A 132978-nucleotide genomic window follows, 5' to 3' on the forward strand; every position below is an offset into this window, starting at 1 on the left:
TGTTGGCAATGTTCACATCCACACTGTCTGTCTGAGACTAACACACAGAAACACAGAGACATGATTAATCCTTCAGCATGCTATACAAAAGGCTGAAAGCATATATCACATATATATATATATATATATATTAAGTTTGAAGGGTTTTAAATAAATCTGCAGCCACTAATAGAATAAATGCCATAACATCCTTTAATAATTAAAAAAAACAACAATCAAGCTTGCAGGGTATCCTTGCAGGGTATCCAGACTCCTTGTCCACTCCTTGTCGTGCTGCAACCACAAACTTCAATACATTTTATGCATCTAGAAAGTGTTTCAGGGTTCTTAAAAAGATTTTATGAGTAAAATCTTATCCAAGCCACTGGCGTCAGAAGGCCCCTAATTAGTGAAGAGTCAAATTGTGTGCTGTTTGATGTCAGTATAAATCCAGCTGTTCTTTGAAGGCCGGAGTAGAATGTTAGAGAACAATGGTGAACATACAGCATCATAAAGAACAAGGAACACAGAGGATGGGTCAGAAAATGTATGTAAAGACCCAGGGTTAGGTTATAAAACAATATCCGAAGAGGACTGTCCTCCAATATAATACGGCCAACTGCTCCACCATGTCGGCCACTTTAAGCGTTGTGCATGCTGAGGCGAGTTGATCTTCATCTGAGCAGACAGAATGGCTGCATAGCACAGCATGATATAATAACATTAAGAAATGTTATTATCAGATCATTGCTGCGACATTTGCATAGCACTTATCTAAACTTTGTAGCATTGCCTTATTTGTATGGTATTGATGGTGTCAATACCATACAGAATCTGTAGGAGGGGAGTGGTTCACTCCACAAATCTAGCCTTAATGGGAGAGCAACAAGAAGGCAGCAGTCCAGTTTTCCAAAATCCAGACAGCAGACAGCAAACATTTGCAGCAAGGTGCTCTTTTTGGACTTTATGGGAAAATTTATGGCTGAAATATAACACTGCATACAGGAATTACAAAAAAACTTTCCCTTTTAATTGTGTAAAAGATATTCAAATCTATAGGTTCTGTAAAATTTAGCAGGAATATTCAGGAAAAACATGTTTCATCTTGAGTAAATCGGACCAAAGTCTGACAACTAGCTTTTACTATAAACACTGAAAAGAAAGAGTTATTGCTGTCCCTGCTGAGTAGCTAATCTGGAAACTCTGACACTGGGATCAGAGACTCACCAACAGTTGCCTCACAGAGCCCAAGTCTCCCTGCCAGGCGGCCTGCAGCAGCTGTGCCTGTGGGGACAGGTGGGGCCTCGTCATCCACCACACCATTTTCTCTTGGAGCTCAGGTGGGCTGATGTGGAGCGCTGTCTGCTCTCTGTGGTTACACAGCGTCAGGTCAGCATCGGCCCTCAGCAGCCCCTGCACCGCCTGTTGAGCACACCAATAAAATTGACCAATGAGTTCAAATAAAATGGTAACATGTCAACTAGAAGAAGTTTAGTGTGTAAATCTGTGATTTTGGTATTAGACAGTACAGGTCCTTCTCAAAATATTAGCATATTGTGATAAAGTTCATTATTTTCCATAATGTCATGATGAAAATTTAACATTCATATATTTTAGATTCATTGCACACTAACTGAAATATTTCAGGTATTTTATTGTCTTAATACGGATGATTTTGGCATACAGCTCATGAAAACCCAAAATTCCTATCTCACAAAATTAGCATATCATTAAAAGGGTCTCTAAACGAGTTATGAACCTAATCATCTGAATCAACGAGTTAACTCTAAACACCTGCAAAAGATTCCTGAGGCCTTTAAAACTCCCAGCCTGGTTCATCACTCAAAACCCCAATCATGGGTAAGACTGCCGACCTGACTGCTGTCCAGAAGGCCACTATTGACACCCTCAAGCAAGAGGGTAAGACACAGAAAGACATTTCTGAACGAATAGGCTGTTCCCAGAGTGCTGTATCAAGGTACCTCAGTGGGAAGTCTGTGGGAAGGAAAAAGTGTGGCAGAAAACGCTGCACAACGAGAAGAGGTGACCGGACCCTGAGGAAGATTGTGGAGAAGGGCCGATTCCAGACCTTGGGGGACCTGCGGAAGCAGTGGACTGAGTCTAGAGTAGAAACATCCAGAGCCACCGTGCACAGGTGTGTGCAGGAAATGGGCTACAGGTGCCGCATTCCCCAGACCTGGGCTACAGAGAAGCAGCACTGGACTGTTGCTCAGTGGTCCAAAGTACTTTTTTCGGATGAAAGCAAATTCTGCATGTCATTCGGAAATCAAGGTGCCAGAGTCTGGAGGAAGACTGGGGAGAAGGAAATGCCAAAATGCCAGAAGTCCAGTGTCAAGTACCCACAGTCAGTGATGGTCTGGGGTGCCGTGTCAGCTGCTGGTGTTGGTCCACTGTGTTTTATCAAGGGCAGGGTCAATGCAGCTAGCTATCAGGAGCTATTTGGAGCACTTCATGCTTCCATCTGCTGAAAAGCTTTATGGAGATGAAGATTTCATTTTTCAGCACAACCTGGCACCTGCTCACAGTGCCAAAACCACTGGTAAATGGTTTACTGACCATGGTATCACTGTGCTCAATTGGCCTGCCAACTCTCCTGACCTGAACCCCATAGAGAATCTGTGGGATATTGTGAAGAGAACGTTGAGAGACTCAAGACCCAACACTCTGGATGAGCTAAAGGCCGCTATCGAAGCATCCTGGACCTCCATAAGACCTCAGCAGTGCCACAGGCTGATTGCCTCCATGCCACGCCGCATTGAAGCAGTCATTTCTGCAAAAGGATTCCCGACCAAGTATTGAGTGCATAACTGTACATGATTATTTGAAGGTTGATGTTTTTTGTATTAAAAACACTTTTATTGGTCGGATGAAATATGCTAATTTTGTGAGATAGGAATTCTGGGTTTTCATGAGCTGTATGCCACAATCATCCGTATTAAGACAATAAAAGACCTGAAATATTTCAGTTAGTGTGCAATGAATCTAAAATATATGAATGTTACATTTTAATCATGACATTATGGAAAATAATGAACTTTATCACAATATGCTAATATTTTGAGAAGGACCCGTATGTCAGAAGGAAGGTGTGCAACTTTATAAAAATCACTAAAAACGAAAAGAATCACAAAGAGGATGAATGCATTGGACCCTGAATTTTGCTTTGCTTTTCTTGCTATTTTAGCAGAGACATATTTTACTTAATCAGATTAGCTAGTAATAATCCGCTATTTTCAAAAGTTTAAATGCTGGATAGGCTCAGCATTTGAATGTGTGATCCTCATCATTAAAAACTGTTGAGTTAGGAGAAAAGGAGATGAACAATTAAAAAATAGTAATTTAAGATTTGTAAAATATAACCTGTAGAAGTAAGAGTTCATAAAGCTACTCTTACACTCGGGGACAGGATGGGGGGAGCAGATGTTCAGGAGGCAGTGCTGCTCTTCTGTTTGATAAGGAGGCCTCCTATTGGTAGGTGTTATGGATATGACCTACCAGGAGGATGGATGGATGCATGGATGGATGGATGGATGGATGGATGGATGGATGGATGGATGGATGGATGATCTCAGAAGAGCTACATCCTCTTGAAGGACTAAAAGGGCGAATGCTGTTTAGTGACTTTCAGTATTTTATCAAACTAGATCTCAAAAGTTGACCTCATGAAACTGTTTCACCATCCTTCATGATGCAGACTAATATATAAGATGTTAGTAAGCCATTTCTATTAAGATGGGGAAGTCATTTTCAGCATGACTCCCAAAGGATGGGATGCAGACGTGGAGCTTAAAGAAGAGCATTTAGATCACGTGACACACATACATGAACATAAACAGGTGTAGTTGTTGAGACGAAAATTACTGTCATGTGACCACACTGTTTCTTCCTCCAAAACTTCTAATAAACCTAAACTTTTAATGTAACATGCCTGTTTATGCCTAAATCACACATATAAACACATATGTCTCCAACTCACCTCTGACTTATTGTTTCGACAAGCAGCAAAAAGGGCAAGACGTCTCCGTTCTTCTTCATCTTCAGTGTCAGAGACCTCCACCACATCCAGGATCTCCATCTGTTCTCCTACAACCACCTGATCATTTTCTTCCTGCAGCACTCCTCCCTGCATCACAGCATCATCATCACCTTTCCCATCATCAGTGTCTCTTCTCTTCTTCGCCTCCATAGCCCATATGCTCACAGTCAAACCAGCGTGAGCAAAGGTCAGACAAGAAGCGCTACCTCTGAGCTCTGGAAAGAATAAGAATGTTTTGTTGAACTCAGCGTTTGGCTGTCAGTGTGTTTGTGTGACGATTACTTGTGACGCCAGTCTCTAATGATCCACTGGTGCCCACAGGGACCAGACAGAAGGTGTGACTGGAAATTTATCCCTCATTACGACTGCTGTGGAGTCACCGTAAACACGTCATTGGCCCTGAAAATTTGTTTATCTAAAGATGACAGGATAAATGTTTGAACAAAGTAAAGTTCACACATTTACAGTGAAGCCTCTTTTAATTTTAGACTAATCATCAGAATATCAACATATAACAAGGGCCATAGTATTCAGCATTGGGTAAATGTCTGAGTATTTTAGGTTTACAGGTGTTTTTCCCTGTGGTGTTGGTCATTGATTCAGTTTGCTGTGAATGAGAACTGCATGCAGATTAGAAACATGTCCTTGGTTTGATGTTTATCAAAAACTAAGAGCAAAACTCACAAAATTGCTTTAATAGACAATAAAGCAATGTAAAACTATAACTTTTTATAAATCAGGCAAGTGCTGGAATTTATATAAGTATCTGTTACTCCTCAGTAGTAATGGTCAGCAGCTTGAAATGGTGGCCGACGGTAAAATATCTCAATAAATTGTTGAATTTTTACTTACACTCGTCTTTGTTGCATCAACTCGTAACTAATCCAGGCGTGTGTCTCATCTGAGCTTCTGTAGGCATTCGTCAAACGAAGCTTTGATCAGCAGACTGTCCACTCAAGCAATTCCTCTTGTCTTGTTTGTCATTCCGCGTGCTTTCTGTCATCCGTTTACACTTGGTTGCCTTGGAGACAGTTGGACAGACATCCGTTAACATGGCTGGTTTTTAATTACTCGGAGTCTGTCTGTTACCCGACACATTAAGACTGAATAAAACCAGGAATATTTCTTAAGGTTCCTAACCTAAAAGTTGATTTGCTTCCTTTTTGTTGAAATTAAACACATAAATATAATTGAACAAGCAACACTTTTCTGCTTTATTACTTCTCACCATGCAGCTTGGTTCCTGGAAGACAGTGTGAAAGAGTTTGTCAAGTTCATGAAGTTTCTTGCAACAAGCAAAGGTTTGCAGTTCTGATATTTGTGAATAATTCTATTTAAAACAACTCTATGATTTGAATTTGTTCATTAACATGATGATGAATATGATAACAGACATATTACTGAGCAGAACCTCAGTTTTATTAATCAGGTTATGGTGTCTGAAAAGTGTCTTGGAACTGTACTCATTAAAGGTCATATTGGTACATCCCAGTAAATTAGAATATCTGTTAAAAGTTTAGTTAATTTTCATAATTCAAAATTTAAACTCATATTATGGATTCATTACAGACAATGACATATTTTAAGCATGGATTTTTCTTAATTTTGATGAATTTATAGCTTATGAAAACCACATATTTAGTTAAAATTTGAGCGTTACACAAGACCAGTAAAAAGGACTTCAATAAAGAAATGTTCTCATATAGTCTCCAAAATCATGGGGCAGACTGCTGACATTTCAGTTGTCCAGCAAATGGTCTCTGATTCCCTCTACTAGGAGGGTAAGCCATAAAAGGTCATGGAAAAAGAAGCTGACTTTTCACAGGGTGCTGTTTCTGAGCATACTGATGGAAAGTTCAAAGGAAGGAAAAAATGCAGTAGCAAAAGGTGCACAAACAACAGGGATAATTGCTAGTGCTCCAACAGAAATAGTGGAGCCATGTCATCTGCTGGTGTTGGTCCGTTGTGTTTTCTGAAGTCCATAGTCAACACAGCACTCTACCAGGAAATCCTGCTGACAAGCTTTAAGGAGATGCTGATTTCATTTTCATGCAGGACTTGGCCGCTGCCCAACTGCCAAAACTACCAACACCTGCTTCAATGACCATGGCATCACTGTGCTTGATTACCCAACATATTGGCCTGAACTTAACCCCATAAGAACCTAAAAAGCATTGATACAATTAACAGATCATTATCCCCAAAACAATCTGATGCCTGCATCACAGTGTTAATAGCCATGGCCCTAGAAGGGCCTTTAACAATTAAATTCAATTAAATAGAAAGTAAAACTTCACAATAAATGCAATAAAATTCCAGAACTCTTTCCTACTTAAAACAATATTTAAACATGAGCACATTTCTGATTCATCTTTAGCCAAAACCTAGGCCTCGAAGTGAACCTTTTAACATCAGAACAGGTCTTAAAGTAAGATGGTTTTGAGTTCCAGAGCTTACAACTCTTAACAGAGAACGCAGTTTGTGCAAGGAAGGTCCTGCAGTATGGTATTTTACTGTCCCGATTTATGTTGCTTCTGGTGTTTCTATTACTGTTCAGTCTCAGGTGCTAAATGATTGATGCATCTGGGAATTAATTTAAGAAAACAGAAATTACTAAAGCTATCGAAGCTCATTAGATTATATTTCCTAACAATGGTACAATGATGATAGCGGATTGACTTTTTATCCATGATGTTTAAAGCTCGATTGTATAAAGAGCCAATGCATTTGGTTATCGTATTAACTATAAAAACAACCTGGGCAGGGCCAGATTCACCTCCATGCCACACTGCACTGATGCAGTAATTGATGCAATAAATCATGTTTCAAGAATGTCTGTGTTTCAGACACTGACTGGGAGACGATTTTCAGCATGAAAGCTTGAAAACTAAATCCTCTGCCTCCAATTCTAGACAGAGAAAGTTTGGTAACAGAATTAAAACTTGGTACTTTAAGTTGCTTGTTACACAACACTGGACTATCCTTCAAATTCAGGAACCTTTTTATGCCTGAGGGATTCATAGACAAGTGGTTTAATAAACAGAAAAAACGGACTGTAAATAAGTGAGAATTCAGCCAAAGAAAAACTTTACAAAACTTTGGAAAAGCATTCATTATCACTTCAAGACTAGAAGGAAGTTGAATGAAAGAAAGCTGTTTTTAAGAAGTATTGAAGATTTAAAGCATCGATGGAAGCTGTGATAGGTACAGTCACCTTTCTTCAAATCTTTCCCAAATCTTTCCTCATTAAACTGTTACAAGAAACACAAGAAAAGCTTAATCACCTACGTTTTGGTGATTGATCACTAAAACATTTTCTTACATCTCAAAAGTTTCTTTTGGCCTGGAATTTTCTTGCATTCCTAGTAGGGTTTAAAGGGCTTGTAACAGCATGAGGACAATTTCAATTGTCCTGAATATTAAAAAAATATATATCTGTGAATCTCACTCTTTTCTAAATATGTTTTCGTCCTTCTGACAGATCTGTGAGACCCAAAAAAACAGAATTGCTGTCCTACTCAGTCAGGAGAGTTCCTCATTTAGTCAATTCAGACTAAGGTCTTATTGCCTGTCAGATTCTTGTGTAGTTCTGATATTGTGGCACAACATGAAGCCACACAAAGGTGTGTGGGAAAGAATAATATAAAACCTTGTAGATGAGTCATCATTGAACTGATTCAGATGAAAGTGACTTCGACATTGGGCTCAAAGCAAACTGCAGTCAAAGCGAGGCAGTTTTTACACACTTTGAAAAGGCAGTACAAAACCCTGTCATTTCAGCTGAGGTTAAAAGGTCTTAAATGTGTTTTTTAGGAACTGTGTTTATGAAAATAGAACAGCAGTCAGTCTCTTTATGCTTCTATGCAGTAATTGTATAGAATAGACTCCAAACTTGTTTATTAAAGACCAACAAACCAGAGTTTAAGAGTCTGCTTGTGGAAAACTCAGCACTTTGAAACCATGTCACATATTAGACAGATTGAAATATAACAAGCAAGGTAATATTTGTCTTTTAAACCTTTGTGTTTCCATAAAATCTCAGCAGATGTGGGGGCATTTATCTTTTGCTACTAACAATACAGTCTATGCAATAATATTCAATATTATTGTAAATATTAAAGTTGCATTAACTAAATGAACTACGCCGGAACAACGTCAAGCGCTTTCTATTTAACAAAATATTGAAATATACACATCAGAGCCTGCCTCACATGGGCACAAGATGGCAGTGTTTGACCATTATAAATATTTAAATCCCAGAGGAAAAGAGAACCAAACGCTGGATCAACACCAGACATACATCACATACAGGTGCATCACAAATTACAAAATCAGAAACAAATGACCTTATTTCAGTAATTCAATTCAAAAGTCAAAGTCATATATTATACAGACTCAATAAACACAGTGTTATTTTGGAATTAGTTTTAATGATTAGAATTCAGAGATAATGAAAACCTTAAATTCAGTGTCCCCTTTTGCATGACTTATTGCATCACTGCAACGTGGCATGGAAGAGATAAGCCTGTGGCTCTGCTGAGGTGTTAAGGAAGTCCTGCAGAAGTCCTGCATACTTTAATTGTGTCATTCATATCTTCTGCATCATTGGCTCTGATGTCTTCCATTTGACAATACTCCATATATGTTATTCTCTATGGGGATTTGGCGAGGCCAATTTGCTGGCCAATCAAGCACAGTGATATCATGGTCATTAAAGCAGGTATTGGTAGTTTTGGCACTGTGGGCAGGTGTCACGTACTGCTAGAAAATTAAATCAGCAACTCCATAAAGCTTATCAGCAGAGAGAAGCATGCAGAAGCATGGCTGTTCTGACTTTAAAATTGATAAAACACAGTGGACCAAATCATCACTGGCTACGGCAAATTCATGCTGGACCTCAAGCAATTTGGATTCTGTGCCTTTTCACTCCGTCTCCAGCCTCTGGGACCTTGATTTCTAAATGAAGCAAAATGTACTTTCTTCTGCAAAGAGGACTTTGGACTACTGAGAACCAGTCCTGTCCTTTCTGTTGCTGATGGTTGTGTAGGCCATTGCATGGCCATAACATAACATTTGTATATTATAAATAAGTTTATCTTTGGTTTATATAATTTTTAGGAAACTGGGTTTTTCTTAGCTTTTAAGCATCATAATCTATGTGTGTAAAGAGACTGTAACGCAAATATATATATTTTTTTATTGAAATACTGAAATAAATGAATTACTCGATAATGTTTTAATATATAGAGATGCACCTTTACACAGCCTGTTTTAACATGCTGTGATGAGATGGGTGAAAAAGGCAAACCTCATTAAACCAGAGCAAGTTGCCCCATGTTCCTCCATTACAGTGCGAGAGATTTTTTAACACGCCATCCACAAAAAAGTTTTGCGTGATTTGTGACATGAGGAATGACATTGTTATTATGTCAGATGATATTTTTTTTCTGATTTTACACGTAGAATCTTAGAAATTATGTGTGTTCCTGTGTTTCCATCAGGTTGCTTCATGCACTCCAACATTTATCTCAGACGCCCGGTTGGAGGATGTTAGTCCTAGTTCATTGCCTCCACCCTTCCACGCTCTCCTTCCCTGCGCTCTCTAATTTGTCGGGTCAGGGCTAAATCCCCGTCGCTTACCCCGGTCTCTCTCCCAGCTCCACTGGTGCCAGGCTGACGCGTCCCGTTGCGCACAGCACTCCTCCAAACACCGCATTACCCAACACAGTTCCCCCTCCAGATCTCACCATAACCTCGGGGCTTATAGAGAGAAAGCTCCTAACTTAACGACTCGGTACGTTTGACGCCGGGATGACACACGGTCGGTGACAGGAAGACTCGGGGGGAGTGGACGTGCAGCGGAAGGAACAAGGACAAGTCCGGGCTCTCCCCCGAGCAGTTTGCGCAAGGTGCTTCAGCGCAGGCTCGTGTTGCCGCATTTTATGGATTTCTTTACCAGCAGCTACTTTATATTATGATGTTTGCGCTTCTTCTCTGAGCTTTTGTGGGATTCGCTGGCTGCCTCCTCTGAAACTTAACTCTCTTGATCATTTCGGGAGCGACAGGATGGAGTCGCACGTTGGCTCAGCTCTGCAGAAACATACGCTGCTGTGGTTCATCATAGGTGAGTCTCACTCAGCCTACCTGCTTTGATAAATACATTTAGATCCTGCAGTGTAATAGTTGGACAAGTCCAAAGAATTTACCAAACTGATAAAAGACGCAAAAGACTGCACTTCAATCTCTGAAAACTCACTCCACTCCATTTGGGCCAAAAGAGAGGAAGCCTTTAATTTAGTTAAGTATAGAGTTGAGATTTTTTCCATGAAAGTAAACAACTGTACAGAGCTTTGCTAAATTATTTATAGTCCTGTAAGTTTTCTGCATTTTGTCAGGTAACAACCATAAACGTTAGTGTAGGTAGATGGGATTGTAGTAAAGTAGGACATAATTGTAAACGTGGAAGGAAAAGAATAATCATTTTTTACAAGTAAAAATCTGATAAGTGTTTCAAGTTTGTGTTGATTTGAACCTATCTGAGCAAATTCTTTCATACTTTTGAATTGTCCCCTACATGGTTTGTTACAAAATGCAGATTTCACATGAAACTTCTTATGGTCTTCTTTCAACAATGACTTTCTTCTTGCCACTGTTCCATAAAGGCCACATTTCTGGAGGGCATGATTAATAGTTGTCAGCAGATTCTCCCACTTGAGCTGTGGCTCCCTGCAGCTTCTCTGATTAAGACTCTTCTAACCCGGCCTGTCAGTCTAGCGGGGCAGACATGTCCTGGTCGGTTTAGAGTTCTGCTATACTCTTTCAGTGTTTGGGTTATGGATTGAAAAATGATCCATAGAATGCTCAGAGCTGGAAATATTAGTTTTTATTACATAACCCTGCTTCAAACTACACTCTGGTGTGTTCTCTGGTCATGATGATGCTATTTGTTCACTAATGTTGTTTAACAAACCTCCATGTCTTCACAGACTACACACAGATGAGGTTTGTGTACTACTTAGGTGCCTTCTGAAGGCAATTAGTTGCACTGGATTTTATTTTTGGGGTGTCAGATAAAAAGGAGCCAAAAGCAAATGCACACCACACTTTTCAGATTTTTATTTGTAAAAAGATTATTTATAACCACATATCTTTTTCCTTCCACTTCACAATTTTGTGCTGCTTGCATTTATTCCATCACATAAAATACAAATAAAATACTTTTATGTTGAAGGGTAAGCAATACCTCTGTGTGTCTATGCAGAAAACACCTCTTACACAGCTTTTATGAGAATAAAATGTCTTTTAACAACTGTATTTGTCATATAAATCTTAAAATACCTACCCAGTGTCTTTATTCCAATAAATACCGAAGCTATGGGTTTGTTATTAAATTAAATGAAATTTAACAGAGGATGGGCAGAGGCACCCGGCACTCTGTTTGCTGCGTAAACACAATAATCTTTGTTTAAAGTGGATCATAGCAGGGCTGTTAGGCTACGGTGCTATTTCAGGATGGACTTGCAGTCAGTGAAATGTGTGAAAGACATATCTGTTAGAAAAACTTTTTTCATAAATTGTTTTATATATATACAGGAGGTCGAGATTCTATTTAGCTCCCTCAACAAATAGTGTTAAGCAGATGTGCAATAAAATAATAGCCTTGATGGACATGTACTTTTGCATTATTATTTCCTGCTTTGTAAACATTACATTTTAATACCGTATTAAGCAACCGACTGCATCCAAAACATTACAGTTTTATTTTAAAAGCTTATATTATTTTGTGACCAAAAACATACCGTAAAGTTTTTAGTTTACCAAATTTACCCCTAACAAGTCCAGATTGTTACCTAATCTATTGTTTAAAAAAAAACCTTGCATCATTTGGGGCCCAGTTAACCCAGTTCTGCGGTTTTATTCTGTTACAACTGTGTATAAATCAGTTTGACATGTGGGTGTATAAGCTCCATAGATTTTTCTATTGAAGTGCTGCTCTTGTATGGTAGGTTTTAACAAAATCAGTAATTCTTGATGAGATGTAAAGATGCCACAGAAACCTGGAAAAAGTCTTAAAAACATTAGATACTTTAGCAGCAGTGAGAAAATAAAGATAGGTCAAAGCACAAATCACACGAAACCACAGAAAGACGCGTTTCCATCTCATTCAGTCTAGATGGAGATATTTCTGGCATTGAGGATACCAGGGGATTTCTGGCTTTATTTTGCTTCATTCTTCCCTCAAACACATTCCATGACTGTGCAACACTACTGCAACAATGTCACATTTTGAGTGTTAGAAATTCTCCACATGGACAGGTTAGAACAGCAGCCAGAACCACTCAGTACCCGTACCTTCTTCTTCCTGTCTGTTAAAGGGTTGCAGCATGTGAGTTTTGGTTGTCAGTCAGTCAGTCATTTTCTACTGCTTGTTCCATAGTGGGTCGCGGGGGAGCTGGTGCCTATCTCCAGCAGTCTATGGGCGAGAGGCAGGGTACACCCTGGACAGGTCGCCAGTCCATCGCAGGGCAGGTTTTGGTTGTTTTGTTGAAAAAAATACACAAATTCCTTCATAGAAAGATGTCTGGCTGAAGGAAATATTTGTTTCTCTCCAGAGTCCTCTAAGCTCATGAAAGTCACTGCTACTGCGCTTAGTACCTGTAAAGACTGGAGTTGCATTTGTGAATGAATTACTATGCTGCAATGTTCGACAAACCTTTCTAAAATATATTTTTCACCCATTATCTGTTGATGAATTCTTAATGCACTGCTGACTGTCAAATCTGTGATTACAGGTTGTCACCTCTGTGCCATTCTCCTCTTTTCCTTTACATACTGAAATTCCTGCAGAATCTTTGAGTTGTTTAATTATACTATCTTAAAAGGTTTTGATTCAGTGAACTACTTTTGCTGGACAGCTGACGAGACTAAATTCTTCCTGAGAACTGCCTGACTTGGTTCAAAAGCTTTTGTTCTGGTCGACTACAATCAGGGAGCGTTGAGGGTCTACTTCCAAACCTGCAGCACTGTACTATATACATAAATATACACACGATGACAACACTAATATCACTAATACATATACTTTTGACTGACTGTTTGTCAGATAAAATGTTATCTTTGGATTGTGCTGAAATTGATTATGTCAGATCCCACCTCCATCCATCTGGCTTGTCAGTACATTGTAATTTGACACATAAATGTCTCATTGACACATTCTGTAAAACAATTTCATGGTTAAAATGTCATAATAATTTTTAATTTTGTGATATAGTTTACTTGTCTGCCTCAAAAACTCTCCTTCACTAACTGGGTATCAATAATGCTGCCATCCGCTTTATGACTGGGGCTCCATACTCACCACCGCTGCCTATATTCCCTGGTGAACTAGTTGGCATTACATTTTGTTGACAAAGTCATTGGTTCTTTTCTTTTATAAAACTATTATTGGTAAAACTTCATATCTAAATCCCTACCCAATATTAAGAGCCCTATTCGAACAAGCACCTCCAATAATCTCTTGATCCTCCTTTGGTTGCTTGTTCTTTTAAATTTTTTTGCTGCTAGTGACTGCAATCATTTGCAACCAGCTTATTTATTTTACTCATCGATTTTAAAATTAATCACAAACAATAGCTTGCTCTGTTGCTTTTAGCCACTGACTTTGATTCCCTAGACACATTAGTCTCTTCTAGATTGCTATGATGTAAAACGATCCAGTCTGTTTAATCAACTGGATTGTTGTGTTTAATCCAGTTAATTCAACACAACAGGGTTGGGTTGTTGTTTTCAGCTGGCTTATTGGGTTAGTTTTCTAACCTAAAATAAGTGTCTAATGTCTAACATTAAGGCTACCAGAGATGGTGTTGAGAAGAATAACCAATAGTTTGGATTGTTAAATAAATACATAAAATAATATTTAGGGAAACCATTCTGGATAAATGACTGTTAATAGACTCATAAGATGGCAGTCATAAGTCACTTGTTACCTTAGCGGTTCAAGGTTCATAAAAATAAGGACAAGTGAATTTGGTGTGGAAGAATGTGACTGGCCTGCACAGAGTCAGAACTTTATCTCTCACTTCAGCTCTATTCTGACCTCCCAAATGTGCTTTTCAAATACTGATGAAAAATTTCTATAAATGCTCCTCTACACCTGATGGAAAGCCATTATCAGAAGAGCGGAAGCTGTTATAGTTGCAAAGGGTGTTCTGAAATCATATTAAACAGCAGCTAAATCGAATGGGATGCCACAGAATTTCATCTGGGTGTAAAAAGAAATGGGCAAATTCTTTTGGCAATATTGTGTATTGTGGTTTATCTTACTTGTTCGAAGAAATATCCTTTGGCTTCAACAACTGATGGGTGTCCATTTTTTTATATGTAAACTAGGACTTGCTCTTTACCTTTGCACTTAAGTTGTGAGTCTTGCAAATATTTTTCAGCCCTAAAACTAAGGAAGTGTTTTCTTTTGATAACATTTAATGAACAACGGTGTAGTAAAATTGATGTATACCAAAAGGTCAATTGAAGAAAATGGTGCATATCAATAAAGCAACGTATACACCCAAAATCCACAAAATGTATACTGGTTCTTAATAAAGGATTTTTCAACATGTTTGGCCGTTTTTGTCCTTGCTTCCAAACTATTGGCCTGTAGTGTATATCTCATGGCTGGCTTGGAAGCACTTCAGGGTTCCCCTGGAAGAGCTGAAAGAGACAGATGGGTAAAGGGAGTTCTGGGGATGTCTGTTCAGACCGTGGCCTCTACAACCTGGCCCTAGATCAGCAGCAGAAGCCAGATGAATGGAAATATAAGAATCATATTTTGTCACCTACCATAGAAGAAGTGTATTTTCAGGTAGTGTTTGTAATTCATTACTTCTTCTTGGTAATAAACAAAATCAAAAATATGTGCTGTTAAAGTTTGATAATGCATGGAAACAACTTTACTCCAGCCAGTCGTATCTTTGGAATAAAATCTGCTAACAATATGCTCCTAATGGACTCCTCATTCAAATCAGGAGGGAGTGGCCATGTCCACAGCAACAAATGAAGAAATATGAATGCAGACCAGAGAAACACTGAACAACTAGTGAAATGGAGTATTTCCTAGATGCAGCATGAATTTATTTTACTGAACTGTTAAACCGCCCTCCCCACTTAAGGTTTACTCTTTGGCGAACCAGAGCTGTCAAAGAGTTGGCCGAGAGATTTACCAGTAAACAGCTTAGAGCCACTTTGGGATCTGTCAGAACTAATTCATGAGATATGATGTCCAGTCCTGTCAGAAATAAAAAGGGTTTTTCCCCCCCTAAATTTATTGGTCACACTCAAACAGTAAATGGAAAGTTGACTTTTAATAACAAATGTTAAATAACTGCACACTCTATGAAAGTGTGCAGTGCAAAGAAACTCACAGGACACACAAGACCTGCAAACAAATACAAATCCAGAACTTGCAAATGACTGCATAAAATGCATGCAACCATTCATAAGCCCCTTGTTCAGCTGCTGTGGTTTGTTGTGCATGTCTTACTTGTTTACTTTGTATTCAATTACAAATGCAGTAAAAGTAGAGTGCTTTTTCTTTTGTTGTGAGTTACTTCAAGTGATTTTTAGGACTAAATTATTTCCTTCTGTTTCTGTTCAAACGTATCTGTTTTATAGATCAAAATCATGAATAAGTAAACTGATTGAATTCATTTTATTTAGTTTAGTTTGTGGTGGTTGTTAAGGAAGCTTTTAAAATTTGCTTACAGAATAATAAGAAGGCAACGCATTGCATTGCACTGACTAAATTTGACTGCATCGTAACTGAAGTAAAATCTAGTGGTAATTTAATTTAAATCTGTCTATCATGACTTCTAATAGGACTCGTTGACATAATTGATATCAGCTGCAGTAATTCACCAACATCAATGTTTTTAGTTGATTATACCTATATTTGAACTGATAAACGTTTTTAAAAAAACAACAAAACTTCTGCATACCATTTTGTCTTGTCGTGTGTGTGTGTCCTGCGCCATACTCATTGGTAAGCTTCATGAAATCTCTATTTTAAAAGCAATAATTGTTGATAAAGCATCTGATCAGTTGTGAATTATCCAGTTGATAAAACATTTTTAAAGTTACTAGGACTGAAGCTTGGGAGTGCTACAAGTTAGGTCACGATAAGTGGAACGTTTGGACTTAAAAGACAAAAACCACCCTAAGTTTTTGAACTTGCTGAATGCACTCTATGAGGTTAGACACCTGAATAAGGGTTCATGGAAACTTTTAAACTAGAATTTAGGCCCACATCTGACTGATTAACGCTGTCAGCCGGCGTTAATGGGCAGGTTTAATGCTGCCAAACGTATCAATTTCCAGCCTGCCTGCTTCAATCACAAACAACCGCCTGCATAATCTCAATATATATCTCAATAATTTTTAAACCAGACAAACTGATAAATAACACATTAAGGTAATAACAAGAGTATATTTGTATATTACATACAAATTGTAAAGTGTCCATTATTAAATTTTTATGGGATTTAAAAGGGTTTATATGAAAAATCCTTTGGAGTTACAATTTTATTGCAGTTTATTTTAGTTCAGTCTCATCTTATTTGGAAAGCACACATTGCTTTTTATCTTTAGATAAAACAAAAAACAAGAGGTTAATTTCCTTTATTAATTTTCCTTTATTTTTTAAGCCAAAACAGGCTTTTATACCAATATTTCATACTTGTTTTCTTTGTTTGTTTACATATTTTTACAGCAACATTTATTGCATTTATTGCATTTTACAACATACAGTAAATTTCAAATTTGGCTGCAAAATGCTTTTTGAATAAAATATGTACTTTGATGATTAACTGATTAATCAAAACATAACGTGGTAGACGAGGTTTGTGGAAGCCCATTGGTTTAAATGACTATTTTTATTGCTTTGATTTAATTTATGTTTGTATATTGTAGGGGTGTAAAAATTAACTTATTCTTACCGAAAATATCACTTACAGCCCTGTCGGTTTGGTATACACACATGTACTGAACAAATACACAGCTCTTATGTGTGGGACTAAGTGTGTTCAATGTTCTTAAGTTTTAAAAAGTGACACCACAAAAAACAGAGAGACTCCCAACTATCATTACATTATGCTATTTTGGGATTATTAAGGTTTCTCATGCGGCTACAGTGGAAAAAGAAAAGTGGACTGAACTGACTTTATGTCAGCGTACACATTTTTAAGTGATATCATTTTATAATCCATCCATCCATCCCTCCCTCCCTCCCTCCATCCAGTCAGTCAGTGGCTATACCTGCTTAGCTTTTATCAATACAAAAAAAATTAAATCTAATCTCCAGTCAGTTCTATAGTGGCCCCTTTTTATTTGTTTCTCTTGATAAAAGTGAACTGAAAACAAATGGAACCAAAGTACACTACCAAACCGTGACTTTTGCGTACCATATTAACTGATATTTCTTTTCTTGTAAAGTCCCTTCAGATGACATTTGTTGTGAATTGGACCCTGGCAGTGTTATTTTTTTTTGTTTGATATTTAACCTCCTGTAGCTTAGAACTATAAAGAAGTACTTCTGATTTCCCTTTATTTCTATAATTAATTTAAAACTCCATTAGCAAATCCTCAAACTAATCATGATGCAAAAACAAAATTGTCCTCACTGTAATTTATGCAACCTCAACGTATTTTAGACAGGAGTCTGCAACCTGCAGCTTCGAAGCAGCGAGCAGCTCTTTCGGCCTTCCACGATGGCTCTGAATAACTTTGGTTGTGCTGCATGCTCATACTTACTCTGTGTTGCTCTAGCTGAGGTGTTCAGATGAGCGTCCTATGATCCTTGCCCTTTGTTTCCTCTAGCAAAAGAACAAAGTGGGTGTTCTGGTTTTACAGAAACAGTTATGACTCATTACTACCGCCAGGTTGCCTTGCTGTGTTTTTACTGTGTTCCAATCTAGAACTGCAGACCCAAAAAGAGACTTCTCAAAATCCTGGAAAGTAGAATCACTAGAATCCTATTTTATATATTTGATTCTGTGTGGCACACTGTTCTTACTCTGTTAAGCTTTGACATATCAGTCAAGCTTGACTTAATACTTTAGTAAGCTAATCAAAAACTAAAACTGATCAGTATTAAACCAATTATTTCCCCCCTTTGGTCTGTAGCCTTCTGGGCTCAGAGAGTTGCTTTAATCCTCTTTCTCTGAGGTGGTGTTCTTTCAAGTGGCAGTCTGGGATTCAATTTAAATTAATTCAACATATAACACAAACAGCAAGCAACTGGTATAGTAAACGCAGGAAACACTTTGTGGAATGACACAGGAAAACATCAGGAAACTCTGACAATGCGAGTTTAAGGACTTCAAGCAATTAAAATATTTTACTCTGCCAGCTAAAGTTTGACTAACAATGACTCATACACTACATAAACAAATGCATTAACAAACCTATTTTAATTTGGTATATTTAGCTTTTATCTGTAGCCAATCAAACCTTCTGAGATCCAGACATACAGGTCCTTCTCAAAAGATTAGCATATTGTGATAAAGTTCATTATTTTCCATAATGTCATGATGAAAATGTAACATTCATATATTTTAGATTCATTGCACACTAACTGAAATATTTCAGGTCTTTTATTGTCTTAATACGGATGATTTTGGCATACAGCTCATGAAAACCCAAAATTCCTATCTCACAAAATTAGCATATCATTAAAAGGGTCTCTAAATGAGCTATGAACCTAATCATCTGAATCAATGAGTTAACTCTAAACACCTGCAAAAGATTCCTGAGGCCTTTAAAACTCCCAGCCTGGTTCATCACTCAAAACCCCAATCATGGGTAAGACTGCCGACCTGACTGCTGTCCAGAAGGCCATTATTGACACCCTCAAGCAAGAGGGTAAGACACAGAAAGAAATTTCTGAACGAATAGGCTGTTCCCAGAGTGCTGTATCAAGGCACCTCAGTGGGAAGTCTGTGGGAAGGAAAAAGTGTGGCAGAAAACGCTGCACAACGAGAAGAGGTGACCGGACCCTGAGGAAGATTGTGGAGAAGGGCCGATTCCAGACCTTGGGGGACCTGCGGAAGCAGTGGACTGAGTCTGGAGTAGAAACATCCAGAGCCACCGTGCACAGGCGTGTGCAGGAAATGGGCTACAGGTGCCACATTCCCCAGGTCAAGCCACTTTTGAACCAGAAACAGCAGCAGAAGCGCCTGACCTGGGCTACAGAGAAGCAGCACTGGACTGTTGCTCAGTGGTCCAAAGCACTTTTTTCGGATGAAAGCAAATTCTGCATGTCATTCGGAAATCAAGGTGCCAGAGTCTGGAGGAAGACTGGGGAGAAGGAAATGCCAGAAGTCCAGTGTCAAGTACCCACAGTCAGTGATGGTCTGGGGTGCCGTGTCAGCTGCTGGTGTTGGTCCACTGTGTTTTATCAAGGGCAGGGTCCATGCAGCTAGCTATCAGGAGATTTTGGAGCACTTCATGCTTCCATCTGCTGAAAAGCTTTATGGAGATGAAGATTTCATTTTTCAGCACGACCTGGCACCTGCTCACAGTGCCAAAACCACTGGTAAATGGTTTACTGACCATGGTATCACTGTGCTCAATTGGCCTGCCAACTCTCCTGACCTGAACCCCATAGAGAATCTGTGGGATATTGTGAAGAGAACGTTGAGAGACTCAAGACCCAACACTGGATGAGCTAAAGGCCGCTATCGAAGCATCCTGGGCCTCCATAAGACCTCAGCAGTGCCACAGGCTGATTGCCTCCATGCCACGCCGCATTGAAGCAGTCATTTCTGCAAAAGGATTCCCGACCAAGTATTGAGTGCATAACTGTATATGATTATTTGAAGGTTGACGTTTTTTGTATTAAAAACACTTTTCTTTTATTGGTCAGATGAAATATGCTAATTTTGTGAGATAGGAATTTTGGGTTTTCATGAGCTGTATGCCAAAATCATCCGTATTAAGACAATAAAAGACCTGAAATATTTCAGTTAGTGTGCAATGAATCTAAAGTATATGAATGTTAAATTTTCATCATGACATTATGGAAAATAATGAACTTTATCACAATATGCTAATATTTTGAGAAGGACCTGTATAAGGGACAGTTTTAGTTCGCTTTAGCTCACGTACTTTTAATTTTTTTATTTGATCTTTAGAAAATAAGCTGATTACTGGATTTACGATTAGGTCTGATAAACATCTTTGGCTTATAAAAATACACTGGACTCAACATTTGTTGGGAACATTGATAAAGATGTGTACAAAGATGTCATCTTAATAAAAAAATTGCTGCAGATATTTGCGAGTTTTGGAGATTTTTTTATTCCATCCTCTTTACCTTCCTCCTCAGTGTTCGTGGGGAAAAGACAACCTTGGGTCCTCATCCAGTCTTGTATATCACAATTTGTTTTAAACATCATTGCTCTGACTGTAGGTATGAGCATATTTAGGTGGGTACTTACTTTTCTGTGACAATATCTTGACTTATAAAGCTCAACAACAACATCTGTGGCTCCAACTGACAGCAGCCCCACCTACTTTGTGACTAATTCAAACAATAATTATTTAACCCCTTGGGAGCACTCATAGACTACACAGACAACATTGAACCTTCATTCCCAGATGGTCATGCGATTAAGTATGAAAATGAAAACTATAGTTGCTATACTTCTACTTATAATAATACTAACTCATGGTTGTATCTTGCATAACCGGGCATGTAAAGTTTAAAAATATTTATCTCATTTTCTAACTGAAAACAGCTTTTCTCATCACACTGTGGTAGTGAAAAGGCCCATTAATTATTTTTTTGTTGTTTAGCAGTCACAAATATGAAAAATAACCAAGTTGGCATTTCATGTCTTTTCCTCTATGCTTTTGCAACAACATGGATAACAGTCTGCTGCATTATGATAAAGGGGTGAGTTAAATTCAGATTTAGTGGATAGTTGACAGAAATTCTGCAACCAGATTTTAAAGATATTTTCTTTAAGGTAATCATGAGAGCATATAAGAGGTGTAGCGTCAGAGAAACAGATGTTTTTCTTGCTGAAAATACCCTGTGATGTTGCCCCCAGACACGGCAATGTAAAACTTTTCTTTTGGGGTTTCACCTTAAAAGTTACAGTTGAGCGCTAAACCCTCTGAAAGTGTTGGATAGATTTTTAAAAAGTACTAGGATTTTGTTGCATCTCTTGTGCTTGTAAAGAGTACGCAATTCAGTGTGAAAGGACTCAAGAGGGCGTTTATAAGAAGCGTCACAAATCAGTGGGGGTGGAGGGCCAGTGGCAACTTGGATGACTTTAAGAAGACAGAAGGAGATAAATGAGGTAGGTGGGACTGGATAGTGAAAGTTTTAATAGTGGTGATATATAGCTGTGCCCTGCTGTGTGGAGTGGGAGCCGTGTGTGTTTGTGTGCATCCTGCGCGACAGATCCGCCTACAGGACTTCAACTAATTAGAAAGATAGTGAGCAAGGAATAAATGGAGGAAAAGAAAGCTAAGAATAACAGCTTCACCCTGGTTTTGTGCAACTGCTTTTCATACTGTTTTAGAATATTGAAATTGTTATAAATCTTCTGTGAACACTTGAGTGCTCTCTGTATTCTTTACTTCCTTTCTTAGACTTGCCGAGACACAATGTGACTTTTAAGAAAGTAAAGCTCACAGAAAGAAACACTTTATAGTTGGAACGGCTTCTAAAGTTAGTGCTACTACTAGGGTTGGGCATTGAGTCTCGAGACTCGATAGGAACCAGAATAAAAATGAGGAATCGGTATCAGAACTGGAATCATTAAAATTAAACAATACCCAACTCTAGTTACTACACAAAAGCACTTTTTTTGCACTACAGTCGATTGTAGATTTTTGGTTACATTATAGGACTATTTTCTATGTTGTTATGTAATCCTTTTAAAAACCCATTTTGTGTGTACAGTTAAGCCCAAAATTATAGATTCAGATTTCAAATTATCTTTTTAAACCAAGAAGTTTGTTTTTGATGGAAAGAGACAAGTAAAGGGAGTATCAATTTAGAAAATTTACATTTTTACTTTTATTTTATTTTAAAAATGGCATTTTGAAATTATACACACACATATATATATATCTTTTATATATATATAATTAAAGAAATTTGTTTTCCTCTGGTTTAGAGTAAAACAAAATCATTATTCACATCTTGTCTTGGTCCCTGCCTCTTGATGTCCTCACTTGCACCTGTTACTAATTGCTAACTAATCGCCAGTCTCCCATTATTCAAAGACCTCCTGTTTTCACTCACAAATCAGTCCTCCCAGTATATCTACATCTATCTCTACTCGCATTTAGTGAACCTTAAAACTCTGAACTCTGAACTCTGAAACTAGGGTAGAGTTAATGATTATGTATTATAAACTTGCAAGCAAAGTTCATGGCAGCATTATCACTGGTTAGCATTGGTTATATTATGCCTTGGATGTATAGAAATCTAGTAATTTTCCATGAGCAAGAGATCAGTCTACTCAACGGACTCATTTCCAAACCTAAATTGAGTGTGGAAAAAGGATTTTACAATTAAGCATTTTCTTATCACCCATTTACAGAAAATTAAAGGCAAAAAAGAAAGAGCTTTTTGATTCATTGGCAACTGTTATGGTAGAAAGCACTAAGTTCTTCCTTTACTACTTACAGTGGTTTTTGAATGTTGTAAAATGGGTTGTAGACACTCCATTGTACACCAGTGTACCAGAGAAATATTTGGTTGTCGCATTTAAGCTCAGTTCAAGCATCAACAGTAGAGTGTCCTCTGTGGGAGGAGGAAGCCCCCCTCAAATGCAGCTCTATACGACGAGAGCTTGCAGGAATTTGATTGGCTGACCAAGTCTACATATTAAAAGTAGTTAGGAGGAGTTTGAAAGAAGTTATACATTATGTGTGTGTATACATCAACCTGTTTACTTTGTATTCCATTACTTAAAAAAACTCATAATGCTTTCATTATTTATGTTCAAGTTTATCTTGTTTTTTCATGTTTTCCTCTCAAAAAGGACAGACCAACCTGAATTGAGAAGGCCTAATAAAGTATATAAAGGTGGACTGCTATGTGTAGCATGGTGTGAGGACATGGATGGGTTACAATTTTTAAAGCTTTTGTTTGTGTGGAGACCAGAGGAAATTAAACCGACTTCTTTTGCTGTTCAATAAAGTCGGAGTGATGTCTCCGCTTTTCCACAATCCGTGTCTCTATGCAGCACTGTAATTTGCTGTAGTAAAAAAAAAAAAGCCCAGTAAATCTTCCTGCAGCTTAATGGGTTTTAAATAATACATAGTATTTTAGGATGAGAAATCCCAGTTGTATCTCCAACAAGGATCAGAATGAGGTCAGAGATGTGAACTAGTGACCTTCAATTTCTTTCTTCTGTTTGTAACTGTGGCTTCAAATTTCCTGGACGCAGAAAGCCATGCAGTGAGCACGATAACAGATTAAATGTTCAGGGCCAGTTTATCGGTGGAAATTCCCTTCCATAAGCCACATTAAAAAGAACCCATGTAGAAAATTGTAGGAGCTTATGTAATGATTAAAAGAAAAATGATACCACAGTTTGAATTATACACCAGAGCTTCAATGAATTGCCAGCTATCAGTGCTTCTTTGATTATTCCTTTTCCCGCTGCTTGTGATGTGTAACTTGCCAATTTACTGGAAGGGATTTAGTGTCAAATAGCATGAGGCAGTGCAGAAAATCTCAAACTGAACCTCATTAAAGCAAATGTTTATGTACACTGTCATTAAAAATGTAATTTCACCCAATTTTTCTGCAGTGCATTAAATTATATCCAAAATCATATGAGGTAAGTATATTCCTACACCATTGTTATTATGAGTTTTACAGGTTATGGTCACCAAAAGAAAAACAAACCTGACTTTATTTTCTCTTACTGTTCGTGTTAACACAGATCTGAGCAGTAGTTTCGATAACACTCAGCATCCCTTCAGATAATTTGAGGGGAGGTTAATCTCTACCCTGTGGCCACTGGTAAATGGGGACAAATTGCCCATTGCTCCACAGTAATCACCTCATTTAACAGCTCATCTGTCTGTGACTGCTTGGCTTCGTACAGCATTTTGACCTCAGGTACCTGAGGCACCTCATCACCCTTGGAGATTTTGTATGCTTGACTGAGCAGAGGATCAGTGTTTTCCTTATAGGGGAAATAAGAGATTAATAATAGCACTCATCCTCTGCTTCAACCCCTCTCTGATGTTTTGTTGTAATTAAATTAGCACCACTTAATGCCTACATATTGAAGATTTTTTTTTTTTTCCCCAGCAACATCATTTTTCGTTGTCATTTAGTCTTGCTGTTTAATTATGTCATATACAGTGCTGTGAAAAAGTATCTCCCCACTTGCAGATCTCTTATGTTGGCTTTTGGTTGGTCACACTTTGAAGTTTCAGATAAATAGTAAATGGACTGACTTTTTATAGTACTTCGTCAGTCATACTGACCACTCACAACACTTCACACTAGAGCCACTTTAACCCAATCGCACTCTTAGTCTGCAAAGATTTCTAAAGTTTGGGGACTCCAGCAAACCACAGTGAGAGTTATGATCCAAAAATTGAGAAATCATGGGACAGAGAACCACTATTGGTTAAAATGAACAAAAACATTTCAGAAAACACTTTTACATTTCAGAAAACAAATTTACATTTCGGAAAACAAATTTACATTTCAGAAAACAAATTTACATTTCAGAAAACAAATTTACATTTCAGAAAACACTTTTACATTTCAGAAAACAATTTAACAAGATGCGAAACAAATTTACATTTCGGAAAACAAATTTACATTTCGGAAAACAAATTTACATTTCAGAAAACAAATTTACATTTCAGAAAACACTTTTACATTTCAGAAAACACTTTTACATTTCAGAAAACAAATTTACATTTCGGAAAACAAATTTACATTTCAGAAAACACTTAATACACCGATACCCAGAACGGTATGCAACTCCGAGTTGCCAACTCAGGGTTAAGTGCCTTGCCCAGGGGCACATGATTATGTGACGGGGAGGAAGCTGGAATCAAACTCACAACGTTTGGATTGCAACATACTATTCCCACTGAGTCACTGGCTCAGATCATCTAACAAGTTTTAATATCACACATGTAAAACCAGAGTAAATAAAAAAATCAGTTTTCAAATTAGGAGTTTATTTATTAAGAGAATAAAATGTTCAATCCAATCCAACCTATACCTATGTGAAAAGGTAATTGCCCCCCATGTGAAAGCATGAATTAGCTGTGATTAACCTCATTGCTTAGAAAGCTGAGTTCAATTGCACTTAACACACATATGCCTGATTACTTCCAAACCTGCAGAATTAATAAAATAAAGCTTGTCTGACAGTAGGCTAAAAGATCTCAAAAAGCATCTTGCAAGATCTAAGGGAATTCAATAGCAGATGAAAAAGACTGGCATCTCTTAGTCTGCAAAGATTTCTAAAGTTTGGGGACTCCAGCAAACCACAGTGAGAGTTATGATCCAAAAATTGAGAAATCATGGGACAGAGAACCACTATTGGTTAAAATGAACACAAAGCCTGTCTCACATTTACCAACAAACATCTTGATGATTCCCAATCTTTTTCGAAGTAATCATTGGACTGAGGAGGAAATATTTGAACTTTTTGGAAGGTGTGCATCTTGGTACATCTGGCATAAAACCAACACAGCATTTCAGAAAAATAACATCATGCTGACAGGCAAGCATGGTGGTGGTAGTGTGATGGTCTGGGGTTGCTTTGATGCTTCAGAATCTGGCCATTATTTGATTACTGAACTATTAGTTCTGCCATGTAGCAGAAAGTCCTCATCACAATGCCTGACCATCAGCTTGTGACCTTAAGCTCAAGCACACTTCTATTATGCATCTGAAGCACAGATCTAATGGCTCAACAGGACAAAAGGAAGTATTTGGAACGGCCTAGTCAAAGTACAGTCTGAGATCTGATGGCTGAATTAAGACAATGAAAAATACTTGATTGCAGTTGTTTCCCCCAGAGGTGGCTCAACCAGTTATGAGATCTAGGGGGCAATTACATTTTCAGGTAGGGCCATGATAGTTAGGAAATGTAACTTTTCCCTTTAGGCATGTTCACGTTATGGACAAACCACCCTATGTTTTTAAAAGATAGTTGCAGGATTTGTTTTTGTAGAATTTCACCAGTGTTATAGAAAGGTGTAGAAAACCAGTGTCAATTCTTATTATATCCTCTCATTCTTCAGAATTACCGATCTTAGAGGAGAGCGTATACAAATTGAAGCAGGCCCACATAATACAATTTGTGTGTAGTTTAATTTTGTGCAAAAGGGAAATAGTGAGCAAAACAGATGAGGTCTCAGTGTGATTGCTTTGACATAAATCAAGAGGGAGTGGGCAAAAACCCACCCACAACATGTGGGGGGAAATGAGTAAACATTTGATGATGCTAACATGTGAATACATATCTCCCCTTTGTTTGAATCATTATTGTCTGTTTAAAGACTGATTGGTGTTTTCTCAAGTATTTCTGTGTTCGGGTTTATGTTTGTTGTATTTATCTAGATGTGTGCATTTGGAAAGCAATAACCCAGTTCTCATTGTTACGCCTCAGCAACTAATGAGAAGCACCCAGGCACTGCCAGTTAATGAAGCATATTTGAATCTGCCTGTGTCTGTGAATGGATGTGTGAGCTCATAATGTGTGTCTCTGATGTGCTTCTGTGTGTCGATGCCCTGTCCACAGTGCTAGCTGCTAGCAATTGTCCAGATGGTAAGGAGGCAACACTGAAGCCCTTTATCCCCACACTTACACATCATGACTAATTGATTAACCCTTCACCTTACCTTTAAACCTAACTATAAACACGGATTGCTTGTACTGTGATACCTCCAAATAAAATTCATTGCAACCAAATGCCTTCAGATGAGACCAAAAACCTTTTAAGTCTACATGCTGAAAGTTATGTCTGGAAGAAAATAACACCGTACATCTCCCTGGAGTTCATGGAATGGAAGAGGATACCTATGCATGTCACACTTTCATTTTTTTATTTGTTTTATTTTGAAAACCATAAATCATCTATACACTATAATGTGTTGGTCTGTTTCATATAATCCTAATAAAGTACAGGGAAGTTTGTGTTTATAACAGACAAAAAGAAGAACAGTTCAATACTCCAAGGCATTGTATTTTGTTTAGCTGATTTCCTTGTTGATCTCTGGGGAGAGCAATAAACTTTATAACAGTTTTTTCCTATATAGGTCTGTCCAAAGACAAAGAGCATCACAGATTCCTGTTTTACAACATGCATATGATTTAAGAAGGGTGTTCTGTTGAACCCCGAGCCATATAATGTAGGAACGGTTATTTTATCTATCAGTGGTTGTTCTAAGGTTTCACAAAACTGTGCTCAGCCTATAAAAGCACAGACATTGCAGTTTTTAATTCTTCTGTTTTTACAGCAATACCATTAAATCTAATTGTTTCATATTCCATTAAGAACATTTCTTTTAATTAATTTGACACTTTATTTCCTTACATTTAAAAAATGTAAAACATTAATGCTTATATGATTAGAGGCAAGACAAAATCATTGTCTTCTTAACGGATTCATATTTCCTGTTAACTCGAGAAAAGTTCTTTTGCAGAGGCTAAATAGGATCATATTTACCTCTTGATCTTTACAACTATACCCTTCCAGTCAAAGCCAGTGAAGTGGGAACCATGAAAAATTAACAAGCCTTCATTCAGCCTGTCATCCCCAATTGAAATAATTGCAAATGTAATCTAAACATCTGTTGAAAGTTTTAAAGTTGATATTTGAGAGCAGGTGAGGAAGAGGGCAGCAGGGTGTATGAATGACGAAGAAGGTTATTAATGTCCAGAGTCCTGGGTGGAAAAGGAAAAAGCCAGAGTCAGGAGAGGTATGACATCATATGCAAAGTTTCAAATTTAGTCAAAGTGTGTAAGCCCTGCCTTGGTGAGCAGGATTGAGTCACTGGTCGTTAATACATGACAGCACCTGCCTTGAGGTGTTTTGCACTTCACAAATTAACCCGTTGTGTACCTCACCACAGCAGGTTTGTGATGAAGGAAATATTAATCCTATTTTAAAACAAGTGCAAAAGACAGATTTTGTAAAAACAGAAATTCTTCAGGCATAACACCGGAAAGGGCTTTTCTGGTGGGATCACAAAAAAGACCCCTCTGAAAAAACGTTTTTACTTTGCTCATTAATGTCAGAGAAGTTAAAGATCAGTATTAAATTAAATGCCTATCCTATTGGTAAAAGATAACTCAGTTTAATGAGACCACAACTGCTTAATCACTAGAAAAAAATGAGAAATAGTTCAACTTTGCTTTAGTAAAAGCTACAGTCATGATAAAAAAGTAAACCAGTGGTGGGCTTTCACATGTCTAGTCTGTGGTGTGGGTTTTTGTACACTTTATTACGGTGGCCGTGGGGTGCAAAACACTTTTACAAGTACCGAAACAAATTTACATTTCAGAAAACAAATTTACATTTCAGAAAACAAATTTACATTTCAGAAAACAAATTTACATTTCGGAAAACAAATTTACATTTCAGAAAACAAATTTACATTTCAGAAAACACTTTTACATTTCAGAAAACAATTTAACAAGATGCGACACAAATTTACATTTCAGAAAACAAATTTACATTTCAGAAAACAAATTTACATTTCAGAAAACTAATTTACATTTCAGAAAACAAATTTACATTTCGGAAAACAAATTTACATTTCAGAAAACAAATTTACATTTCGGAAAACAATTTTACATTTCAGAAAACAATTTAACAAGATGCGAAACAAATTTACATTTCAGAAAACAAATTTACATTTCAGAAAACAAATTTACATTTCAGAAAACACTTTTACATTTCAGAAAACAAATTTACATTTCAGAAAACTAATTTACATTTCAGAAAACAAATTTACATTTCGGAAAACTAATTTACATTTCAGAAAACAAATTTACATTTTCGGAAAACAAATTTACATTTCAGAAAACAAATTTACATTTCAGAAAACAAATTTACATTTCGGAAAACAAATTTACATTTCAGAAAACAAATTTACATTTCAGAAAACACTTTTACATTTCAGAAAACAATTTAACAAGATGCGAAACAAATTTACATTTCAGAAAACAAATTTACATTTCAGAAAACAAATTTACATTTCAGAAAACACTTTTACATTTCAGAAAACAAATTTACATTTCAGAAAACTAATTTACATTTCAGAAAACAAATTTACATTTCGGAAAACAAATTTACATTTCAGAAAACAAATTTACATTTCGGAAAACAAATTTACATTTCAGAAAACACTTTTACATTTCAGAAAACAAATTTACATTTCGGAAAACAAATTTACATTTCAGAAAACACTTTTACATTTCAGAAAACAAATTTACATTTCAGAAAACAAATTTACATTTCGGAAAACAAATTTACATTTCAGAAAACAAATTTACATTTCGGAAAACAAATTTACATTTCAGAAAACACTTTTACATTTCAGAAAACAATTTAACAAGATGCGAAACAAATTTACATTTCGGAAAAAAAAATTACATTTCAGAAAACAAATTTACATTTCAGAAAACAAATTTACATTTCAGAAAACTAATTTACATTTCAGAAAACAAATTTACATTTCGGAAAACAAATTTACATTTCAGAAAACAAATTTACATTTCGGAAAACACTTTTACATTTCAGAAAACAATTTAAATAGATGCGAAACAAATTTACATTTCAGAAAACAAATTTACATTTCAGAAAACAAATTTACATTTCAGAAAACAAATTTACATTTCAGAAAACTAATTTACATTTCAGAAAACTAATTTACATTTCAGAAAACAAATTTACATTTCCGAAAACAAATTTACATTTCAGAAAACAAATTTACATTTTGGAAAACAAATTTACATTTCAGAAAACAAATTTACATTTCGGAAAACACTTTTACATTTCAGAAAACAATTTAAATAGATGCGAAACAAATTTACATTTCAGAAAACAAATTTACATTTCAGAAAACAAATTTACATTTCAGAGAACACTTTTACATTTCAGAAAACAAATTTACATTTCAGAAAACTAATTTACATTTCAGAAAACAAATTTACATTTCGGAAAACAAATTTACATTTCAGAAAACAAATTTACATTTCGGAAAACAAATTTACATTTCAGAAAACAAATTTACATTTCAGAAAACACTTTTACATTTCAGAAAACAATTTAACAAGATGCGAAACAAATTTACATTTCAGAAAACAAATTTACATTTCAGAAAACAAATTTACATTTCAGAAAACACTTTTACATTTCAGAAAACAAATTTACATTTCAGAAAACTAATTTACATTTCAGAAAACAAATTTACATTTCGGAAAACAAATTTACATTTCAGAAAACAAATTTACATTTCAGAAAACAAATTTACATTTCGGAAAACAAATTTACATTTCAGAAAACAAATTTACATTTCAGAAAACACTTTTACATTTCAGAAAACAATTTAACAAGATGCGAAACAAATTTACATTTCAGAAAACAAATTTACATTTCAGAAAACAAATTTACATTTCGGAAAACAAATTTACATTTCAGAAAACACTTTTACATTTCAGAAAACAAATTTACATTTCGGAAAACAAATTTACATTTCAGAAAACACTTTTACATTTCAGAAAACAAATTTACATTTCGGAAAACAAATTTACATTTCGGAAAACAAATTTACAATTCAGAAAACAAATTTACATTTCGGAAAACAAATTTACATTTCAGAAAACAAATTTACATTTCAGAAAACACTTTTACATTTCAGAAAACAATTTAACAAGATGCGAAACAAATTTACATTTCGGAAAACAAATTTACATTTCAGAAAACAAATTTACATTTCGGAAAACAAATTTACATTTCAGAAAACACTTTTACATTTCAGAAAACAAATTTACATTTCAGAAAACACTTTTACATTTCAGAAAACAATTTAACAAGATGCAAAACAAATTTACATTTCAGAAAACAAATTTACATTTCAGAAAACACTTTTACATTTCAGAAAACAAATTTACATTTCAGAAAACACTTTTACATTTCAGAAAACAATTTAACAAGATGCAAAACAAATTTACATTTCAGAAAACAAATTTACATTTCAGAAAACACTTTTACATTTCAGAAAACAAATTTACATTTCCGAAAACACTTTTACATTTCAGAAAACAATTTAACAAGATGCGAAACAAATTTACATTTCAGAAAACAAATTTACATTTCAGAAAACTAATTTACATTTCAGAAAACTAATTTACATTTCAGAAAACTAATTTACATTTCAGAAAATCAACCGGAAAGGGAATGTACCAACGCCGAGGCTCAGGGCTGCGTCCTTCGAAGGCCGTATTTGTTGGCCGATTACGTTACAGCGCGGCGACGAAGGCTGTCCGAATTCATGAATCATTCCGAGCAAATGCTGCCGACAAATGTGTCCTTATTTTGCCCGATTTGAAGGATGAGTCGTGAGTATCCTTCGCGGCCCATCATTTCCCATCATTTCTTGCGGGTCGAAGCGGATTGGTCAAGCAGGGGAAGCCATGGCGGACCATAGCAACAAAAGCTGTGAGTAAATTGTGAAAAATTACACTTTCTGTGACACAAATTAACTTCTACAATGTTTTTAGTGCGGGAATATAACTATGTAGACGTGAAATATCTGCTTGATTTATCAAGACATCGCTTAATTTCAAATGTGCTCCGACGTGTTCGGAGTTTTCCGTTCCCGGCGTAGTAACCGGCTCACCTCGCCAGCCCTACCGGCGGTGAGGTGAGCTAGCCCGGTAGAGATCTGACCGGACTATCGGCACTAAGCTCCCGCTGGCAGTCATCACAGTGAACGTTTAACACAAGTGATTTCTAACAGCTTATGTTATTATTTTAATTGTTACTGAAAATCGATTTAACATTTCAGGTGATATTAAGATTAACCAGAATAAATGGTCTGTTTTATGTAATCCAACTGTATCGCTGGAGAGTGTGATTGAGAATAAATAAGCTTTTCAATATGAATTTTTAATGAAGAAATGTGCTATATGTTTTAAAAGTTTATTTATAATTCAGTTAGCATTATAATTTCTGATTCCAGGTACAATCCAGAGACAATCATGTTCAGGTAAAAAAGATGTTTGATTTAACTAGCCAATAAACAAAGAGATAGCAACTTTATGGCTAATGTATGTTGAGTTAAAACACAAACATTTCTCTCATACTTTCTCCTTTTTAACTTTTTAACTCTTTTTAACTTAAAATATCACAAAAAGTGATGCTGTGCAATAGAATGCCTTCAGAACAACCTGTCCAGATTGATGGATTAAAAGGTGGTCCCAGGCCAAAATCTGATACAAGAATAACACCAGTTTCAAGATTGATAGCAGTACTGGACTGGATCGGCTCCCATCTCTAACTCAACCACAGATTGTGTTTCTAAATAGTCTACAAACGACTGATTGTAGACCAGAGCAGATATAAAACAAATGCTGTACCAAATCAATTGAAACATTGCAATAAACAACCTGAACTTTGAAATTGACAACAACTTTTGCAAGGTTTTTAAGGTAGTACAATTTGATCCTTGCTCTGTTGAAATCTTAATTTATGTGGAGAATCCCAGTGCAGAGAGGCAGTTTATTTACACGTCTGCCTCACTATTAACAATAAATAGTTTAGAAACATTGTTGTAAACAAGACTAAGTGTTTGTGAGTGCTCTTTCAAGGCCAGTTGGCATTTCTGAACTCTGATATTTTGGACCCGATCCAGACGAGAAGATACTCTCACATATGTTCTGCATTGTTTTCACAGCTGTTTTCTTTTAACACTAACACCAACCTTTTAACATGCAAAATTGTTCCTAATATTTTTAACCTAAGAGGTTTTAAATTTCACACATTACAATCTTATTTATTTGTGATTAGAATAAGACATAATAATCCAGTTTATGTGTAAAGGGTTAGCTTGAGTGTAAACGTTTAAACACCAAAGTGGCTAAAAGGTTGAAACTGAGATCCCTATCTCAGCTGGAGTGTGTCCTTACATGATGTTTTACTTCTCCTTTCTCTCCAGTGCTGAACCAGATACGTTTGCAACACAACAGAAGGCAGAGGATTTATGCCTTTGTTTGGTTTTAGGGCAGAACAGGAGAAGAAAGAATTCAGAGGAGATGTTTCTCCACCTATCCGCTTTAGTCATATTCTACATTTTGTACATTTAACAGCCTGTGTAGACAGCCAGAGTTCACAGCAGGAATGTCTCATTCCAGTAACCTAAAACATGTGTAGTTTTAAAACTGCCAATTATATAAATTATATAAAAAGATAACAGTAAACTGGATTAAAAGTAATATTAGTAGCAACCTTTGCATAACTTTGTTCCTCCATTGTGATTACTAGGTGCCTACGGAGTCCTTATGAGGTACCTATTAATTACTTAAAGGGAAACTAGGAGCTACCTATGTGTTAATACAGGGTACAAATAAGGTTACATACAGGGTTCCTTCAGGGATTCAGCTGTTATGGGGTATATTCAATTACCTGAGTTTCCTTAGTCTGAAACATTTGTATAATTTTATGACCAACTGGACTGTGTTGTATTATATTTAGGATTAAACTGGGTTATATGTACAAACTGACTGCATGACTGGGTTGTATTGGAATAAGCAGGATAGATTTGAACTGAATTTGGACTGAATTAGGTTCCGTTAACTGAATATGAATTGAACCTGTTTGTCTGGTAAGCTTCAGATAATGTCGTAAATCAATGCTATATAAATGAACTGAGTTGAACTTAATTAACTAATAAAACTAATAATACCTGATAACCTTTCAGTCCATTGTGGTCTTATAAGCACCCTAAAGATCCACACATATAACCCATAGGAACCTTTTAAGTACTGCTCTTTTGGGTTCATTCCTTAAAATTCAGAGCCTAAATTCTTTAAAATGCAAATCTAACCAATGCTACTAATGGTTCAATGTATTTTGACAAATTCAGAGATTTAAGATGGTAAAAATCGGAAAACACCAGAGCAGATTGGTTAAAAAAATGAATATATTAAAAACTGAAGTTGGAGCAGCTCTATGAAGCTTTTTCATAAATGTTGTTTGAAAGCATGATTGGATGAGTGGTTTTCTGTGTTGGCAGCTGTGAGCGCAAGGCAACACAGTCACCCAACCCCCCTCGGCCCACCAAACCTCACTCCCACCCAAACAACCTCCAAAACAGCCCATGAGCTGGCTGTTGTCCATCAGCAAGTTTGGCACCATAATCCTAAAACTCCTGCTCCGAGGTTTATTGCACACACAGCCAAGAGTGATCACCCCATGGGTGTAAACAGACAGGAAAATGTTTACTGCCTTTAAGCTTATTTGTGACTTTTTCCTCTCCTTGCAGTGGTAGTTTTTTCCAATTTGAACAGATATTTCCAAACGGTAAGCACAAACAGTATATCAGTGGGCCTGATCATGCATAGTTTCTATCCTCCAGGTGTTTATCAGTTTTGAATCATAAACTAAAGCTCATGTTGCCAAACGCATATCACCTCACCGCATGGCCTGATTTATATAATCAGGTCAGAAAGTCCAAATAGTAATATGGAATCTGAATGGTGCTTACTTTGTGGACAAATAAAGGCCTATTCACATTTAAATGTTTAAAAATGTATTTGGTAAATTCATAGTTAAATTTTGAACTATTCCTATGTCACAGGAAGTTCCAATACAGCCTCATTTATGATTTGATCATTTCAAATGTCAGTGGAGACATCAGTGGCTGATCTGTTGGATCATGTCAGTGCTATAGTATGACTGAAAGCAAATCGATACACGGACATCTTACCTAAGCTTTTTAATGCAATGCAGCTATATTGATTTTTTGGTAATAATATATGCACAGCACATGCGTTCTTAACATGAATAACACAACTTCACTAAGTAAGGATTTGTACAAAATTTCCTCCATATTTTAAAATTTCTCAGGTAGTTGTTTTGGCCATATTTAAAATCAGAACTTAACATTGTAAAGCTACAGTGAATATTTGCACATTGGTGGGGTTTTATTTTCTGTGTGCTCTAAAAACTATGAAAAACTAAAGGTTATACAGGGTGTCCGTGTGAGGCCTGGGGGTTATTTGCTGCCCTCTGGATGATTTTGTGTGGCCACCCAGCCACAGTTGTTTTTCTTTTACGGCAGCATTTTCACAGACAAATGTTATCTTGAAATAAAAAATGTTTGGTGCATCATAAATTATCTATTGATAAACCAGGTTTCTGCATTCATTTTAATTTTGGAGCAAATTGAGCCACAAACATCCAACAACTTCTACTCAGAAGCAGATTTGTGGTAAGGAAATAATCGATCCAAAAAATTATCAAAACAATAGGCCTGACCCTTTTTTTGTTTAGAAAATGTAGTTTTTTAATTTCAATCTAAACAAAATGTGGCTCTGCAATATACCAAACCACTTCTGTCACCCAGGGCAAATTGAAAATCAACCAACCAACAATAGTTAAACCATACCCCTGGCAGATGTAGATTTTAAATTATTGTCATTCAACCAAATAGTTTGTTTCTGAAATAAAATCATAAGAAAATGAACAATGTAGAAATATAGCATTAAAACGTTATGTTTTTATTTACATTTGAATATAAAATGCCATGTCAAAAATATTAATATCATTCTTAATAATCAGTGGAAATTAGTGCGGACCAGCTCTTTTACATGTTTTCATTAATATTTTGACAATTTATCTTCAGTGATGAGCTCTACATCATTGAGGTTGGAAGGCCTCTTTCCCATCACACTAATCTTTAGCTCCCACTACAGATTGTCTACTAGATTTAGTTCGGGAATCTGGTCGTGCTGTTTCGGAACGTAAAAGACTACTTTGTACCTAAATCTGCCAGGGGTATGAATAATTTTGGCCTTAATTGTGGCTGAAATAATATTTTCCTTTAGATTTAGCAGATTAAAGAGCACCAGGGGTGCAGCACCTGACATTTCATTTAATATACAAACACTTGTCTCAGAAATCCTAGAGACACCTTCTTCAGCAATGTCTCTCCACCAGCATTCATCCACAGTCTCCATGGTAACTAACTGCTGTACTGGCTGATGGGTGGCAGAGACTCCTCCATGTTGTTTTAGGTATGTCACCAAAGCATCAGGATATAGAGTAGCTCTCAGAGGTCTGCATGCTCCTGGTAAAATTCCAGGATTTGGGATGTAAAAAAATGAGACCATGATTATTCATTTCAAATTTTATTCAGAATTTGACATTTCTCCTGTACAATTCAACTGAACCTTGAGAAAATGTTAAAAAGAAGTGGAAGTGGAACAATCTGGTTACATAAATTTCCACATCTTTAAACTAGAATTTTGTTGTGGCACTTCTTTAGATGTCTGCTAGAAAGTTGAAGATAAAGAGGTAATTTTTCTTATCAGCATCACAGTGCTCCCAGGCATACTGATCATGGACTTAAAGGAGCTTACAAAATGGTCTAGCATGCAGAAAATGGACATCAAGCTCAGAAAATGGAATGGCATGGAACGAGCAGTCAAACAGAAGAATCCAGCAGAGAACAGACAGAAGTCAAGAGCATAAATACTGAGGCAGCAGTGGAAGAAGACAAAGAAACCAGATGGGCTAATCAGAGGAAATGTGGAGCAGCTGTTGCAAAGTGAAAGCAGGCAAATTGAAGAAAGGAGACTACTTAACCTGAATGGAGCTGAACAAAAACACAAAAAAACCAACAATCATACCAGGGGGAAAATCTAACAGAAAATGATTACAAATGTACAACGAACAAAACACAATAATAAATTAAGAAACTAAATATAAAGAAATTAACTAATAAGGCAACACCTTTCTAACAATAACAGTAATTTGAACATGTTATGTCTTTATCATTTGTTTATTTAAGTCAATGTTTGAGTTTATTTAATGTGCAGATATCTAAGAGATACAGTACATTTAGCCCATCCCTAATTTCACCCAAAAACCCAGCGTATTCCTACCCTAACTTTAACCTTCCAATATTATCCAATGTCCGCCGAGGGATAATATGAACAAGCAAACCCTGAGATCCATTTGTTTGTCTGGGTAGCCAACACATTTTTGAAAACGATCTTATTGGTTGACTTTTCTACATGTTTACATGAGTTGATAGTGGAGCAAAAAGCTGAATTCCTCTTTCTTCCTCTGTTTCTAAATAACCCAGACAACCTACAGCCCTCCTCCCCATCTCATTGGCTCCAGCAGCCTTCTGCTCACTTCTCTTTAGACCTCTGACACTACTCTATGTGGGGTTTTGTTGCCTGCATGGATGGACTCGCTCCATTACAGGGCAATCAAACAAAAGAGGGTTTTTGCGTGTTTATGCAGCTCAGGACCTTTCCCCTCCCTCTGAAGTCGTCCTTATGTGTTGTGTAAGTGTTCTCATAAAACACAAGCCCCCTCTGCTTCGTTATTTTAGCTGTTGTAAACACTTTAATCCTCTTGGAGTTTCTTTTCACCCCTCCAAAAACTCATATTCCCTCATAAGTGTTTTCAGAAATTAAAGAAACAAAAAAATATGCGTTTAGCAGTGAAGGCCTAAGTTAGATTTGTGTTATTTTGAAATATTAGAGAAGATTAATCATGGCATTATTATTACATGGTTACTGTTTCATAACCTAACCCTGCATTAAAAGTTCTATACACCTTTATTCCTCACATTTCTGTCGTGTTCCTTAGTCTTCGTGATGTTTGTTCACTAATGTCATCTGACAAACCTCTGCTAATCTGAAACTGACCATGTAAAATGTACAAGGTCTTCAAAATGTCCCAGTTCATCATAGTAAAGACAAGAGAGAAGAATATTACCTTTTTCTTCCTGCTGACTCCCCGCTGAGCTTTTGATAACATCCTCCACTGTGTTGCGCATCGTCCTATTGTTGTGTGGCTCTTTATGCCCTTTAATTGCATGCTATTATCAAACAGAGCCAGTGCGGGCAGACCTTTATCTGTGCTGAAAGCCCTGCTTACAGTAATGATAATCTGCTGATAGATGGAGCTCCACTTGACAGAGATAAATGTGGCAGGCGCACACAAACATACAGACAGAAGCACCGTCTTTGCAGTAATTGTAACAGCACACATTACTTCGGTCTGTGAACTCGTCATACTGGGCACGATATAAAGGTGCATCTGTTTTCAGGGTGTAATAAATGTGTGCAATCTGTCAGAGAGGGTACACTGCTGTTCTAGTTATTAAGGACTGTGAGAAGGATGTGTACAAACCTGTGTGCGCAGAGGTGGTGCTATCTGCGGAAAAACAGAATTGTGACGGTGAGCTGTGAAAAAATAAATCTTGATGTCTCTACAAAAATGTAACAGATTTTTCTGGGCACTGGCGCAGTAGTAGAGTGTGCGACCCATGTAGAGAGAGGTTTCGGCCTTCAATGCGTCTGTCCCCTCGTTCGAGTCCCGGCCACTACTTCCTGTGCTGCATGTCTTCCCCCTCTCTTAGCCCCAATTCCTGTCTGCCTGTTTTCATGAAATAACAAAAAATAAAAAATGAAGTTAGATTGTTGCCGTTTCTAAAGGAAGAAGCTGAGACTTTCTGACCTAAATTTGACTGTCAAACTGTTCCCAACTCAAAACTCTTTAAATTGAGTGCAAAGTTCCTTCAAGCAGGTGAAGCCTTTCTTAATTTATACTGATTTGAATCAAAACAGCATAAACTTGTACTGTACAAAAATATTTTCCCTCTAGAATCTTTAGTTTCATTTGTTTTACTCCTCAGGGGTCCTTTCTATTTCCCAGCATATTTGTAAATGATGCCATATAGATTCCTAAGATGTAGCAGGGATTTTTGTACAGTTTCAGGAAAATTAGACCAATTCTACTTGGAAAGAAGTCGAGTTGTTATAATTATGAAATAAAATTTGTACTTTGTATTTTGTGTTGCTCAACATTTTAACAGTTGAACTCAAAATTCTTCATAATCTGACAGATTAAGATTTTAAATAATGGTTATTTAACAAAGATCTTTTTTTTTGTTTGCAGTAGTATGTAAGCTTACGTCTTGTCTGTACATCAGGAAAGAAATATGAATAAAATTAGATTTTAAAGCCACCGTTCGACCGCTCTGCTTGGCAGAATTGCTGGAGTTCATTACATTAGTTGCGCTCCTTCCGTGGACCAAGCACGTTTACACATTTTCAAAAGGGTTGAGGTCTGGTCTTGTGGGTCATTTCCTGTTTGTACATTTGGTGGTGTCCAGGCAGTCCTATTTCCTGGTTATAATATCCACTTTGTGCAATGCACCAGTGCCACCAGCTGTTAAACAATACCACAGCATGATACCACCACCACCATGCTTAGACACTTGGTAACATGTTTTAAAGTTTGAAAGCATTACCTTGAGTCAAAGCAAAGGTTTTGTCACTGTGGCCACATAGTTCAGTGTTTGACTCATCTAATCATTGGCCGCACATTTTAGTTGAGGTTAAATGTATCAATGTTTTTTTTTTTTGTCTTGATCTGCACCTTCTCAGTTCATTTAAATGTAAAACCTCACCATGGACAGTGGCACTGGTGTCCCAACAGTTTCCAGTTCATGGCAGACTTAAGTCTTAGTGGTTGCAAGGTTGTTCCTGATCATAGCCAATTTCCCTTTATCCGTAGGTGACAGTTTAGCTCTTTTTTCTTGGCAAAGTGCTGATATGTCTGAGTAACTTCCAGCTATGTACAGATGTTTGAACTGATGAACCTGGAATCTGCAATTGTTTACAAATGTATAAATTGTGTAAATCTACAATTCTTCTTAGATCTTAATGTACTTTTTTCTTAAAATATCCTTTCTGCTACAGTCAATTCTAATCATTTACTAAAGGTTAACAGGGCGTGGTTTTGTCAAGTTAAAACGTTATAGGCCTTCAACAGCACTTGTTTAAAGATTTAAGTAAATGCATGTTGATGTCTCAGCTGTTGTGCTTAAATGTAATCCTTCATGAATGGGAGGAAATCATAGACAAATTTAAACGTGGATTCTTGGATTTTAAAATCATTGCATTCATATGTGTGCACCTAAACTGAAAATGCCAACATTTTGTTATTTGCAATGACCTTACGCAATGAAGTAAACCCCAAACATGATAAATCAGCTACAATCAATGAGAGAAATCCCTTTTTTTACAGAGATTCTACAGAGCAGGGCATTAACTTTGCATTTTACTGTTAGCCACTGTATCTTCAGATGAAGTATGAAAGTGTACTAATTGCTTGCTGTACAAAACAGTTTGTGTTTGTTTATATACAAGTTAAAAGTGTCTAAACATTAAAACTGTAACTGCAAAAATTTATTGGATATGTATAAGTGCATTAAAATTGACCTTATGTATTTTTTCTATTCTGAATAATGCATGGACTCCTGCTCCGTTCCGCCCTGCAGAGTTATGTCCTCCTCTGCATGTATAGGTTTCACTAGTATTTTGCAGGTAAAGGTCATTTATGTGGTGTGTTCAAGTGGAGTTTAGTTTCCAGTTGCTGACAGCATGAAGAGCCACAGCAGGGGGGTAGTGGTCCACTGCTGTTTCTTCATGTTGGTTTGGAATATAAAAGCCCTTAGAGTTTTTTTTTTTCTTTCACAACAAATAAAGTTTAAAATGTGTTTTGGATTAACTCTGAATTTAATTCTAATAAGGAAGTGAAGTGAATGCGGTCACATTCAGAATCAGCATGCATGTTTTATTTCTTTTCAATTAATATAATGTTTTGAACATTTATCAGTAGGGGACTTCTTCCTCAGCTACAGTAAACCAAAACCTTTGCTTAAATTTATTTCACTAGAGACAAAATAATGTTAGACAGGTTAGGTCTTTATGAACCTTTTTCTTGGACAAACTGTTGTTCTAAGGGAGGCGTCCCACTTGAGTGAAATAAAAACCAATTACTCTGCTGCAGCTATCTGTATCCCTATTAAATAACAAATCAATTATAAATGCAATCAATTTGGTTTTGTATGGGATCAGTAACAATCCACAGCTCGTAATCCCCGTGATAATAATCTAATTTACCTCCACGGATTATGTTCTTATGAGAGAAACCATGCAGTCATTTATTATTGGGCATGATTGCCTGTATGCTGGGCACTTTATGTGGTTTGATAAATCTAGAATGCCTTATTGGTTCCGGTAACAAGGAAAATATTGAAAAAAATTATATTTTCTCGCCTCGTTTTTAGTTTCTTTAAATGCATTCTGCCGAGTTTTTAGACCACAGGATCTATCATTGTACAGAAAGCCTGTTTTAGGTGGATAACTTATGATTCAAGTAATGTTCATGTATGGACAGATCTAGTAGAATACAGTACTTTAATAATTCCCACATTTGTTCAGTTTACAGCCAAAGACTTCAGTGTGTTTTACTGTAAATTTAAGTTAGAGAACAACACAAGGTAACGTGGGATTCTGATGTGAAAGGAAAAGAAAACATGGCTTTCACATGTACATCACTTACTTTATTTAGATAGCACTTTAAAACAAGCCCAGCTTCAACAAAGTGCTGCACACAAGAAATCAAGAACCATTTAAAACATAATACAAGGAAAGAACAATTATAACAAAAAGTTGGAGAGCAACTTTAAAACAATAAAATCAAAAAAACAATTAGAGTAAAATCGCAAAAGGTCTCGGGTTGTGCTACAAGCCAAGGAATAAAAAAGCTTTTTAAATGAGCTGAACGGTGAACGGTTAGGGGGCATGTCTGATATGGAAAGGGAGATCATTCCATAACCTGGGAGGCTCTGCTCCCTCTGAGCTTCCATCTTGACCTCAGCACCTCCAGAAGCAGCTGATCAGCTGACCTGAGGCATTGAGCAGGAGAATTTGAATGAAGCACCTCAGAGAGGTAAGACAGGGCAAGACCATGTAAATTAAGAAACAAATAAGATAATCTTAAAATGAACTCTAAAATGCACAGGCAGCCAGTGGAGGGAAGCTTGAGTTGGGGTGATGTGTTCCTTCTTACCAACTCCAGTTAAAAGTCCAGCAGCTGCATTCTGGACAAACTGGAGATGTTTCAGAGAGGACTGGCTGAGTCCAAGGTAGACAGCATTACTGTAGTCAAGCCAGGATGTAATGAGAGGATGAATTGCTGTTTCAAGGTTTAGTGTTGAGTGAAAGGATTTCACCTTTGCCAGCTGCCTAAGATGATAAAAACCACCAGTCTTCAACACTGTTCCAACCTGGCCATCTAATTTAAAATCACTGTCCATTTTAAAACCCAGATTAGAAACTGCTGCAAGTATGACGCCAAGAAGCCAAAATCAACAGGTGGAGGTTCACAGGAGCCACTGAGACTAAACACGATGACCTCTGTTTTTTTAATTGTTGAAACCTATGAAGTTTAAGGCCATTCAGCCTTTGATGCCTTCGAGACACAACAGAAGCGATTTGACTGAGAGGGCTTCTTTTTTTAGTGGCATATATTAGACCTTCGTCAGCATAACAATGAAAACATAAATACACAAATATAAATCTAACAAGCATGGCATGCATTTGTATCCAGACCACTTCACTCTATACTTCTAAGTAAAATCCAGTAAAATAAATCAGATGAGAGAAATATTAAGCTTTTTAGCCCAAATGAAACACATTATATATTGGAAAACTAACACTCTGCAGATCATCCTAAACACACTGTATTGCCACAAGGTTAATGTCTCCAGATTCACTCGTGTCCATTCGTTCGTGGAGGAAAAAACTTCCACATTACTCCGATGTAAAAAGAAAATGAATTCCCCAGCTTCACAACATCTTCTTGCATGAGCATACAAAGGCATCCCTGCCCGAATTTCCTTCCAGAATAAACGAACTACGGTAAAAACAGTCCACTGCTTCCGCAGGTCCCCCAAGGTCTGCAATCGGCCCTTCTCCACAATCTTCCTCAGGGTCCGGTCACCTCTTCTCGTTGTGCAGCGTTTTCTGCCACACTTTTTCCTTCCCACGGACTTCCCACTGAGGTGCCTTGATACAGCACTCTGGGAACAGCCTATTTGTTCAGAAATTTCTTTCTGTGTCTTACCCTCTTGCTTGAGGGTGTCAATAGTGGCCTTCTGGACAGCAGTCAGGTCGGCAGTCTTACCCATGATTGGGGTTTTGAGTGATGAACCGGGATGGGAGTTTTAAAGGCCCCTGGAATCTTTTGCAGGTGTTTAGAGTTAACTCGTTGATTCAGATGATTAGGTTCATAGCTCATTTAGAGACCCTTTTAATGATATGCTAATTTTGTGAGATAGGAAGTTTGGGTTTTCATGAGCTGTATGCCAAAATCATCCGTATTAAGACAATAAAAGACCTGAAATATTTAAGTTAGTGTACAATGAATCTAAAATATATGAATGTTAAATTTTCATCATGACATTATGGAAAATAATGAACTTTATCACAATATGCTAATATTTTGAGAAGGACCTGTATTTGCAAGGTATGGTGCAGGCTTAATTTAAACACAGTTGCTATATCAGCACTGCATCCTCTGTGACCTGCTGTTACATTAGTCATGAAAAGGTCAGCATATTGTGAGATTTGCTTTTTGAGAGCAACAGTAACAGATGGGCAAATAGAAACTCTGTAGCAATTAGTAGTGCAGCATTTGTGGAGACCTTAAAGAAGCAGCTGGGACTCAGTTTGCAAGGAATGAGGAGGATCAGAAACAATGCTCCGAGCCTTTACCCTCCTTTTTTCTATGTGTTTCACATCATTATTAACTAAAACAAATATGACAGCAGAGCCTCAACATAATTTCCAGTCTCCCTGAGATGGACTGAGATGTCCAAACCAGCAACACCTACAGTGATAAGGTACTCTGTGTTTGAATCATTTTATCAGCCAAGTAATCATCAAGACCAAATACTGTATATATAAAAAAATGCAGAATTAATAATTCATAAACTAAATCATGTGCATGAATTAACACTTTGAATAAATAAAAACAAAAAAAGCAATTAAACGTCTTTTGGATAAAACCGCCGTTACTAAAACCTCCAAATTAGAAGCAAATAAAAAAACCTAGACTATATTTGTTTGATGTTAAAACTGGAACCAGTTTAATGGTAGAACCACTTTTTGGGTCCTTACTCTGTGTTTCTGTATATTTATACATTTATGGCTCTGCTGATGCGGAAGCCCTGCAGCTAACTTCAAACTCGATATAAATTCTACGCTGGTTCCTTTCTGGGGGGAAGCAATGACCCTGCAGCATTGGTATCAGCAGAGCCTAATGATGACACTGACAGCACATGGGAAGGAGAGACTCGTGGACACCCCGATTTGCTATGATAAGGATGGGGAAGAAAGTAATGTATCTGTGAAATGAAGCAATGTATGGAGCTTTTAAATGTCCCCAGTTTTGTGTGGCTGTGTTAAGAAAAACAAATGACACAATTCCTGAACCAAAAGAAGCCAGGTGTTTCTGCAACATATAGAGATGCAGTTTCTGCTGTGTTTGGTACCAAGCTATTTTTTTGGTGGTAGCAAGATCTCTTCAATCACTGCTTTATTTTTGTTCCAGAATCATGGCAGTGATCACACACATCAAGTCTCACAGATGAAAAACCTATTATTAGTTAACTGCGAACTCCAGGACTTAACCTGAGGAGGCATTCCTTAAAACCTTTGTTCTGATGGTGCTTCACTAACACTGTGCAGTGAGGACAATCGTGTTTTTCAGAATATATTTGCTTAACCTCTCTATATTAACCTCTGCATTTAAAGTGCTACCTGTTGGAATGTTAAAACATCTTCAGGTTTGTGTTCTGAATTTTAAAAAGATAGCAACAAGGTTTTGAAAAGTTAAGAACCATTATTTGGGAAATTACCTATTTATAATGGCTTTTTATCAGGGATAGCTCCATAGCAAGTGGGCGTGGGATGGGCGAACCTGTTAGCACTGTTGCATTGCAAAGAGCAAAAAGGTTCACATCAGGCCTTTCTGTGTGTAGTTCTTACTGGTTTTCTCTGGGTACTCTGGCTTCCTCGACTACGGTACAAAATCTGTTTGGTTAACTGGTTTATTCAATTGCTCTTATGTATGAGTGTATGTGACCATGTTTGTTCCCTCTGTGTTGGGCCGGCCACCTGTTCAGGATGCACAGGATAAGTCAGGTTATTAAGATGATAAAAAAATAACAGGATATGAAAATATAGAAACAAAGGTGTAAAAGACCATTAGATATAATGACAAAAAAATCAAAATATAAAATATTTATGATTCCAAAACATTGTGTGCAAAAATATCAGCTCCTACCTGAAGGGGAGCAGGGGTTCCACCATCTATAACTTTCTTGCACTGTTTGGTAAAGCTATCAGTACAGCAAGGCTCTTTTTAATTCTTTTCTTCTCTACCAAAACAGCTGAAAGCTTTCAGCAGCGAACGTTTATGTCATGAAATATTTATGGCAGAAAAGCTCTGAAGAATATACAGTTGTTTGTCCTGCCTGTGATCATTATCATGCAGGTTGTTTTGTTTGATGCAGGAAAACTGTGAAAAATGTGTGTGGTATCACATTTTAAGAAACATATTTGTCTTTTTGCATAGTTTCAGTATTGATGACTAGTCCATGATTTGGACCCATTTGGTACTTGTAAATAGCCACCAACATTTTTCTATTAGCATAAAAGGGATTTTTAGTTCCTACATGAAAGTTTTGTCTCTACTGTTTATTACTGGTTATTATAGAAGATGATTCATATACGCATTAGCCAGAATGGCAAGGACTTCAAAGAGTTTGAGAGAAATTGATTTTTGGCTTTCAATGAGATCCTGTTGTGCAACTCCCTGACAGGTGACATGTGCAGATGTCCCAGTGGCCTAATGGGGATCACCCACATACTGTATGTTGTTTCACTGGGCATCTTGTTTTAGGGTATATGTCTCACATCCAGCCCAGTGTCTTAATACCACAATGAAACCTTATAGAAGCTGACATTTTAATCTCCATTTAACGCAAATGAATTTATGAGGGATCCACTGAGACTAGCTCCTTTTCTCTGACTGTTGGATGCTCCTGCAACTGCCTGGGAACATTTACCCCCTCTGGTGTCTGCATCCTCTGATATTAGATCCTTGCAAATCCATCTATTTACATCCCCTTTATCTGTGGCTTGCATGTGTAACAAATTATATTCAAAAGTAAACGTACCTTCTGGATGTCTATCTTGATGCTTTCTTTCTTCATCAGTTAGGGTATAATGACATCATATAATGTTTGCAGGTCACTTACAGCACCATGATACAGTTTCAAAATTAATAGGGCAAGAGTTCTCGATGTCAACAGAAGTGATTAAATTTCAAAAATCTTTGTCTTAGACAGAACAGGTGAGGAGCTTCTCTTCAGTGAATGTTTCGGAGATGAGGTTTTACAGATGGTAAATGCAGTAAAAGTCAAAAGCATACTTTTTTGGTTTATAAATGTCAGATTTAGTTGAGTTTAATTGTTTTTTCAAGACTGTAGTTAAATATTTCTGAGTGTTCAATTTGTTGAATTTTATTGCCTGTACCTTGGGATGTTGCTGCCACACTTTCAAAGCCGGTTGAATTAAGCTGTTGAATCACAGCTACATTCACTCTATTTTAGACATTTTCATTGACATTTTATTCTTTAAACAGGTAGTCTTTTAATTGCATATTTTCTTCTCTATATGTTACTAATTGGTATGATTGACTGCAGACTACATGGCTCATTTTGAAGTCTCTTTGAATCCTTTTTACTCAATAATGCTTTTAGAGATGTTTGATTCTGGATGAGGACATCCAGAGTTTTCAGCTGGCTGACTAGAACAGACAGCAAAGGTGGAGGGAAGCAACAATCTGTGTATATTTCAGTGACAAGGTCAGAGGTTAAACTCTGATGATTGTATGATAACAAGACCTTTTATTTGGCCACTGCCATTACAGAATGTATAAAGAATGAATAGAAATGCCTCACTTTTATCTATAGAAATTATATGATTGGACGATAAACATAGAAGTAAAAATGCACCGATCATTCTCTAGGTTTGTTATTTATTTAGTCTGGAAAACAGTAATCAGCAGTAGATAAAAGTGAACTGACAGATAAAATTACTAACAACATTACATGCAAACAGACAACTCTGTTAATGGTTGGCATTTTGAATTTTCACAAATCTGTAGCTGCTCAGGCCAATAAGATTTCTCTGAAATATCATTAACAATTTTACTGCCTTGTCATTTATGACAAAACTGTGAAATACATCAAGTTATAAGGAAATTAGCTGATTGATCACAGCATTAATTGTGAAAAAAACAGAAATATGATGGGTCGGTGGCAATGCATAGGTACTAGGGTTGTGCGTCTCTGGTCTGTGGATGATATGACATCTATCTCCAATCACTGCCAAAGCGCTGATACAATGTAGATTCATAAATGAACAACAATGATACAACATGAAAAGATTCACCTTTCCATCACAATGCAATTCAGTAGGTTTTAAAATAAACACAGTGTGATATGATGCGATGCAATGCAATGATTTGATTCAGTGTGACAAGACAAAGCAAAGAAATGATACATTGTAATTAAGAAAACCTAATTAATAACACAACAACATTTCACAAACAGCTCTTTGTTACACGTCTGGTGCACTTCTACAAAACCTGACTTACAACTGACAAAAACAATTAGGCTTAATGCAACATTAGAAACCCTGCCAGGCTGCAGATGTGCTTAACACTCATTAAGTAACTCAGTAGTGAGCAGCTAAATAAACAACAAAGCACAAAATTACCTTTTACATTTTCTTTTATAACGCATTGCTTTATAACTTATACATTCAGTGCTGCTTTTAACCTTTTAGCATTCCCCACCAAAATATCTAAAACGCCGTTAAAATGCATACCCGAAATAAATTAGATGTAGTTCTTACACCTAATTTACTGAAGTTAGATTACATAGAAATGTCACTTTTTTCCTTTGCCTGGATTTTTTTGTTTTTTTAAACTACTAGTTTGAATTTGATAACAATAGTAGTTATAGAAACACATCTATATATAAACCCTCAAAGGGTTGTAATTCCTAAATTCTCCAACATTCTTTTATACAGCAACCTTAAAGTCCAAAAAGTGGCAAAAGAAGGTCTTTTACCAAAGCATCTCCCATCCACAATGCGACTGCACATTCACAGGTAAACACAAAAACTCTCCACCGTGTGCTCAAAAATTATTTATTTTCTTATTTTAAAATGCTAAACAGCTAAACAACATTTAAACAAACCATAGCTGTGCATAAAAGTTTCCACCTACTGGTTGAGGATAAAATCCTCTCCTTCTAGGTCTTCCTCTGCTGAGTCAGTAAACACCGTGGACCGTGATTTGGTCCAGTCCTCCTCTGAAAAGCTGCTCTACCTTCTCAACCTGCCTCAGGGGTATAGGTACTCTTAACAAAATGTTTTGAAATGATTTGTTTTTGGCAAAATCACTCCAAAAGTCGTCTGGTAATGCTATATGTACAATTATGCACTGAGCAAAAAAACACTGTTTAGGCTCTTGTTTTGTTGTTGTTATCAAGCCGGTTTAGAGTTCGGCTCCATATGCCATACACTGATATGACAGGAATTTCTATGGCTATACGCCTCCAGCTTCAGAATAAGCGTCAGAGCTGATAGGCCAGAACTGTATGCGTGAGAGTAGGTGGGACCTGGATCACATTAGACAACACACGGTGGCTATGATTGGATCTCAATTCAATTCAATTCAGTTTTATTTATATAGCGCCAATTCATAACACATGTTGTCTCAAGGCACTTCACAACAGTCAGGTACATACATTCCAATTAATTCTAACCATTGAACAGTGCAGTCAGATTCAGTTGTTTATTCAAATTGGATAAAAAGTTTTTCTGTCTAAGGAAACCCAGCAGATTGCATCCAGTCAGTGACTTGCAGCATTCACTCCTCCTGGATGAGCATGTAGAGACAGTGGACAGTCACTGGCATTGACTTTGCAGCAATCCCTCATACTGAGCATGCATGTAGCGACAGTGGAGAGGAAAAACTCCCTTTTAACAGTAAGAAACCTCCAGCAGAACCAGAACCAGGCTCAGTGTGAGCGGCCATCTGCCACGACCGACTCGGGGTTTGAGAGAACAGAGCAGAGACACAAAGAGAACAAAGAAGCACTGATCCAGGAGTACTTTCTATGGGAAGGAAAAGTAAATGTTAATGGATGTAGCTCCTTTAGTCGTTTCACCTAGAAAGAAAGAACAGATAAACTCTGAGCCAGTTTTCAAGGTTAGAGTCCTAAAGAGAGCACATATAATTAGTTACAGTAAAAGCTCACTCAATCGCTATATCTAGGAGAGAGAAAGGGTTAAACACTGAAAGACAGGGCCATGTGGATCATCGGTAGAAGGTGAGCATTAAGTTGTTGCTGGCAGAAGCTCGGACGATGCCCCTCTCCAGAAAGGTGTCACAGGTAGACACAGAGTCAGGCCAGGTGTAGCTTCTAGGAATAGAAAAGAGAGAACAAAGTTAAAAGCTGAAATAACAGCAAATAATGCAAAATTGGAGAGTAGTGTGAGAATGTAGTGAAGAGGGTGAAAGTGGTCGTTATGTCCTCCAGCAGCCTAAGCCTATAGCAGCATAACTACACAGATAGTTTCAGTTCAGATTATTTAGTTAAACGGCGCTTATTTACAACAATGTCGTCTCAAGGAACCCCATAAAGGGTCACACTGATGGTCATTGTTATACTAAAAACCACAAGGATTGGGATACCTCTCTCTGTCAGACTGATTATATCCATTGGAAAAGAGAAGGGGTCATACAGGTAGCATAAATGGAGGGTGTGTTTGCACCTCAACCATAACTGAGCCGGTTTAGGCTAAACCTGGTTCCCCCTTTCTCCATCCAACAGGGAGGTAGGAAGGTTCCCTCCCTGATAAACTAAGCCACTCTAACTATAAACTTTATCGAAAAGGAAAGTTTTAAGCCTAGCCTTAAAAGTAGACAGGGTGTCTGCCTCACGGACCAAAACTGGGAGCTGGTTCCACAGGAGAGGAGCCTGATAACTAAAGGATCTGCCTCTCATTCTACTTCTAGAGACTCTAGGAACCACCAGTAAACCTGCAGCCTAAGAACAAAGTGCTCTGTTAGGAACATATGGAACCATCAGATCTCTGTTGTATCATGGAGCTAGATCATTAAGGGCTTTATATGTGAGGAGGAGAATTTTAAATTCTATTCTGGATTTAACAGGGAGCCAATGAAGGGAAGCTAAAATAGGAGAAATATGATCTCTCTTTTTAATTTTCATCAGAACTCTTGCTGCAGCATTTTGAATCAGCTGAAGGCTTTTAACTGCATTTTGTGGACATCCTGATAGTAAAGAATTACAATAGTCCAGCCTTGAAGTAACAAATGCATGGACTAGTCTTTCAACGTCACTCCTGGACAGGATATTTCTAATTTTGGCAATGTTCCGGAGGTGAAAGAAGGAAATCCTTGAAACCTGTTTAATATGGGATTTAAATGACATGTCCTGGTAAAAAGTAACACCAAGGTTTTTTACTTTATTATCGGAGGTCAATTTAATGCCATCCAGGTTAAGTGATTGACTAAGCAGCTTCTTTTTTAAAGACTCTGGTCCAAAGACGACAACTTCTGTCTTGTCTGAATTTAGAAGCAGAAAATTTAAAGTCATCCAAGTTTTTATATCTTCAAGACATGCTTGTAGTCTATCTAACTGGTTGGGTTCATCAGGATTTATGGATAAGTAAAGCTGAGTATCATCAGCGTAACAGTGAAAATTTATCCTATGCTGCCTGATAATTTGACCTATTGGAAGCATATATATAGTAAAGAGAATTGGCCCAAGTACTGAACCCTGTGTTACTCCACAATTAACCCTGGAGTTTAAAGATGATTTATCATTTACATGAACAAACTGGAATCTGTCAGATAAGATTTAAACCAGCCTAGCGCTGTTCCCCTGATCCCCACAGCATATTCCAACCTTTTTAAGATAATATTATGGTCGACTGTATCAAATGCAGCACTGAGGTCTAACAGAACCAGTACAGACACAAGTCCATTATCTGAGGCCATAAGAATATCATTAGTGACTTTCAGCAGAGCTGTTTCAGTGCTATGATGAGGTCTGAAGCCTGACTGAAACTCTTCAAACAGGTCATTGTTGTGTAAATGCTCACACACTTGATTAGCAACTATTTTCTCAAGAATTTTAGATAAGAATGGAAGATTGGATATAGGTCTGTAATTTATTAAGTCATCTCAATCAAGTGAAGGTTTGTTAAGTAAAGGTTTAATTACAGCTAACTTAAAAGCCTGTGGTACATATCCATTTACTAAGGATGGGTTAATCATACCTAAAATGGGGCTGGTAATCAGAGGGAACACTTCCTTAAATAATTTGGTTGGGATTGGGTCTAACATACAAGTTGAAGCTTTAGATGAAGCTAATATTTCTGATAACTCAGGAAGCTCCACAGGATCAAAGCAGTCCAAACACAAATCAGGTTCTGCAGTTATTTCCAATGTTGTCTCACTTGCTGAGGATGAAGTAATCATCTTCAGGAGTATGTCAAAGATTTTCTTTTTAATTGAATCAATTTTATTTAAGAAGAATCCCATAAAGTCATGACTGCTGAGAGCTAAGGGAATGGATGGCTCAACACAGCTATGACTCTGTAAGTTTAGCAACTGCACTAGAGTGAAACCTAGGATTATTCTTGTTCTCTTCTATCAATGATGAGAAATAAGCTGTTCTAGCTTGGCGAAGTGTCTTTTATACAACAGTAGGCTATTTTTCCACATTAAGTAGGAATCCTCTAGGTGTGTAGAGCACCATTTCCTCTCCAATTTTCTAACATTGTGCTTTAAAGCACGCCACTCTGAATTAAACCAGGGAGCCAACCTCCTATGAATAATTACCTTCTTTTTCAAGGGGGCTGCATTGTCTAATGCACCACGCAAGAGAATATTGAAGAGAATATATGTCGACGCAATTGCTCAAAATATGTGTCAATCAAAAGATGGGAATATGGTGGCCATTTTGGCTTTTTTCAAAAAGTGACTTGAAAGTAAACTCACGTATTTCGTGACTTACAAGGAGTTTTAAACTAACACCAGTATCACTTCAAAGTTAACTATACTGACAGTGAGGTTATGCAGCTGTGCTTATAATTCTGTACTTAGGCTCCTAGACATGAAGGAGGCTATTAAAGTCCCACTCTCTTTAACACTGAAAGGCTAGATATCTGTAAGAATTAAAATACTATAGTATCTTTAGGTGTCTTCGAACGAGCGGATTTATATGACATGACCACATAATAAGGAGTACTTTGCTCCTTACTTTTGGAGCTCCTCGCTCATGACAAGTCTGAACCTGAGTCAGGTAAAATTGGAGCACTGGCCATGAATATTCACAAGTCCCCGTTCGTAGTGCGTGATAAGGTTACACACTGCAGCTAATTTATAATTAGCTGCAGTGTGTATTTTACTGCCACTGCCATCTTTAACTTGTTATTGTTGTTTGTGGAGCACCTTACCCATGGCTCACCTCCTTTGCAGCACTAGCTGTTGTCTGCTGCCTAACAATAATGTGAAGTGAATTACCCCACAAATAATCATGTTTCTAAATGACTGCTATATAGACTATGTCTTTGTTAAATTTGTTCGTTCAATCGTTCGTTCATTCGTTCGTCTTCTGTGCCACTTTTTCCATAGTGGTTCACGGGGGAGCTGGTGTCTATCTCCAGCAGTCTATGGGTGAGAGGCAGGGTACACCCTGGACAGGTCACCAATCCAACGCTGGGCTCTTTATTAAATTAATTAATTAATTTACCTGCATCTTCTCATGTGTACTTTAATGCTGCACTCACATTTTGCACATACATGTCTATGTATCACTGTGCATTAGTTAATCTTTATATCACTTATTGATACAAAATAAGGAGTGGTGGTTCTTGCATGAATTGATCCCTAGGCAAGCCTCCTCTTCTGTTCCCTTGCCAACAAATCAAAATCCAAGAAATCATCTGAAATTCTGGAGAGTGATAAAATGCAGGGCAGTCCCAGACAAAGCAGGTAACCTTGTTTCTCTATTCCCAACAGCAAGCAGGCGCAATAAATGCATCACAAGGGTTGCCAGACTCCCGCTGAATGCATATGCAAGAAAAGCTATTAGAAAACTTGTTCAGGGCACAGTTCACATGTAGGGTTATATTTCAACATCTGGTGCTCATGTGCCCTACTTTTTACCCTTGCCCTGGGCAACTGCTGCGTTATATTATGTTATGTTATGTTATGTTAATGTGAAACACTACAAAAGACTGAAAACAGATGAGCTTGCTTTCTCAAGTGTTTATATAAAAGTGAAAGACATCTTTACAAAGACCATGTTTTTAGAAAAGTTTGGATGCTATTTAAAATGTGACTTAAAATAAAATCTAATATAATCCAACATATTTCACAAAATACACTAGATATTCCAACTATACCTACTTTTTATCAGCATATTTTAAGAATATTATCTTATTCTGAGTTGACCTTCCACAGTGAAGCCAACTGATGAAATTTCCATTGGAGGTTTGAGATAGGGCCAGGTTTATGCTAATTAGGATGGAAACCTTCAGGGCGTGATTTAAAAGTGAGCAGCGTGTTCTTTTTTGAATAACAAATGACCTGTATTATGGAGGCCCAATCTTGCCATAATTAAGAATACATATAAAAATAAATCTATGACTCAATAAAATGATTACTGGGCCAAAAAGCAGCTAGACATATAAATAAGAGTTAAATGCAACAAAATAATAAAATGTAGAGATTTATTCAATACCTGATCAATTTTTCAGATATAAATTTCTTTGTTAATCTTAAACTATTTTAAATTTGTAATTACACTTTTTTTTCTAAACCAGTAATTTTCAGTCATACTGTTTTTCTTTAACTCTTTTTTATTTTCCTTTGTTTATTTAATACAGGTGAATTATTTTTGAGAAATAAAACATGTTTTAAATACATTTGGGTGGTAATAAAAATTCACTTGTATTAAATAAACAAAGACAAAATATATAGAAAATAGCAACTGTCATCAGATGATTAACAGGCATGCTGCTAATAGCTTGATAACCATAAATTTAAAACCTTAATAACAGTTTCCACACCATAACTGTCTGTATTCCTTATGATCGAAAATATTTCCAAACAGCTGAATTCGGATTTTTCCTCAGAGAGGGAAACGTGGAGCAGGGTTCCATCAGCCAGCTGACAGGATGGGTGGAGCAATAGGTGGGGGACAGGTAGTGCTGTGTTATTCCGTACAGCCAGCGAAAACTCATGACTTTTAAAAAACCTTAGTAGGTCCTGATAGTGATAACCAGCCAATGCCTGATGGAGCCTACGGTTAACTTTAAATAAGAATAAAATAAATCAGTGAATGAGGAAATACATAAATCTGGTGCTTCTGTTTTAAACATTATCTTACTTCAAACATGAAGAAAAAACATAAAATGAAGTTGCTCCTCAAAGACTAAAACTCACTCTTCTTTATTTAACTTGCTGATACTGTATGTTTCATTAACATGAGAGTTGTAAGTTTATACCACCGCTTGGATGTTGCTCTTCATTTTTTCCTAATTTAGTATTCTGTGATCTGCTGATATGTAAATCAGCCAGCCGCCCTCCATTGCTTCCTTGCTGCTGTTAATCAATGAGGCGGTAGTCTGTCGCTGGTGCAGAGAATCTCTGATAACACAAAAAAACAACACAATAATAAAGAAAGCTGCAATAAAAAAAAAACGTGTCCACTTTTATTTATGATTTTCCATTTGGTTTAATTTCCTTTTTTTTAATGTTTTTTTACCTCTTCATCCATTGCCTTCGTTCTTCTTTTACACACAGGTTTTTTTTTTTATACATTTGTCTGTTAATGTGTCCTTAATTTGCTTGAAACAGGAACAGCTGCTGGTCATTCTTAGAAGAATTTGGAAACCGAAAAACAAAAAAGCTGCACAACAATTTTAGAAGAACATGCCATGAGGGATGAACACCTAGATTTCGTCCAACTTTGAAAGGAACGGAACATTCTGCTGATTCCTTAGCATTAGGTGTTACAAGGACAACTTGTAACAGAGAGAACCAGCTGAGAGCATAAACAGATAAAAGAGAACTGGCGTGTTCCTTCTAAACAGGACTTGAAAGGAAATATAAACAGAACCAAATGTGGGTAACAGATGTGCTCAAGGTTCAGCATCTCTAAAGCAATAATATCAGTTAAATTTTGAGAAATACAGTATCAGTGGTAACAGACGTCCTAAAGAAGAAGATATCTTAAAGTTAATGAAGATGTTTTTCTGCATATTTTTTGTTATTTCACATTGGTTCTTGTGTTTAAACTTTATATAACAACTTTTTCTTTTTACAATTCCTTCTCAATTCTGCTTGGGCTGCCGCTCGGATTGTACGTCACAGGTTGAGAAACACGTAAAAATAAGCGCAAGACACCAAACACAATTCAGCTGAAAACACAGACAAAAGTTCAATCCACAGGTGTTTGTGTTTTCTTTTTTTTTTTTAGTTCATTTTTTTAGGTTTAGTTTCTTATCTATTTCTTTGTGTTCTGTTCTCTGTGTATGCTAGTTTATTCTCTCAGTCCAGTGTTAGTCTTTTCCCCTTTGTTAGCAATCCAAATTTTCTTTGAGGGTAAAGGATGGGAATTGGGCCGATCTAACTGCCATGAAAAAGTTGGATATGGGTCGCATATGGGAAAAAAAATTGGAAGTTGGATATGGGTCACATATGGGCAAAAATGTTGGTTTTGGGGCACGGCGAAAACGCGTTACCTATGTTCAGAGGCTTCAGGCTTCAACGCAGCTGTCACGGGTTTGACTCCTGGCCCAGGTGACCTTTGCTGCATGTCTTCCCCCTCTCTTCACCTCTTTCCTGGCAACCTAATGTCAGCAAGGTAAAAAAAATAAAGGCCACTAGTGCTGCAAAAAAAACATAAAAAAAAACTGTTGGATTTGGGCTGCATTCACCTGCAGTGTGAACATATCCTTATTCTCCTTCCCTCAGCTTTTCTGCTTTCATTCTGCCACAGTTGTTCCACATTTCCACTGATTAGCTCTTCAGGTTCTTTTGTCATTGTCCATCCCTGCCTTAGTATTTGAGCTTCTGGTTTTTCCCAATTCATTGCTGGTTTCTTCCAAAACGCTGCCTGTGTTTCATGACCACCCCATAGAAAGTAACGATCGAAAACTCACCAGCTTAATTTTGAGTTTATAAAGTGGAGATTAAAATAAAGATTTGTCCAGTGGGGAGTAAAAAGTGAGGAGAAATGTTGTCTCCAAGCAGCAGATTAGAGACCACCAAAACCAGCACCCTACTCAGGGAATTAAAAGAGTTCTGTGGTGAGCCTAGTGACCAAATTGGCAGTAATTCACCAAATTGGAGAAAAACTGCTGTGACCAAATTTGCAGTTCAAAGCACTAAAATTTTCCACCCCTGCTGTCACCTAGATGTCCTGGCTGCTGACTCAGCTATAGCTTACTTTCATGGAGGTGCATAAACCACGCTTTCATCCCACAGTTTTAAAATTACAGTTTTGCTTTGAAAAGCGCCTTGCAGCAAGATGGTCAGAGGTTCAAATCCCTGCCTGGCATCTTTCTGCATGCTGTTTGCATGTTCTCTCCATGCATGGGTTCTCTCGGGTACTCCGACTTCCTCCCATTGTCCAAATGTATTACTGTTTGGTCAATCGCTCTCGCTAAATTGCCTTTAGGTAATAGTGTGTGTGTGCAGGGTTGGTTGTCCTGTACGTTTCTGTGTTGCCCTGTGATGGACTGGTGACCTGTCCAGGGTGTACACCAATGACCACTGGTGATAGGCACCAGCCGCCCGGGGAAAAGCAGGTATAAACAATGGATGGATGCATTAAAAAAGCAATTGTGCCGGTTATTATTGATTTATGTTTTATGCTTTCAAGATTTCTAGGTTCCCCTACCCCATAATATTATGATAGTTGGCCTTTAAAAGTGTGATCAAGACCACATGTGATTCTAGACCATGGCTGCAAATGCAGTGAAAATGATAATAGAAGTGTTTTCTGGGAATCAGATCTTGCCAGCTCAAATGTTCCTCTTTGCTAACTGAAAAGTTTCCCTTTCTCTGCTAATGCTGCAGGTGGTTGACCACATTTGTTTTTCCTCGCATAAAGAAATTAGTCTTTCCAGCTGCATAAAGGGAAAACACAACACAATGTAAAGTTAAATCAATTGTTTTGCTACAGACATAGAAACTTTTCTGAGCAGAAACATAAAAAAGATGAAGTTTTTTTTACATTAAGAAGTAAAATGTGTGGGTTTATTAAAATATGCATGAAATCTGTGTAAGTTCACTGAATCTAAATTGAGTTGTCAGAGAGGTGGGAAGAGAAGCACATCGCTTCTTTCCTCTTCTCCGCTGCAACTCCATGAACCAAGATGATTCATGACAGTAATGTGGTTAAAAGTCAAAGGAGTGGGTGTTTAGATGGTTGATGAGGTGAGAGGATTGCAATGGTCAAAACTAATTTTGTTCAAATGCAGAAGATAAAGGTTTCCCCCCATGAAACACTTGTGAGGAAATGACACAGACACGAAGAAAAAGTGCCAGAGACACGATGCTTCTTCATTTGTGAGCAGATCTGGCATCTTATTAGTCTTTGAACGAAAACAGCTGCTTTGCTCTGTTGCCTATATTTTTCATCCTGACAGAGTGAATTCACACAGTGCTGCGTCTTCCCTAACTCAACGGTCTGCTGGCTGTTAATCTTTTAACTAATTCTCAAAGCAAAGTGCGAAACACACAGAAACTGATCTGCTGTCACATGTCTTAAGATACAAATTTGTAGCTGCATTTAGACAGATAAATTTGTTAAAAAAACATGTTATTGTTGTGCAATACTCTCACACTATGAAAAGTTGAAAAATATTTAAATACATTTTATGAAAAACCTTCTTGTGACTGCTGACAGTTCTGCTAATTTTACTATCTCATTAGCACAGTCATCAAGCTTTTTCTAGCTAAGACTTTTAACCAAGGCAAAGCCCACTCTCTCTCGGAAAGATGTTTTTATTTCTGCTTCCCTGGACTGCTGCATTTTCTTGTATGAAGGTTAAGATCATCCTGATAAAGAACGCTCAAATACTAGACAGCTACAAAAAGAAAATCCTAAAAACCCAGACTTTTTCTTTGGCTTTCATTTCTACTTGAGTTTTGACATCCTGGCGTAATCTTGTTGTGTTTAATCAGCTTTTTTTAAATTTTGAATACGTTTTTTTACAAGATATTCTATCTTACATCTAATTTTTAAGTGTTTTCATGGCTTAATATTGAATTATATATGTTTCCATATGGGATGCATGTTGGCCCAGTTGTTACTGTTGCCCTGCAGAATAGAAGGTTCTGAGATCAAATCCCAGCCCGGAGGACTTTCTGTATGGAGTGCATGTTCACGTTCAGGCATGGGTTTGCTCCAGGTGCACGGTTGTTTATCCTGTGTGTTTCTGTGTTGCCCTGTGATGGATTGGCGACCTGATCAAGGTGTACCTAATGATGCAGCCCTGCAAGGACAAGTGGGTGTAGCCTCGATGCCATCTGCTGAGTTTCCTCAGACAGAAATATTTTTAACCAGTTTGAATAATAAACTGAATCTGACTGCACTGTTTGATAGTTAGGATCAAGTGGAGTGTATGTACCCGATTTGAAATCTGTATGATTTGACTGAATTTGTAAGGTGCCTTGAGACACCATGTGTTGTGAATTGGTCCTATATTGAATCGACAATGGATACATTTCTATATACGTTTTCACTTTCTCTTAGAGCACTTTGGTACAATTTGCATGATTTTGAATAAATTAAATAATTTGACATTGACAACTTATATTTCACCCCAGACCCACTTGGTCAATCTTAGCCTCGTATGACCCAAGCACCAAGTTCCAGTTAAAATCCCAGTAATGGAAAGTAATGGATTACTTATTAGAAGATCTTAGATCTCTGATCAACAAAAAATTAAAATTTTTAGTGTGCAAAATTAAGCTGCTTAAGATTTTCTACAAAGATTAACCAGCAATGCTAGTAAATTTGAGCCAAAAATATGTTTTAATTGGATGATAAAATGCCTGATAACTTAAGACTTTGCAGTGATAAAAAATATTTATTTGTAGTTTGAGTATTTTCAGTTTGGGTCTATTTGTCTATAGATCCAAAGACAAAATCTGCTTTTGTTTCATCTGCCCTCTGCATGTACCTCTTGAGTTTGATGCAGTTTTAGGCCTCAAACTAATTGAACAGTGAACAATGAAAGTGGCTGATCAGAAGATGTCAGAGTTATGGTCTCTGAATAATAAGGGCACTTGTTAGTTTTCCCGTGTTGCAAAGTTCTTTGGCTACATGGTGCCATTATTTTTTACATTAATATCAAAATAATCAATTTAGAATAGAAATGAAATGTCCCTCTTCTGTTTAAGCCTGAAGCTGAAACATTTACCTTGGTCAATCCTCAAAGCTCCACCAGCAACACTAAATGCAATAACACACACAGGGGCCAGGAGTTTTATTACATTATCGAGATGAAACTCTGCTGGTCTTGGAAAATATAATGTTAATGTGTAAGGCAAGTAACCAGTTTCAAGCGTTTAGTGTTTATCACCTGATTCTCATTTAATGTGCTGCTGTATTATACACAGAGGCGGCATTATTACAGAAATGTGATTATAGTGCTTTTATATGGAAAGTATTTCTTCAAAGTTAAGAGATTTGAAGAAAAAAAATGATGAGAGGAAATAAACATGGAAGGAGTATTTCATATTCACACTTCCATTGGCAAAATGAAATACTGCTAAATAAAAATTATGAATTTAACTTTAGAAAAGAACGTAATTTGCATTATTTTCTTAGATGAGCCTTTTGCTTTTGACATGACTGCTGGTGTACATATCTTAGGTCCATTCTTCACATCTGTCAGTTTATGTTCCACATGAGGGAAAATCTATTTGTTTTCATAAAGGACTTGGAAAATGTATAAGAAGCAGCTTTTTTGAATTCAATAAACTAAAATGAGAAAACAAGGGAAATAAAACATCTCATTCCAAAAATAAATACCTTCTTTTTGAACTTTACCTGATCTGATTGAAATATTATCATTTATAACTTGTAATTTGTAATGATGTTGCTTTTATACCCACCTGATGTGGAACATTTGAAGTTTATATCCTGTGCTTTAATTTTTAAATGCCTTACTAAAACACTTTATTAGCTTGAGATGTAAAAGGGTAACAGCAGATCAGCAGCTTTTATGATATACATATGTGGTCACACAGGATTACAGCTTTGTTAATTTAAAATCACAAACTATTCCCTACATTGTGTCATCAGAAATTACCTAGATCAACCATTGTAGATGTTTTTGTAAATGCTTTTTCTAAAGCAATATGTGAAAATAAATCAGAATTCTGTTTTTACACTTCTTCCTGAAGAGTTCCTGTGGAACGTTATGATCTTCTGCACACAGAAATGATTCAGCAAAAAATGCAGGTTATAAAAACCCTGTTACAGAAAATGTAGTTTCCTTTCATTTGAAAAACAAATATGGTATAAACACAAAGAAACATTGAGGGTTTGACTCCCAATTTCACAATATTTGTCTTGCCTGGTTTTGATTTATCATCATTGTGATTTTTATCATTCTCTGCAGAGGCCCTACATTTCCTAATCCAGTTTAGCCTGCTTTGATCATCAGTGTTAACTAAAATCATCTTCTGGGTTTCCACATGAAGGGACATGAGTGGAGGAAAAACCACAACCATTCTTTGCAGAGCCCCCCTTTCCTCAAAGTGACTATCAGAGATTGCATCAAGCACAAAATGTAAAATATGTTAGGATCTCAAAAGGCAGCTAACATTTGCTTATATACTCAAACTGGGTTTGCATCAGAGATATTATCTTTTGTTTTTGAGGCTGAGATGGTCTTAAGAATTGGACAAAACTGCTCTGACGTCAAAAGGACTAAAAATGAACAGCAGATCTGAGGTTACAGCACAGAACCCACAATAAATGCAAATATGTGTTAATAATTTGTTCTTTCAGCTGTCATTTCTTTCAGATCTTTTTTCTTGTCATGAAGTCAGTGTTAGAATCTATCAGAGTTCAGCTTATTTTAAAGCTTATATTATAATAAAAGAGACGTTTTTAAATGAAGTGTTTGAATTCATAAACAAATACACAACTAATATAAAATCAGTAAAGACAGCAGATTAAAATGGATATCAAATCCTCAGTTTCTATTTTCTTGTAATTATCAAAACCTTAAACACAGGCAGATTATGACACAGTGTGGTTAGTTTAAAACCGAATAAATGGCCAAAAAAGAAGGGCGACCTCTGGGTTGGAGATTTGAGCAGTTGGAGCAAATGAAGTTCTTAGAAGTCTTCACGTCTTTTCACAAGATGGTGATATGGCAACTAAGACATGCCCCACATTAAGCCTCGTCATGAGTAAAATCACTTGAGCCAACTTCCTCTGGCAATGATGAGGTTTGGGTTCAGAGTAAGTTTGTGCTGTAAACCATTGATTTACACCAGCTCTCCCCTCCAACATGTCATTTCTCACATAACACAGACTGAGTTGTGCAGAACATGTCCAGATCTAGGCTTGAATGATTTTGCTGACAGGGACTTGTATCAAGAACAGAGCAGAGAAAGTACTCCTGGATCAGTGCTTCTTTGTTCTCTTTGTGTCTCTGCTCTGTTCTCTCAAACCCCCAGTCGGTCGTGGCAGATGGCCGCTCACACCGAGCCTGGTTCTGGTTCTGCTGGAGGTTTCTTCCTGTTAAAAGGGAGTTTTTCCTCTCCACTCTCGCTACATGCATGCTCAGTATGAGGGATTGCTGCAAAGTCAATGTCAGTGACTGTCCACTGTCTCTACATGCTCATCCAGGAGGAGTAACTGCTACAAGACTCTGACATTATGCAACCTGCTGGGTTTCCTTACATAGAAAAACGTTTTATCCAATTTGAATAAATAACTGAATCTGACTGCACTGTTCAATGGTTAGGATTAATTAGAATGTATGTACCTGACTTTTGTGAAGTGCCTTGAGATGACATGTGTTGTGAATTGCTGCTATATAAATAAACTGAATTGAATTGAATTGAATAAATATTCCAAACAGTTGTAGCTATTAAGTGGTCTGGGAAAAAATATAAATAAATACAAGGCAAAAAAATCCATTTAGGCTTACAAAGTTACTATATTTCTAGTTTCATGGCAAAACTAGTCAATAGCTGCGGGAGAAAAAAAATAGGAAATCTTCAGTCATTCATGCCCTTCAGTTCAAGTTTATAATGAACTACCTCACTATTAGTGTCTGGAGGAGAACATTGATTTGAAAAACTGTCTCACAGGGTAGGAAATGAAATATTGCAAACAGAGATAATTCAGTGTAAATGTACAAGATGAAAAATGTCTACGGAAGTAGTGCCGGCAAGTGTTTTTCTTGTTAGAAGATATCTGGTTTTGAACATGTCCTTCAATGTTGTTTTTTTGCCTCCATTAAAAGAACTGATGGGAGCTTCCTTTAAGCTATTTTCATTTTCTGGCAAACGTTTGGTGTTGGATAGTTTATTTTTTTAATAGCTTAAGTTTATGTGGTAATACCATTTATATTATTTAATATTTAACTAAATGTAATTAATAGATAAATGTATATTGTTTTCATGTCTTTATTGCTTTGCTTCCGTTTATTTCTCGATGAAACCTGTTGACATATTTTTGCCAATATAGGGTAAAAATTAAATGAAAGTTATATTGAACTCATTTACCTAGACATCTGGAAGGAGGAAGGAAACTATGAATTTCTAAACTAGTTAAACTATTTATCTGACAAGCAAATCTGTTGGCTCCTTGTGATTACAATGAGATAATCTCCTATGGTCTGTTATAACAATAACTAATATCTTGATTGTATACCCAAGCTCCTGGCATGATTATGCAATTACTTGCACCCTCCAAGTTTTTTCGCTCATCAATACGTATTCTGCTGAGCCATCATTATGAGGCTTCAATTAGCCCACTCAAGCAGAATGGATGTTTAGAGCAGAATAGGCTTCAGGGTCCAACATTTCCTGGTACCAATGTTACTTTTTTAGCAGTGGGGAAATAGGTTGCAAAAAGTTTTTTTTCTGTCCTGTGTGAGTGTGAACAATGTGCTTTTTAAAACTATTATATGTTGATCCAGAAAATCAGGACAAGCTGTTATTTGTGTACTTTTAATAAAATAAAAATGTCATACAGCCACAGTATTCGGCGGACAAAGGCAAAACTAGTCAATTGTAGAGTTAACATTAAATCATATAAATCATATGAAGACAGACCCTGGTAATTATTTGTTATTTCTCTCAGGATCATCTCTGAATAATTTATGGCCCTGATGGCTCACTGTTGCGTTTATATATCAGCTAGGGTCAGGACTGCAGAACAGCTAGATTCTACAGGTGGTTGCTGTGTAAAACCGCCATTAACCACTGGCTTGGTGGTTAAAGGCAAAATTGAATTTAATAATTAATTTATGTTTGCCCAGTTATTCATTTTTGCAGTTGAGTGTTTTCTTTGATGTTGCTGAGAATGTTGAATTAATCTTCTGAGATTTGATGGCTCACATAAAAGTAACCAACAACAGCGACTGGGAGTAGAATTTAGTCACAGATTGATGCAAATCATTTCAAAATGTTGTATCAAGTATCAGATCAGAATCCTGATCTGATACTTGGGATTGCATCGGGTCTTCTCTATCTAAAACTGGCAAAAAATGTATGCATAGATACAGCATAGATAAAAACTGCATGGGTTTGTCTGCAGTCCACCCTGAAAGGTAGTGCTCCTGGTACACATGATTGTGCTCTAGAATGTCTTGAAGAACATTGTCAATGCACAGTGAAATCTGTCTCTGCTATAACTGAAATATTATGTGTTTAAGTTGTACATCTTGGCTCTTGTATGTGTGGTATTTAAATTGTGCACTGCTTGTGCTGTATGATGTAAAAATTAGCAGTATTCAGGACTAAATGCGGGCTACAATTAGATCCAATTTTAAAATCACAGCTGTCGGTCACCTTAACAGATAGACTGCAAGCAGCAATGTCAAATAAGTAAAAAATATATATGCTATTTTCCCACTTGGTGGTTGGCTGGGTCTCCAGAAGCATGCCTTTGTATGGTTTGGTTTGTACGACTAAAGAAGGTAATTTAGTATCATCAGTTTTCCGACTGGGACATGGATAATTATAATGGAAAATTACATTAGTAGAAAATTACTAGCTATCCTTTGTCCAAACCCTTTCATTAATCAGAGTTTGAAGAAACATATGAACTCTGTTTATTCTGGAAAGGTCTGAAATACTCCCTCCACAAAGACATTCATAATCAGTTAAGGGAGTATTTTACTCTTCATGTGGTAAAATGAAATGGTCCAACTTGCGGGAGACAGGAGCTTGCATTCCAGCAGAGTTGTACTTTATCTTTCCTTAAGTGGAACAAACTGCTCTGGTTCTATTATCTTAACCATATCTCTAAGCATTAGCAAATGCATCACTGTGGAAACCAAAGCCCAGTTTTCTCTTTGGATTTGAGCATTTCTCAGGGATCACCAACATGGTCTCTCTTCTGCTCTTTATCTTTATTTACTCAAAAACACTTCTTCCCCATCTATGATTAGAGTTCTGTAGACTGCAGAGATTTCCCAGCTTCCTTTAACACCAACCACATTAAATAAATGTAAACAAACTTTATTTAGTATTCATGACCTTCTTTTTGAGCAATTCCCAGCCTCCCTACAACCCTTACCACCACATGTAGGCATAAATATATAACATATAGCTCCAACAAGGAATATTTAGATCTGTTTTGATTTATGTTAGTTAACAGAGTTGAAACATATAAACCAAAAGTCAACAACCTAAATGTACTAGAAAATTAATTTCCAGTTATTTTAAATTGAGTCTATTCATGTTTAAAACAACTGCAAGTCATCCAGAGGAACTTTAACACAACAATTCAACATTTCCCTACTGGTGAACCGCAAATACACATTGCCATGCATTTATTACCTATTTATGACATAAATAAACCAAGGAAAGAAAGGAGAATACAAGAGAGCTGACTCTTTTATTTAGAGAAACTTCCTGTAAGACTACACTAACTCAAAGCTTTATTAAAACATTCTGAGTGAAGGTGTCTGCAGTCACAGACTGATCTCGGTCTGGTCTTCAGGAAGTGGACTGCAGTATGGCTGGATTATTATCAGGTCACTGACTTGTCTAGTCGAGGATAAATGACGTGTGTATATCACAGTGTTCTAAAACGTTTTATCTGGATGCTTGTGCAAACCGCTACCTGCCCTTTATGATTGCATGGTTTGCCAGAGGTCTTCTTCTTGCAATGAATCACTTGGCTCTGGTCATGCAGTCTGGTTTTTTGAAAATGTTCTGTCCATAAAATGTTCAGCTCACACAGAATGAATCAAATAAGCTAAAATTACAACCCTAACATCAGCTAATTAATATTCATTTGTTTAGTCATTTTGTTGAAAATATTTCAATTAGGCATATAAAGTGCATTGTAGTACTTGGCGTCTAGAATGTTTCATGTTTTTCTGTTTTTGTTGTCAGAAAGTTCTAAATGTGGACAGAAACATGTTCCATTAAGACTTTTTCAATTGTAATAAATATACATATGCAAATATACATGTGTGTGTGTGTATACAGGGGTTGGACAATGAAACTGAAACACCTGGTTTCAGACCACAATAATTTATTAGTATGGTGTAGGGCCTCCTTTTGCGGCCAATACAGCATCAATTTGTCTTGGGAATGACATATACAAGTCCTTCACAGTGGTCAGAGGGATTTTAAGCCATTCTTCTTGCAGGATAGTGGCAAGGTCACTACGTGATACTGGTGGAGGAAAACGTTTCCTGACTCGCTCCTCCAAAACACCCCAAAGTAGCTCAATAATATTTAGATCTTGTGACTGTGCAGGCCATGGGAGATGTTCAACTTCACTTTCATGTTCATCAAACCAATCTTTCACCAGTCTTGCTGTGTGTATTGGTGCATTGTCATCCTGATACATGGCACCGCTTTCAGGATACAATGTTTGAACCATTGGATGCACATGGTCCTCAAGAATGGTTCTGCTGCCCAAATCACGGCAGAATTAAATGTGCACCTCAACTCTCCTGTTTCCACCAGAACTGTCCGTCGGGAGCTCCACAGGGTCAATATACACGGCCGGGCTGCTATAGCCAAACCTTTGGTCACTCATGCCAATGCCAAGCGTCGGTTTCAATGGTGCAAGGAGTGCAAATCTTGGGCTGTGGACAATGTGAAACATGTATTGTTCTCTGATGAGTCCACCTTTACTGTTTTCCCCACATCCGGGAGAGTTATGGTGTGGAGAAGCCCCAAAGAAGCGTACCACCCAGACTGTTGCATGCTCAGAGTGAAGCATGGGGGTGGATCAGTGATGGTTTGGGCTGCCATATCATGGCATTCCCTTGGCCCAATACTTGTGCTAGATGGGCGCGTCACTGCCAAGGACTACCGAACCATTCTTCAGGACCATGTGCATCCAATGGCTCAAACATTGTATCCATGGAGCGTTGAGTGCTTGTTCCACTAAACAGGTTCATTGTTAAACTGTTAAGTTAGACCAATAGCAGTTTAAGGAAACACAAATTGACATGCATTCTCTTTATACAGGAAGGATGGCCAGTCCCTCGGACTGACTTGGAGATATTCAACTTCACTTTCATGTTCATCAAACCAATCTTTCACCAGTCTTGCTGTGTGTATTGGTGCATTGTCATCCTGATACACGGCACCGCCTTCAGGATACAATGTTTGTCCATGGTTTGTCTCCTTAGCTGCGCAAGACACCAAAAGGAAGAAACAAGCTCCAGGCGCAGCTTAAAAGCTCTTGGAGCATGGAGTTTGGGTTCGGGGACATGTGTTTGATATCTGTGTCTTGGTTGGGGGTGACCCGGTGGGAGGATTCATGTCGGGGTTCATTGGCGGTGGGGGGCTCATGGGGTTGGGATCGGAATTCATTGGGGGGCTGGGATTATTTTATTCTGTGGCGACTCTTGTTGGCGGGCTGGTTTGGACCATGTAGACCCCTCTTTTGTACATGGCCCCCTCTCCAGATGAGGATGGGGTTGTTGGAGACTGGGGTCTGGGCGGGAGGTCGGGGTCTGGGCTGGGGTCGCTCAGGTTCAGGCGCGAGCCTGGGCTAGCCCAGACCAGGTTCATGTGCTGAGGTGGTCTGCCTGTCTCCACCCACGGAGGGAAGGGGACCACCTCCTGGGCCCGGGGGCTAGTTGTCCCTATGGGGTATCGGCACCTGGACCTGGGAGGATAGAGTATGTATGGGGAGTGTGAGTAAGTGTACGACGTCCATTGTTGTTTGTCTTTACGTTGGGTGCGTGCGTGTGAGTGTTTTTTTGTGTACGCATGAGGGTGGGAATGTGTGATTGTGACTGTGTGTGCCTGTTTTTTGTGTCAGGTTGGGTCTTGGGCTGCTCCCTCTCCTGGATCAGTTTAGGCCCCCCATCAAATGTGGGGCCTACTCCCTCCTGCCATACTACCTGCCGGTGGTTGGTGTCTCTGCCTGCCGGTGTACTTGTGGTTCTCGGTATCCAAGGATGGGTGCTTGACGCCTGGGCTGTGCTTGGGGAGTGATATGTCCCGGGGTCTCGGGTCTCTGGGTCCATGGCTGGATCTGCTCGGGCGTAGACGGCTGCCGCTGTGGGCTCATCGCTGCAGCTCCCTGTGGCATCTGGACTGTGGCTGCTGGGTGGTTCCCCTGGGATTCTCCACTGCTCTTCTCTGGGGGGGTTGCAGTTGTCCCGCTCTGGGGGTCCTTTGGATGTCTGTGGCTCGGATCTCTTCCGTATCTGTCCCAGGTCCAGGGGGGCAGGTCTGTGGCTCCTCACACTCACCATTGCATTTTTTTATGGAGAAACCTTGTATACACAAGCGCACTCACACTCAGACCCACAAATGTTTAGATACATCTAGCATTGATAAGCACTTTTCGGTAAAAAAGCTGGTAATTTGAACGTTTCTGCAGGTGTAGAACCAAGCAGGGTGTTATCTTGCATTCTCTTCATCCTTCATTCTTTCCTCCGTTCTATTCTCCTTCTTTCCCCTTTTCCTTTTTTTCCCCCCTTTCTCTCTTTTGTGCTTCTTTCTTTTAATTTCTTTCTCTGTGTCTGTAACAACTGAAATAATCCCAAAGCAGTTTCTTATAACGTTTCTTTATAGGAATATCCAGCAGCGTTTAATGCATTAGCTGTAATGCTCCAATTGTGAAAGTAAATCTGCTGGGCATCTTCTTGGCACCTCAGACAACAATTCTGAGCGCTACTCTGCCGGACAGGACACGGTTAAAAAACATCCATGCACCTAAAACTTTATTTTATTGTGCGTATCCATTTAACAGTGAGACCATGCTGGTCCAAACTGACATAGCACTAGTCTTGTCTTTTTAAAAAGCCATTTTTGCAGAAGTGGCAGAGGATAAAATGATAACTTTTAAAATCAGCTGGACTGCGGGAGTTATTCTGTTTTCTTTGAACATCTCTGTCAGTACACAGCTTTCAAAGTGTATCGGTCATCTACTTGTAGGTTTCTTAGATAGAGGTGATCCAGACATTAGCTTAGTACAGCATGGAGAGCCATCATTAACCTCTAATATGAAAAATGAGCAAACCGATGGCAGAACAGAGGCAGAGGAAGTGGAGAGGTGGGTGGAAAACAGCTTTCAGAGGTTGTGCCGGAATGAACCTATGGTTGGGATGATAAAACATTACTGGGAGGAAATAAATTGCATGAATCAGTGGGAAGAAAGGAACTTGGCTGTGTGTGGCACAAATTTGTGAGTTGGTCAAGTTCAAACTCATCTAAGGTCAAATGAGTGGACAAGGGACAAGGAGTGGACAGAATTACGACCACCTTCATAGATGAGGAGAACAATATTATTCTAGAAAGAAAACTGATAGACTGTCTAAATCCTATATGAAAGCTCCCAATTGTTCTGGTAAATGTTTGATATTGAAAGAAGAAGAATTTGATGTAAGGCGGCAGGTGGGAAGTTTCCAGTTATTGGTAATTAATAAAGCATAACGACAATATTTGTTTAGGTATAATAGATGAATGGAAGACTTTGTAGTTCATGGAGAGAAGTACAGATTTACCAAACAGCACATAACAAAATCAGATTTGCACAGTAACGTACATAGAAATGAAAAGTAACAAATGATCTGAGAAAAAGTAAATGTTTAAAGAACTGAAAGAAATTACAATGGATGGATGTAATGTCTGCAAGGAATTTACAGAAGTTTAAATATAAAAAACTAGCCTGACGTGAATCACTGTGAGATCAACTTCAGTTAAATGCATGACTGTAAGGAAATTGCTTTACCGTATATATGGCTATAACACTCATGGAGAATACTTTTACTACTACATCAGTAACATATGGCTGGGCTCTTTCCTGCAGTAACATTTCTATTAGAGCCTTTAATTGCTGGCCAAATAAAACTAGATGTTTAGGGTTATTGATTATGAAATAGTGTAATTATTTTGAGGGATTGGGGCCAACGAATCAACATGGACATCTAATTACTTTCAGTAAAGGAGTATTTGGTTTATGTGTTGTGTTTCAGTCTATTTGTAAGGCCTTCATGTAATGAGCTTTATTTTCTTTCAAGCCCCCACCGCTAATTTTCCAGGGACACCGTGTTTCAGAGGATGCTTTCCCAAGTTAAACTGTCCATAAAGCTATAGTTATCTCCTGGGTCTGTGAAAAAGAAGTTTCCATCATTAACAATAAACAAGGAGATAGCTAATTTTATTTTGTTTAACTCTTTTGGTTCTAAAATTTGTTAAATCTGACCTCCAGCTTACCAAAAATCCCACAAATTCCACATTGGTATGTATTAAACAAAGATAAAACTAAAATAGGAAAGCAGTATGTGCACCATCACCCAACAGCTTGTAGATCCACTATTAGCAGCATTAACTTTGTGCACGTGGTCTGTTTCTGTATGACCTCAGCAGCTTTTTCACATTGTTGTTGATGAGTTTTTGTTCTTTACAATGTTTCTTATTTATCTGTTCTTTCAAAATCAAATTTAGACCAAGCTTTTGCTGTTAAGTATGATACATATTGCCTGACATTTGACTCAAGAGTACTTTAGTTAACTGCAAAATGTCTGGGACCCATGCAGGGCTTGACATTAACACCCGCCAACCCGCCAAATGCCGGTGAATTTTAGCAGTGGCGGGTAACACAACCACTCCAACTAGCCACTTTAGCAGGTTAAATTATATATACAGTTTTTAATTGTAGTTTTCTTAAATGGCATCTGAAATAATAAACAAGTTGAATTGTGACACTACAACTCCCATGAGCACTGCCTGCATACAGTGTTTGCTCTCTGGTCCGTTCACATCACTTTAGACAGGCGGTCCCTGTGGAGAACACAGTTGTGAAGCGGTGGGGGCGGTAATGTTTCTACTTTGTACAATGCCAGTGTTGCCAAGTCCGTTTATTATAGGCGACTTTGGGCTTGTTTCTCTCTAAAGTCGCTTACAAAAAAGTTTGGACTTGGCTTTCTTTCCGAGTGAAACGCCTTGATTATCTCCCAGCTCCCTCAATAAAGCAAAACCCAAGTGGTACATAGTTTGTCCTTTCCACCCCGCTGTTTCCTGGTTATAGCGCCCACCAGAGTTGACTAGGCACATCCCGAACACACTCACGCCAGAACCCAGAGTGACAGGGAAACGAGTGATGAGACAGCATGTGTATGAGATGCAGTAGATGTGTGAAATATGGAAAGATTTTAATACAGAGTGGGAGAAAGAAAGAGCATTGAAAGACTGGATCTGACCTGAGATGAGAGTCTCCCTTCTGAATCCGCAGTGTGAAATATGTGCTCACCATGCCTTTTTCTTTTAAACAGACTTTAAAGAAAGTTTTTTTAAGTTTATTGTCATTTTGCTGTTAGGTTTTCAAAATGCACTTTTCTTTTGATTGGTTGTTATTCCAAATTAGAAGTTATTCAAAATGTTTATGGTAAAAGTGTTATTAATCATTTTGCTGCTTTGTATAATGCCATAATAAAAATATACATTTACACTGTTTTACACAGTGGTGTTTAGCCAGTTGGGCTTTTTTTGGGCTTGTTTTGATAGAGCTGGTTGCTTGATTCTCTCATGAGACCTGGCAACACTGATCACTGCACATTTCCATATAAAAGGAGCTTTACACAGAACCTTATCGGAGCTGAATGCTTGATAATGACCCAAAGTGGTAAACATTTTATGTAGTCTTGATATGATTGTGTAAAAGGGTCATTTACATTTAAAATGTTGTAAATCTAGTTGAAACATAAATTCTCAACAACAAAATTGTGGCTGGTGAAAATGCTGAGTGGCTAGTAACTCTGGAAAACCACTAGCCACAGTGGCTGGTGAGCAAAAAAGTTAATGTCAAGCCCTGTACCTATGACTGCAAAGCAAGCCCAAGCCATCACTCCTGCAACACTGTGCTTGACAGTTGGTATGAGGTGTTTGTGTTGAGATGCTGAGTTTGATTTTCACCAAACATGATACTGTGCTTTTCTTTTCTTATGTCTCATCTGTCTAAATCTTGAGGCTCATTCAGATTCAGATTCAACTTTGCAAATATGAGCCATGCTGCTAAATTATCTTTACAGAGAATAGGCTTTGTCCTCATAAGGATGACTGATAAGGACTTAAAAGTTAATCACCATATTTTGTGGTATAAAGTATATTGTGAGAATGTTAAAAGTGATAAAACGTTTTTAAAAATCAATAGCATACATGTTTGGTTATAGATTGTTCGGTACTGATTACACATCACTGTAGTAAAAGCCCACAACCTGAAATACTGCTCCTAAAATAAAAGCAAAACAACCAAAGGTCAACAAGCAAGAACTTAAAGAGGCTACTTTAAGACACTAGTAACACTAAGCAGTGCAATTTTATCACTAAATGTCACACAATAACTACATTTCATCATATCTTTAAATAATTGATATTTACTCCTCTTGTCAAATAGTAAAATTAAAAACCCAACACTGCTTTTAATTTTTGAGTTATATAAACATGCATAATTTATCACTGTCACAATAAATCAAAATCTTTATAACAATAAAAAGAAAATCACACTGATGGTAAACTGTACGAAAATGGTAAATTATTATCTATCGCCCACCCAGTCTTTTTCTAATTTCACTACACACGACATTCACAACACATTTAACATGCTAACTCAGGCCTGTGGAGTCTGTGTTAGAGCTCCTGGGATTTTTCAATTTCTTTGAGTATCAGAAAGTCTGATATTGAGGTGAATCTTCTGGAAAATACTGGGATGTTTTGCAACAGTCTTAAATAATAGTAACTAACTATAAAAGTATACTTAAGATGGTTTTGTAATGACTTTAAAAGCCTTCCCAGATTGATGGGCAGCAACAGTTATCATTGCTGATGTCTTTCTGACTTGGCTTTGTGTTAACGCACATACCTACATGATCCAAACTAGCAAAACAACTTTCACAGAGATTTTCACACTTCCTGATGATCAGTTAATCAAGTGGTTTAGGCAAGGCAAGTTTATTTGTATAGCACATTTCTATGATTACAATTTATTTGCTACATTATTTAAACATACTTTTTAAATTGTACCATTCTACATTGTGTTGGTATATAATTACATCCATAACTAGTTTCAACTCCTATCTCCCTTTTTGCTTTGTTCTCTCCACTTTTCTGTCATCCCTTTTTACCCCGACCGTTGTTCCCTCCTCCCTCCCTGTCCTCTCAGCAGTGGCTCAGTGTGTCTCAGCACAAGGCTGTGGATCCCACTACATGTACGCAATTGAGGAGTTCTGCTTGGCCAAATTCAGGCTAGACATGCAGGAACTGGACCAGAGTCAGTGGTGTAGCTGGGAGGACACAGCCGAGTGAGTAATCAACCACAAACATGCACAGGGGCGAGAAATGAAAATAGATTTACCCTCACAGAACAACATAATGAGCTTCACATCTGAAATGTGCATCTAGCTCTGAAAAGTGTTTGCCTCCTTGCTGTTATTTAGTTTTATCACACTGAGGTTAATAATGTCCTAAGTAACACGGTAATGTTTTAAGTTTTTATTGCAGCAATAAAAAGAGCTGTATTGTATTGTTTAAGAAAAAAAAAACTGTTTACTTGTTTATATATGTCAGGCGCTCTTTATGGTTGTCCACGTTTTTGGTTGTGTTCCAACAGTTGATTAAAAACTGAGTGAGATAACAGTGAGTGCAGGGTAAGAAACAGAGAGGATACACGCACAGTCAGTCAGAACAAAAGCTGCATGCCTTTGGCATAAACAAAGATCTTTTGTGCATGCACAAATATTATCCTTCCACTGACGGTAAAAGATGCTGCAGGCTACAGTTTTCCAATTGTTCCAACAGATGATGATTTAGCCTCAGTTAGTTTTATCAGTTAAGCAAACATGAAAACAATTCTTACTGCAGCGGCAAAAACTGTCACACTTTGAACAATGTGTCAAAAGACAAAAGCAACATTCTCAAGTTTATGTTTTTACTGTGATGTCACTCATCTGTTTTAATGATCTTCACTGCTATCTGTGATCTTGGAGGGGGAATCCAATTAGGCCGGCCTCCAAAAGCAGTATATCTTTGACTGAGATATTGACTGAGATTTTCTTTGAAGCATGGTATGGTTTCAGATAACAAAGGAAATGCAGCAAACATTAATTATTGTAGAGAAGCAAAACCTAACCCAACTAGACGTTTAATTGTCAATGCCTAACAGTACAGATGTAAAAAGCTATGGTCTTCGTCAAAATGTTTTCTTTAGTTTTCTGAAACCAAACATCTGACTTCTGTATTGTGGATCTGGGTTTCACTGAATATATTTTCAGCATCACCTTTCTACACATATGTGATGTGAGTTTCTGCTAAGCAAAGCTGACATGTATGTTTTAAGGAATTCTGCGAAATGACCATAGTAACTCAGAGACACCAGATATGGCACATTTAGGGGCCACTGCTAAGAAATGTACATAGAAGCAATGCAAGTGTTACAACTACATTACTTTATCTTTGGCTAAACTATGCTGACGCCCTGTCTGCACTAATCCAGATTCACTTGCCTCAGCAGGCTGGATGCTTGAATTAGCTGACACTGCCGGGAATGAGGAAATCATTTTACGTCTAATTAAGCTAATTATTATTTGACTGCTTGGGGTAACTTGAAGACTATTTAGAACATTGTACTTTCAACCAATGATAGTCAGGTCATTAATAAGATTGGAAATACAACTTTATCTGGGTGCAAGCAGTAGCAGATGTTAAATTGTACACCCTTCATCCCAATGCGTACACACTACACTAAATCGGGGTGCATAATAAATGACATTTCTTCACTGGTGGACCCAATAAACAGCATGTGGCAAGATAAGAAACATCAGACTTTGATCTAAATGCCACTGGCATCAATTACTGAATGGATAGAATAAGTTACAAATTACTTTCATATTAAATCCAGATTTGCAGCGAAGTTTGGTATGCGGCTCTTTGTTAGATCATTAGAAAGTCTGCATTTAAAGTTTGGATCAAATTTAATCTAATCAGTTTTTCATATTAGTCAGATGATATTGTACGGCACTATGGGCACAATTATTAGGCAACTTGTGTTTCTGAGGATTAATTTTATTTTTGAATAACTACAGAGCTTCCAGTAAATCCAAATTGTTGTTAAACCTCAGATCTTCATTTTCAAGACAGTAAAAGTAAGGTTTTTTATTTCTTAGGACAATATCCTTGTGTCCACAATTATTAGAGGAACTATAATTGTGCAGAATTATAAAACAGCTAAATGGAAAACAACAATTTTTCCATCTCACGTAATTTATCTGTTAAATTGAGAATAATAATGAAAAAACTAGGAGTATAAATCTCCCATTCAGGACAGACCCACAAGTTCTCAATAGGGTTCAGGTTAGGTGAGGAAGAGGACCAAGTCATTATTCTTTCCTCCTTAAATTATTTAGTGGTTAGCCATGTAGTGAGGTACTTTCAAGGGAACATTGCCCTGCATGAAAATCATTGTGTTCTTGAAAGATGCAGACTTTTTCTTGCGGCAACACTTGAAGAAAGTTTGTTCTATAAACTGGCAGAAGGTTTGGGAGTTGATTTTGAGTCTATATTCTATCCGAAAATATCCAACTATCTTATCTTTGATCATACCAGCCCATACCAGTACCCAACCACCACCTTGCTGGCCACCGAGTTGAAGTGGACTTCTTTGCTCGTTAGTGATCCATCCAGAGGTCCATCCATCTGTTACGAAGGAATCACTCTCCTCTCAACAGTCCATAAAACCTTTAAAAAAATCTGTCTTCAGATATTTATGGTCCAATCTAGAGGTTCCAACTACCAGTAATTCAATAAATTAGAATATAAGTTCCAATGAGGGTCATTTGTCAGATTAAAAAACCTTTCAAAAAGTAACAACCTGTAAACAGAAAATTATCATGATTAACAGAAATAAAGGCATAAAAGCATCAGTCTGTGTATAATTAATCTATATATTTATATATATATTGACTATTTGTAGCAAAATGTTTGACGGTTCTGGGATCATACCCCAATGCCTTGGCAATTTCAAGAATTCTGGACATTTTACAATTTTTGACTTTCATCAAGTCAGTTACTATAAATCTCTTTTTGGGGCTTCGTAGCCTAAGGTATATAAGCTGTCTAATTATGTGCTCTCCTTAAAAGAGGGTGTTTTTTATCCTTAGACAAAACTCTCCCCCATTACCCATATATCATCATCTGACATGCTAAACTCCAACAAGAATTAAAGTTTGTATAGTTCGAAAATATGCATAAAACCTATGACATGGTGAAAATGCTAATTTGTCTAATAACCGTGCACGTTAGTTAATGTTAGTAGTATTTTCCTTCCCTCTGTGAACAAATGGTCCCTGAACATTTGTTGATTATTTCTCAGAACGTCATAGTATTTTGTCTGTTCATGTGTATTTCTGTTAGAGTGCTGCCCTACTAAGGTTTGTTTGAACTTACCATTATTACCAGAGATCCTTGCTTCATCTACCCGCTGCTTTTGTGTTTCAGTTTGATCCCTCAACTAGGTGTACTGCTCAATATTCAGTAACACTCTTACATTTAAAGACAGATGTTCTACAAATAAATTGAAATGCTTAGGGAGCTGAAAGAATCTGCTTTTTTTGCAGACTTAAATATCTGATTCATCAACAGCTGTTAGAGCTGGCATACTTGGTTTTAAATACAAATACAGACTCATATCTGTAACAGCCATTTAGAAAAAGTAAGTTTTTACCATCTGTTTTTAAAACTACATATTCTGATCCATATTTAATTATTTTTTTGTGTGTGTTGTAAACGTTGTTCCAAGAGAAAAGTGAAACAGAACAAAAAACTACACTAAATGAAGGATTTCAAATGTCAAAAATAGCTTCTCTAAGTCAAAAGGTCAAACAACAGGAATATTTGCCCTCTCAGCCCTTTAAGGACTCCCTTTTCTAGCCAAAATGTCTCCAGAGATCTCTAATTCACATCAAGTGACATTTGATGTCTGTGTGAGAAGCTTCTGTGAATGTTGGGCTCGTTATGCCTCAGCTACCGACTTCTCAGTGTGTCTTTGCTGTCAAGAGGCGGCCCGCTTCGTCAGCCTTCTTCTCAGTCTTCAGCTGTCACTTCAGTCAGTTTATATTTAGCTCCCTCCTCATAAAACACTCAACACTGTCTCTTAAAGTCACTGCTGTACACATTAGTCACTGGTATTAGGTTCTAACATACATATAACTCTGGGAAAAAAGTGGAATCGCCACTGTCTTTTTGAATTACACCTCTTTGAATGCAACGTTAGCTGTTAGGTTAATTGGTCACTCTAAATTGCCCTTAGGTGTATGAATGAGTGTGTGCATGTTTGTTTGTGTGTTGCCCTGCGATGGACTGGCGACCTGTCCAGGGTGTACCCCGCCTCTCGCCCATAGACTGCTGGAGATAGGCACCAGCTCCCCCGCGACCCACTATGGAATAAGCGGTAGAAAATGACTGACTGACTGACTGAAGGCAACTTACTGAACCGTAGGTGTCTGGAAGGATTTTACACATGCCTACTTTTCTTCCACTGTGATTTGTGCAATATCTTCCTTCGTTTGTCATGTTTAACTTTTCTAAAGACACGTTATGATTTCCATTATTTCAAAAAAAATTTCTGTTGTTCTGGCAATATTGTTTAGATTTAAAGACTTGTGCAGATTTGCTGGAAAAAAACTGCAATTACATTTATTATTTAGAGATTGTTTATATCCTATCCCAAACAATTCACATTTGGAGTCAAGATTTGTGCAAACTGTAGAGGTTTTTAGGCCCTCTTCACCAGGCTGCACCATGACTTTAAAAGCCAGTCAGACCATGGACTGGCACTGCAGATTCAGGTATAGGTCTGCTGGGGTACATCTGTAACAACTGCGTGTTCTGAGGAACTGTCAGGAAATAAAACATTTTTAAATTGTTGAATTGTTTAAAAATAATAATTCACCTTATCAGAAAGTGTCATTTGAGAAGTTTAAAATAAATGGAAAAAATAAAATCACCATATTGGACACCTAGCTGTAGAAATAGGGAGGAGATATTGTGGGATTCTGTCTACGTCAACTAAGAATGCAGCAGGGAAGTGCTGATTATTTGTTCCCTGTTGTTTTAGTGGATCAGAAGAAAAACGGAGAAGTCTTTCCTAAGATGGCTCCAAACTATGATATGTTTTCCTTTTTTTTATCCATTTTAAAATGGATGGGGTGTGGGGCGGGTATACCCTGGACAGGCCGAGGTCCCTCACAGGACAGACACGCAGGACAAATAACATTGCATGCACACATAGTTATGGGCAATTTAGAGAGACAGATTGCACAGACACATGCACAGGGAGAACATGCAAGCTCCATGTAGAAAGAACCCAGGCCAGGATTCAAACCTGGGATCTTCTAGCTGCAATTGAACAGTGCTAACCATTGCATGTCTGAGCAGCCATACCCACTTTTTCTACAACAAATCATACATTGAATTAAAGTTTCTTTTTTCATCTGCTGTAAAACAGGGCAAGTGATTGTTTTCTGGAACTGTTGTGCTGCTGCTTTTTGTCACATTTGTTCCACTTCTATCATTTCCCTTTCCATCAGCAGGACAAACTGCTCTTTACTTTAATGTTCGTTCCATTTGTTTCCTATGGTTTTCTGATGTGTTAGTGACACACTTACAGGAGATTTATTTTTTCCAAGTCAACCAGGCAGCCTCGGTACTGTTATCACCCAATGTATAAAGGCCCTGTGTGTTTTCCTGTCAATATTTTGACGTGTCGCCTTTAAAGCACAGCATGAGAAAATGGCAGAGAAAAGCTCAGCAGAGGTCACAGCAGCATTACTCACAGCTCAATACTGCAGGGTCTTGCTGCCATTCAGGGTGTAAATTGGACATTTTGAGACTGATGGACTAGAAAGGAACAATGACACTGGTACAATCAATAAATTAAGGGATCTGTCTGACTCGGTGATGTTGCTAATCACTGTGCTGCTATGAACCTCACTGGCAGGACATTCCTCAATCGCATCCTTGGATTTCAGATTTGTATGACATGTTGGATTGAAACAAGTTAACCAGCCTCCTCTCAAAGCTGCCATAAACTGAAATTTACCAAACAAGAAAAACTATGCACAAAAGATTTCATATTTGACATATCTAAAGTCTTCTTTAGTCAACATGTTATGCATATTATTGCTCATTTAAACCTTCAACATAATTTGGTTAAAGAAAATTTTACCTGCCTGTTCAAGTCATAAATGTCTTCTAGAACTTTTAATTCTTCAATTAGGGATACCATATAATATCCATTTATGTTACAATTGTGTGATTGAATGATTGAATAAATAAATATCACAGTAGTGTGATTAAATAATTTTTATTTTCTAATTTGAACTCAAACATTAACCCCAGATTCCACGTCCTCCACTCCTGTACGTGTCCGTTCCATTCCAGACCGCCTCCGTGAATCCGTGAAAAGCAACGGCTACTACATCCGCCGTAACTCTGTTGAGCATGCGCGAGAGGTACGAGTTACGAGATTTAAGCTTTTCAGAATAAAATCTAAATGTATTGATCTATATATAATTAGACATTGTGTTTTTGCGGCTACCACCAAAAAATAGACCATTGGAAAAGCAAATGCAGTTAAGTTGTTTATTTAGCATCATAACTACAAGCAGGATACAAATCTATTTGGAGAGGATTACCATGTTTCAAATTGAATGTTTAAATGACAAACCTGATTCCTTATTTGGTGCGAAAAGAGTGGTTCATATCCAATATTTAAACAAAACGGTTAACTTTATTTTAGTGGTTAACGATCTCTATTTTCTCCTATCAACTTTGACAAACCGGATGCTGTTGCCGTTCTTTTTCCTGTTTGCTGCGATTGAAATTGTGGAACTTAACCCGGCCGGAGCCAGACAGACCAGAACAGAACAGAAAATTGGACTTGTTCGGTAATTTGACGGAGTACGACGGAGAGCGGAACCATCGACGGTGACTTTTGGAGTAGTAACAGAGAATGTGGAACCGCTCCCATTAATTGCCAGGTCATCACATATGTCACAAACATTTCACAAATCCCCAAAGAAATATTGTTATTCAGCTACTTGTTTTATATTATTTCAAAACCATCCTCAGGTTAGCTTTATCAAATGCTGACTTCAAACTGCTGTTTAATGTACATTTGGAAAAAAAATAACGTATTGACTCCCACTAAGATTTAGATTTTCAACTCCGTGCACTCATCACTCGTTTTGTGTCTGTAACGATTTATAGTCAAAGTCAAACATTAGTATTTATCTAGATACTAGTATTTGCTGACTGATATGTTAACAATAGCAAAAGGATGTGCAGCCATGTGATTTAATGTGGTGTGCACTGTTGAGCTTTTGTAGTTAATTTTACAAAAACTGTATGAAGAAGTGAGACTGACAAACAGATGGTAGCCACTTTTTCATCACTGGAAGTCAGACACAAATTCTATCATTAGCCAAGAAATCGTAAAAATAAATTGAGGCAATGTTAAACACTTTTCACTTTTACATTTTCTACATCTATTTTTAAGAGAAACTTGTTTTTTTATTCATCCGTGGCTCAATTTGTGTAAATTAAATCAAGAGAAGAGAGGAAACAAATCATTTCTGTCTGTGAGCACAGACCAAAACATTTTGCAGATGGAAAATATGACACCTCTGCTGTTGCGAATAGGAGGCAGATGGAAAGACATAACTTTCCTGCTGTGTAACATGTTGCCATGTCCATTGAGCCTGATTATATTCCAACATGTTGATAGACCCATTGTAAATTTTAAACACTTTAAGATTTTTAAAACGCTGACTTTGATTCTCGTCTTAAGATCCCATCACAAAAAGCTACAAAATGCAAACTTAATAATACGTATAATTATGGATGCAAATGGGTAACAGCATGAAAATGATTTGTTTTCCTTTTTCATAAAGTGCCACTGTCAAATCTCATTTGATATTTAAGAGTGTGTTCTGATTAATCAGGTCATGGCCCGACTGATAATTATGATCAAACATATGTAGCTCAGGTTACTAAACAGAACCAGTTTCATAACATAAAACAAGCGGAGGAGTAAAGTAAGCAACATTTTGTTATACAAGTTTGTTTTTTTTAACTTTATTTTATTTCCTTTTGCTTATATCACTTCCATCCTGACTTTTTTCATTCAGCAACTCAAACTCTCACTACAATTTGTGCTCTGGAGCCTATGTGAGGTCAAAGAAAGGACTTAATATCACACACAACGCCCACTGTAGTGCAGGTCATTACCTACGCAGAGAGGATTTAGTCTGAACCTGGGTAGTTGCTTTTTAAAGCCAAGCAAGCTATTTCATCCAGCACAGGCATATCTTATCGCCTCCTAAATTAATCATTTCACCTTATACTTATTAAGGCACATAGTGAACATGTAGAAGAAGGTTCCCTAGTCAGGTGAAACCAAAGCTGAACGTTTTGGCTTACACTCAAAACGATATGTGTGGCAGAAAGCAAACTATGCAACACCCTGAACTTTCCGTCCCTGTGGTGAAACATGGTGGAGGCAGCATCATGCTGTTGGGACATTTTTGTATGGGAAAGGTGGTGAGAGTTGACGGAAAGATGGATGGAGCTAAATAGAATCCTAGGTGTAATCCAGTGAGAGCCAGCAAAAGACTTGAGACTTCACCTTCCAGCGACTCAACAACCCTAAATATACAGTCAGAGCTACAATGTTTGGATTTAGGCATATCCATGTGTTAAGATGGCCTAGTCAAAGCTCTGACCTAAGTCCAATTGAGAATCTCTGGCAAACAGAATTGCAGCTAACTGCAGTAAAAGGTGGGTCTCTAAAATATTGATTTAGGTGGGGTGAATACCTGCATGCATTTCACACTTTTTAGATCATAGTTTTAAAATAATATAAAATCTATCTATGATTTTTCTTCCACTTCATAGTTATTACACACTACGTTGTGTAGTTCTAGCACATTAAATCCCATTAAAATAACTCAGCAAAAGGTTCAAAGGTTATGAATACTTCTGAAAAAACAGTGCACATCTGATCTCACCCTAAATTAAAAGATCTGAATTATTTTCTCTGCAGCAACTCTGACTGACACATAACTTGAATAAGAATCTCCAATTAATTTCAGTGACCATAGTGGCTTAAAATTAACCATGACTCCCCCAAAAGCCATCTAAGTGTAATTAGGATTAGCTTCTCTACTCTCCAAAATCACATCAGTAGACAGTAAAGCTATTACGAATTGAAAATAAAGATAAAACTGAGAGAAATGATCCTTCAACCTTTTAGCCTCTGAGTAGGGATGCAGGATGGTAAACATGTCGGTTTGATAGATGGGTTGGTTAGGTTAATGAGACACAACTCAAGACCCGCAACTATCGTTATTTTACGAGCTTGCTGAGATGTATGGGTAAGATCTCTACCTAGAGTCTTGTCTTCTTCCTTCAAGGGTTGTTTTTTTTTGTCAAAATGGAACATAGAACATTATATATACAGTATATTCTCACAATTTCGCAGGAAAACAATACATGTTTACATTTTCTATCTACTGTTTGTTCTATATTAGAAGAACTAACTTCTGGGTTCCCATGTAGAAGAGTCTTTAATCTGGTTTTGGTCTTTTAAAAGTCCAAAACTCCATCTGCAAATATGTCTAAGAGAGATTTCAATTTTGTCTAAATATTTGTATGAATTTTCTTGTTTGCAATGCTTAAAATGCTGAAAATAAAACTTGACAAAACGTTTAAATACTCTAAAATAAATATGTTTAACATTTGTGGTTTTAAATGTTTTAGGTCAAAGCCTCGAAATATAACCAGTTTAAGTTTTATAAATATAATTTTCTAATTAGTTAATTACCAATTAAAACAGTTCTTAAATCAATCAAACTAAGATGCTAAGGTGTGACATTTCTACTGAAGAGCGCAGAAAAAACAGCATTTCTATGCATTAAATATCTTTTAAGTAAGTTGTATTTTGTCAGTTAATTATATGTAAGAATTGTACTGACTACAATATGTTTTCAAAAATTGTGGTTTTGTGTGTCTTTTTAAAACGGGGCACCCCTAAAAATGAGATTTGCTTGCATAAATAAAAGTAAAATAAAAAAAGAGTAAATGTTGTTGCTTTAAATAGGCCATCTGTAGCGCCCTATCACTTCACTCTTCTGTAGGTTTACCTGAAAACGTCTAGTGCATTATTAGATCGATGTGCTTGGCTTCCACCCAGTCTGGAATTACAGCGCAGTTCAACAGAATGTTTACTATTTAAGTTCCAGCAATGCATAATAATAGAAATAATTACTAAAATTAGCAATTGTGATAATAAATTCATGTACGTAAAAACTAGGGGAGAAATAAAGATAACTTAAAATTATTAACTTTAATAATAAAATCGATTTTTTATAAATTGTTTTAATCAATGTATTTTTTCCAGATTTATTAACATTTTTATATATTCCTATTATATTTGGAATGCTTTTGTTATTTCTCTTCCAAGTCCCATTGTATTTTTCACTTTGACTTTATCCCTCTTGGACCTGTTACTCCCATGACCCGATCTCAGATAAGCAGAAGATGGTGGATGAGTGGAATGGACTTGGACTTTTTCTCAATCATTTCCTTCCACAGACATTGAGATTAAATGATGTATGATGATGCATTAGAAAAATAGACTGAACACTGGCATGTAAACACAAACAAACAGTCAAATTTCTTCATATTTTTAGTTGTGACCATGATTGGGGCTAAAACGACTACAGTCTGCGTTCAATGATTCCTGCATGAACACAAATATAGTGTTTTATATTGAGCATTTAATTTCTGTGATTGCTCATTTATGAGGAGATCATGACTTTTCTATGATTTCACTGCACTTTACATCTAGACCACATCTTTGGTGCTTGCCAATTTAAGTACAGATCCTCTTATATATGGTCACCTGATGCAGTTGTTATTTTCTTCCTGTCCATCTTCCTTAGCAGTGCTTTCCTTGGAGGAGAAGGGACCATGAAAGCCAAATTTTGGCAGTCTCTACTGAACAGTTGACGTTCCAATATGTCTTCTTGAATTCATGCTAGCTTTGATCTAATATATTATTTCCATACATGAATTTCTTTTCTGCAGCAGAGATAATTTTTCATTTCAATGTCCTGAGGCAATTGTCATGAGAGCCAGTTTCATCTTAACATTTGATGGTTGAGATGGTGAGTTAAGTGACTTTTAATACAATGTGTGTGTGTGTATTTGGAGTTTATCTTATCATTAAATCTGAGATTAATCAAGAATCAGAATCAGAATCAGAATCAGAATCAGTAAAGCTTTATTGCCAAGTACGTTTTTGGACATACAAGGAATTTGTTTTGGCGTAGTCGGTGCAATACAATACAAATTAAACAGTATAAACATATCTACAATATCATATAAATATATGTGCACAGTTTTAAGTGAGTGAGAGTAAATATAGAGCAGTATAAGATGCAAGAGCAATACAACAGTGCACTAATTACCATTTAAAAGCGTGTCTAGGTGATAACCTCATGAAGCTGATGATATTACCAGAAGTGTGGAAGTCAAACACTTTTAGGAATTAAAGATCATGAGGCATATATATATATATGTGGACAGCTTATTTTGTTTATTGCATTATACCCAAACGTATGTTTTTTCTTATTTAATATATTTCTAGAGGAAAGCTTTACATGACATTTACACCAAATGGTAACTATACAAGAAATTCACACATACAAAAAATCCAAGCACATTAGTCTATAAATTATGTGTAAAAACACAAAGTATTCTTCAGTATTATTAAGGCAATCCTGCTCTCTATCAGTGCTAATTCTAAACGGCTGGTTTTGTCCTAATTGATGGCCTAAAGAACAGTTCCTAATGTCCAGGGTAACAGTCACTTTATAATCAGAAAAAGAACCTGGTCATCGCTCTTTCAAGACCTTTGAAACCTTATTGTTGTAGAATCTGTTGATGATATTGGTTTCAGATGTATTTTTAAATCTCTGAATTTTCCAGTGACCACTATTCCAACATCTGGAAGTGGAAAGATCATCATTTCACCATAATTCAGCCAAGGAAATGATTAAATGCATCTAGTTGCAATGACGTCTTTGCATGCCCACTGTGCAACAGTTCACTGCTAGAGAAAAAGCATGTTGAAGCTCATTTGACAAGTCAATGAAATACTGACGGAATATAGTCTGGTCAGATGAGGTCAACATTTAACTCTTTGAGTGTCATTGCACACACAGTGTTTAGAGGAGGAATGACACTGCACACACACCCTAAAAACACCGCACTAACAATGCAGTTTGGAGGTGGGAACATGGAGGATGGGGGGTAGTGGTTTTGCATATCATACTGGCAAACTTCAAAAAGCTGAAGGAAGGATGAACTGAGATTTGTACCAGGACATTCCTGATAAGAATCTGAAGGTAAAACACGCAGTAGGCGTTTCAGCAAGACATTGATCCCAAACACACAGCTGAGGAGACTCTCAGTTGGAATCAGAGAAAGAAAATAAAGCCGCTACAAAATGCCCAGTTAATCACCCGACTTAAATCCAATCTAAAACCTATGAGAAGATTAGAAAATCAGAGGAAGAACTTTCCCCAGAACTTTCCAGCTCTGAGGACCATTAGTCTGAAAGGATGGGTTAGTCCCGCATGAACCTTGTACGGGTCTGATTTCTCCATACAGGAAACACCTTGAAGGTGTCAACACACATTTTCTGCAAACTCGTACTCGTACTCATCGTCTTCCCCTTTATCCGGGACCGGGTCGTGTGGGCAGCAGACTCAGTAGAGACACCCAGACGTCCCTCTCCCCAGACACCTCCTCCAGGGGTAGCCCAAGGCGTTCCCAGGCCAGCCGAGAGACATAGTCCCCCCAGCGTGTCCTGGGCCTCCTCCTGGTGGGACGTGGCTAGAGCATCCAGGAGGCATCTGGTAAAAATGCCCGAGCCACCTTAGCTGGCTCCTCTTGATGTGGAGGAGCAGCGGCTCTACTCCAAGCTCCTCCCGGATGGCCGAGCTCCTCACCCTATCTCTAAGGGAGTGCCCGGCCACCCTGCAGATGAAGCTCATTTCAGCCGCTTGTATCCGGGATCTTGTTCTTTCGGTCATGACCCAAAGTTCATGGCCATAGGTGAAGGTAGGAATGTAGACCGACCGGTAAATCGAGAGCTTTGCTTTTTGGCTCAGCTCTCTCTTCACCACAACGGACCGGCACAGCGTCCCCATTACTACTTAGCATTTTCTGCAAACTATTAAATAAATTCCAATAAATGGTTCAGTACTTAATCCCTGTGTCATTTCATACTATTTGATTTGAAAATATGTGTGGATTAATTGGGTTGTTACCAACATTAGGTGGGAAGCTCATGCCAATAGGCCCAATAGAAATATATTGACTTTGAAAAATGTTATGTACCGGTACCTATTTTAACTCTGTATTATAGATTGTTCCAAGCTTTTCACTGGCAATCTAAATATCCCAAGAATGTTTTAATGGGTTTTCTGGCCTTGTGGGCTAATATATTGGTCAGGTGACCAGCATTTCTTCAAATCTGGAGTCAACATGGTAGCATAGGCTACAGGCTTAGAACATAGTGATACTAATTGTGAGTCTAACCTGTATTTGGCCTCTGTCTGAACTGCTCACTACTCCAGGCTCTCTGTTTAAAAATAGCTCCACTTCTTTGTTATACACACGCTTTTCAGGCTGTATTATTGTTAAGGGTTATTTTGGTCCATCAGTCATGCATGCTGTCAGCCGTCTTGAATCATTTTAAAACCCTTTTGGTGAGTGAATTCGCATCAGGTTGCTCTGGAAGCCAGGCCAGAGAACATCAAGTGAGCTAAGTAGTGTTGAAAGCTTACAGACGCCTCGTCTCTGTGGAGCTGTATGAATTGAGAGGCTGATTACTCGGTGATTAGAAATGGATTGCTGTGTGTTTTTATAACTAATGACTGGATAATATCCAGCTTTTCCCAGACTGCTACACACTAGGAACTGTTATGCAATAAATCTCTGATAAAATTAGGACAAGGATCAGAGGAATACATATAAATGGATTGATAGACAACTTCAACTTTTTAATATTTAGTTATTACTGAAAACCAGCAACTTATTTTTACTTTAAAAATATCAGTTTTCCTTAAACACATTCCTTACCATATCTATACAGTCCTGCTATTCCAAAGCTGCATTCCTTCTTTCTTTAATCCTTAAGGAAACACAGAATAACATAATCCCTCCTAGCTCAAAGTCTAAATCTTTTTAATCCTCCATGTTTATAGTGTTAACTCCTAATATGAAGGCCTTTAGCACAATGTGCAGTCCTTTCTCCATTGTTTCAATCTAATTTAATACTGTATCTGGTGGCGTTTAATGTAAAGTTGTTTTTTTTTTTCCTTAATAGAGCCTTTGTCTTGTAATCAATTTTCACATAAATACCAACATTTGTTTTACGACTGACTGGAAAAGAAATTAATGTTTTCTTTACAATTTTACACCCTTTACTGTGGAACGTTTTATTTTTTATTTTACCTCTTTGTGTTACAACTTTATCATTAACAATAATATAGTATAGTTAAACATAAACACAATAAACCTTTCAATAATACCATATTTTTCCTTGGATATTCATGCTTTCTGCGGGTATCAGAGGCTAAACAAGTTCAAGGTTGAACATACGTATGCACAACCCTGCGTAGCTGAAATGAATATAATAGATAAAAAAAGTTAAGTCAAATTGGTTCATAGACCTATAGGCTAAAATTCACATTTACATATCTGATTTAAAACTGAGGTGTTTTTCTATGTTTAAAATTGTTTTGAGACATATTAGAAGACAAAATGTAGATCTGTTAAGCATAAAAATAGTGTGTCCTGATTTGTGCAAATAATACATCAGTCCAGGACACCTGATGTGTAGGTGAACTGTTGACTTTCTTTTACGACAACAAATTAAACTCCCATTTGTGAATTCCCTCAGAGATATTCTGCCAGCACTGCCTCACCTCTGTCTTACTAATAAACTGAGTTACGGAGATGCTCCTCTGTTCTCTTTAGAAAATTACAACTCATGCTCTTCAAATGACAATTTTATTTTTATAAAGATTGAACAGAACTTTGTCTCCGGTGATATCAAGAAAACAGGTCAAAGTTGTACAGCTTGAATGTTTAAAGAGACTTTAGATTAAAATATGAGTTGTTGCCATCAACAGAATTACTAATGACATCAGATTAGCCATTATTCTCTCCATTTCTCACACTACTCTCTAATTTTGCATTATTTGCTGTCATTTCAGCTTTTAACCTTGTTCTCTCTTTTCTCTTCCTAGAAGCTACACCTGGTCTGACTCTGTATCTACCTGTGACACCTTTCTGGAGAGGGGAATCATCCAAGCTTCTGCCAGCAACAACTTAATGCTCACCCTCTACCAATGATCCACATGGCCCTGTCTTTTAGTATTTAACCCTTTCTCTCTCCTAGACATGGTGATTGACTGAGCTTTTACTGTGACTAATTATATGTGCTCTCTTTCAGACTCTAACCTTGAAAACTGGCTCAGAGTTTATCTGTTCTTTCTTTCTAGGTGAAACGACTAAAGGAGCTACATCCATTAACATTTACTTTTCCTTCCCATAGAAAGTACTCCTAGATCAGTGCTTCTTTGTTCTTTTTGTGTCTCTGCTCTGTTCTCTCAAACCCCCAGTCGGTCGTGGCAGATGGCCGCTCACACTGAGCCTGGTTCTGGTGGAGGTTTCTTCCTGTTAAAAGGGAGGTTTTCCTCTCCACTGTCGCTACATGCATGCTCAGTATGAGGGATTGCTGCAAAGTCAACACCAGTGACTGTCCACTGTCTCTACATGCTCATCCAGGAGGAGTGAATGCTGCAAGTCACTGACTGGATGCAATCTGCTGGGTTTCCTTAGATGGAAAAACTTTTTATCCAATTTGAATAAATAACTGAATCTGACTGCACTGTTCAATGGTTAGGATTAATTGGAATGTATGTACCTGACTGTTGTGAAGTGCCTTGAGACGACATGTGTTGTGAATTGGCGCTATATAAATACACTGAATTGAATTGACTCCCAATCAAAAAACATAGCAAGTCTTTTCCCACACATTGATATTATTACCACACAGCTGAATAAAGGATCAAATTCATTCATACTGAATAAAAAATAAAGCTCTCTGAGTGTCGGTTAATGCTTTCTGGCTCTTTTGCATGATTTACAAACGTTTTTGTGGACCTTATGATTTTAATTTTAGTCAGTCAGTCAGTCATTTTCTACCGCTTATTCCATAGTGGGTCGCGGGGGAGCTGGTGCCTATCTCCAGCAGTCTGGGCGAGAGGCAGGGTACACCCTGGACAAGTCGCCAGTCCATCACAGGGCAACAATTTTAATTTTATTTACGCTTAAAACAGTTTTGCTTGGTCTTGGACTAGATGAGATAGGTAGGTCTATATCACAGCTACAAATGGATGTGACTCATGTCCAAATGAGGTCTAAATATAGCTTTGAGGGTGACTCAGGCTTACTAGATAGATGAAATAAATTACATTTCACTCACAGTTTCCTAAAAACGGACACAAATGAGCACAAAGTTACCATATCGGTAATTGAGCAGACAGAGGAAATTAAGATCAATTTCTGAGATGATGATCTACAAACTACGACAATGTTAAACCAAATGAGGTCCTACTTAAACCACAGAGTTAACATGAAAAATCTTAAAATATGTTCAAACCCATACATTGACTCAACAGGGCTGGTGGAACCATCCTACATTTACAATCCCCTTGGTTTCTAAAAAGATGACAAAGTCTCAACATCTCTGTATGTTTTAACTTCAGGTTGTTTCTAAATTGTTTTGCACTTACTAAATGGAAATTAAACGTAATTTCCACAAATGCTTTATGTGTTTGGTTCTTTCTGAGTTTTTGGCAAATCTTGAGGCTTCTGTTTGTGTTTTGGAGGGCAGCAACAGCAGTTACTACAGTTTATTATATAAAACACTGGGATTTAGTTCAACAGTGAGAATTTGGAAAGAATAAATATTTATCAAGCCAATTATAAATCTGAACTCACTCTGCTTAGTCAGGAACACAATAATTCATTCACAGAAACAAATTTACTGCCTCTGTTAACAAAATAAAATTAGCTTCAGTCATTAATATACACACACATTCAAGACAGAAAGCCAAAATAAGCACTAGCGCTCATTTCAGAACTGATATTAGTTCACATCATATTGACTGTTTTGAGAAAAATCATTGTGACTGTGTGTGAAGTGGACACTAAGATAAAAACAAAACTTAAAAAAAATTCCTTTATCACATGAAAAAACATCTTTAAACCATATGGAGGATTTAATCAGTTTGTTTTAATGTTGGAGGGAAAATGACACACAACACATACATAGAGGAAAAGAGTTGCAGTAGTAAGCAGAATTGATTTGTTCAGCAGTGACAGTTTGGCCTAGTTTCTTTCTGGATTTCCTTGCTTTCAGATGGATGGTTCTCTGCTTTTATTCTTTAAACTGATCTCTTTATGCAGCCATAGATAAACTCTCTCTGCTGTGGATGCAAGTAATGAAAACATGATAGTCCAAAAGGGGGAATTTGTTAAAATGTTATATTTTTTCCTGTCCAAGCTCTAAAACAGGGTTTGTTATCATAGCTAATGAGCATGAAATCATACGTTTGTAAATTCAGACTAAGGTCTGTTTAATAAGATAAGATAAGATAAGATAGACTTTATTGATCTCACAATGGAGAAATGAACTTGTTACAGCAGCTCTTAGTAACACACAAGTAGGGTGCAGATAGGAAACAAATTGCAATTCAGGAAGAACAAGGTAAATGTGCAAAAACATGTAGTAATAATAGAATAAAATAAAATAAAATAACTTATGTACAGTGAAAAGTTGAGGTCATTTGTGCTAAAGTGACAACGATTTCAGTTATTTATAAATACAGAGGTTGTTGCAGTAGTTGCTATACATTAGAATTAAACAGTCTGACAGCGGTGGGGATGAAGGACCTGCGGTAGCGCTCCTTCCTGCACTGAGGGTGTCTCAGTCGGCCACTGAAGGAGCTGCTCAGCTCCTCTACAGTCTGGTGCAGTAGGTGAGAGGTTATGTCCATGATGGATGTGAGCTTGGCTAAGATCCTCCTCTTACCCACCACCTCCACAGAGTCAAGTGGGCAGCCCAGGACAGAGCTGGCCCTCCTAACCAGCTTGTTCAGTCTCTTCCTGTCCCGCTCTGTGCTTCCTGGGGTCCAGCAGACGACAGCGTAGAGGATGGCAGAGGCTACCAGAGTCATAAAAAGTCCTAAGCAAATGTCTGCACACTCCAAAGGACCTCAGTCTCCTCAGGAGTTGGAGGTGACTCTAGCCCTTCTTGTACAAGGCGTTGGTGTTATGGGACCAGTTTAGTTTATTGTTGAGGTGAACACCCAGGTACGTAAAAGTGTCAACTGTCTCAGTGTCCTCCCCCTGGGTGTTCACTGGTGAGTGAAGTGGTGTCTTTCTCCTGAAGTCTATCACCATCTCCTTCATCTTACTGGTGTTTAAGCAAAGGTGGTTATGCTAACACCAGTCCACAAAGTCCATGATGACCAACTGGTACTCTAGCTTGTTCCCTTTCAGACACACAGCCCACAATGGCGGAGTCATCAGAGAACTTCTGGAGATGACTGCTGTCCTTGTTGTAGGTGAAGTCTGCGGAGTAAAGGGTGAAAAGAAATGGTAACAGGACAGTACCCTGCTGGGCCCCAGTGCTGCAGACTACCACCTCTGACTCACAGCTGCGCAGCCTCACGTACTGTGTCCGGTCAGTGATGTAATCAATAGTCCCAGCAGCAAGGTGTCCTGCCATCCCCATGTCCTCCAGCTTAATCTGTTCCTACCTACAGAGCTGTCTCCATATTCTTGGCACAAAGTCAAACTTCTTTTCAGATTGGAATCCTGTTTGTGTTCATGAAGATCTTGAGGTGTAGTCGTGGATAGCAGCATGTCAGGTGTGGAACATCAGGGCCTGGCCTTTGTTTTTGCAGATGATTTAGATGGATGGACGGACGGATGGATGAATAACATAGAACTTAAATAACAAGGAATTCAAATTCTGACGCCATCACGAACTGCATTAAAAGATTATTTCTACTTTTCAAATATCCAAAATTAGTAGTTTAATTAGAACATTTTAAACAATCAGAAATCTAACACTTAAACAAAAATAGGGAATATGATGCTGTTTTGTGCTGTTGGCTGTTGGAAGCCTTGTAGTAATGTATACAGATTGCAGATCCAAATATTGCATGAACAGCCAAAACAGCTGGAACGATGCTAAATTATACAGACAGCGGGATGATTTCTGATTCACCTGCACAATTATTTATTGTATCAAACTGATTTTTTGATGTTTTTACTAAACACTTAGAGTTTTTAATGTCTATTGAATGTTTTTTTGAGGAGCTTCCATGTAGACATGAAAAGAGCCAACCTTCTCATTGTATGCTAAAATGTTCCCATACCATAAAAACACCAGAACACTGGTAACCTACACCAAATCTAAAAAGAGAAAGATCATTTGACAAAGATCTGCTGATGCAGCAGGAATTTGAAGGTCAGTGATGTTTTAGAGTCACTTCCAATTAAAGCTGCAGTGACTGTCGTTTGAAATTACACCACAAACTGGGGTGCACTTGCACTATCCAGGTCTGAAGAACAGGCATGTTCTTCAGACCTGGCACAGATGGTATCAGTTGAAATGTGAGGCAGTTCAGGACAATGCAAAGAGGACTCAACATCAGGCCCTTTAGATAATATATAACGCGTTATCAGCATTTTTTTAGGTATATTGTGGCATTATAGTCATATTCAATAAATTAGAATATTATTGAAAGAGTAATTGATTTCAGTTACCCAGTTCACTAAGAGAAACAGATATAGATTAATTTCACACAGACACACACAGTGTTTTCAAGCCTTTATTTCTGATCATTATAACCTTCTGCTGTCAGCTAATAAAAACATGACATTTAGGACTAGAATATTACATCAAATCAAAAAAACATTTTTCATACAGAAATGTGGTCTTAATGAAAAGTATGTTTTATATCTGGTTAAAGGTTGTTAGTTTCATATGGTACTTTTAATCTGACAAATGAGCCTTATCTGAACACATAATCTAATTTATCTATTCCTGAGTTATTTAATTGTAGAGCCAAATCTCTCCATAGATTCTCAATTAGATTTAGGTCTGGACTAATGCACTGTATCACATTGATCTAAGCCTCTCCATTGTAGCTGACTGTATGTTTGGGGTTGTTGTTTGGCTGGAAGGTGAAACTCCACCACACTCTAAAGTCTTTTGCAGCCCCTAACAGGTTTTGCCTGTATTTAGCTCCATCCATTTTTACAGTAACTCTGAAAAGTTTGCCTATCCCTATTGAAGAAAAGAATGACCATAGCATAATGCTGCGCCCAACCATGTTCCACAGTGGTGATGGTGTGTGAAGAGTAATGTGCAGCATTAGTTTTGCACTGCACATAGAGATTTGTATATAGGTCAAAAGCTTTAAGTTTGGTCTCATCTGACCAGAGCACGTTATGCCAGAGAGAACGACTTATAGTTGTCATGTCAGCAGATTTTCCCACATGAGTTCTAGATCTCTGCAGTTCATTTAAAGGTTGTTAAAAACAAACACATGCCACACTTTTCAGATTTACCTTCCACTTCACAATTACATACTACTCTGTGTTAGTCTATCACGTAAAATCCAACTAAAGTACATTGAAGTTTGTGGTTGTAATGTAACAATAGGAAAAAGTGCAATATTTGAATGCTTTTTCTAAGGTACTGCATACTAACATAATACTTTGCTCTTCACAAAATAAAAAGGGGAAATTAAAATAAAAATAGGATTAAATGGCGGCCTGTGCAGGAATCCCATTCAGTATTTGTTCAGCAGTGAAGGTGTTGAAGCCAAACCTGCTGTATGAATCTGCTACCTTATTTCTCTGTGTAATATAAAATTCAGGACAACATGTGGTGGAGTTTGAAATATCCTCCTACAGCTATGTCTCAGAATATATTAATACCATGAGGAGCATCAAGAAAATGTAAATAAGCCTGACATTCTTTCATTGAGTAAGAACAGGATTAAAGTGACTGGGGAAAAAGTTGTATCTCTCGATACCAACCCTTTGGTTTGGTATCGAGATGCCAAAGGGAGGACAATGCATTACTTCACTAAGAGCAGTAAAAAAAAAAAACATCTGTTTTAAAAGGTTTAAAACTAATTTCCATCTCTTGGTGACTGCGTCTCCAATCACAGATACATAATGTGTTGTGCAATGGTGCCAGTTAAGGTTTGGGGGCTTTAAAGCTTTTAAATACAGGTCCTTCTCAAAATATTAGCATATTGTGATAAAGTTCATTATTTTCCATAATGTCATGATGAAAATTTAACATTCATATATTTTAGATTCATTGTACACTAACTGAAATATTTCAGGTCTTTTATTGTCTTAATATGGATGATTTTGGCATATAGCTCATGAAAACCCAAAATTCCTATCTCACAAAATTAGCATATTTCATCCGATCAATAAAAGAAAAGTGTTTTTAATACAAAAAACGTCAACCTTCAAATAATCATGTACAGTTATGCACTCAATACTTGGTCGGGAATCCTTTGGCAGAAATGACTGCTTCAATGCGGCGTGGCATGGAGGCAATCAGCCTGTGGCACTGCTGAGGTCTTATGGAGGCCCAGGATGCTTCGATAGCGGCCTTTAGCTCATCCAGAGTGTTGGGTCTTGAGTCTCTCAACGTTCTCTTCACAATATCCCACAGATTCTCTATGGGGTTCAGGTCAGGAGAGTTGGCAGGCCAATTGAGCACAGTGATACCATGGTCAGTAAACCATTTACCAGTGGTTTTGGCACTGTGAGCAGGTGCCAGGTCGTGCTGAAAAATGAAATCTTCATCTCCATAAAGCTTTTCAGCAGATGGAAGCATGAAGTGCTCCAAAATCTCCTGATAGCTAGCTGCATTGACCCTGCCCTTGATAAAACACAGTGGACCAACACCAGCAGCTGACACGGCACCCCAGACCATCACTGACTGTGGGTACTTGACACTGGACTTCTGGCATTTCATCTGGCATCCTTCTCCCCAGTCTTCCTCCAGACTCTGGCACATTGATTTCCGAATGACATGCAGAATTTGCTTTCATCCGAAAAAAGTACTTTGGACCACTGAGCAACAGTCCAGTGCTGCTTCTCTGTAGCCCAGGTCAGGCGCTTCTGCCGCTGTTTATGGTTCAAAAGTGGCTTGATCTGGGGAATGCGGCACCTGTAGCCCATTTCCTGCACACGCCTGTGCACGGTGGCTCTGGATGTTTCTACTCCAGACTCAGTCCACTGCTTCCGCAGGTCCCCCAAGGTCTGGAATCGGCCCTTCTCCACAATCTTCCTCAGGGTCCGGTCACCTCTTCTCGTTGTGCAGCATTTTCTGCCACACTTTTTCCTTTCCACAGACTTCCCACTGAGGTGCCTTGGTACAGCACTCTGGGAACAGCCTATTTGTTCAGAAATTTCTTTCTGTGTCTAAACCTCTTGCTTGAGGGTGTCAATAGTGGCCTTCTGGACAGCAGTCAGGTCGGCAGTCTTACCCATGATTGGGGTTTTAAGTGATGAACCAGGCTGGGAGTTTTAAAGGCCTCAGGAATCTTTTGCAGGTGTTTAGAGTTAACTCGTTGATTCAGATGATTAGGTTCATAGCTCGTTTAGAGACCCTTTTAATGATATGCTAATTTTGTGAGATAGGAATTTTGGGTTTTCATGAGCTGTATGCCAAAATCATCCGTATTAAGACAATAAAAGACCTGAAATATTTCAGTTAGTGTGCAATGAATCTAAAATATATGAATGTTAAATTTTCATCATGACATTATGGAAAATAATTAACTTTATCACAATATGCTAATATTTTGAGAAGGACCTGTAATACAGTTTGTATGACTTTAATGAAAAGTATAATTTTAGTTCTATTCATTTTCTGCTGTTTACCTTAGAAAAAATGCATGTAATACATGTAAGTTTTTACAGGTTTGAGTTATTTAACATTGAGGTGATTTCTTGATATGATTTGGCTCATGTTAAAATACAAAAGAAAAATGCTTTAAATATTTGGGATTGAGACTTAAATTGATTACTTTAAAACCTAAGAGCATAATTTTAACCAAATAGCGACTGTCGGCTTTATTCTTTGCTCCTGAAGAAGCTTGTGTTGTCAGCCCTCCCTTTTAACATCAAATTAAATTTGGAACTCACTATAACCAAACAAAGCAACAATAACAATAAATTATGTCAGGTAGCTTGTAAACGGGTTGATTTCAGACTCCAAAATATACCACTGTAGTTTAAGGGAATGAATAAATTGGGCTGACGACCAGGAAGTAGTTCCCCTCAGCAGTGATGAATAGTAGAACAGTCATATCAGGTCATGAACACAAACTGGAAACTGGAAAATCTTTGCTGATATGCATTTATGTGAGAAGTTACATGAATCTTTAATCCTCCTGTTCCTGCGCCTGTTGAAATACTTGTGCCTCCTGACCCACTTTTCTTGTAGGGTTTATCTTAACAGATGTTTCTCTTTATTATAATAAACAAAAGGACCATCAGCATATCGCTGGTATTAAAAATAATTAGGGGAACCGCCCGTGAGGACTGATGTTGTCAAAGCTCCCAAAAACATAACAAGGCTTGTTGGAAGGTTTCTGTCCTTTCCAGAAGGCAGAAAATCCCATTTTTTTTAACACTGACATAAACATGAACAAATAAAAATCCAATTTTTAGTTGTTCACAGGTTGCTGTCTGGTGAGTTTGTTGATTTAATTCATAAGAGATCCAACTTTTTTAAGTCTGACAGTATTCATTTCAGTTCATGTAGCATTACTTGACAAAAACACATGTGAATGTGCTATAGTTATGGAGGCTAATTTGTCTCAATATTATTCAATCAAACAAAAAACTAATATCAATCAAAAAATATTAAGTTGTGATCAAAACTTTCCGAGTTGTAACAATTTTTTTTTTTTTTTAAAGGGAATATTTTATTTTGGGGAAAAAAAAAATAGTTTGAAAAAACTTTTTTTGATTAAAATGACAAATGTTTTCTCACGAAGAGAAAAAAGTTATTTGCAAAACATAAACTTTTATTTGCGCATGTCAAAAATCTTTGGTTACGACTCCCACTTTTTTGGTTTTGACGCTCTCTGTTTTTGGTTGAACTCAACAAATTTTGAGTTCTGGGAACATGAACATCCTGGGCGGGGCCTAAAGATGAACGCTGTAAGACGTTTCCCTATTGGTTAGCACTGACTAAAGCCGCAGACTGATCCCCTCCACCTCTGAATATCTGCTCGAACTGCAGGGCTTGCAGCGTCGCTTCAGTGAGGAGACATCAACTGTACAGAAGAAAACTGTGGTAAAGTGAGCCGACAGTCAGAAATACGCGGTCACGCCAGCCGACATTAGCTCTCTCTTAAAGATTAGCGTCGGGCACACAAGGTGCTTTACGGTAATGGAGCAGAAAGGATCCCGATCCTGGCAACGGTTGAGAAAATAAGAGGAAAACAGAAAAGTAACCTACAGAACATTTATATTAATTACATTTTTACAACTTTCACATTCATGTTTTATGTAAAAGAATAAATATTTAATATTTTACTGTACAGTTTTGGAGAAATATCTTGTCAAAATGCTCAACCATTATATGCATTTGTCCCACTTTCAGGAATTTATTTCTCCAAAACCATGAGAGGTGACAACACAATCTCTTCAGATTATATCAGAGGGTTATCTATATTATAACCAGAATTAATATTTCATAATTTCACTGTAGGTTTCTGGAGAAATACACAACTACCCCAAGTGTAGTATAAAACAGAGTCCATGTCGGGCAGATGGCATCCCATAATCCTGTGTGTTGTCCTCACAACCCGTGATACTTCCTTCCTCTCCTGTGCAGTTCCCTCACCACACTGTCATGCTGAGACACAGAGTGCTTTCCACCGTGGCCCTGTAGACATCTGTAAGCAGCTGAGGAGATGAAGAAGAGCTGTTGTTGTACCTTCTTCAACAGGCGAGGGGCGTTTCCGGTCCAGGAGAGGTCAGAGGAGATCTGGATGCTCTTGCACTTTAAGCTGCCCAGACCACTTCCCACAGGACCTCATCGACCTCACCAAAAAGAAGCGTTTGTGGTACTTTGTTGGGGTAGTTGTGTATTTCTCCAGAAACCTACAGTGAAATTATGAAATACTAATTCTGGTTATAATATGCACTGTGCTCTGTTAGCTCTGTGTAGGGGCTTTAAGGACGTTTATGAAGCAGAAGAACAACTTTTGTAAGTTTTGCACCCAACTGGAACTGCAGTTAAATATGATACAGAACAAATTATCAGGAAGTCATATCAAAACACGGTAAGAGCTTATGTAACTCTTCAAAAATCATCAGCAGGAGAAAGAAGTTTAAAATTTCAAAACTGTAGCAGTTTGCGTCGAGTCATGACGTGACATGTCAGATTATTAAAGCAGCTTTCTTCGCCTAATGTAAGTCCATGTTGAAGCAAAACATTACAGCTGACCTGCAGAAACTGTTCGGGATAAAATATCACTCACTGTTAAGAAAACTGATACTGCAGGATCTGCATTGTAATTTGTGAGTAAAACAGTTAACTAATACAGTATAATGTTCATTTACAGGTTAACCATTTGTTGTGGGTGTAAAATAATCGTTTGACATGTTTTTATCTTAGTTCAACATTACTTGATCACTTCTCATCACTTTTGTCTTGGTGTTAAAAAAAGTCAGTTTTTAGGACATCCTGTCTAAAAGGTGGATTCTACAGCTTTACAATGAGAGAAAGGCAGCATTTTATACTTTATTTTGGGAGGTGTTGAACAAGCTGAAGTACCTAGCAGGCATTATGGAAATAATGCTCACTGTTTATTTACATCGAATTTCAAGAAAACAAAAAGCTGGGCTGCAAATTAAGCCACATAGTGAGTAAAACCCTAAAAGTATTAAACAAGCAGCTGTATTTGCAACTTTGAGGTCCTACAAACCAAATCTATTGCAGGTATAAATTCATCTGTACACATGTCATGTTGTTGGTTGGCTGGGAAAACATTTTTTGCAGTTTTATTCCGTTTTTCTAACATTTTGTGCCTTTACTCTACATTAGTACACCTGCTGTGATGTCAAAGCAGCTTCATGCAAAAAACATGAGACGTCAGTGTTTTTTACGCGGGGATAGTCAGTCTAAACGCCGACTAACAGCATGGCAGGACCCCAGAGATGTTTGTTGGTATATCAGTAATTATGAACAGAGGTTTAACACGGCTGAATTTATTCTGCTTTTAAATTTATTATGACTCAGAGGTTCCAGGTAGGGCAGAATCAGAAACAATAAGAAGAATGTGTGGTTATTCTCTGTAAAGGCTTTTCCCAAATGGCATTTCAGTCTTTTAGGAGGAAAAATGTGACATATTGAAAGCCAGAGAGTAAGTTATTTGTTGAAACTGCAGCGTGAACCTTTAATAGAGAAGATCACGATGTCTGTGGCCAGTCTGTGTGAATAACCCTACACACCAGCAGTTTGCAATGATAAATGCTGGGCTTCTCCTTATAAAGCATCGTTATTTTTTCATAAATCTCACATCCATCGCTGACATACTTGTCCTCTTTGGTTAGCTGTCTTTGTGAGTGTCCCTGAGCGCCATAAGGGAACAGTCCTGAGTCAGTTCTTCAGTCAACAGAGAGCTATTTCTGTGTGATTCTTTCATTTATTCATTATCCAGGTTTTAATTATTCACATTGTGCTCTTCAGTAAACAGATCAAACTACTTAGGACACAGTTTGTCCGCCTCATTCAGATTCCTTTGCCCTCTGTATTTTACATGGGGGGAAACATGAACCACATTTATTAAAGCCAGCTCTTTTTTTTTGCTTTGCATCATTCCCAGTCTTTCTAGTTTTGGGTCTTTATGCACTGAAATGTTTTTTTGCTTGTTTTTTGTTTTACAATATTTGCATGTGTTTTAATTTATTTCAGTTTAGAAATAGTATGCACGTTTAGAAGCTTCCGATATTTAAAATTGTTGTCCTTTATACCATGCATAGACTAAGCTTGTGTACTCCACATATTCCGGTGTCTAAAAGAACAACTCAAAAGATAAAATGAGGATGAACTTTTTAACATGTTAAATTCTTTTTAACAATGTTTTTGCTGATTACATTTTAAAGCGGAGGTTCAGTTTTCAACATGTGGTCTGATGTACTGTTCATAGCTCTCCATACCGGCAATTTCATTCCATAATTTATTAAGAAGATCTTTTTTTTTTTTATCTCTGATTGATTTATATAACTGCCTGTAATTCATTAAATCTGTCCCATTACGTTTAAAGAAGGTTTGAAGTGTGGAAAACATGCAGCTTCTTCACTCCTCTATTTTGTGTCATTATTCCACAACATTTATTTCAAATACTAAAATGTGTCTGGTGAAGTTGGCCGGAGAAATGTCTCTTTGAGAATTAAAGCTGAGAACCCAGAGGAACTTGGACCTAACGCTTGTGTGACATGAGTGAGAAGAACTAGACAGCAACAACTCCCCTGCATCAATTAGTAGCCTCAACAGACCGTCACAGCTCTGATCCAAGAGGAAAACATATTTGGAGACTGTGATGTTTTACACTTCATTTGTAAACCTTTTAAGAACCTTACAGATCAACATCTTATCTTTTCCATAAAATGTACAAGCTGAGGTGATAGAAATACAACCGGAACCTCCATTTGCTCAAATGTTCAGGTGCCTAAAACTATTTATCAATATACAAAACTTGGATAGTGAGAGCTACTACATTTAATTTCCTTCTGGAAATAATAAAGTATATTTCAATTATTTTTGAATTGAATATTTTCTCAGCAAATTCATTTTAGCAACTTGTGTCTTGAACAAAAGCAGCATAATCAGCTGACATCGAAGAGGTAGAGGTAAATTTGAGCCACTGTCTACGATCTTCCATCTACTGTCTTCATCTGCTTTTCTGTGCAAGTTCAAGGAGGCTGAAGCCTATCTTCAGTGGTCATTGGGTATAAAAGTGGGTACAACTGAGGCAACCACACACACACACACCCACACACATACCCAATGGCAATTTAGAGAGATGAATTAACCTAACATGCACATGCAAGAACCGGGCGTACCCGAAGAGAACCCACACATGCATATTCAAGCTGTAGGCCATATATACTTTTTTTTTGTTGCATATTTTATAATTATTTATGCCTGTATTGTTTGTTTTGACATTTTATCAGCAATAAATGCTAAAGTACAGATGGAGATTTTTTTGGCTTAAGCCATGTCGTACTCTCCATTTGATTTAAAAGGAAATCGAGAGGTACTAACTCTCCTGGCAAATGTGACTGTAGGTCAAAGTCTAAACCAGTTGTCTATAATGGATTCCTGTCATAAAGGCAAATTCCCTTTGCTGGAGTAGACTTCATAATAAAATGAGTGTTTGACACAAATTATATAGGGCAGTACACCCAGTCCCTCAGTGAACTGTGTGTTAAAACACAAATACACACAGAAACGCGCAAACTTGCCAAAGCGCCACACTGTCAGGTTGAATTTGATCCTAACCTTAGCTACATGGGGTGAACTGGTAACCAAGGGCATCGCTCTTTGTTCATTCCTCCTGTCTCGACTCTGCTGAGTCTTCTTTCCATTCGTGACTTGGAAACACCCCCTCAAACTCCAGCGCTCATTAGACCAGCAGCAGGACCAGAATTTATTTTTTATCGCTCTCTCTCTTCCACAACTGATTTGTTAAGCTTCAAGGAAACAGTATACAAAACACAAAAACACCCAGACGGAGTGAACTTGCAACCTGAAGCTGCATACGATGCTCTGTTGTGATGGTGCCATGCCAAACAGCCCTGAGCTGTCCTTCCACAAAGAGTGATCTATTGCTGGGGTGCATTATCAAAAGATGTTAGTCATTACCAGAACATTTTAAATATAAGCTTTGATGCTCAAATCAAACGTCAAACTGTAAATTCCTAGCTAAAGAAATATTAGTGAAACTGATGGATTACATATTAATGATGGAAGTCACTTGTAGGACACGTTCAAAGGGAATAAAACCCAAGTCTGCCGTTCCCTGAAGGTACGTTAAGCATTTCAGAAAGTGGCTGCTTTTACAGTCTGCAGCTTTTTCAGGCTGGTCCCAGAGGTCTCATTAAACAAATTTCCAGCAGCAGTACACAGATGTTTTCAGCAAAAAACAAACAAAAACAAAAAAAAGTATGAATTTCTCTATATGTAATTAAAATAATAAATGTGCTCTACATTAAAAATCTCTAATATGGTATCACTTTTAGACTCCATGAAACTTCAAATGAAAATGTACAAAATTTAATGTTTATCTTTTTTCATGCTACCTGTAAAGGTGTCTATCTGCAGCCAGCAGGCTTACAGCTGAATATACGACTACCTGTTGCTTCCAGTGCCAACCTGAACTTGAGTGGATGTAATATTTGATAACTAGCTTTCTTTGTGGGGACAGAATACAAAATAATGAAGATGCAAGATAAGCATTTAACATGAGCAGTTCTGCTAATTGCTAACATAAGTCACTCTGTGTACATGTGACAAAGAATCCTTTAAATACAAAACTGTCCCTTAATTGACAACTGCATGTCATTGACTCTTCGTTCAATCAATGGGGAATACATAAATGCACTGCAAACCTATAGATGAAAATTTTTATTTTATATTAGAGTTAGAAGGAAACCTTCCTTTTCTCCCTCAGACATGTTATATTTCACATAAACCTAAACAGACAGAAAACTAATAATTTACTGGTTCTAAACTATGAGTTTACCCACAGCCAATCATAAGCAGTGCCCATTTGCATTAGAGCTAATTCTATTGCAGTTCTAAAAAATATGCATGAGTGCCACAAAATTAAATATACAAGATGTTTGTTGTTGCCTCTCAATAATGTCTTTAATTAGAGTCTGTCATTCCAAAATGCAAATCTGACAACATTTACTGTGCAAAAATGGTTCATACCTCTGAAATTTTCTGAATTTGGTACGACAAACTTCAGCTTGTAGTGATAGTTATAGTTTAAATAAATCCTGGGAAATAGTATCTGCGCTCTAAGAGAGCAGATGGTAGGAAATTAGTTTATTCTCTTAAATATGTGACTCTGGTTTGTTTTGTGTGTCTTTACCTTGCAGACTATATGAAGACCTTACAAACTGCACGTACCTGTGGACGGTGAACATGGGGTGCTACTGGCCCAACCGAATGGTGGACGAGTTCTTCATCCAGGTCCACAGGCACTACTTCCACGACTGCTCAATGTCTGGACGACGCCTCAAGGACCCTCCAAACCGCATTCTGGGTCCTTTCATTGCTGTTCCTATCCTGATCACCCTCCTCATGACAGCCCTGGTGGTGTGGAGGAGCAAGCGCAGCGAGGGGATTGTGTAGTAAAGGGGAAAAAAATGGGGGTTGGGGTCACAAGACTCAAGATACTTTTTGTGTTTGAGGTAACACTATCCTCACCTTCAGTGAAAACATTACTCTTGAGTGATAGTGTTTGGGAGAAGGCTTTTGTTAGATGTGAAAATGCTCACCTGAGTCTGATCTTGACCAGAATAGTCACTGGTGATAGGATGTTGTACATAAAAACATTTTTTTTCCTTCAAAAAGGATGTTGCTCTTCTTCATAGAAGAGTTTTACAAGTGCTTTCAACAACCAAGAAAATTCCACAAAGGAACAAATATACAATATCTAAAAGGAAACCCACGGACATTACCTGTGTACATACACTAGACCTAAACTATGTGCAGTATGTACAGTTTTGTGATTATTGCGTCGTGATTCTGTTGCATTTATTATATTTTAACCACACTACAAGTGTGCCCTGAATCATAAAGATGGGCACTAGGGAGAACGGTGAAACACATGCTCAGTTCAGGTAACAGGCAGTAGATTTTGGAAAAGGTGGTCAACCCACAGGAATGAAGGCCCAGTTTGCATTGTAAGAGCACCCACTGCATTACCATGAAAACTACATTGTTTAAAAAAAGAATAGATAAAACAGTGGGAGGATGACTTTGGAAAACACAACTTCAGATAAACAACGATTCAAAGTAGTGGGTTGCTCTAAGTTAGCCAATGCACAACACCACTAAACATGGCCATGCCCAAAGCACATTTTGTGAATCATGAAACTTGGGTTTCTATTGATTTAAGATCTCCCAGTGTAGTAGAGTGTGCCGAATGAACTTGTTCATTGTTGATATTTTGGAATGCCCTCTTTCCTTTTATAGATTCATTGATCTGTAACCTGCCTTTCAGCAAAACACACTTTGAGATACACCCACACTTTGTATTTTGTGCCAAGCTAAAGAGAGAGCCATGTTTGTTATAAAACAAATGATATTCTGTTGGAATGACTTTCACTGATTGATTTTAAAATCTCTGATTGTGAAGAAATGTTCAATATATTGTCTGAATTATGTGTTGAATACACACAGCAGTGACACTCTATTATGATAATATAACAGAAGGGGTTTAGAGCATGCAATACTAAGTATGAATTGTGAATTCATATCACGGTGACGCACAGTGAATGCACCTCAGCAGCCATGTTTACAGAGCAGGACGTTAAAGTGCCTGTGACACACTTCTCCCACAAATTCAGAAATTAAAAGAAAATATCTTCATATTGAAGAAATTGGACAATAATTGACATTATGTTAAGATTAAAGATGTGATAAAACACAACTGTGGCACAAAATAGTCATATTTTGTTGTAAGTCCAAAGTCATCCAGAGGAGCTCCAAGAACCATATGCAGATCGCGCAATAAAAGCCAGTGATAAAGGCAGTAGCAAGTCCAAAACAACTCAATGTGTGGAAGTTAAACCAGTTAGAACTGCTTCACGTTTCATTTTATGCATCCAGATATTTTCCTGTGTGTTCTACAATGGATGAGTACACTGAGTGCAGTGAAGCTACACTTGTTGCTCAGTTTGGTGCATTTCATGTTTAATTGTTCAGTTTAGAATACATTAGTTAATGTATATAGCCCAGTAACTGAACTATCCATCCATCCATCCATTTTCTGTACCCGCTTCTTCCGCACACAATCATGTGGAAGCTGGTGCCTATCTCCAGCGGTTTATGGGCAAGAGGCAGGGTACACCCTGGACAGGTTGCCAGTCCATCACAGGGCAACACAGAGACACCAACCATGCACACACTCATTCACACCTTGGGGCAATTTAGAGAGACCAATTAGCCTAAGAGGCATGTTTTTGGAGTGTGGGAGGAATCTGGAGAACCTGGAGAGAACCCACGCATGCATGGGGAGAACATGCAAACCCCATGCACATAGACCCCCGGCCGGGAGTCAAACTGAGGACCTTCTTGATGCAAGGCAAAGTGCTACCAACTAACTGAACTAATTGATCTAATTTCAACAACTGTATATAAAGATATATGCGGGTATTTATTGATATAGCAAGATGTAGTTCTTTTTTAGTGAATTATTTTGAAAATCTGGATGCTTGTTCTGTCTCCTGGTGGTGGGGTATGATTTATGCAGATTGACTCCGGCTGTGCCCCGGCATCCCGCTAAAATAGGCTCTGGTCGAATTAGCACTTGTGTTCTGCCATCTGAAGACAGCTGACTTTCTTCCGACTTCTCTCTGTGATGGTGACTGAAATATAGCCAAAGAAATATCCGATTCTTCACTGCTGTTTGTGTTGTCAGCTATTGTAGCAGCAGTCAGTTTATGTGCCGAGGTTCCCCTTTTACGTCCAGAAGGAGCACAAAGGAGTAGTCTGGAAATGCCCTTTTAAGGAAATTTATGACCTAACTCAACAACTGTTCATTTTAGCAGCATGAATATACTTTTTGGCATGTTTTATTAATGTTTTCTTTCCATAAATGTAATTGGATTTATCATTAAAATTCAATGTCATACTCACACTGACAGAAAGAAAAACATTGTACTCACTCCTGACATATTTTAAGGAAAGTTCAAGTCAAACCTGTCTAATTCAAAGAGGGAATCAAGACCAATTAAGTATCTTGTTTTAGCACAGGAACAGGCTAAATGTTCAATCTGTTTAATTGTGCCAATCTTGATATTTAGGACTTTTTTCAAGATCAAATAATTGGTCAATATTTACAATTGGAGTCCTACAAAATATTGAAACATTTGGAAAAGTATGAAAATAGGTATTTCCTTCCATCCATCCATCCATTGATCCATCAGCATAGACGGCTTTGCCTTTTGGCTCAGCTCATTTCTCACTATGAACACTAGAGCAGCACCTACAGAAGTAGCAGAACTACTTTGTTTGAGGCAGAAACTGACCCCCGACCTCAAGTGAGCAATCCAGCTTTTTTCAGGTGAGAAGAAGCATCATGATGAGTTGAAAAAGGTTTAATATGATGAAAAGTGAAAACAGCCTGGCACGAGGCAACAAAAGCAAGCATGGACATGAATAGACTTGGCATGAACAGCGCAAATGTAGCCAGCGAGGAGCAAACGGAACTGAAGAGTATATATAGTGCCACACACAGGGGAGACAAGGAGAGCGACTGGCATGATGCAGGTGGTCTGAATGAGGCTCATTATGGTGGTAATTGCTGAGAGTGGGAACCAAAAGATGACTGGAAATACAGGGACACAATCGAACCGAAGGAAATGTCTTACAGATATCACATAACTGTTGCATTGTCTGTGTTTTGAGTTTGTTTTTGTTTATTTCTCCTGGTCTGGTCCTTAGTTTACCCTTAGTTTTGTGTTAACTGGTTTCACTTCCTCTGTTTCCCTGCAGTCTGACCCACACCTGTTCCTAGTTCCCCTGATTACCTGGTCCCTCTATTCCTTGGTTCACCCTGCTTTCTCTGTTTGTATTTAAGCTCCTTAGTTTTCATTGTTCTTTGTTGTGTTAGTCCTGTCTTCCAAGTCGTTCTGTCATGTTTGGTATTCTGCTCTGGTTGGGGCATGCCATACTCCTGTGCCTGATCCTGTGAGTAAGGATATTAAAACCTTCTTACCTTCATTCACCATGTCCTGGAGTTCCCCTCTGCACTTTGGTCCTACCTCAAACACTCATACTGATAAGATCTAAAGATGCATCATGAACAATAAAGTAGCACCTGGAGAACATAAACAAAAATGTTCAGAATCAAGCCCCAAAGACAAAAAGAAATGCTGCAAACAAACCCAAAGGTCTACAAATCGGGACAAAACCCGGGTGTTTGTATTGTTACATTTTGTGACTAGGATTTAGTATTTGTAGTTCTAAAACCAATTTTTCAGAGCATTATAATGACTTAGATGGTGGCACAGAATATTTAGTAAAGCAAGTATCTACATTGAGGTTTTTTTCTGGGTAGAGAAATGTTTTCTTTCTCCTGACCGGCTCCAGATAAAATTTTATTTTCCAACTAGCTCCACGTTGGTGCTGTAAGTGGTGGAAGCCACACCGACAGGCAAACTGGTGAAGGTAGTTCAATCCCCTGCCAGGTATCCTGTTTTTGTAGGTATCACAACCCAACTTCCAGAATAGTTTTGCAAACCAAACCACCTAAACTAGAGCCACAAAAATCTCCTAATTCTAACCTCAAGATTTTTACTGTTAGGCAAAGGTAAGCCTAACAGAAATAAAAATAGAATCAGACCATAAACAGATATTATATTGGCATAGAAAAACAGGCAAAAACTAATGTTAATGTTCTTAATGTTTGCAAAGCACTTGTTACACACAACCTTAACACAGGACAAAAGGAGCACATACCACATTAGTTGTTATGGGAAATACTGTATATTTATATCTAACTTATCTCTATTAAAAAAAAAAATCCTTAGATACAAGGAAAACCAAACTAAACAAGTTGGAAGCCAATAAAAGGGAAATTCATGCTCCCCCTTTGTGTCTCCTCTATTTAAGGTAAAATAGCTCTCCACTCCATCCACCAGACTACTGCAGGGGAAGGCCTGCTCTAAAGATCCATTGCTTTTTGGAAGGTTTTATATCCCAGCCTGTAAACTGTCCAGGATGTTAAGCTGGCCTCCCGCCTCCACCATAGAAAGGAAAACTGACACAGATACATTAATGAACTATTTTTAATAAAACGTGTACTTTTACGAAAAGAAAAGCCTGCTTCATTAAGGTGCTTAAAAACTAATCTAAAACCCTGTTATGAGAAACTCCAGTGAATAGTTGTTACAATGCCTTCCAAAAGTATTGACACCCATTGAACTTCTACAGCATTTTCTCACTTTCCAGACACAAACTTCAATGTTTTATTGGCATTTGGGAAAAATATTGCAGACCAACAGAAAGAAGTGTATAACTGGAAAGTTAAATGAAAATGGTACATGGTTTTAAACTTTTTTACAAATAAAAATCAAAAAAGTGTGGTATACATTTGTATTTGGCCTCCCTAAGTCTATATTTCCATTCTCAGATACAGATTCTCCCACCCGAGCTATGGGTCTGTGTAGCTCCTCCAGTGTTACCATGGGTCTCTTGGCCATTTCTCTCCTTGCCTGGCCTGTCAGTTTAGGTGGATGGCCATTTCTTGGATTGAACAGCGCTCTGACAAGTTCATAGCCTGGGATATTGCTTTATAACCAAACGCTGCTTTCAACTACTCCACACCTTTATTTTCTGACCTCACTGCTGTTCCTTGATCTTCATGATTCTGTTCATCCACTAATCTTCTCTATCAAACCTCTGAGGCATTCACAGAACAGCAACGCAAGCTGAAAACAGTGTAATTATTTCCATTTTATGCATTTAAACACAAAAGGAACATGTTAAAAAATATATACATATTTTACAGCACTGTGTGCCACTGGTTTAATGAGATATAAACAATGCTAATAATTAATTTACATCAGCCACCTTCATGACATCCTGTATGTTAAGTAGCCACACTGGATACGAAGCTCAAGGCAGATCAATGAGCTCTGACTTCAGCAGGTGTCAAAGAGAATAAAAATAAGTAGGAACCATAATAAGGTCACTTCTGAAGGCAAAATGGTGCTCTGGATTTCATTTTGGGGTATAAGAATAATAATAGAGGCCAAATACAAACACTGTTCATGTGTCTCTTTCCCTATAAGGGATGGGTTAAATGCAGGGGACAAATTTTGTTGTAATGTACAGGTGCAATGACCAATAAAGATGATTATTATTATTATTATTATTTATACTTCACAGTTATACAACATTTCTGTTAGTATGTCATAAAATCCTAATAAAACATGTTGCACTTTGTGGTTGCAACCTGACAAAATGTAAAGGGGTATGAATAGTTTTGTAAGGGTACCCGAGGATAGTTCAACAGAGGGTGAACACTGACAGCTAGGATCCGCTGATACTCAGAAAGAGGCAATGGAGCACTGTGCAATTATTTAATTACCACACCCACTGGATGGGTGGGCTTCAGAAACATTAAGCTTGAATATTGCATTGTCAGTGAGTATGTTGTGCTTGTACAGATTCATTAGCACATTCATAAATTGTTATTATGCAAAATTGATATCATGACAGCTGGAATCCATCTCAGTTTGAGGTTAAAGAGGGAAAGGAGGCGTTTCTAAGGCATGTCATCAGAGAGCTCACACAGGGAGACAAATGTAAAAGTTGGCATAGCAGTTTTTCTAAGATGGAGAGCAAGATGCAATAGAATCGTCAGGTTCAGGTTACTTTATTGATATCCAAATGTGTATTCTCCGTACAAACTCTGTAAAGCTGTATCACTGAAACAGTGTGTGGGAGCCAGTGCATATATTTGCATATGTATTGTCCCCTTATATCTATAAAGCACGGTTCTCAATAATAAATCTCAGTCAGTATATTAGAAAATGACATGCATATTCACAAGCTCAATTTCTACTCCCATCTTTTGGCATGGATGCATGCAGAATCATCCAATAATATTTTCATTTAAATGCATTGCTCTCCATTTACAAACAACATCCAATGCATGATAAAATGGAAACAATAAATACAGTCCTGTTATTAATGAATACACATTCAGATCCTACATTTTCATGACAATGATAATAAAACACCAACCTAAGGGTTTTTGAACAAATCTGGGGAAAAAACTGCCTCAGAATAACAAGAGAAGCATAGGGGTGTTAAAGAAGACATGGAAATGTTCTATATCTATAACAGATCCTTTTAAAGGTAAACTTCAAGATATTTCCCTGAATTTGAAGCCAGTTAACGTATTTTATCACAAAGCCACATATTTTACTTGTCTCATAAATCTAAGTCACTTGTCCATCAGTATGGGAAGAATAACACAAGTGTGAAATTTGCCTTTGTTTTTCTCCGCGTTGCGTACAGAAGTTTGGTCAATTCTTAAACGTGCTTTAAATTCAGATGAGTTTGTGTCAGCAGAGGGAAGCATAAAGTGCTCAGATATTTTCTTGACTTTGGATCTGATAGAACACGGTGGAACAACAGCTCAGCACCCCAAATCACCACCAACTGTGGAAACTTCTCATTAGACCTCAGGCAATGTGGATTCTGTGCTTCTCTCTTCCATCAGACTCTGAGACATTGATTTCTAAATGAAATGCAACATTTACTTTCATCTAAAAAGAGAACTTTGGACAACTGAGCAGCCTTTTTCCCCTTAGCCCAGGTAAGATGCTTCTGACATTGTCTCTGGTTAAGTGGTGACTTAACTCAAAGAATGTAAAAGCTGTAACCATGTTTTGGATATTTCTGTGTGTAGAGTCTCTCTAAACACTGACTCAAGCTGCAGTCCAAGCCTTGTATATCTTCCCAAAAATCTTGAAAGTTTTGCTTCACCACCCTGTCAATGTTGTGATTATCCCTGTTACTCATGTTCCTTTTTCCACCACTTTTGTCCTTCCACACAACTTCTATTTAATTTACTTTTATACAGCACTCTGAGAACTGCCAGCTTGTTTACCAATGATCTTTTGTGGCTAACCCCTTTTTTGTGGAGAGTGTTCGTGTACGTCTGCTGCAAAAGTGGCAAGTCGGCCATCTTCCTCATGATATTTTAAGCTAAAACTGTGATGTCTTGCTTTTGTTGAGGACCCAAATGCAGAGGTAAGGCAGCAGGAGTGTGGTGAATAAACACCATTTTAATTAGACCGGCCAGGAAACAGCAGGGTGTAGACAACAAAGAACCCCACATAAAGCAACCGAACCAAGGACTATTTACATCGAGGAGTTTGATAACTAAATGCTACACAGAAGATTGAGTGAACTGATGGAGAAGAGCTGTAAAAGACCAGGAAACTGAGACACAGCAGTTAAAAGAATAACTTTAATAACAAAACACAGGAATTTAATGACACATAAGATGCTAGAGTGGAACCTAAGTTATCAAACTAAACTTCAAGTCCAACAGATTTAATAACATAGCCAGGAAATATCAGTAAAATCCAGATTTTCTGAGAAACATAATGTGGGGTTTTCCTTTGCTGTAAGCAACAATTATTTAAATGAAGAAAAAGAAACATTTGAAATGTATTGCTGTGTGTAATGAGTTTCTCCCATATGAGTTTCATTTTTTATTGATTAACTGAAATGGATAAACTTTTTGATGTTTGTTTTTTATGTTTAAATTTGATTTGTGTTGAAACACAAACCTCCTGCTTGTTTGTCTATTTCCTTTTCCTACAAACTCTATTGGCATCTCATCCAAAGAATTAAATCACACGACTGGCTGCACAACAAAAGACACCTACTCATATGTCCATGTTCACTTTCTAGAAATGCAACATAACTGCAGACAGATTCTCAGACTCAAAGGCACCAAATAAACTGAAAAAACCCAGAAAAATAGTACATGGCTGTATTTTACATCTTGATTTTCTCGTCTTTGTGCTTGAAATCCAGATATCCCCAACTTACTGCATTGTTTCTTTTCCCTTTGCTGTTTTTCTGCTGTGAATGAGGCAGTTTTCTCTGTTGCTATTCACAAGAACAGACAATCCCTTTCCAAACATGAATGTGTCACACATGGACCAGATGAAGTTTTATATTACTCTTTTAGATGGCCTAAAGTCAGCAGAGCTTTCAGCTTTGCAAGGATTGGTCATAGTCAGCGTAATTCATGTTTTAGCTAAATATTTAACGGCTGTGAAATACTAGATGCTGTAGCTAAGAGTCACAGTGCAAAGTTTTAGTATTAGACTAAAAACGTAAACTTGGCCAGTTATGTGACATTATGATCAGTGACAATCTAATAATGAAAAAGTAGAGAGGGGGATTTGTCCTTCACTCAAGATGAAAACTGAGCAACAACTACTGTGTTCCTCTGTGGTCCAACTGTCTGAACATGAAAAATAGCTGATAAGCACTCCTGATCTACTCTTCTCTGTCTCAAATATAAATTTATTTGTTTAAATATTCAGTGACCAGTCTCTTTAATCAATACATTATATTTTAATGTAATGATTAAAGATAATACTGAATTATGAGAAATGATTCAAAAAATGTATTTCTTAGCAAGGAAATGATGGAGCTAGTTAGTTTCGCTAACTCCGAACTAAATTGGTCGCTGGAAGCCCTAATCCTGTGGCTAGTTTTCTGTTTTTGAGTTTTTCAAAATAGGCTTACTTCTAAATTTGTTATGCTAGAGCCACAGTTAATGTGACTCACATCTTAAACTAGCTATGTTTTCAGCGTCACTTAACACAAAAGTATTTCTATACTGTTTCAGTTAACAATTGAGTGATTTCTCAGCAAGCACACCTGCTAAAGTTATCTAAATCACAAGTCTGCACTGGTGACATCTAACAAAAATCAGGAGCCTGAACTGCCTTTGATAATATTCGCATGACAGAAATTGTTTGCATAACAGGAAAAGCCAGAGAGAAAGAAGTCTGACAATATTACCCAGCAGATGTTTTATTTGTCAAGGTGATTATAGATTAGACATAAGCTGTTTTATAAAGGGGAAAATTAAGAGTCCATTTCCAGCTCTGCTTCATCCTACGGCAGAGCAGAAGTAGCCTATCCTGCAATGCTTATAACCATGATCGGTCCATCCCTAAAGTTAACCACACTAAAACTAAAAACTGAAGGAACAGTTGTTGGAAAAAGGCCAAAAAAACCCAGAAAATCATTAATATTAAGAACCAACAATTAAAAGATTAGAAAACTGACATTTTCAATCCAAGAAAGAAAGCCTAAGAAAACCTGTGTTAATGCATAAATGTTCCTTTAATAGTCCCCTGGCAACTGGATTTTGTGTTGCAAGTATAACCTGTTTGTAACAAGTAGCTCCTCAACGTCAGCAGGAAAATAAGGAATACCAGCGCTGTTTAATTCAAAAGCTTCCTGCAGCAACAGTTCATCCAGTTAATAGCTGTGCAGAAACAAGCAAGATAATGAAAAGAAAGGGTAGAAGAGCAACATCTGATGTCAGGATCTGCTCCAAGTCTTCTCCTCCTGATGTCTCCTTATGTAGAAAATAGACAAAAATAATGTCATTCACAGATGTCTATCGCTAATGTTGGTCAATGTAATTTCCAAGGCTCAGAATGCATGGAAATTTCTCCCATGTGGCTCTGGTGTATTTGTGTCTTTTTCACAGTGTCCCGATGGATCCTGAAGAAACATTTAAATCCACCAGCAGGGAGCTTGGGACATAAAATCCTAACATGGAGTGCAAAAACAGCAAATAAAGTGACAAAAACCTTCACATGACTCCATTAAAACCAAGAAAGCTTGTTTTTGCTTGGAATCGCCTTTCAAATATTTATGTATGAATTATCAGGTACACAACCCAAAAAATCTGTCAGGTAAAAAATAAACTACCAGGCATGTAAATAAGACCGTATATGTCTCAATTTACCTTCTCATCATAGTAAGCAGCTTCATCTTCCAGTCTCACGCTCTGCACTATAAAGCTTCACAGTCATGTCCCTGGAGACAGAGGCAGAGAGGGGAAAGATGGAGGTACTGGGGAAAGAGCGCTGGTGGGTGGAAGGAAATATAAGGAAAGGGTGTATAAGGAAAAAAGTGGGAGCTCCAAGTTGGAAGGAAGCCTCAAAAGCCTAATTAAGTGGAAAATGAAATTGTACTCATAACAGGAAAAGCCCAAGACAAATATGAGAAGTCTATGACAATACGACCCCGCAGATGTGCTCATTTGTCCGGATAAATATGGTTTAGAAACAAGGGATAGTTTGGTTTTAAAGGAAAACTATACAGTTATGTGCAACAGTTTTCCTTATGAATAACTATTTTAAAATGTGACAAGTGGCCTGGTCAGATGATTGAGCTGGAAGCAGGGAATATGATTTAATCAGCGAGCAATGAAAAAACAAACCTCATCGGGTTTTAACTAAACAAACTGTTAAAAATGAAGCGTCCCAAAGGGAAATATGATGATGATTAACATGTTTCAGTTTGTTACATGTTTTTTTTAACTGTTAGCTTCTAATTTTAGAAAACTTAAATTATTCTATGATGTTAAAGTAAATTATGTGTCTGCATCAAACAAACAAAAGATTAAAATTCTACTATAACTGTGCCAAAACACAGTCAAACACATTAATAACAGCTTGAAATAAGTTTAGAGATCAGTTAATACTTTGGGATTTTGGTCCAAAACTCTAAATTTCTGCCCCCATCATCACCTTTTACATTCTAGGGCTATAAATAATCGAAATGTTTCGTTTCTCAAATTTTTTCACAGACTTTTTCATATTAGCTGAATATTTGTACAATAACTAGAGACACTGGAAGCTGTTGTGTGTACGTCTGAGGTTAGACATACACTTTTCAGTTAATTACATTAAACATTTCCGGTTAGTTAGGGTTACTAACACAATTTACTAAATGCCAGAGACAAGTTTTTTTTGCTACATTTTTACATTATTGTTTTCAAGGGAGACATCTATACACATTCCCTTTGTATTTAGTAGAATTATATTTCAACTGCATTACTTGGGTCAAACTTTTTTGGCATCGATCTTCTACCTTAGTTGCTGGAGTTTGAACCCTTCCCTCCAGGTAGGGTTTGCTCCACTGTAAATAATGACAACTTCATTCAGCACCTTCACAAGGTCGTTTGCTGTTGGTTTTGGGGTCTCTCTGCACATTTAGCACCAAACCACCCTTAAAATTTGACCCTGGCACAAAGAAGCCACTTTTAATACTTGTAAAGTTGTGTGAACAGACGATCGTAGCACCTTCAGGTATCTGGAAATTGTACCCATGGATGAACCACATCACTATTCTCCTCCTGGTGTGAATTTAATTTCTTTTGATTTTTCTATGATGTGACAGTTGGAAGCAGTGTGTTTAAGGTTTTGCCTTAAGGCATATAAACCACTGAACTGTATAGTAATTATTTCTCCCAGGAACAATGTGGGTCATAAAACCCAGAGATATTCAAAGCTTTGTGATGTTTATGTGTTATGTAGAGAAAGCAAATTGGAAGGACTGCAGGTTCCGGGCTTTGAGTCCAACAGGAAATGAGTTAATTGCGTTACAGCGATTTATGAATCATTGCATTACTGAATGAAAAACAATGCATACAAGAATGTGTTGTTTCTTGATGCATACATAGGCCAAACAGTAGGACGTTCCGGGGTTTTGGCTCATTTAATGAACAGAATATTGTTTGGTATTTGACCTTTGGATCAGCGTTCAGAGCCAAACAATGGAAAATGTGGAGATTTCAGTCACTTGGACAATCGGTTTGTACATCTGTAGTGTCCACTGATAGTTTCCATTTCTTGTGATGTTGACTCAATTTAAAATCTGGAGCTACACACCTACATTATCAAATATGTTGTTTGAATGTTAGAGTGTTTCCAATTTGAGCAGAGCTCATGTTATTGGGACTAAACATCTGTGCATCCTAGAGAAAACAGCTTATTAGTGAGGCTAATGGGGTGGAAAATGCCTTCAGTTAGACAGAAAACATGCATACTGAACTCTAGAGCATTTGAAAAGGGTATTTTTCTCTGATTAGCCCTAATTTACCCTCTTTGAAATTTAATGAGTACATCAAGCTAATATAGAACAAATTCAAATAATACAAATGGCAGAAGAATGGAAGCTACCATCAAACCACGTGCCGACCTAACAAGTCTGTCGGGGCAGTGTTATGATATGTGGACAGGTCAATGTTCAGAAATGTCAGTCAGTCAGTCATTTTCTACCGTTTATTCCATAGTGGGTCACGGGGGAGCTGGTGCCTATCTCCAGCAGTCTATGGGCGAGAGGCGGGGTACACCCTGGACAGGTCGCCAGTCCATCGCAGGGCAACACACATACAACCATGCACACACTCATACACCTACAGACAATTTAGATTGACCAATTAACCTAACATTCATGTTTTTGGACTGTGGGAGGAAGCCGGAGTACCCGGTGAGAACCCACGCATGCACGGGGAGAACATGCAAACTCCATGCAGAAAGACCCCTGGTTGGGAATTGAACCCAGGACCTTCTTGCTGCAAGGCAACAGTGCTACCAACTGCGCCACCGTGCAGCCCCCATGTTTCAGAAATGTAACCTTTTCAAAAATGTTTGGTCAGCCTATTATTATGCTTCTCTATACATAAGGTCTTTTTCTTCTTTTTTGGCAAAACCATTTTCCAAAATTATAAAGGTTTTATCTTTCTTAAACTTATTATTAAGATAAACATTGGAATCTTCTGAATCAACATCAGAACAGGAAGTGGATGACATGTTATTAGTCATGTTGTTCATATAGTTGCTCAACATTTTAAGTGGACTTTTAAAATGTCATTAAAACAAAAACAAAAAAATCTAAATAAAAAACGTCTTCAAAAGAAAAATAAACCCAGCTTGGGGCTGAACAGCAGTGCAGTTGGTAGCACTGTTGCCTTGCAGCAAGAAGGTACCGGGTTCATATACTCGCCTCATTCCCCATGGAGTTTGCATGTTCTTCACGTGCATTCCTCCTTCAGTCCAAAATCATGTTAGGTTCATTGGTCTCTAAATTGCCCTTAGAATCAGAATCAGCTTTATTGCCAAGTTCATACATACAAACAAGGAATTTGACTACGGTACACTTAGGTATGAAAGTGTGTGAGCATGGTTGTTTGTTCTGTGTGTTTCTGTGTTGCCCTGTGATGAATTGGTAACCTGAGTGTAATAGTACATTTACTCGCACTAACAAGTGAAATTAAACATTTTCTGAGCAGACAGTAATGAACATTTTGTTAAATGCCTGCACGGACGATGGTGAGGGCTCTAAATACCTCATGGAGACTGAGCAAGATGCTGCACCCTGTGTACCTTGTAGCATCCTCCATGTATTGAGGTGTGAAAAAAGAACAATGACAAAACCCAGAGCAGTAAGACGTTTACCCACTATTGGATTATTTCTTTCTTTCTTCTGGTTGATGTGAACACCAGCTGTTGGAGAAACCAGCAGAGATTACTTTACTTTTTAAAACCAATTAGCATGGAAGCTACGCCTGAAAACTCAGGAGCTGCTAACGAGGTTACTGGAGTAGGATGCAGCTGACAGCAAACTCTCAGTGGAAATAAATTGGGCTCTCACCATGCTGTGCAGACAAGGGTGATGTTTTACAATGTTTAAACATTTCAGCTCTTCGAAGAAGTTTAGCCTTTGGTGCATTGTGTAAATGCTGATATTTTGAAACCATTTTCACCTGTTAAAGGTAAAATAAGACATCGAAGTATGTCACTGCACGACCCACTCGTCGATCTGCTGCTGCACATGGCAATCTGTGAAGAAAGACAAGCTCTTAAGGTCTTACAAATTAGGCTGCATCGGTGTTACTATGGAAAGTGAGTGCAGCTGAATAACTTGGATTGGTTTAAATATCACCGCCTGACAAATGACAGCCCCTTTTTAGCAAGACGTGAAGCTAAGTTGGAACACATAAAGCTGCTGGGTGCTACAAGCTGTGGTGCTTGGCTTGACTATAATGCTTGTTTTCACTGCATAATACTGTTGTGGGTGTGCATCATGAGACTTTCTTGTGTGTATATTTCAATGAATAAAAACAAAACAGCTTGCATTTTATTAAGAAAATGTAGCCCTTTTATTGTCTGAAGTCCTATTTCAGTGTAAAGCCTGCTGATTTGCATTAAAACATGCATGACTGGTAGTGCAGTCTGTGCACATCAGCATCAGGACTGCAGAACAGCATGTTTATTTGCGATTATTGTTGTTCTGCTTCAACAAAGCAGAGAAGATGGAGGCTTATTTAATTACAACGTTTCTGTGTAAGTTGACATGACTAAATGTATTATTGTTTGCAGTCTTCCAAGTTAATCTCACAGCAAACTGAAATGCCTCCTACAGCTGGAAACAGTGTGGGCAGCTTCTGAAGCAGAACAAAGGAAATAGCGAGGCACTTTACTCTTAGTCACAAACTGAGAGGCGTGCACCCAACGCTACAGTCTACGTGCTTCTGTTCATTGACTGAGACAAACACTTGGACACATGTGGACATTGGACACACCTGGATGTGGACATTACCCATGAAGCTTCAGAGCTCTGCATCTTGTCTCTATATTTCGAAGTAGATAAATCTGGTGTGTGTGTGTGTGTGTGTGTTCCTGTCTTGGCATCACAGTGAGAACCATTTTCCCGATTTCACCATCAAATTGAGGACCGTTTGTACCAAAGTGAGGACATTTTGCGGGTCCTCACGACCTATTTTGCTAACGGTTAGGTTTAGGACTAAGATGTGAATTGAGTTTAGGTTAAGGTTAGGGTTAGGTAAGCACAGGTAATAGTTAGGTTTAGGGTTATTGTCAGGGTTAGGGCATAGAAAGGGTTGAAAATGACTGAAAATCAATGGAAGTCAATGGGAGTCAACACATGGTCCTCACTACATATAGCAAAACAAGTGTGTGTGTGTGTGTGTGTCGACTCTTGGTGAGAAAAATTGTATTAGATCCGGAACTGACAGCATGAAATTATGATCAGCAACAAAGGGAAGTGCATAAGTTTGATTTGACCAAAGCTCATCTCCGCTTTCACTGATCATCTGTCAGACTCTCAGCCTAAGGAACGCCTAAATAGAAAAAAATGAAACCTTGCTTTAAAAATTATATGTAAACAGTCACAGCAAAATAATCCAAATCAGCAGCCATAAGGATTTTTTCACATTTTGTTTAGGTGGCTTGAAGGAGGAAGAGTACCAAGTAATTTACTTTTTTCATATAAATCAAAAATGTACAATCAAAGAAAATTTTATTTCTCAGCTACGAGCTGCAAACGTTTATGTATTTTATTAGTATTTAATTTGACAGGCCATTGCAAATAATTGCGAAATATAAGGAAAATGATACAAGGTTTTCTTTTCTTTTTTTTTTTTTTTTACAGAATAAACATCTGAAGATTCTGGTGGAGATTTGCTTTCAGTCCCCTTTAGTCTGATGCAAGTAAATAAAATCCAGTGCAACCAATCGCCTCCAGGAGAAATTTGTTGACAGTACAAGTATTAGTTGTGCATGACAAAATCTGCCATTTATGGAAAAGTGAAAACTATTGTTGAAAGAAAGCCAAAAAGGGTCCCATTTGCAGTTTGGCCATATTGGGGGCAAAGCAAACATGTAGAAGAAGGTGCTCTGGTTGAATGATGTCAAAATCTACATTTTGGTAAATATGCAACAGTATATAACCCTCAACACAACATCCCCACAGTAAAGCTGTGACACCTTCCTGGAGGGAGGCATTGGCTGAGCTGCTGCCGCCACCAACTTAATGTTCACCTTCTACAAATGATACACCTGGCCCTGTCTTTCAGTGTTTAACCCTGTCTCTCTCCTAGACATAGCTACTGGCTGAGCTTATACTGTGACTAACTGTATGTGCTTTCTTTCATACTCTATACTTGAAAACTGGCTCAGAGTTCATCTACTTAGCTGTCTTTCTCTCCTAGATGAAGCCTCTAAAGGAGCTACTACAAATAAGGTTTTGCTTTTCTTTCCCATAGAAAGTACTCCTGGATCAGTGCTTCTGTGTTCTTTTTCTGTCTCTGCTCTGTTCTCTCAAACCCCAAGTCGTTCGTGGCTGATGGTTGCTCACACTGAGCCTGGTTCTGCTGGAGGTTTCTTCCTATTAAAAGAGAGTTTTCCTTTCCACTGTAGCTACATGCTTGCTCAGTATGAGGGATTGCTGCAAAGCAGTGGCGGATGCTTGTCTTTCAAAGAGAGGAAGCTCAATTTCAAGATCGCTGATTTCGCTGTTAATCAAAAAGGGATTCAGCCTCAGACAGATCATTCAATTCAATTCAATTCAATTCAAAGATACTTTATTGATCCCCGAAGGGAAATTAGAATTCCAGTACAACCCATCCAAACATACATCATGACACAAGACAAGGGAGACGGGTCACTGAGGCTTTGCTGCCCACTCACAGGCGCTGCCCTTGTTAGATGAGAAAAGGGGCCACATTAGGTAAGTAGAGGGAAAAAAAATCATATTTCACACTTTATCCTTAGCAGGATACAGTTTGAGATTGCAAAAAAACCTCAGCACAAAGAAGCAACGAGTTTACAAAACAACATCATGCTGGGAACGGTGAAGGTGGTGTGAGGGGGTGCATATGTTTATCTTGAGCATGTGTGTGTGTGTGTGCGAGTGAGTGTGTGCAAGTAAGTCCATGAAGCACTGTCACAGAGGTCATTGTCCTTGATGGTTCGTTGGAATGTTCATCAACCGGCCACAAATCATCCAACTAGGATCAACAGGAATATATTTTCATGATTGTATTATTTGGTATTTAATGAAATAATAATTTGGTCTGTTAAGTGTTGACCCATGGATACCAGCCCAATAAGTCGGAGGTATTGGGACAATAGAGAAAAGGGTGAGTCAAGCTCCGGCATTACTGAACAGCAAAACTCTGCATACACATTGAATAAATTTACACAATTTCTTAAAATCTAAGAATTTATTAACAAAAATAATTCAAACTCAAAGGCAAACATATTTTAATTAACAAACTCTTTACTATACTAGAACAATCCAATTAAAACTAGCAAACAAAATTAAGGAATAAAGAAATTAATGAACTATATACAAATGGTTAAAACCATGACCGATAAAATGATGCAACATTACCATTCAATGTTATTTATGTTTGAAAACCAATGATTATCTTGAGGAACCTAGAAATGAGGTTAGAATATTCTTACTAATACTAACTAATTAAGAACAACAATTGGTATACCTCCAAACCACCAATCACACTGCAAGATCAGAAGAGCAGGTAACAATAATTTTAATAAAATAATACTTTAAAGACCCCTCCTTGATCTGCCACCTTAACGTGGTGGAGGGGTTTGAGTGCTCAAATGATCCTAGAGGCTATGTTGTCTGGGGCTTAAATGCCCCTGGTAGGGTCTCCCCTAGGCTCTAGGTGACGGGTCAGACAAAGAGCAGTTCAAGAACCCCTCATGACGAATACAAAATCGAGGCACGTGACGTCGGCCGGTATGACGGAGTCGGGGTCCCACCCTGGAGCCAGGCCTGGGGTCGGGACTCGTCGGAGAGCGCCTGGTGGCTGGGTTGCTCCTCGCGGGACCCGGTCGGGCCAAGCCAGAACGAGAGACGCGAGACCATCCCCCAGTGGGCCCACCACCTGCAGGGGGAACCGTGAGGGACCGGTGCAAAGAGGATTGCGCGGCGGACGAAGGTGGAGACCTCGGCGGCCTGATCCCCGGATGCTTAGGCTGGCTCTAGGGACGTGGAATGTCACCTCGCTGTCGGGGAAGGAGCCTGAGCTGGTGCGGGAGGTCGAGAGATATCGACTAGAAATAGATGGGTTCCAGAGCGTGGGCTCTGGAACTCATCTATGGGTTTGCTTGTCGCCCCCCAGCTCAGCCGTCTCGTGTTGGGGTTTACCCCAGTGGATGAGAGGGTCGCATCCCCGCGCCTTCGGGTTGGGGAGAGACCTCTGACTATCATTTCAGCCTACGGGGTGAGTGGTAGTGCGGAGTACCCGGCCTTCGTGGCGTCCCTGTCGGGGTTGCTGGATAGTGCCCATCCTGGGGACTCCATTATTCTGCTGGGGGACTTCAATGCCCACGTGGGAAATGACAGTGACACCTGGAGAGGCGTGATCGGGAGGAATGGCCTCCCCGATCTGAATCCGAGCGGTGTTTTGTTATTGGACTTCTGTGCTAGTCACGGATTGTCCATAATAAACACCATTTTCAAACATAAGGGTGTCCATCAGTGCACTTGGCACCAGGATACTCTAGGCAGGAGGTCAATGATCAACTTTGTTGTCGTATCATCAGACCTTCGGCCGCATGTTTTGGACACTTGGGTCAAGAGAGGGGCTGAGCTGTCCACTGATCACCACCTGGTGGTGAGTTGGATCCGCAGGTACTTTTTTACCTGGGACAGATGAGACGTGCTTTCAAGTTTTAAAGCACCAATTTATTTGATATAAATTTAAATTTAGCAACAAACAAACCATTCATTCCAAGAAGGGGGAGGGGAACCGGTTCAGGAGATGAGGTTGCCAGTTGGATCAGAACCAGAATAAATAGGAAGCATCTACCAAAGTAAAGAAAACAAACATGCAGCACCCGGGCGCACATCATCCACACACACAGAAATGTGACCAAAATACTCACGCATCACAGCACAATGAGGGGGACACCGCCTGACCACCAGCTCCGCCACTGGTCCTCAGTCACTGAAAAGGGGATAAGATAATTAGTGGGCCTACACCTCTAACAAATATAACAAAATAAATCACTTACAAAATATGGCCAATAAGAATCAAAATAGTAGAACAAATAATCAGCCCAAACGAATCTAAATCATACACGAACACAAAACAGCTCAAATGGAAAGAATTAATAGGGCTGCAGGCCAAATCATCAAAAAAAAAAAAGAAAAGAAATTGTACAGAAATCTAACAAAACTGGGAGTGTAACCCATTTCAAACACATCATTAAAAAGAATCAGCTGGTACTACAATGGTGCACCATTCGACAGTATAACCATTAGCCATCTTTTTTTAAAGAAACATCGGGCCAGAAGCCGCGTAATGTTTTCAGCAGGGCTATAATATTCAGCATACGCGGTAATTGTGTCACATCGCATAAAAACTGAGCTTCTGGACGTCTGCTTTGAGTCCGCAGAGATAACTACGCTCGCAAGTACTCTTGCCCCTGCGTAAAGCCAGCCTCGTTTAACACACTGCTGAGGCCTAAATTACCTTGTTTGTGTTGAAGTAGGGAAATTAAACAATGGAGGATAAATGTGAGTCAGAGGATGAAAGGCAGATACTGATGTTAAATCTTGGCTCTGATGACATTATTGTTTGCGCAATTATCTAACTGAAAAATTTATATTTAAGCATATAAAAATCCCTGTTAGTATAGTTAACCTTCGTAATACCTAAATGCAGAAAAAAACGTCTTTGTCTAAAACAAAACACATTTTATTCCAAACCTGAAACATACATTTTATTTCTAATCAATCAACTGAAAGTGAGGAAAGAATAGCACTGTCCAGGTATTCGAGCTGAGGAGGACTGGACTATATTCCACAACTCCTCTGCATTATTTGGTCTTCGTCTTAGATACACCATGTTTGATAATCTGTAAACAAAATGTTTATCTCTTACTGACATAATTGAGGTTGTTGTCTTCATTAATCATTCATTTCAACCGAATGTCATATGAGCATTAAGGCAACATGACCTCTGCAAGTATTTTGATGTGTAAGAATAGTATAAGAAACATCCCCATGAGGGTCAGTGTTCAGGGGTCATCTGACAAACTGTTCGTGGCCCTTTGGCCCAAAAAGAACAATCCTGCTTTCATCAGTCAATGTCTCTTGAGTCGGGGCGTTCAATGGCAGATTGCAACCTCTTCAGCTCGTCTTTTTTTCAACAACATGAATTTGAGGATGCTTCTTGTCACTACATTTGGCTTCAAGTAGGCATGTTGAAATTATTTCACTACTCAAAGGTAACTGTAAAAATGATTTGACCCTGGAACTGATCTTTGGCTAAGTTTTTCTCATTTTGACTATTCTACAGTTTATGTTACATAATGAATTACCTCACCGATGGACTTCACACTGCTGTGGTTTTTTAAAGCATAACTTTCTTCCTTTTTTCAATTTTCCTGTCATGGGAGAAGCTTGTACAAGAGAAGCATCCAGATAAGCCAAGGAAGATGTCCAGAAAACTCAATATTCAATTAAATTAACAGCAAAACAAACGCTCAGAAACTTAAAGACAAATGGGTTGATAAATGAGGCACATTTATGACTGTAAGGTAAAAAATTAGCTGAAGGCCATTAAAAAAATGTAAAATAAAACTAGAGACCAGCCAAAATGTTTGCAAAATACATGCAGTGGTTTTGGTTTATCAATCAATCAATCAATCAATCAATCAATCAATCAATCAATATTTATTTACATAGTGCTTTACAACATCCAACTGTTACCAAATTGCTTTACAACTAAAGTAAAACAAAAGACAAACATACAAAATATTAAAATAGAATAAAATAAAAGCATATACAGGTCCTTCTCAAAATATTAGCATATTGTGATGAAGTTCATTATTTTCCATAATGTCATGATGAAAATTTTACATTCATATATTTTAGGTTCATTGCACACTAACTGAAATATTTCAGGTCTTTTATTGTCTTAATACGGATGATTGTGGCATACAGCTCATGAAAACCCAAAATTCCTATCTCACATAATTAGCATATCATTAAAAGGGTCTCTAAACGAGCTATGAACCTAATCATCTGAATCAACGAGTTAACTCTAAACACCTGCAAAAGATTCCTGAGGCCTTTAAAACTCCCAGCCTGGTTCATCACTCAAAACCCCAATCATGGGTAAGACTGCCGACCTGACTGCTGTCCAGAAGGCCACTATTGACACCCTCAAGCAAGAGGGTAAGACACAGAAAGAAATTTCTGAACAAATAGGCTGTTCCCAGAGTGCTGTATCAAGGCACCTCAGTGGGAAGTCTGTGGGAAGGAAAAAGTGTGGCAGAAAACGCTGCACAACGAGAAGAGGTGACCGGACCCTGAGGAAGATTGTGGAGAAGGGCCGATTCCAGACCATGGGGGACCTGCGGAAGCAGTGGACTGAGTCTGGAGTAGAAACATCCAGAGCCACCGTGCACAGGCGTGTGCAGGAAATGGGCTACAGGTGCCGCATTCCCCAGGTCAAGCCACTTTTGAACCAGAAACAGCGGCAGAAGCGCCTGACCTGGGCTACAGAGAAGCAGCACTGGACTGTTGCTCAGTGGTTCAAAGTACTTTTTTCGGATGAAAGCAAATTCTGCATGTCATTCGGAAATCAAGGTGCCAGAGTCTGGAGGAAGACTGGGGAGAAGGAAATGCCAGAAGTCCAGTGTCAAGTACCCACAGTCAGTGATGGTCTGGGGTGCCGTGTCAGCTGCTGGTGTTGGTCCACTGTGTTTTATCAAGGGCAGGGTCAATGCAGCTAGCTATCAGGAGATTATGGAGCAGTTCATGCTTCCATCTGCTGAAAAGCTTTATGGAGATGAAGATTTCATTTTTCAGCATTACCTGGCACCTGCTCACAGTGCCAAAACCACTGGTAAATGGTTTACTGACCATGGTATCACTGTGCTCAATTGGCCTGCCAACTCTCCTGACCTGAACCCCATAGAGAATCTGTGGGATATTGTGAAGAGAACGTTGAGAGACTCAAGACCCAACACTCTGGATGAGCTAAAGGCCGCTATCGAAGCATCCTGGGCCTCCATAAGACCTCAGCAGTGCCACAGGCTGATTGCCTCCATGCCACGCCGCATTGAAGCAGTCATTTCTGCCAAAGGATTCCCGACCAAGTAGAGTGCATAACTGTACATGATTATTTGAAGGTTGACGTTTTTTGTATTAAAAACACTTTTCTTTTATTGGTCGGATGAAATATGCTAATTTTGTGAGATAGAAAGTTTGGGTTTTCATGAGCTGTATGCCAAAATCATCCGTATTAAGACAATAAAAGACCTGAAATATTTCAGTTACTGTGCAATGAATCTAAAATATATGAATGTTAAATTGTCATCATTACATTATGGAAAATAATGAACTTTATCACAATATACTAATTTTTTGAGAAGGACCTGTAAAATGAAGTTGAAGACACGAAAACAAGGAAGACACATAAACTGCACATAAAATGTGTGTCAGGCATCACAGTGCTACGCAGTATTAAAAGCCAATTTGAATAAATAAAAGTCTTAAGTTCAGACTTAAAAAGTACTGGATCTACTGTAGAGCGTAAATGGACGGCAGCCTTGGCAAGGAGCGATCATCCCACTTTTGTTCAGTCACCTTGGTACTTCCAAAGTGCATTTGACTTGAAGACCTCAGTACCCTCTCGTGTTTCTGAAGAGTGAGATCTCCTGGGAGATAAGAAGCTGCTCATGATCACTGAAACCACCTAAGAAATAAAATCTTCCTCTAACTCCAGCCCTGCAGTCTTCCTCTCAGTTATCTGAAATGAGAAGTAAATGAACCTCATTAAAGACAACAACAGCAAAACTGGTACTTTTTCCATTTGAATTCCCCATAACGCAGTCAGAATATGACTGAGGAGATGAGTCATATGATAAAAAAGGAGAAGATTAGTCATTCTGAAAGATTATTTTAAAGAGTGATTAAGGCAGAAGGCAAAGGAACCATTTAGGAAAACCTATTCAGCAGATAAAGAAAACCCACACCTACAGGAAGCAGCGATATTAACTCCACTGGGTCAGCTGCTGTTAAATGTTTTCTGAAATATGAAATCTACTTTTGTTCAGTCTGACTCAACCGTCCAGCCTCTAGTAAAATATATTTTCAATTTCTCTGCTGCTAAGTATCTCAGCAACTACAAATCTTCGGTATAATTCTTTCCTTTAAATTGTCCACCAATCAAAACCATGTCCCAAGTTACAATAGTGCTGACTTGAGCCAATTTATGTTATAAATGACCTGTCATTTAGGCTGATTAATCTCTTAGTATGTGTGGCAGTCAGGTGTGCTGTCCACAGGAACTCCACAGGGACACAATTTCTGCAGCTTCTTGTTATTATTCTTACTTACCTAATCTCCGAGCCTTCTCAAAGGGGAAGAAAAATGCACTGCAGTATAATTGAAGATGTCTTGCAAGAAGTTGTTTCAGATTGTATTCATGCTCAACAATGCTTGTTGGGGCTAGGAAATGGTGAGAAATATGATTTATGGCACTAACCCATCTCGTTACCCAGCTGATGTTGTCAGCTGTCACTGCAGGCCGAGGATAATGCAATATGCAGCACCCGCAGGGCAAGTGTACAGTTTGATTGTGAATCCTCCAAAGGCTGGTACAGTGTGACTGACAGACATCTGTACGGTCTGCGGTTCACTCTCAACCAAGTCAAATGTGTGAATCGCTGACAGTTGGAAGATACAGTCAACTTTTACGGGTAAGCATGGGACACAGTGGCTAAATTTGCCTCACTACCAGCTTGGTGGAGAGAAGAGGATTGTTTTTAAAAGTCCTTCAAGTAAATACTGTTGTTAATAGAAGTAAATAGTCATACCTCTGGGCATTAGAGGATAAAAGTGACTTTAAGCTACATGTATTAAACATGATCAAATCATAAACAGTTAGAGCAAAAATATTATCCTCTGTAAATCTTGGGTTTCTACATAATTTATCTAGTCTTTAACAGGTTCAAAAATTTTAATCTATCCTAAAGTATTCCTGAAGTATCAGCGGGAACATAGCCTTTCGTTGCAGGGTATTGGCAACATCTTTTGGCCATAGTGGCCTCTAGAAAGGTCTTAATTAAATGTCATGACTGTGACTGTATATTCAAGAAGCAGGGCCTGTGTGCTGATGCATTGGTTGGTTATTAGAGGATTCAATGCAGGACTGGCTGTGCAGGGCTCATGCTAAGACTACATTCTTATCCAAAAGAACCTCACCAAGCAACGCCACCAATCCATCTATGGCAATAAATACTACTGTATAACATGTACACATATGCGTACACATACACACCTTGTTAGTAATGTGCAGGACCCCATTTTGCCTTCAGAACTGCTTCTTTATGGCACAGATTCAACAAGGTGTCTGAAACATTCCTCAGAGATTTTGGTCTATATTGCCACGACGGGATCACACAGTTGTCGCAGATTTTTCTGCTGCACATCCATGAAATTAATCTTCTGTTACACCACCTACCAAAGATGGTCTTTTGGATTGAGATCTGATGACCGAGGAGCCCACTGGAGTACAATGAACTCATTACCATTATCAAGAAACCAGTTTGGCTCATTCAGGCTTTGTGATATTATGCCTTATCCTGGTGGAAGTAGCCAGTAGCAGCAATGCTCAGGTGGGCTGTAGCATTTAACAAAAGCGAAATTGCTACTAAGGGTCCAAAGTGTGGCAAGAAAATATCCCCCAAACAATCACAATTACACACACAGCCTGAACAGTTGCAGCAAGGTAGGATGGATCCATGTTCCGGTGTTGGGTACATCAAATCATAACCATACAATTTAAATGCCAAAGCTAAAATTGAGACTGAGACCAGGAAATGTTTTTTCAATCTGCCATTGTCCACTTTTGGTGAGCCTGTGCATAACCTCAGTTTCCTGTTCACAGCTGACAGGGGCACCTGGTGTGATTTTACAATTGTAGGAACTCTGCTTTACAGGTCCTTCTCAACAAATTAGCATATTGTGATAAAGTTCATTATTTTCTATAATGTAATGATGAAAATTTAATATTCATATATTTTAGATTCATTGCACACTAACTGAAATATTTCAGGTCTTTCATTGTCTTAAAACGGATGATTGTGGCATACAGCTCATGAAAACCCCAAATTCCTATCTCACAAAATTAGCATATTTCATCCAACCAATAAAAGAAAAGTGTTTTTAATTCTCTTCACAATATCCCACAGATTCTCTATGGGGTTCAGGTCAGGAGAGTTGGCAGGCCAATTGAGCACAGTGATACCATGGTCAGTAAACCATTTACCAGTGGTTTTGGCACTGTGAGCAGGTGCCAGGTCGTGCTGAAAAATGAAATCTTCATCTCCATAAAGCTTTTCAGCAGATGGAAGCATGAAGTGCTCCAAAATCTCCTGATAGCTAGCTGCATTGACCCTGCCCTTGATAAAACACAGTGGACCAACACCAGCAGCTGACACGGCACCCCAGACCATCACTGACTGTGGGTACTTGACACTGGACTTCTGGCATTTTGGCATTTCCTTCTCCCCAGTCTTCCTCCAGACTCTGGCACCTTGATTTCCGAATGACATGCAGAATTTGCTTTCATCCGCAAAAAGTACTTTGGACCACTGAGCAACAGTCCAGTGCTGCTTCTCTGTAGCCCAGGTCAGGCGCTTCTGCCGCTGTTTCTGGTTCAAAAGTGGCTTGACCTGGGTAATGCGGCACCTGTAGCCCATTTCCTGCACACACCTGTGCACGGTGGCTCTGGATGTTTCTACTCCAGACTCAGTCCACTGTTTCCGCAGGTCCCCCAAGGTCTGGAATCAGCCCTTCTCCACAATCTTCCTCAGGGTCTGGTCACCTCTTCTCGTTGTGCAGCGTTTTCTGCCACACGTTTTCCTTCCCACAGACTTCCCACTGAGGTGCCTTGATACAGCACTCTGGGAACAGCCTATTCGTACAGAAATTTCTTTCTGTGTCTTACCCTCTTGCTTGAGGGTGTCAATAATGGCCTTCTGGACAGCAGTCAGGTCGGCAGTCTTACCCATGATTGGGGTTTTGAGTGATGAACCAGGCTGGGAGTTTTAAAGGCCTCAGGAATCTTTTGCAGGTGTTTAGAGTTAACTCGTTGATTCAGATGATTAGGTTCATAGCTCATTTAGAGACCCTTTTAACAATATGCTAATTTTGTGAGATAGGAATTTTGGGTTTTCATGAGCTGTATGCCAAAATCATCCGTATTAAGACAATAAAAGACCTGAAATATTTCAGTTAGTGTGCAATGAATCTAAAATATATGAATGTTAAATTTTCATCATGACATTATGGAAAATAATGAACTTCATCACAATATGCTAATATTTTGAGAAGGACCTGTATATGCTTTTATTTTATTCTATTTTAATATTTTGTATGTTTGTCTTTTGTTTTACTTTAGTTGTAAAGCAATTTGGTAACAGTTGGATGTTGTAAAGCACTATGTAAATAAATATTGACAATATATCCATTCTTCTCTACATTAACAGGGTATTTATATCCATAAAGCGGTTGCTCAATGGCTATTTTCTTTTTTTTTGGACCATTCTCTGTAAACCTGAGAGATGGTTATGAGTGAAAATCACAGCAGATCAGCAGTTCCTGAAATAGTCAAATCAGCCCATCTTTCACCAACAACCGTGCCAAAATCAAAGGGACTTAAAACCCCATTATTCCCCATTCTGAGGCTTTCTGAGGCAAGATTGAACACATGTAGCAAATGATGGGACAAACAGTGTAGGGAATGAGAAAATAGCTCACATCCAAATTGTGTTAAAAGGTTTGACAGTGTTGGTTGTGAAAGACCAAAGCAGGCTGCTAGCTTGTCAGGCTGTAGACTGAATTGTCATGTTCAGTGATCAGCAAGCAGCAGAAAATATTATTCAATGATTTCACATGTCTTTAAAAAGGATTTTAAAATCATCAGATAAATCTTTGAAGAGTTAGGAAAAATGGTAACTGAAATTTTCCCTTTTGGGCAAAAGAATAAGAAGGAATACCCCAGCCCACAAATCCACTAAAAATAGTAATGACATAAAAAACAGAACATTTAACTGCATGACCAAACAAAACAACCACAGGACGCCATAAAATTGAACATTTAAGGCAATTATGCAAGATAATTTTGTTCCTAATGTCTATTACTTTGGCTTAAATCATACCGAGACATGCTTTAGAGCGGCCATGTTAACTATGGCTTTCAACTGACCTTTATTTGTCTCACTGTTGGGTTTTTTATTCAGCAGAGCCCAGTGTGGTCATTAAATTGGCTTTTGCCACTGGAAAAAAGCATTCAAAAACTTAAAACGACACGATAAAAAGAAAGAATGGTAGGAAGAACCCAGAGCATGCTGACAAGTCATCATATATGTCACACTGTGACCATCCAATGATTTGTGTGCTTTTGCCTACACAAGCAGAAGTCAGTTGCTAGGGACACACTCAGATCTTGATGTTTATTACCTACACTTTTCCAACCCCAGTTACATGCACATATCATAACCAGATCATAAACTGGTGCAGCGTCCACGCATGTGACGAGTGAAAATCCTAAACCAACTTTGGTGAGTGAGGCATATTTATAGCCATGACATTATGCCTTCAGTGATTAAGACAGACTTTACATGTGATATTTACTCAGAGGTTTTCATGTGCAAAGCATGGACAATCACTCATCCGATTAGCCGGTGCCTGTACTTCTGCTTGAAACGTCTGACGGACTTTACAGTCAGAACACATGGCTAAAGAACTATTAACAATGACACCAGGTACTTAAATTGATAACAACTGTCTCAACATAAATATTTATATATAATCCCGGGATAAAATATATGGTTACTTTCAGGTGATCACACAAAATTAAATACTAAGAGCTAATAATCATTATTCCAGTTTCCATATAAACTGGCCAAATAGCTAGCAAGCTTTGGTACAGGCAAACATGCCATTACCTTATTTTATTCACAAAACTGACACTCTGCAAACCCAGATACTACTGAAGGCAACACCAGAATGTATCGAAATTTAACTCTTGAAACTATTTTCTGCAGGTAATCACGTAGTGTCTACCTGTTGATCAGGAATTTGACACTTTATCTGTTGCTGCGAATATCTTATGCAATCATGTTTGTTCATACAGAGTGACAGAAAAAAAATAGAAATGGTCACATTGGTAAAACTATTTTATATTCAATTTACTTATGATGTGAACGTCAAACAATCACAACTTTCCACCCAGAAAATGAATAGATTAAGATATTAACTACAGCACTCCATACCAAAACATTGATAACAGGCATAAGTTTGAAGATGCTCTTGCTTGTGTGAAAAACTGTGAAACATGTTCCGGATTTCCAGTGGTGACACAGAAATGGTGAGTAAATGGTAAATTAATGCAATTCAACCTGTAAATAGATTTTTAAATACTGTATAAAAGGACAAAATATTCAGTTTTTTCTGTCTGACAATAAATCTGACTAAACTTTTCCTGTTTTAGGTCAGATAGAATAAACAAAAGTATTTCTATTCACCAAAATTATGAGATATTTTTATTACCAACTTCAGCTTTAGAAATTTAATTACAATACATTTATTAAACATCCAAACACTTTGTGGACGTCTAGATGATGAAACAAAATGGTGAACAGATCTGCTTGATCTTTGGGTACGATTTGAAGATCCCTAAAAATGCTACATTCATCATTGGAACGGTTTGACACAAGTCACACAGTTTAAAGGCAAATTTACTCAAAGCTAAGGGAATTTATGGAAACTTTAAAATTTGTAGAAAGTAAATACAAAATCTGTAAAATAATCCTCTTGCTTATAAATTGTGGCTTTAAGCTAATTAAAATAATGATGGTAAACATAGACCTAAAACAGGAAAAATTTCAGCTGAGGAGAGAAAAACCAGTTACCTTTACCTCTGCAACACAGCTTCAAGTAAGCAGAAGAAACTAATCTACTTTAGTTTTGGACCTAATCAAACTGTGTCTAATGTATGGCACTGTTCAGTCCAAAATAGAACATAAATATCTGAAATGTGTGAAGGTTA

At 37.9% G+C, this 132978-nt stretch overlaps 1 protein-coding gene across 2 annotated transcripts; it reads left to right on the top strand.

The window, feature by feature from the left end:
• Positions 1-9648: 9648 nt before the first annotated feature.
• On the top strand, positions 9649-104934 carry ramp1 (receptor activity modifying protein 1). 2 transcript variants are annotated; one of them, XM_047371510.1, is made up of 3 exons: positions 9649-10160; positions 73170-73305; positions 103376-104934. In XM_047371510.1, the coding sequence occupies exons 1-3, from the start codon at positions 10103-10105 to the stop codon at positions 103629-103631; spliced, it is 450 nt and encodes a 149-aa protein (XP_047227466.1). In that variant the 5' UTR covers positions 9649-10102; the 3' UTR covers positions 103632-104934. The 2 variants fall into 2 exon arrangements, with proteins under 2 accessions (XP_047227466.1, XP_047227465.1); XM_047371509.1 differs by having other exon boundaries at positions 9650-10160; positions 73167-73305.
• Positions 104935-132978: the final 28044 nt, after the last annotated feature.

The sequence above is a fragment of the Girardinichthys multiradiatus genome, chromosome 7, assembly GCF_021462225.1.
Source record: "Girardinichthys multiradiatus isolate DD_20200921_A chromosome 7, DD_fGirMul_XY1, whole genome shotgun sequence".
In the NCBI taxonomy this organism is placed as follows: Eukaryota; Metazoa; Chordata; class Actinopteri; order Cyprinodontiformes; family Goodeidae; genus Girardinichthys; species Girardinichthys multiradiatus.

What these genes read in the sequence shown, in the direction of transcription:
- ramp1 (XM_047371509.1), top strand. Translation starts at nt 10,103, where the DNA reads ATGGAGTCGCACGTTGGCTCAGCTCTGCAGAAACATACGCTGCTGTGG. An exon ending in GCTGCTGTGGTTCATCATAG is followed by an intron (nt 10,161 to 73,166) that starts GTGAGTCTCACT and finishes CTGTCCTCTCAG; the next exon opens with CAGTGGCTCAGTGTGTCTCA. An exon ending in AGCTGGGAGGACACAGCCGA is followed by an intron (nt 73,306 to 103,375) that starts GTGAGTAATCAA and finishes TTTACCTTGCAG; the next exon opens with ACTATATGAAGACCTTACAA.